The sequence below is a fragment of the Microcaecilia unicolor genome, chromosome 8 (genome assembly GCF_901765095.1).
Source record: "Microcaecilia unicolor chromosome 8, aMicUni1.1, whole genome shotgun sequence".
In the NCBI taxonomy this organism is placed as follows: domain Eukaryota; kingdom Metazoa; phylum Chordata; class Amphibia; order Gymnophiona; family Siphonopidae; genus Microcaecilia; species Microcaecilia unicolor.
Window position 1 is genome coordinate 206,411,633 of NC_044038.1, and position 144,179 is coordinate 206,555,811.

Genomic DNA, 144,179 nt, shown 5'->3' on the forward strand with positions numbered 1-144,179 from the left:
AAGTGTTGAATCTAGCTGTATTCCAAGATTCCTGACTTGTGATTTGAGGGGGAGTTCGTACTTCCCAAAAGAGATTTTAATGTCAGATATGTATCTACTTCTTAGAGAGCCAGAGAAGCTCGGTTTTACTTGGGTTCAGGCAAAGTTTGTTGTGTTTAGTCCATTCTTCAATTGATGTTAGGTATTCAGTTTATTCAGATTGTAGGTAAGTCAGGTTCAATGGGTATAAGTAACTGCACATCACCCGCGCAGATGTAGAACTGAGTGTCCATTGACCTAATCAGCTCGGCTAGTGGCTTGAGGTAGATATTGAACAGAACGGTGACAGTATCGATCCTTGTAGTACCCCACAGGTCAGTGTCCATGGTGGTGATGAGTTGCTTCCAAACATTGGGGCCCTTTTACTAAGCCGTGTAAGTGTCTACACGCACCCAACGCGCACTAAAATGGAGTTACCGCCCGACTACCGCATGGCTCATGCATTAATTTCATTTTTGGCGCACGTCTGAAAATTTTTTATTTATTTATTTATTTATTATTTATTCATTTAAACAATATTTACAAGAAACATCTTGCTTAGGAAAGTGTCATATAACTAGGAACTGTTATAAAAGGAAAATACTCTCAAAAACAAGCATATAAATCTATACACTTTCAAATTTATAAGACACTCAAGTCCATAATGGGAGATCCAAGATTTCAGGTAATCTAAGGGGAGAATTATAATATAGGAAAAAAAATTACTGGGTAAATCCTTCTCTGCTAAGAAATTATACATTATTCTTTAAAGCTTCTCCATTTTAACTGAGGCTACTAATGCTGACAGATGTTCAGGTTCAGTAAATACATATTTCTTCCCCCCTAGCCTTACCATGCACTTGCAGGGGTACCTTAAAAAGAAGACACCCCCCAAGTGCAGAATTTCTGGCTTAAGGAGTAAGAATTGTTTCCTCCGTCGACGTGTCTCCTTGGAGACATCAGGAAATAACAATATTTTGAGACCCAAAAAAGGGTTCTCTTTATTACGGAAAAAAAGGCGGAAGATCCAATTCTTATCAGGTAGTAGGGCGACAGTCGCTACCAAAGTAGCGGCTGTAACCAATTCAGAGTCAGAAGTCTCAAGCAAAAGAGAAACGTCAATAGGTTTTTCAGTCTCTTGATTCAAGTTCCTTTCTGGGACATAATAAACTTGGGGAAAGGGTGGAAAGTCCTTTTCCTGAACATTCAAATTTTCACGGAAATAACGTTTCAACATATCAAGAGGAAGAACATTTGGAATCCTAGGAAAGTTAACGAATCTCAGGTTATGATTTTTAGTATAATTGTCAAAAACCTCTGTTTTCCGCCTGAGATTAGTTACATCTTTTACCATCAAAGTTTGTAACGTTTCCATCTTCATAACCCTTTGGTCAATTTTTTCCATTTTTTCATTTAAAACTTTAAACTCTTCCTCTTTTTTTTTCAGGTCACTTTCAATAGTCTTTACTCTTGGTAAAAACTCTTCAGTTTGCTTAAGAAAACATTGTCCCAGGTTGGACATTAAATCCCACAGAGTATCTAAAGTCACATTCTTTGGCTTGGCCACTAACTCTTTAGGAAGTTCAAACCTTACTGAAGACTGTAAATCTGCTGCACTTCGACCCTCAGTTTCTCTCTCCTCAATAAGTGGTGATGATATGGGCAAACTTCCCTCCATTCCTTCCCCCGATGGTGAAGACGCTTCTCCCTGAGGTTCTTCCGGGTCCCCTACTCCCTCCGAGGGAGACCCCGTCGGGTCAAAGAGGAAGGAACTGGCGCCAAGCGGTTGAGGAGGAGGAGTGCGTGCAGCGGGGCTTAAAGTTGTTTCCAGTCCGGGGGAAGCCAATATCTCCCGTTCGCCGGCGTTCCCGATCGGAGGCGTTCCGCCTTCTTGTATAAGTTCCCGTGGCCTCTTTAATCGATCCAAAGGACCAGGTAACGGGGATGAATGCGGGGAAGCTCTGCCCGCGATTTTCCCTCGACGTTTAGGCTTCGTAGGAGCGAGGTCTAGGGCGTCCTAGCAGGGCGCAGCCATCTTGGATCTCAAAATATTTTTTATTTTCGGGTGCGCATAACATATGCGCACCTAGTGGCATTTGACGCACTTAGGTAATTACTGCCCGGTTACCACGTGAGTCTTTACCGCTAGGTCAATGGCTGGTGGTAAGGTCTCAGACCCAAAATGGACGTGCAGCAATTTTCATTTTGCCACGCGTCCATTTTCGTCAAAAAAAGGCCTTTTTTGCAGGCGTGCTAAAAAATGGATTGGTGCATGCCCAAAACCTGCACCTACACTACCGCAAGCCATTTTTCAGCGCGCCTTAGTAAAGGACCCCAGAATGGATTGTTGCTGCCTGTCTGATAGATAGGATCTGAACCAAGCAAGTACTGTTTCATTGATACCTGTTTCTGTCAGTCGTGCTAGTGTGATATCATGATCCACAGTGTCAAAAACTGCTGAGAAATCTAGCAGTACTAACACCGAGGCAAATCCCCTGTCTTGGTTCCTGTGAAGATCATCTAGTAGGGATACAAGGACTGTTTCTGTTCCATAACCTGGTCTGAATCTAGATTGACATGGATTTAGCCAGTTTCTCTCTTCTAACCACTGAGTTGAACTCAGACTGTTTGTTCTATAAGTTTCCCTAAAAATGGGATGTTATATACTGGCCATTAACTTTAAAGTTTGTCATCGTCAAGGTTGTTTTTTCTTAAGCAAATGGTGAGCCACTGCCCTTTTTAATGCTGTTGGTAGTTGCCCATTAGAAAGAGAGGAGTTCACAATTTTTGTGGCACCTTCTATGAGGCCCATACTTGCCTGCTGCACAATCTTTGATGGGCAGGGTTCAAGGGAGCAGGTAGTCGATTGAAGGTCTCTTAGGATTTTGCCAAGGCTCTCTTCTGTCATTGGGTTAAGTGTGTCCCATTTATCTCTGGAGGAGACGAGCTTGTGTACTCCTGAATAACTGATTGGAAACTGGGTGACTTTTAATTTTGTTGGCAAAGTATGCAGGAAAATCATTGCAGTTCCGTTTAGACTGGCAGGCTGGTTCTGCTGTGGGAGTTGCAGTAGGCTGTTTACTATACTGAACAACTGCTTGGTTGAATTGGCAGCCTGTGCAATGCATTGAGAGAAATATTATCTTTTGGTTGCCGTTAAGGCTTGGCGGTACTTAGATGTGTGCTTCTTACAGTTTAAACTGTCTTCATCCAGGCGAGATTTACACCATCTCCTTTCCAGTTTCTGTCTTTCACGTTTAAGGATCCAAAGTTCTGGAGAAAACCGTGAGCGTTTGTTAGTGAAGCATAAGACCTTTTTTAGTGGTGCTGTTTCCCTAAGGTCTTGGCTAAGTGTGTGTTCCAAATGTCAACCTGTTCTGACACTGTAGTTGTCTTTTTATCCACATATGGATAGTCCAAGGCCTCTAGGAAATGCTCAACGGTCAGCTTTTTTTTGTCTCTGACCTCCCACCAAACTCTGAGAGGTGTCATTTGTTTCAGGTGGTCACTTAGGGGAAAATTCAATTAGAAAATGGTCTGACCATGTTAGGGGTGTTATTTCAGTACTGTTATCCCAGAATTCCGGGATGTCAACCCCTTTGTAGAATACCAGGTCTAGTATGTGACCCTTTTCGTAGGTTGGAGAATTGAGCACTTGTGTGAATCCTAGTGCTGTCATCATGCCCAGAAAGGCAGCTGTGGTGATATCTGGGGTTTCGATTTGTAGATTGAAATCTCCCAAGATCACCAGCCTAGGGTAATTCAGGGTAATTTGAGTAATCAGGTCTAGGAGTTCTTGCACAGATAATGTGTTGTTACAAGGTGCTCGGTATACCATGAGCAGCCAGATTGGTTTCTCCTCTTTAAACTGGATTAAAAGAGATTCTGATCCATTTAGCTGGGGGATGGAGATTCTGCACAGTTTGATTGTATCCCAAATCAAGACTGCTACCCCTCCACCCCATCTTCCTGGTCTTGGTTGAAGTTGGATATTGAAACCTGTTGGGCATGTTAAGCCAGTGGTAAACCCCTACTTTCATCTAGCCAGGTTTCACTTATTCCTAGGATGTCAAGATGCTGTTCTTCTATGACATCATGGATCACTGAGGATTTCTTTGCAGCTGATCTGGCATTCATCAGCTTATAGTTCCCAAAGGTAGTCTGGGGGATACTGGGGTTAGCTTTGGTGTGGCAATGAGGGGATCTTTAAGTACTGTTATGTAGGTGTTTGACCTCTTGCACTTTTGCCTTCTCTTTGGTTGGTGGGGATTATAGTTTCCTCTCCCACACACAAACTGGGATCCCCAAGGTCTGTGTCAGAAGATAGGAAACATTTCACTGGGTGGCACTGCAGTCCACCCTGTGGTTCAACAATCTTACTAGTTGGCAATGCAGGGTTAAGGCTTTAAATAATGTAAGAGAGCAGACCTTTTTTGAAGTTGTAAATTCAGATCAGGCCTGGAAGATCAAAGGCTTCCAGCAATAGAGAAACAAATGGCTGTACTGCACTTCTATGTGATTTTTCTTTGGAGGCTTAATGCAGAGGAGGTTGATGGTTGACTTTAGTTTTAAGGAATCTATCAGTCAGAATTTTAGAAATAGTGATGTAGTTAAAATAAAACTGTAACTCGCAGATTGTAGGTATGCACTTTATAGTTTCTGGTTCTGATATCCTTGGATGGTCCAATTGATGCAGTTGCTGTGGGCTTTTTCTTTGTTGTCCAGGAGGAGGGTTAAATGTAACTATAGATCCAGCTCCAATCACAGGGCATGAGGAGAGTTATTTGTAATATGAAGGGAAGATAAAAGTTTCCTTTCTCCAGACAAAATAAATGAAAGAAGTTCAAAGTAAAATTGAGAACTGGTGCCTCAACACAGACTGAGCAGAAGTCAGTAAAAGTTTGGGTTGTAAATAAGCAAAAAGTGTATTAGTTTTCTAAGTTGCAGAGCCTGATGTGAACTCAGCCACCCAGCCAAAATTAATTTTATTCCTTTCCTATTGTTCTGAATTGATTGTGTTCCTTTCCTATTGAAAATTGTAATTCCTTTATTTTTCATTCTATTTTATTTTTTATCTGCACTGCAGTTAATGGTAGTAGTATATCAAGAATGAATAACCTAACCTATTATTATTAAGTAGCCCAGGCCTTTTCATTAGTAGTTCATAATAATGTGGAGGGGCATTTGTGAAAGGAAATCCAAGCCAGAACAGAGACGTCCAGATTAAAATGGACGTCCATCTCACATGTAATTTCCAATAGAAAATAAGTCAGGATTTCCTGTTCAAAACTGCACGAGATGGACATCCATGTGCTGAGGATGTCCAGCATGAACAACCATTTTACAAACCGGAACGTCTAACATATGAAAAGTAAAAAAGCAGGTAAAAGGATTTCCATCTAGCAGTATTCTTAGAAGAATGGCCACATAGACATCCCTGTAGAGTGGAGTGACAGCCTAGTTAACACAGTGGACTTTAAACCAAGGGACTGAGGTTCAAATCCCACCTTAACTCTTTCATTTTGTAATTGTGAGCCCTCCAGGAACAGAAAAATACCTACTGCAGGCCACACACCTCTATAATTGCTAGCCTAGATAAATCTGCTTATAAAAAGCTTACAAACCAATGTGATAGGAAGTTCTGTCTTCAGCAGGGTTGTAGTGTAAAATAAGCACAGTACTGTTTCATTTATACAGTAATCTATGTCTCCTAATTGTGAAGGATCTTCTTGTTTTCTATATGCTCGGGCATGGATTTTTCATTTGTTCTTTGAATATGCATCACTTAATTACTGCAGCAGACTCCTGTATCACTTTCGGTATTGTCTTTTCTACAAGCAGATCTTGGTTTTTCATGGTCTCTAGAGCAGCAGTTTGCTTCAGTTTCCATGATAATTTTACCTGGCCCTGTTGTTTCACTTTTGAGAGTATCTAATTCCAGCAGCAGGTAAAGACATTAAGTATGGGAAAAGCAAGCTGTAACACAGCTTGGTATCCCCAGATCACCAGTGACCTCACCACTGAACCTTTTCAGGAGAGGATTATTTTTCCATTAATCTGTCACTATTCTTCCAACATTATAACAAATTCCACCCTAAAAGTGGCATCAAAGTTTACAACATTTTTGCAATAGCTACAGGTCATGAACTTTTGCCCTTGTGTTCTTTTGAGGAAGGGAGTTGTCTCAGATTGAGCGCTGCCAAGTTACTCAATTCCAAGAGGGCAATTTTTTGACCAATTCTGTTTTTGAACTTACACCCCAAAGTCATTTAGAAATTATAGCCCCTGCTTTTACCCATTGAAATCCATAGTGCAGATCCCATAATATTGCCTACATGCATGGCAGAATTTAAACATAGGCAAACTAAGTATGTGCCTAGGGCCCAAATGTTTAGGAGGAGCCCTGTTAGATATGCTTATTCAGTGACTCCCAAGGCAGATTGTGGTACAAAGAAGAGCGGGAGGGGAAAGAGAGCCATCATTGCCTACAGGGGCTTGTCTGTTCTCCCCACCCCACCCTAGTGGGCAGGAGGAACAAGCAAGTGGTGCTTTCTGCTCTGCCAGGGTTCCTCTGGTGCCAGAACCACACTGGGCTCCATTTGCGGGAGTTTTAAGATATATTTCTATTACAATGGGGGAGGGGGCCTAATGTGCTTGTTTGCCTTGGACCCACTTAAGAGTTAATCCTGCCTTGCCTATATATAGATCATCTAAAAGTAGATGCTTTCTGGGTACCTACTGTTTCTGCAGGGATATTGTCAAGACAATTCGCCCTTTCCTTTCTGAACACGCTATCAGAACCCTCATCCACACTCTCAACACCTCTCGCTTAGATTACTGCAACTTGCTTCTCACAGGTCTTCCACTCAGCCACCTCTCTCCTCTTCAATCTGTTCAAAATTCTGCTGCACGACTAATATTTCGCCAAAGTTGTTATGCCCATATCAGCCCTCTCCTGAAGTCACTTTACTGGCTCCCTATCCGTTTCCATATAAAATTCAAGCTCCTCTTATTGACTTATAAGTGCATTCACTCTGCAGCTCCTCACTACCTCTCCACCCTCATCTCTCCCTACACTCCTTCCCCGGAACTCCGTTCACTAGGCAAATCTCTCCTAATTGCACCCTTCTCCTCCATCGCTAACTCCAGATTCCGTTCCTTTTGTTTCGCCGCACCTTATGCCTAGAATGGGCTTCCTGAGCCGTTACATCTAGCTCCATCCCTGGCCGCCTTCAAATCCGAGCTAAAGGCCTACCTGTTTGATGCTGCTTTTGACTCCTAACTTGTCACTTGCTCTTAACCTTTATCTTGTCTTCCTCTCAATAGTCCCTTTCCCTATGTGTCCTTCTGTCTGTCCTACCCTTATCCTTATTGGTCCTGTCTGTCTGTCCTGATTTAGATTGTAAGCTCTTTTGAGCAGGGACTGTCTTTTCTTCATGTTCAAGTGCTGTAATGGATCCTCCATGCTAGACCGTTTCTGCCAGAAGTGAGAACATAGCATCTCAATCAATCAGTCACCCATCAACATAAGTACATAAGAATTGCCATACTGGGACAGACCAAAGGTCCATCAAGCCCAGTATCCTGTTTCCAATAATAGCTAATCCAGGTCATGTATTGTAAGCCACACTGAGCCCGCAAATAGGTGGGAAAATGTGGGATACAAATGCAATAAATAAATAAATAAACAAGTACCTGGCAAGATCCCAAAAAAGTACAGTACATTTTATGCTGCGTATCCTAGAAATAAGCAGTGGATTTTCCCCAAGTCCATTTTAATAATGGTCTATGGACTTTTCCTTTAGGAAGCCATCCAAACCTTTATTAAACCCCACTAAGCTAACTGCTTTTACTACATTCTCTGGCAACGAATTCCAGAGTTTAATTACATGTTGAGTGAAGAAACCTTTTCTCCAATTCATTTTAAATTTACTACTTTGTAGCTTCATTGCGTGCCCCCTAAACCTAGTATTTTTGGAAACAGTAAACCAGCGATTCACGTCTACCCGTTCCACTCCACTCATTATTTTATAGACCTCTATCGTACCTCCCCTCAGCTGTCTTTTCTCCAAGCTGAAGAGCCTTAGCCACTAGCCTTTCCTCATAGGGAAATTTTCCCATCCCCTTTATCATTTTTGTCGCCCTATTCTGTACCTTTTTTAATTCCACTATATCTTTTTTGAGATGCGGCGACCAGAATTGAACACAATATTTGAGGTGCGGTCGCACCATGGAGCAATACAAAAGGCATTATAATGTCTTCATTTTTGTTTTCCATTCCTTTTCTAATAATACCTAACATTCTATTTGCTTTCTTAGCTGCCACCGCACACTGAGCAGAGGGTTTCAACGTATCATCAACGACGATGCCTAGATCCCTTTCCTGGTCAGTGACTCCTAAAGTGGAACCTTTCATTACGTAGCTATAATTCGGATCCCTCTTTCCCACATGCCTCACTTTGCACTTGCTCACATTAAACATCATCATCTGCCATTTGGATTCCCAGTCTCGTAAGGTCCTCTTGTAATTTTTCACAATTCTCTTGTGATTTAACAACTTTGAATAACTTTGTGTCATTAGCAAATTTAATTACCTCACTAGTTACTCCCATCTCTAGATCATTTATAAATATGTTAAAAAGCAGCGGTCCCAGCATAGACCCCTGGGGAACCCCACTATCTACCCTTCTCCATTGAGAATACTGACCATTTAACCCTACTCTCTGTTTTCTATCTTTTAACCAGTTTTTAATCCACAATAGGACAGTACCTCCTATCCCATGACTTTCCAATTACGTCTGGAGTCTTTCATGAAGTACTTTGTCAAACGCCTTTTGAAAATCCAGATACACAGTATTGACCAGCTCACCTTTATCCACATGTTTGTTCACCCCTTCAAAGAAATGCAATAGATTGGTGAGGTGATGTGTCATAGCACTGTAAATATTGCTGCTGCCTTATAACACAATTTTTTATTTTTTTTTAATTTATTAGGTATACCATTACTTTTTCCTGATGATACAAAATTTTCACCAAAAGTCATTTCTGGAAGTGTTGTAACAATAAATAATCTACTTTTCTAAATGTACAAAGATTACTCTAGCCAAGAGGGAAACAGATAGTTTCTGTGATAGTATAAAGGTATTCAATTTTATTAATATAATAATTTACTTATGAAATATATCTCTATAGAATATACATTTTTGGCAGAGGCAGATTTTCTCTTGTGAAGTACGTTGAAGGCAGAATTTTCACAGACTTTAAGTACACATCATCATGCAAAAATGTATCAGTTGAAATTTAATGGGAAAATAGTACACCAGAATCTAGTGAATCTGATCAAGCCTTACTGAAGCAACACCAACCAGGCAGCTCCAAAATGAAGGTAGATGGAGAGTGCCCTTCAACTTGTTGCACTCTACTGCCATAGAATTGGAAATAACTTTAAGGAAAGCTTGAGATTTGGCATAAAACAGTCTGTAATTATTACTGTGGTGTTCCATAGCCATCTCCCCTTTCCTATGCTCATAGATCCTGCATTCTCATCCACATAGTACCCGAAAGTTAGAAAGAGGGCAATTTAGGACAGACATTATCAATGTGGGCTACTGTTAAGGCAGGTTATTTTACCACAAATTATGCTATTTTAGCACAGGGTCCCCATTTTATGCAGTGAGACCCTGTGCTAAAATAGCACAATCTGTGGTAAAACAACCTGTCTTAACAGTAGCCTACACTGATAACTTCCCCCCTTAGTGTTTTACACTCAAGTTCAATGGTTTTTCAATTCTGGTTTTCCTTGTTTCATTTGTACCCCGTGCTTTCCCACTCATGGCAGGCTCAATGCGGCAGGCAACGGAGGGTTAAGTGACTTGCCCAAAGTCACAAGGAGCTGCCTGTGCCGGGAATTGAACTCAGTTCCTCAGGACCAAAGTCCACCACCCTAACCACTAGGCCACTCCTATGAATATACATGAGATAGAATGGAATGCATTTGATCTAAGACCCAGGTTAATATCCATGTTTTGGTTAATCTGAAAATCAGTTCTGTGTGCAATCCACAAGGACAGGCTTTGAAACCTATGCACGTGGTTAATTTTTCAATTAAAGTTGAAGAGCTGCTCTGTAGGCCTGGCTATTAGTCATGTCAAACTGATAGTTCTTTGGTTTGCATCATTACTGTTGTAGTATTAAAGCCTTCTTCTTTGTCCTCCAGCCATAGCATTCTGAACTGAGTGTTATCCTCTCCTACTAGCAGATAGAGCTAGAGAAAACTGATCTTTTTCAGTGAACTCACCACATAACCTGCTGGTGCTCAGTGGGAAAACTCCAGTATTTTCTCTTCCTCGAGCAGATAGTAAGTTGTTCAGGCTGGCCTAGCTTTCTGCTCTGCTGGCTGCGGCTGCACAGCGAGGTTGAGTCTAACAGCCGTTCCCAGGTTCCCGGTTAATGACTGTACTTGATTGAGTGCAGTGCATGGCTCCATTGCCCAAGTCCACTTCTTAGCATCTACTAGGTGAGGCTTTGGCTCAAGTTCTAAGGGCCCCCTCTGTCATACGCCCTATTTGGGTGTTTTTACCCTAGGCTCCCCTGCAGCTCCCAGGCAATTGGCTGTGCCTGGTTTAGCTTTGTTCCCTAGGGTCCCAATGACAATGTGGGAGGGAGGTTCTATAAGCCAAATTTAGGCTCTTAGGTAGAAAACTGAAATCCAGGGTGGCATTTTTTGAAATGCTCCCCGTTCCACGCACAGAACCCAAGAGGCAGGCAGAGCTCCAAAGTTTCAATGTGTGGTTGAGATGATAGTGCGGGGATTAGGGATTTAGATTTGTTAGGAACTGGGCAAGGGGAAGTCTATTCCGAAAGGATGGACTCCACAACCTGGATGGAACCAGGCTGCTGGCATTAACATTTAAAAAGGAGATACTGCTGCTGTTATACTGAGGCAGAAAGCTTAGAGTCGCCCAGGGGTGCATGGTTCAGTGTGGAGTATCCTTGAAGAATATTATTGAAACAGGCCATTTAGAGGTTTCAACAATGGTGAAAGAAAGCCTGGAGTATTTAAGGGGAGAGCAGAGTAAATGATGCAAATTATCCCCTTCAACTTCTAAGCAGCTTGTAGAAGCAAGTTAAGAGCACAATTTGAAGTGTCTGTATACAAATGCTAGAAGCCTAAAAAATAAAATAGGAAAGTTGGAGTATATAGCACTAAATGAAGAGGTAGATATAATAGAGACCTGATGGAAGAAGGACAATCAATGGGACACTGTGAGGGGCATAATCAAAAGGGGCGCCCATGTTTTCCTGAGGCGAAGGGGCGGGGAAACCCACCAGCGTACATGTCTGATTTAATAGACCTACCACCCAGAAACGCTAAAAGATCATCCCGAACTCACCTCAACCTTCACTACCCAACTTGCAAGGGCCTGAAATACAAGACGCTACACGCTTCAACCTTTTCCTACAAGAGCACGCAGTCTTGGAATACGTTACCGCGCAACCTAAGAATGATTAACGAACAAGCCTCCTTCCGTAAACTACTGAAGACTCACCTGTTTGAACAAACTTACGGAAAGAGCCAAAACACATAGAGACCACACTCACTGTTCACCAATGCAATACACATCCACTTCTGATCCCTCATCCCGTTATCCAGTCAATCATACATTTATTCACGGAACTATGTACACCATATGTCTTGGTGTCTAACAATGCCCTTTTTTCCCATTGTCTCCTTCCAATGTTTCTTTGTTGATGTCCCATTGTTATATTCCCAATGATATTCGAATGTCTCGCACAACTCTGTTCAATGTAATCCATAACCTAGTTGTAACAAATGTATTTCTATTATTCATATCTTATTGTAAGCCACACTGAGCCCGCAAATACGTGGGAAAATGTGGGATACAAATGCAATAAATAAATAAATAAATAAATTATCAAAACAAGATGGGCGTCCATCTTTCGTTTCAATAATACGGTCGGGGATGCCCAAATCGCGAAATTTAGGTTGAACTTAGAGATGGTCGTCCCCGGTTTTCAGCGATAATGGAAACCGAGGACGCCCATCTCAGAAACGACCAAATCCAAGCCATTTGGTCATGGGAGGAGCCAGCATTCATAGTGCACTGGTCCCCCTGACATGCCAAGACACCAACTGGGCACCCTAGGGGGCACTGCAGTGGACTTCACAAATTGCTCCCAGGTGCATAGCTCCCTTACCTTGTGTACTGAGCCCTCTACCCCCCCCCCCCCCAAAACCCACTACCCACAACTGTACAACACTACCATAGCCCTAAGGGGTAAAGGGGGGCACCTAGATGTGTGGGTACAGTGGGTTTCTGGTGGGTTTTGAAGGGCTCGCATTTACCACCAGAAGTGTAACAGGTGGGGGGGGGGGATGGGCCTGGGTCCGCCTGCCTGAAATGCACTGCACCCACTAAAACTGCTCCAGGGACCTGCATACTGTTGTCAGGGAGCTGGGTATGACATTTGAGGCTGGCAAAAAATATATATATTTTTTTTAGGGTGGGAGGGTGTTAGTGACCACTGGGGGAGTAAGGGGAGGTTATCTCCGATTCCCTCTGGTGGTCATCTGGTCAGTTTGGGCACCTTTTTGAGGCTTGGTCGTAACAAAAAATGGACCAAGTAAAGTTGCCCAAGTGCTCGTCAGGGACGCCCTTCTTTTTTCCATTATCGGTCGAGGACGCCCATGTGTTAGGCACGCCCCAGTCCTGTCTTCGCTATACTTCCAACACGCCCCCGTGAACTTTGGTCATCCCCGTGACAGAAAGCAATTGAGGACGCCCAAAATCGGCTTTCAATTATGCCGATTTGGGCGACCCTGGGAGAAGGACGCCCATCTCCCGATTTGTGTCGAAAGATGGGCGCCCTTCTCTTTCGAAAATAAGTCTATGTGTTAACAGGGTACAAATTATATTGCAATGATAGAGTGGATCAAATTAGAGAGGGGTTGCACTATATGATATGAGAATTGAGTTAAACAAAATAAACATTCTACATGAAACAAATAGCAGCATGGAATCCTTATGGATAGAAATTCCATGTGTGAAGGGAAGGAATATTTTGATGCCTTCTATTTGAAGATTGAGCAGAAGAATCCCCTGAAGCATTCGTGGTTCTGCAAATCAGGGAATCCCTGTTGGGAGTTATGCACTCGTGATTCCTTGAATGAAGGCTATGGTGGATGCAGAATTTTTGCAAGAGTACATTCAGCTAAGTGATTTTGGACTTTAAAAGTTTTGAACTGCAACTAATTCTCCTCTGTTCTGTTGCTTGACTTAGTGCTCTCACTGACTAAGTATTAGTTAATCATTATGAAATTGTATGGAGTTTTTTATGACCTGCTTTATGGTTGAAAATATTTAGCCACGGTTACTGAGGTCCTTTTTTCTCCACATATATTGATTTGTGCCAGTGAGTTTACTTAAGTAATAAGTATTTTGAAGCAGAAGTTTTGATCAATTTTCTCATTTTGGACTGCTCTTCCTTTGGTTAGTGAGTTGATTTCAATTACCCAATATTGACTGGATAAATGCTACATCAGGGAGTGCTATGGACTTAGGGAGGTTAAATTCTTAGACGTAATAAATGGCTGCTTCTTGGAGCAACTGATTGAGGAACTGACAAGTGGGGGAGCTATTTTAGACCTAGTCCTTGGTGGAATGCAGGGCATAGGACTGGGAAACAGTGATCAGAACATGATCATAATTTGAGATATCTGGAGTGAAGTCACAAAGGAAATCTACTGTAGCAGTATTTAATTATCGAAAGGGCAAATATTATAAAATGGATAAAAAGAAGCTAAAAGGATCAACTGCAAAGGTTGGGACCTTATATCAGGTGTGGATAATACCATCTTGGAAGCCTAGCTCAGATGTATGCCACATCTTTACAAATGTGGAAAGATGAGCAAACAACAGCCAGCATGGTTAAAATATGAAGTGAAAGACGTTATTAGAGCCAAAAGAACATCCTTCAAAGAATGGAAAAAGAACCCGAATGAAGAAAATAAGAAGCAACATAAGCATAGGCAAGTTAGATGCAAAGCACTGATAAAGAAGGCTAAAAAAGAATATGAAGAGAAACTTGTAGGAATATGTGAAAGACAAGTGCTGCATGCATTAACTGTCAACAATTCTATGAGCTATGATGTCATTGGATATAGTGTAATGTCTTGTGGGTGTGTCTGAGTCACTCTAGTTGCTCTGTGAGTGAGTCAGTCTGTGTCAGCATAAGATGGTGTTAGCAATCTCTCTTCAAGCTGTATGATAACCAACTGACAGAATTTTGTATTCAGTAGTTTTACCATGTCTACTGCAAGTATGATGTAAATAGTTATCTGAAGAAACTGTAAGTAAACATCATTTTTGTTTGGAAGTTAAAGAAGAGAGAGTAATTGAATCTTTTTTTTATTCAAGAGTCTGTGAGAGAGAGAGAGAGAGAGAACAAAAAAATGAGAGTTAACACTTCTAAAGCTCTGCTGCGTATGGGCTAAATCTGCTGAAGTAAAAGTCTATTTTTTTCATTTCTCCCCATCATATTGGGTTATGGGCCCAGACCACTAAAATAAAAAAAAATAAAAAACATTAAGAAATTTTTTTTTATCTCTCCACACAAAAGACAAGATGGCAGCTGCACCATTACTATGTTCTCTCAAAGTGCCCCAACTGAATGAATATAACTATATTCAGTGGGAGATGAGATTTAAATGTATTATTGAAGCAAAGAAGCTAAATATATGTTTGGATCAAGTAAGAAATGCTGACAATTTTGAAGAATGGAATACTGCAGACTGTTATGTCAGAAGTATGCTATATGAAGCTCTGACAGAGAAACAGGCAATACTGATTGATGGAACAGACACCTCAAAAGAAATATTGCAAAAATTGAAAACCATGTATGGTACTTCATATACAAAACAACAGCCTATATGGTTATCAGAAATAATTCAATTGAAGTTGAATGACAAGAAAAAATGTAATGATCATATAACACATTTAATGTCATTATTTAAGAAGCTAGAATTATCGGGTATACCTATCTGCGATGCTTTAAAGAGAGCTTTTATGTTTACATCTCTGTCTAAAAGTTTTGAAGTATTCAGGACAGTGAATGAAGCAATTGAGGGACAATCTTTTGAACAAGCTGTCTCTAAGCTTAGACAAGAATGTATTATAACAGAGGAGATCTGTTCACCAAGAGAGATTAACCAGAATGAAACATTTTTCTCAGTGATGCATAGTAGGAGGCGGAGCTATAATGAAAAAAGCCTGCCCAGAAACAAGCTGATTTGCTATTCATGTGGTAAAGCGGGACATGTATCAAAATACTGTAACAAGAAAAACCACACCCCTTCTAGCTCATTTAAGCCACTTGAGAATAAGCATGGTCAAAGAAAAAATAATGACCATGACAACAGTAAGAATAAGAGCTGTATAATGACAGAAAAATCTTTTAATATAATGAAGAACACTTCAGATAAAAATAGTTGGATATTAGATTCTGGCAGCACAAAACATATAACCAATAATAAAGAATTTTTCACAGATATGAGACCAGAAGATGGTAGTCTTCACACAGCAAATGCTGGCTCAACAATGATCAAAGCAAAAGGAGATGGACATTTAAAATGCATCGTATCAGATGGAGTCAAAAAAACTCTTGTAAAAGATGTCTTATATGTTCCACGAGCAGTTTGTAATATGCTCAGTGTATCAGCATTAGACAAGAAAGGTTTTTCAATTCATTTTGAAAATAGTAAATGTACAATTTCTGATGGTAATGAAATTTATGCTGAAGGTTATATGAATAACAATGTCTATAAGTTAAACATTACAGGTGAATCTTCACATCTTATAAAAACAAAGAAGAATACAGAATGAAATCTTGAGACCTGGCATCGTCGAATGGGACACAGAGATCCAAAGGTGATCTTGGAGCTGCAAAGTAAGCAACTTGCAACAGGCAGAAAAATAAGTGCCAGTAATGGTAAGATGGAAAAATGCATAGATTGTATTACTCAAAAGGGGGTAAGACCCTCATTTCCATCATATAAAGGAAAAAGAAGTAGTAAAATACTAGACTTGATACATAGTGACTTATGTGGACCATTTAATATTCCATCACTAGGGAATAACAAATATGCATTAATATTTGTGGATGATTTCTCTAGATACTGTATGGCCTATCTATTAAAAGAAAAGAATCAAGTTGCTGATATGTTAAAGAAGTTTGTAGCCTTGGTAAGCAATAAATTTGATAAAAAACCAAAGATTCTACAGACTGACAACGGTGGTGAGTTTACTTCACATACCATACAAACATTTCTAGAACAAGAAGGTATTCAGCACATAAAGACAGTTGCATATACACCAGAACAAAATTCTGTAGCTGAAAGAAAGTTCAGATCGCTTGTAGAAATTACAAGATGTATGCTATCTGATAGTAATCTTCCAAAGAGATTATGGGGAGAAGCAATTCTCACAGCAGTATACCTACAGAACAGACTACCTACAAAAGGGACTGATCGCACCCCACATGAAATGTGGCATAGTAAAAAGCCAAATCTGTCACATATAAGAATATTTGGAAGTACAGCATATGCTCATGTGCCGAAACAGAAGAGACATAAGCTGGATTCCACAACAGAAAAAGGAATTCTAGTGGGCTATGATTCAGGACACAAAGGTTATAGAATTCTGAATCTAAACACTGGATTTGTTGGTGTAAAACACATCACATATTTTGATGAAAATAAAAAAATTGATAAAGACTGGAAAATTCCAAATGAACCTTATCATCCAGAATATGAAAAGAAACCAATAATCAATATCCCGGTGATTATAAACACTAACATACCAGAATTGTCTGATAATAATTTTTCTGATTCTAATGAGGAACAGGAAAATGAAATAGATACAGAAAGTGTTTATACTGAAGACAGTACCACTGATGAAGGGGAAATGAGTGGAGATAAAATTTCGATCTCAGATGACACGGAGAGGTCAGACCAACAAAATGTCAGACGCTCATCCAGAGAAAATCGAGGTAATCCACCCCAAAGACTATCTTATTTAACAACTTCTGATGATGCACAAGAACCTTTAACTTGGGATGAAATTGATCAAATGTCTGAAAAAGAAGCAGAAGAATGGAAAAAAGCTGCACAAGATGAAATCGACGCGTTGCATAAAAACAAAACATGGAACTTAACTGAATTACCCCATGGCAAAAAGGCCATAGGATGCAAGTGGGTATTTAAGTTGAAAAGAAATGCACAAGGACAAGTAGAAAGATATAAAAAGCCAGACTGGTAGCAAAAGGTTATCTTCAAAAATATGGTGAAGATTATGATGAAGTATTTGCACCAGTAGTGAAACACACAACAATCAGAACTCTCCTAAGCATAGCTGCATCAAAGAAAATGCAAGTGAAACACATAGATGTTAAAACAGCATTTCTTCATGGAGATATATCTGAAGACTTGTATATGAAACAACCAGAAGGTTTCATAGATACAAATAACAGTCATTTAGTGTGTAAACTGAACAAAGGTTTATATGGTTTAAAGCAAAGTGCAAAATGCTGGAATGAGAAAATGCATGAAATGTTAACTGATTTAGATTTTAAGCAAGGAGAAGCAGATAAATGCTTGTATACTAGACAAAAGGAAGGTCATTGTGTGTACATTTTAGCATTTGTAGATGTTTTGCTTATAGCAAGTGAAAGTGAAAAAGAGTATAAAGACATTGTAAAGTGTTTAAATCAGAATGTTGAAATAACTGAACTTGGAAATGTGTCATACTATTTAGGTATGAATATTGAAAAACAGAAAGATGGTTCTTATTTAATAAGTCAGAAACAGTAGGTTCACCTATGACCACAGATTTTCAGAGGGATGAAACTGAAAGGGAACCATTACCAGATAACATTCTATACAGATCTGCAATAGGAAAACTTTTGTATCTAACTACCACTTACAGAGTTGATATAGCTAATGCTGTAGGAATTTTAAGTAGAAGAGTGAACAAGCCTACTAAGACTGACTGGACTGCTGTAAAAAGAGTGGTAAGATATTTGAAAGGTACAATTGACTGTAAATTGGTGATTCCGGTAAATAGTAATCAGAAATTGATTTGTTACTGTGATTCTGATTGGGCTGGAGATCATTCAGATTACAAATCCACAAGTGGGTATGTGTTTATGTATGGAAAAACATCTATTTCATGGGCAAGTCATAAACAAACCATTGTAAGTTTATCATCCACAGAAGCAGAATATGTTGCTGTGTCTGAAGCATGTCGTGAACTAATGTGGATAGAAAAACTGTGTATAGATTTTGGTATAGAACAGCAGAGACCGATACAGATTTTTGAAGACAATCAAAGCTGTATAAGGTTGTCAATAAATGACAGGGTACAGTCTAGAACAAAACATATTGCAACAAAATTCCATAATGTCAGAGAATTGTCAAGGCAAGGAGTAATAAGTTTGCAATATAAACAAACTGACCAAATGATTGCTGATATCTTGACGAAACCGCTAGCTGTAAGAAATTTTGAAAATCTACGAGAAAAGCTAGGACTGTATGTATATAAATAAATATATAAGAATTGAATTGTTGGACAATAATGCATGTGAAGGGGTATGTAGGAATATGTGAAAGACAAGTGCTGCATGCATTAACTGTTAACAATTCTATGAGCTATGATGTCATTGGATATAGTGTAATGTCTTGTGGGTGTGTCTGAGTCACTCTAGTTGCTCTGTGAGTGAGTCAGTCTGTGTCAGCATAAGATGGTGTTAGCAATCTCTCTTCAAGCTGTATGATAACCAACTGACAGAATTTTGTATTCAGTAGTTTTACCATGTCTACTGCAAGTATGATGTAAATAGTTATCTGAAGAAACTGTAAGTAAACATCATTTTTGTTTGGAAGTTAAAGAAGAGAGAGTAATTGAATCTTTTTTTTATTCAAGAGTCTGTGAGAGAGAGAGAGAGAGAACAAAAAAATGGGAGTTACCACTTCTAAAGCTGTGCTGCGTATGGGCTAAATCTGCTGAAGTAAAAGTCTATTTTTTTCATTTCTCCCCATCAAAACTTGCCACAGAGGCAAAAACTAACAGTAACAACTTTTTCACATACATCAGAAGCAGAAAGACTGTGAGGGAATCAATGGGACCGTTTTCATGAAGGAGCAAAAGTGGTACTCAGGGAGGACAGGGCCAAAATAGAGACTGAATGAATTCTTTGCTTCGGTCTTTACAGAAGATGATGTAAGAGATCTACCTGTCCCAGAAATGACTTTCAAGGGTGATGATGCAGAAGAACTGAAAGAAATCACAATAAACCTTGAAGATGTACTGAGCCAAATCAACTAATTAAAGAGTAGTATAGCACCAGGAAGAAGTGACCTCACAGCCCTGAACGGGAGACTAAAGTTGGAGCTCCCGAGATACGAGCTATAATCACTTGTATATCAGGCCATAATTTCATCATCTGACCTTGTCTGCTTCATACTGTGCAGTTTTGGAGATAGACTGATGTTGCAGAAGGTTAGAGCAACTGAGTCTAAAGACATAAGTGAGCCATAGATCGATTAAGGCCATGTTCCACCATGTGTCTCCTGTGCGTGCCTCCACCTCTGATTCTGATTCTTCTTTATCAGCAGGGGAGCAGTCCAAAGCTGACATCTTGCTTCTAAAAGGGCGTGAATTCTGACATTACATGGGAGAACTTTGCAAAGATCTAAAAAGATGAGAAGTGATATATTGGATGGCTTTTCATGACAATCATGAGAAAATTACAAGTCATATGGAAGAGTTACAGCTAAAGTTAGATGACATGGCCGAGCATGCCTGCCAGAAGATACTGTTCTGCCTGCTCTTCTTGCAATGGGTGGTTTCTGACTGGAAACAGTTTGGGGGGGGGGTTATCAGGGGGGTCTGCTGGAGCTGCCTTGGTACTCTTTCCCCCACCACCACCACCAAGGCATAGGGGTCTGTGATCCCGATGTCTTCAGTAGGAATGGCTTCACTGTTTGAATATGCCCCTTTCTCTCCTGCTGCAGGTTCTGTGGAACAGGAGCATTCTCAGCCCCCATCAGAGGTTGAGCCATCCTCTCTCTCACCCACACCATCTTCCATCTAGGGGGTCCTGATGGGGCCCCTATCTCCTTTTTGGTTCCTAAGCTTAACCCAGATTGTTAATCAGGCTCTGCAGGCAGAGGCTGGCCCCTCAACCAGCAGTGGCGCATCATGCCAGGGACCAAGTGCCTTGGGAGGACTACTAGGTGGCTTCTGAGGCTCTGGATGGTCTTTTGGACCCCACAGTCCCCCTTGGTTTCAGATTCTGAGAGAGGAGGAAGAAGAGTGGTCCCATGTGATTCGCCTCTCCCAACTAGAGGAGCTCTCTCATTCCTTTGATGGAGTTATGGAGTCCCTTGATTTCCCCAGAACTCCTGTTGCTGACCCTTCTGAAGGGGACCCTCTCTTGGAGCGATTGGTGAGGCCACTGAAGCATTTCCCACTCCTCATGGTCCTCTCATGCATGATGTTATCGAAGTGGGAGTCTCCAGATGGGGCTCTCGGGGGCCAGGGCCCTAGACCACCTGTATACTATTGCCTCTGAGGAGGTGGAAAAGTATTGGTCATACCCTAAGGTGGATGCACTGGTCACGGCTATCACAAAGAAGACCACCGTTCCCGTCCAAGGGGATTCGGTCCTCTGAGAGCTCCACGAGAAGCATGTGGAATAGTGGTTTAGGCTGGGGTTCACCTCTGAAGCCTCTGGTGTCCAAGCCACCATCAATGGAGAATACGGAGCTTGGGCTACCCTGCATTGGTTGCAGCAGATGCCAGAGTCCCTGGAGGTCTCTCAGCTGGAGTCATGCGCAGCCTTCCTTGTGAATGTCGTTTACTATTTGGTGAATCTTTCCTCCCAGTCCGTGGCAGCCTCTGTTATTGGTCACCACTTGGTGGTGAGCCTGGCTTTTGTGGAGTTCCTCCCCCTGATTTGGGGAATGGCATCCTAAGTAATGGTGGACAGTGCTACTGCATTAGCCTACATCAGCAAGCAAGGCAGCACCATGAGCCAGGCTGTGGCATTAGAAGCAGCAAGCCTCTGCTATTGGGTGGAGGGACATCTGCAAGCCCTCTTGGCGGTCCATACTGTGGGCAAGGACAATGTCCAGATAGACTTTTTCAGCCAATTCCTTGTTGGATTCAGGGGAATGGGAGCTGAGGTGACTGCATTCCAGCTTATTCTGGACTGTTGGGGGCCTCCAGTGTTCGACCTGTTGGCTACATGCTCCAATACCAAAGCAGAGCATTTCATCAGCTGCAGGAGTGAGGCAGCCACTCAGGGGATAGATGCCTTCATCCAGCCATGGCCTGCAGAGGAGCCCTCCCTGTATGTCTTCCCTCAGTGGCCTCTAATAGACCAGCTCTTGCACAGGATTGTGCAGCATACTCATTTAATTCTTCTGGTGGCTTCAGATTGGCTCCATTGTCCATGGTATGCGGACCTGGTACAGCTGTTGGTGGACAAACTGCTCCCACTACCCAAGGGTCGTGGTCTTCCACATCAATGTCTGGTACAAATGGAAGGTCCAGATCCCTTTTGTCTTAACAGTTTGGCCTTTTAAAGAGGCATTTAGCGCGATACATGCCATTGTCTTTAGCTTGTTTAGGTCACGTAAGTCTTCCACACCTTTGGCTTATGTGAAGGTCTGGAAAGCACAGATCCCTGATAGTCTAGGTTTCATGCAGCAGGGCCTGGATCAGGATCTGGCACTGAGCTCCTTAAATGTCCAGATGGCTGGTCTTTCTAGTTTTCAGAGCAGGGTGAGGGGCCTCTCTCTGGCAGCACATGGGAAGGTAGCATATTTGCGCACTCTGCTGTGACCCTTCTTTCCCTTGTGGGACCTGAATATGGTTTTCTATGCCCTTTCTAGGGATCCTTTTGAGCCTTTGCAGTCAGCCTCCATTAAAGACCTCACATTCCAGACTGTTTTCTTTGTTGCAACTGCCTCCACTCAGAGGGTCTTGAAGCTGCAGGCCCTGTTTTGTCAGACCCCGTACCTCTCCTTTTCAGAGGACCTGGTGCCAAGTCGCACCATGCCTTCCTTTCTTAAGACAAGGGTTCTCAACTCATTCCTCGGGACACACCTAGCCAGTCAGGTTTCAGTATATCCATAATATGCACAAGATAAATTTATATACACTACCTCCATTATATGCATATCTATCTTATGAATGTTCATTGTGGGTATCCTGAAAACTTGACTGGCTGAAACCCCCTGCCCTAAGGTGATTTCTTAACTCCATATGAACTAGGTGGTCTATTTTGCCTCCTTTGTAGAAGAGGGCTGTGATCCTTCGGCTCAGAGACTGCACAAACTGAATGTCTGGTGGACATTACTGCATTACTTGGAGAAGATGAATGACTTGTCTTTCTAATCATCTCTTTGTCCTTTTCCACGGCCCTCAGAAGGATCAGGGTACATCCAAGGCCTTGATTGCAAGGTGAATCAAGGAATCTATTGAGACTGCCTACATTTGTAAGAATCGTCAGGTGCCTCCAGGGTTCAGAGCTTACTTGATGCAAGCCCAATCATGGAGACTTTTTAAGGCGGCAAAATGGCCTTCACTCCATTCTTTTGTGGTGCATTATGGGTTGGACTTGCTGGCCAGGGCCCATTCAGACTTTGGAAGAGCAGTCATTAGGAGACTGCTTTGTCTTCCCCGGCCAGTAGTTGTGCTTGACTACATCCCAGTTGTTCAGAACAATATGGCCAGATAATTTCACCTTCCTTGTTATGTTTTACCTGATAAATTTACTTTCCTTTAGCCAGATATACCATTCTGAAATCTGCCCATGGAATACTAAGGCCCAGGGCATTCTGGTCTTTCCCTTACAGTTTGAAGGAGAGAAAAAAATCTGACAATTGGTTGCATATGCAGGATAGAGAGTACTACTGCTGTGGTGTCTATATTCACTTGATGATCATTGCAGCTGCAGTGGTTGATGGGGCACAGGGGACCTTCTACTGCTTTGGCAGATATATTGGAGTTTTCCACTGAGCACTAGCACGTTATACCATTGAGTTCACAGGAAAAGATCAGTTTTCTCTACCTCTATCTGCTCGTAGGAAGGGATAACACCCACTTGTTCAGAATGGCACAGCCAACTAAAGGAAAGGAAATTATCAGGTAAGACATAATTTCACCATAGTGTGCAGTCAGGATAGCAGTTGGCACTAGAAACCAATATTTGTGCTAATCAAACATATAAACGGTGAGTGACCGAACTCACTCGCAAATGCGCAGTAAAGACCCTCTCTGTCCCGCCCCCGCATCAATACGTGATGATGGGGGCAGGACAGAGAGGGTCTCTACTGCGCAAGGGGAGGGACGAAACCGCCGTCGCTACCGCTTCCCCCCCCCCAAGGTCGCCGCCACCACTCCCCCCACCCGGAGTCGCCACCGCCACCCACCCTCCACCCGGGCCGGGCTCTCGCTCCGCTATAGAAACAGCGTCAACGCAGCACACAGCTCAGCTGAGCTGCCGTCGGCCTTCCTTCCCTGCCTGTGTCCCGCCCTCACCCACGAGGGCGGGACACAGGCAGAGAAGAAGGACGGCAGCTCATCTGAGCTGTGTGCTGCGTTCCCGCGCTGTTTCAATAGCGAAGCGAGGGCCCGGCCCGGGTGGATGGGTGGCGGCAACTCCGGGGGGGGGGGGCCATAGTGGTGACCTCGGAGGGGGCCGTAGCGGTGTCCTCGGAGGGGCAGCGGCGAGCTTGGTGGCGGAGGGGCCTTGCAACGGTGAGAAGGGGCCTTTCAAACCACCCCCCCATCCTATACTAGCCCGTTTTTACGGGTTCAACGGCTAGTATTAAGGATAAGAGATAGCAATCATTATCCTCAAAAAAAAACTTTCAATACTTTCTATAGAGCTAAAATATATTTTAAGTCATATATTCAGAATAATGTATTTATTACATTATATTCTACCAAGCAGCAATGCACATCAGGGTGTACTTTAAAGCCTGACCTTATAATATATTCTAGGATACACAATTAAACAGTGATTATTTTCTTTTTAAGATTAAAAACACTTTACTCTGCAGCAAAGGCCATTGTCGGGCAATGAAAAGCCCCTGGTCCCAAATATTATTTACATTGTGATAACAGGCTATGAAAGACACCTGACATACAGTCTCAAGATGCTTTCTAACAAATCAAAATACTTGATTTTTCTCAAACAGTTTCTACATTTGTGTTAAGTCATAGGTACCTGCTTATATTTTTTTTTGTTTATGGGTATAAGATCAAGTTAAAAGTTCTACATTTCTGTCCTCTGGTCTCCTTTTCCAAAGTGATTGTCTTCCCTGCTGAAATTATTCTGGCTTTAGGAGAGGAATTCTCTACTGGGTGCCTTTTCTGAGATCAGAATTAGTTATTGTCATCCATTAAAATCCACATCTGTCTTCTGAAAATTAGGCCCCAGACGTTCAATTTTGTGCGCTCAGCAGTTTCGCCTCTTCAAAAAGCGCACCAGATAAAATATAATTTACACATATAAAGAACTCACAGTTTTGGCTGGTTGCAGTGTAAAAACAAAGATACATTTAAAGAGAAAGCTTTCTACAAGATCTCAAAACAGGAATAAAAAAATTGGGTAATGCCACAAGTCATTCTTTTTCTGTTTTATATCAATATCATTCATGAATAAATGTACACAATTTACAAGTGTTCGTGATCTCAATTGCTAATGAGCCTTCAAGGAATAAGTTGCACAAGCTGAGATGTGAGCCTTCGCTGCTAATGCTGAAAGATTTATTACACAGATGGTTGTTATCCTGAAGTTTGTTCCACCCTCTGAAACATGAAGACCGCCACCAAAGTTCTTTGTATGATTTCATTCAAGTTTTCAGAAGTGTCATTTAGAAATATTTCTAGATTGAATACTGTTCCTATGATACCCCAAGACACAATCAGTTCTTTGGATTATAGAACCTGGAGTTTTCTTCTGCAATTAACTCTTTGCATTCTGCTCTGGCTAAAAGTTTGAGGGGTTACATGAGTAGGAAAAAAAACAGCACAGAGTAGGCGGCTTCTGAGGACAAAACTAGCAAATTTGTTGATGCGTAAGCATGTGAAAGCAAGAGTCTACTTTATCCGCTGCATTCAACGAAGCGGACTCTTGGCCTCGAAAGCTTATGCCTCTTAAATCTGTTTGTATGGTGCCAGCAGCCTGTGTCATTCTACAGTGGAGCCAAGCTCCTTATCTCCAATGCAAGGCCTAAAAAATTACCCTTTCGTAATGTTCTGATATCTGTGCTTCATTTTGGATCAGATTCGCTAAAAAAGTGAAACTCTTAGTTCATCTGGCCATTTATGACATCAGTAATAGTTGCTGACCATAATTTAATTTTGCACAAATTATGCTGAAACCTACCCATATGGCTATTCTGAGAGTGAGCAGTGTTGGTGTTCAGTAGACTGTATATAGCGTAACCATGATAAGCCTTATAGGCCTGGCTAAGATGGCACCATAGAGTCCCTTGGTGAGCATGCTACTATTCATCTATCATTTATTGTCAGTTCTAGTAATTCAGCCTTCTGACACTAATTCTTTGAAAATAAAGGCCTGCTTAGAATAAGTTGATAAAATGTCACACAAGTATTATGCATTAAGTAGATCAGGAGGCATGACCTAGTATCCAAAATATATTCTTATGAATTAGTGAAATCTCAGTTCACCTTTCAGTTGAGAGTAATAGGGTCCATCTTTTGTAGGATTTCTGTTTGCTAAAAGCCTGGTCTCTCACTTGTGTCTTTTGACAAGATTGTCTCTTTTTTTTCCCATCAAAACATGGAAATTAGCATCTGTCCGCTATGCTGTCCAAGATTAAAAGGTAAGAGCCTTTTGGTATGATGCAAAGTTCTTCATACAGGTTCTTATGCCCTCACATTAGAATTAATGCAGAACAAAGTGCAACAATGGCTGAATGATCCATCAGTCCACCCACTAGAAGCCATTTTCTCCTTCACAATAGTCTCCACTTGCTCAGGTGCTTGCATCTTAGACAGATCAATTAATGAACTTTCAACCTACAAAAGAAAAAACAGTGTTTAACCTTCTCTGCCAGCATTACAGCATATTTGTAATAAACTGTTCTCCCTAAGACCATCTTTCTAAATGGCAGATAGGGGAGGGGGGAATTAGAAGATGACCTCTAGAATTTTGTATTTTTTTCATTCATTTCAATAAAATGGTCGTAATACATAATGAAATGCAAGCTCAATTCCCCCATCCTCCTTCCTGACACATGGTCCAACATGGACTAACATTGACTTAAAACATATAATAAAATAAATAGCATAATTTGGTGTTTTTACTCCCCTTTGCAATGTGCATCATTCTCTCTCTCTCTCTCTCTCTCTCTCTCTCTGCTTTAATCTTTATTATTATTAACAGGCACTGATTTGTACAGCTGAATGCAATTAATTTTATATTTATGTATCCTACCTCACAGACCTTTTAGAAAAGGCATAATCACTGGCATCCTGGGCATGACTTGCAACTGAAAACAGATCGTAGAAAGTTTTTTTTTCCACATAGCACATAATTAAGCTGTGGAATCTATTGTCGGAGGATGTGGTCATAGCAGGGTTCAAAAAGGTTTGGACAAGTTCTTAGAAAAAGAGGCCATTAAAAAATAAATTAACCAGGTGAACTTGAGAGCCATTGTTCATCACTACAAATTAACTAGGGAAAATAAATTTATTTTATGGGATCTGCTGGGAACTCATGACCTGGACTAGCAGGACATTTGGTTTGATGGACCTTGTTCTGACTCAGCATGGACTGTAAGTCAAAGTGCCAGGTCTTCCCCCTATCAGTAATCAAAATGTATTATCAAATGTAATCTTTTTACTGTCTCATACCTCGCGGCAGTAGGGTTAGTGAAATCCAGTGGCTCTGCCTGATACTGTGTTTATTTGACTTGTATTGTTTCTCTGTGACCCTTCCACTGAATCTCATTTACAACAGGTAAAAGATAAATTTAGCAAGGAATTACTTCATTTCATCAAGATATTCTATCCTTCTTTTATATATTACGTCAATACAAAGAGAACACATTCAAAAAATATACAAACCAACAGCAAGTATCACTGTAACATCCTAAGGGATTGACACAAACAATGCAAGTAGTACTCCCACATTGACTTTTGTGTTTTATATAGAACATCTAAATTTCCCTTTCACCCACTTACAACCCAAACAACCATATCTGAATGAAAAGACAACTAGCATATCAATCACGCACTCATCATGCTCACATCCCCATCCTATTCCTCCCCCAACTCCGTCAGTCTTCTGGTATCTGGAAATCAGGAGAATTCAGAATGTCGCTGCCAAAGAAGGGCATATTGTCATTCTACCTCTTTCTATCTGGCATATTATTTTAGTTTAATAATTTGATGTACTATCTTTCATTACATGTATACATATATAAAATTGTATGTAGTCACAAGGAACAGAGGAAAAAAGGAATATAGGACAAAGAGCATACAAATTACAGTCTAGCTCTGACTTAAATAATATTTTATTAGATAATAGCACACAGGAAAGGAGGTAAGATGATAGTCAAAATTTGAATGTCCACCCTCCAAAGGGGTCATGGATTTGATATATTGCCTTTCTGTGGAACACCCAAAATGGTTTATACTTTTCTATTATTAGTGAGCTCACAGTCTAAAGTTTTGTACCTGGAGCAATGGAGGATTAAGTGACTTCCCCAGAGTCAGGAGGAGCTACAGTAGAATTGAACCCAGTTCCCCTGGTTCTCAGCCCACTGCACTAACCATTAGGCTACTCCTCCACGCCGGCCCATGGTAAGAGCCTAATCTTGACCCTTGTTTAAACCATAGGTAAGAACTTTGTACTCGATTCCACATGCACCGAGTTCCATAATGACAGTGGTGCAGAAGTCTGCTCAAGCTTGATTCTGATATTGATATAGAGGGAAGATAATTAAAGGGTTATGTGGGTTTTTGATAGCTTGTATAGTGAAAGCTACTGAATAATGCAGATTCACAATTCAACAAGAAATCTCAGGAATCTTCATTCTTGACAGTGCCCCTGCACATAGGAGCCAACTTTTCAAAATGATTGGGGGGTGCTAAACTCAATGGAAATTACCCCTCCCTGGACACAGTCATAGTTTGCTCAGTATTGCTGCTCAAGCACCCACAGAGGTAGCTTCTGTTCCTCTGCACATCTCTCATTCTCCGAGAACAAACAGGCCTTCACATTCTCACATGTGGATGACGTCATCCAGTGGAGCCCAGTGTGGGTACTGACTAGCAAGTTAGAAAGTTCTAGCAGCATCCCGTCGTGCTTGCCCATTCTCAATTTGAACACTGCCCTTTTTGTTCAATCAGCTCAAGACTGAGGAATTTAGCCGAGATTTTTTTCGATGTCCCAGAAAATGTCCAGTGGCTTCAAGAGGTGCGCCAAGTGTAGGCACATGATTTCTACCACAGACCCACACAATTGGTACGTCGGGTGCCTTGGGCCAGATCATGACCCCTCTGTGATATCTGTTTGCAAATGCAGGTGAGAACTTGGTGGGTGCGACTGGCTCAAATGGAGCATCTTTGTGGTTCTTCGAAGGCCGGACCAACGACTTCAGACTGGCGGCATCGACTTCCATGGCTGCTCCAACTTTGGTGTCCACTGGGAGTGCACTGGCATTGAGTGGTCTCCACCTGCCTCGACACTGGACGCTGCTAGCAGGCCCCAGGATCGGTCAGCATTGGACCTGACACCGACACCAAGGACCAGTATAGAGTCAGCAGCATCTTCATTAGCACCGGGAGGGATTGAGGCTCTGTGCATCGAGGGAAGCCCAAGAGGAATAAGCATCGCTCTTCCTCAACACACAGTGACGAGAGCACCTGGACATCGGTCTAGTCAGGCGACTCATGGCCCCTGTTCCAGGCCTCGCCAGCCCCAACCCCAGAAATCCCAGCTGGCTCCCCAGACAAAGCAGGGCAGGGGCTTTTAACTGGCTCCAGCAAAGCATAGCTGCGCAAAGAGTATTCGTTCCAGATGACTTACCGGTCGGAAGGAGGCTCACTGTTTACCAACACAGATGGCCCTTTATAACCTCTGACCAGTGGCTTCTTCAAATAATCCGTCGTGGGTAGGCTGTAAATTGGCATCAGCAACATTCAAAATTACCCACCAAGAGTGTCTTACATCAGTTCTCAGCAATAGCAAGTACTTGCACAGGAAATCTCCGCCCTTCTGCAGACCCGAACCGTTGAACCTACACTACTTTTATTTATTTTTTATTTGACATTTATACCCATTATACAATATGCAATTGTTTCAGTGTGGCTTACAACATAGGAATGAGAAGGTGAAACATAGGCATTTTAAGAATTGGTAGAGATATAAGGGAGCAAGCAGAAGCATGTTTAAGAAGTGTTAATTGTGTCTAGTAATGTTTACATTTTAGTTACAGGGGGGGAGGAGGAGCATGGATTCTATTTCTGTTCCAGGCACTCTGTGATTAAGAAAACAGGGGGATTCCGGCCCATCCTAGACCTAAGGGCCCTGAACAAATTTTTGGTGAAGGAAAAGGTCAGGATGATTTCTTTGGGCATCCTACTTCCTCTCATTCAGGAAAAACGATTGGCTATGCTCTCTGGACTTAAAGGATATCTATACCCACATTGCGATACTTCCCAGTCACAGGAGGTATCTCAGATTTTGAGTGGGGAAACACCACTTCCAGTATCACTTTCTGCCATTTTACCTAGCATCTGCCCCCAGTGTTTCACCAAGGGTCTGGTGGTAGTCGCAGCATATCTACACAGATTGAGAGTGTATATGTTTCCTTACCTGAATGATTGGCTGGTCAAGAACACAGGAAAGGGCAATTAATTCAATGCAATTGACTATTCAGGTGCTAGAGCTACTGATGTTTTTCATAAATTATCCCAAGTCCCATCTCCATCTAGTATGACAATTGAAGTACATAGGAGCCCTGCTAGGCACACTGCAGGCTCAGGCCTTCCTTTCTCTAGCAGGAGCTACCAAGATATCTGCCTTGGTAGCACTTCTCTTGCAGGTTCACAGCAGCCAGCAGGTTTCAGCTTGACAAATGTTGAGACTGATGGGTCACATGGTCTCCACCTTGCATTTCACTCCCATGGCACGGCGCCATTTCAGAGCGGCCCCATGGACCTTAGCCTCCCAGTGGTCTCAAGCTACGGGGGAACTTAACGAATGTCATTCATGTCCCGTCTGAGTTGGCTCACGCCCTTCTCTGGTGGATGATCCAGTCCAATTTGACACTGGGACTTCCATTCCAAATTCCACCACTTCAAAAGGTGTTGACAATGGATGCATCCAACCTGGGTTGGGGAGCTCATGTGGATGGGCTTCACATTCAAGGTCAGTGGTCCGCTCAGGAGGCTCATCTTAAATCAATCAATCTCCTCGAGCTAAAGAACATTTGGCTTTTCAAGCATAAAGGCTTTTCAGGGATCAACTCCAAAACCACATTATCCAAATTCAGACAGACAATCAGGTTGAGATGTTTTTTGTGAACAAGAAGGAGGATATGGGATACTACCCCTGGTGTCAAGAAGCAGTAGAAATGTGACAATGGGATGAGCCTCCGTGCCGTATACCTTCCTGGCAATAACAACAGCCTGGTGGACAGACTCGGCAGGATATTGCAACTGCTTGAGAAGTCTCTCAATATGGGTGTAGCCGAAAAGATCTGAGAGTGGGAAACCCCCTCAGTGGATCTTTTTTCTACTCATTTCAACAACAAGGTCCCTCAGTTCTGCTCCAGACTCATATCAAATGGCAGACTAGCTTCAGATGCCTTTCTCCTACTTTGGGGAAGAGGACTTCTGTATGCATATCCTCCTATACCTCTGATAGAGAAGACCTTGCTGAAACTGACTGAGACAAGACTGAGGCACCATGATACTCATTGCTCCTTGTTGGTTGTGACAGATATGTCCCTCTTCTTCTGGAGTTGTCTTCAGAAGATCTGTGGAGATTGGACTGTTTTCCTACCCTAATCATGCAGAATGAGGGGTCCCTTCTGCATTAAGCTCCAGTCTCTGGCCCTCACAGCTTGGATGTTGAGAGTGTAGAACTCAAATCCCACGGACTACCTGAGGATGTCTTCTGTATCTTGTGGGCTTCCAGGAAAGACTCCATTAAGAGGTGCTACTCTTTTAAATGGAGAAAGTTTGCCACATGGTGCGAGGGCAAGGCCTTAGATCCCTTCTCTTGCCATACACAAAAACTGTTTGAGTACCTCTCTGAGTCTGGTTTGAAAACCAACTCTGCAAGGGTTCGTCTTAGTGCAATTGGTGCTTATCAGCATGTAGGAGGTGAGTCCATCTCTGTACAACCTTTAGTTGTTCGCTTCATGAGAGGTTTGTTGTTGACAAAACCCCCTACCAAACCTCCCATTGTATCATGGGATCTCAACATAATCCTCACCCAGCTGATGAAAGTTCCTTTTGAGCCTCTGGATACCTGTCATCTGAAGTTTTTGACCTGGAAAGTTGTTTTTCTGGTAGTGGTCACTTTAGCTTGCAAAGTCAGTGAGCTCCAAGCCCTAGTAACTCACCCACCATATATTAAATTTCATCACAACAGAGTAGTCCTCCACACGCACCCCAAATTCCTTCCTAAGGTAGTGTCAAAGTTCCATCTTAAACCAGTCAATTGTTCTTCCAACATTTTTCCCCAGACCTCATGCCCACCCTGGTGAAAGTGTACTACATACTTTAGACTGCATGCGAGCCTTAGCCTTCTATCTGGAGCATACTAAAGCCCATAGACAGTCCACCCAACTTTTCGTTTCTTTTGACCCTAACAAGTTGGGGGGGGGGGGGTGGGGAGACACATCGCAAAGGCACGGTTTCAAGTTGGATAGCAGATTGCATCTCCTTTGCTTATGCCCAGGCTGGGCAGACTCTTGAGGGACATGTAACGGCTCACAGTGTCAAAGCCACGGCTGCATCAGTAATCCACTTGAGATCAGCCTCCATAGAGGAGATTTGCAAGGCTGCAATGTGGTCTGTCCACACATTCACATCCCACTACTGTTTGATCAGGATACCCGACGTGACAGTCAGTTTGGACAGGCAGTTCTGCAGAATTTGTTCCGTGACTAGAATCCAACTCCACCCTCCTAGACCCTGTTTTATTCTGTTCCAGGCTGAATCTACACAGCTAGTATGTATATAGTTTCAGGTTGATTGAAGTTTTAGTCTCATTTCCAGACTCCATTATCCTAGCTTTCTTGTTTTCAGCGAGCTTGGTAGCTAGGGACTTAATGTGACCTGCTTGTCTTCGGAGAAAGCAAAGATACTTAACCTGTAGCTGGTGTTCTCTGAGGACAGCAGGCTGCTTATTCTCACGTACACTCCAACCTCCCCTAGGAGTTGTTTTTTGTTGTTCTCTTTATACTTTTCACCTGACTGAGGGACTCGCACTCAAGCGGGCACCAGCACATGCACGGTGGGACACCGCTAGAACTTTCTTTAGTGCTAGAGATTCAGCATCCGCACCGGGGCTCTGTCAGATGACGTCACCTGCATGCAAGAATAAGCAGCCTGCCATCCTCGAAGAACACCGGCTACAGATAAGTATCTTTGCTTTCCCTCCTCTAGCATCTCTCCAAATCCCAGGTCCAAATTGCTACTCAATTACCTGTATTCCAATTTGCATTAGTAAATCAATTCTTTTTGCATATGTAAGTTGCACCTAATCCTTCTAAAATCTCCTCAATGTTTGACTTTGTTCAATGATGTGATATGATTGGACAGAATTATTTATTTATTGTATTTGTAACCCACATTTTCCCACCTCTTTGCAGGCTCAATGTGGCTTACAATGTATCGTTCTTGGTGGTAATAGATTAGAACGTAATTACTTATTGTTACATATTAGAAGTTTAAAGCAAGCAGATATTATAAAAAGTATTTGCTTATTGTTAAAATAGAGATTTTGAGTTATATAGTAAAAGTTTAAAGCAAGTAGATATTATAATCACATCTGTGGTTAAATGAAAAATGGCCACCATACCATCAACACCGAGGAGGCATATGAAAGAGAGCCATAACAAGGTCACCAACACAGCAAAGAGGGATCTGATTTTGTCACAGTGTTCATAAAATTGGTTACTTTTTAGAGTTTTTCTTTACCTGCAAGATGTAGAAAGTCCTTGCCTTAATGTTTATGTACCTATAAAATCTGCTAAAGTCTTCAAGACTGAGTCAGTATTCAAAGCTAGTTTATGCAGGAAGCAGTCCTGCTGGCCGGATAATGAGTACTCACCAGGCCTAGGCATGGATACTCAAAGGCATTATCTGGATAGTGCTGCTGAATATCATGTCAGACCGCTTGGGGCTTTCCAGTTATTGCTCTAACTTGTCTGGATAGTTACTCGGGTAAATGGTATCTGCAGTACCCAGCTAACTTCAGTACTGCAATCCAGGTACAGCTTGACGCTTAATATCCAAGTATAGCTATAACCTGTGGTGGCCAGTCAACCTACGATGGTGTAAGCACTATTATCCCATGTATTTATCAAATTATGATCATGATGGCTTCCAAACAGGTCTGTATTTTAGGAAAGAGTAGATGACATGGATGGGCAGACTGAATAGTCTTTATTTACCTATATTTTTTTCTAGGATAGTCTATGATAGGATATGACATGTTTGCATGCATTTGGAGGCTATTTCAAACGCATCTATGCAGGTTCAGCAAAGCATGCAGAAATTAGCATTTATTAAACTTTCTATCCAATATATATATATATATATATATATATATATATATATATATATATATATATATATATATACACACACATACATATTGGATAGAAAGTTTAATAAATGCAAATTTCTGCGTGCTTTGCTGAACCTGCATAGCCCACTTCAGGCACAGGCAGCTCCTCTGGGCAAGTCACTTAACCCTCCATTGCCCCATGTAAGCCGCATTGAGCCTGCCATGAGTGGGAAAGCGCGGGGTACAAATGTAACAAAAATAAAATAGATACTATTAGAGATTCTACATGGAATGTTGCTACTATTGGAGATTCTACATGGAATGTTGCTATTCCACTAGCAACATTCCATGTAGAAGGCTGCGCAGGCTTCTGTTTCTGTGAGTCTGACGTCCTGCACGTATGTGCAGGACGTCAGACTCACAGAAGCAGAAGCCTGTGCGGCCACATTGGTGATCTGCAAGGGCCGACTTCTACATGGAATGTTGCTAGTGGAATAGCAACATTCCATGTAGAATCTCAAATAGTAGCAACAGTGGAGGAGTGGCCTAGTGGTTAGCGTGGTGGACTTTGGTCCTGGGGAACTGAGTTCAATTCCCACTTCAGGCACAGGCAGCTCCTTGTGACTTTGGGCAAGTCACTTAACCCTCTATTGCCCCATGTAAGCCACATTGAGCCTGCCATGAGTGGGAAAGCGCAGGGTACAAATGTAACAAAAATAAATAAAAATAACTGTGGGCAGACAGGTGGAGGCATTCTGGGGGATTGGGAAGATATTTGCATTTAAATGCAGACGTGTGCAAATCTAGGAAGAAATCTTGTGCGTAATGAAGCCGGCCGATCTTCAGTGCTGTTTAACCGGCCAGGATACGCTCCCGTCCGCTTAAATAGCACTTAACCAGCTAAGCGCTAATATTCAGCTTGAGATAGCCCATTATCACCAGTGAATATTAGCGCATAGGAGGAGATTCTATATATGGCGCCTAAAGAAATCGGCGCTGAAGTCAGTTCTAACTAAGCGTATTCTATAATCAGTGCCTAGATTTAGGTGCCGATTATAAAATAAGCTTAGTTGATATTTCAGCTCCTAAATCTGCGCACATCCATTTACACCAACTAAAACGTGGCGTAAATCCTGGCACGTAGATTTAGGCACACTGGGCCATATTCTATAACTAGGTACCTAAATTTTAGAACCCCCACGAAACACCCATTTCCCTGCCCATAACTATGCCCCTTTCCCCTGGATTCTATATAGTGTACTTAGATTTATGTGCCGAAATCGGCGCAGATTCTATAACACCGTGCATAACTTAATTGGCTTAACAAACTAATGAGCGCTGGTAACTGCACTTAACAAGCAATAATGAGCACTAATTGGCACTGATTAAAATTTAGCCAAACTCACTAAGTATATTCTGTTATGATGTGCGCCGAACTTCTAACAGGCGGAGGCAAAAAGCGAAATGGTCATGGGTGGGAAAATGAGTGTTTAATGGGTGTTCCAAAATTTAGGTGCCTAGTTATAGAATATGGCCCAGTGCGCCTAAATCTATGCGCTGAGATTTACTGCAGGTTTTCGTTGGCGTAAATGGATGTGCGCAGATATTGGCGTTGAAATATCATCTAAGCATATTGTATAATCAGCACCTAAATCTAGGCATTGATTATAGAATACGCTTAGTTAGAACTGACTTTAGCGCTGATTTTTTAGGTGCCATATATAGAATCTCCTCCATTGTTATAAAATCTGCGCCAATTTTAGCACGGATCTCTAGGCGCACTATATAGAATCTGGGGGGACAGCAGTTAAACAAGATAACGTTCCTTACCTTCTGTTGTCCTGATTCCATGTGCAGAAACCCAAGCACTGTTCATCATTCCTGTCTAAACACAGGCAGCGTAATGAAGGCCCCCTCTGGAGATTTCTAGAAAGGCTGGCTACAGCTCGCTTGCCTCTGAAGCTACTTCGGAAGTTGGATAGCCCATATGGCACGGTCCGCCTGCAGAAGTAAGCAAGGCATGTTCAGAACCAAAAGAAGCAAAAAACACCATACACAAACAAAAACAGCAGCCAGAACACTGTTTTTTTAACAGCTACTCTCAGATATCAGGATATGCTAAGACACTCAGTCAAGACTCCACAGAAATGTACAGTGAAAACACAAAAGTCTAGTGGCACCATTAAGGCCCACAGTCTGCTCCGTTTCCTGGGCTCTGGTTTTCTTCCTTACATCTCTGGATCCTCTGTGCTTACTCCAGCCCCCTCAATTCCTGTGAAAAAAATCTTCTCTTACATTACTCCTGAGTCTATGCCCAGAACCTCTGCTTTCTATTATAGAATTTCATTGCAAGATCTGAAGAATGGGTCGTGGGAGGGCAGCTGGAAGGCTCATATACAAGAGAATCTTTATCTTAGTCCAGTTAAAAGGAGCCATTTCCTCCAGGACCAATATGTATTCTCAAACTTTGCATGACAACATTTGAATGCTAAAAGTGAACATCACTGAGTTCCTTTAACTCAAATAGGTCTGTGATTATATTTTATTTGTAATAGAATGTTGTTACTTGTTTATGCCCCAAGTGCTCCTGTCCAAGCTGTTGTGTATAAAACATCAAATAAATAAAAAAAAATTCCCATTAATACCATGCAAATAAGAAAACATTCAGTACAGCTACCTGTATAGAAGGCCATTTTGAACTAGCTGTACTTGCACGCACAACAATCCCTGTGAATTAAATTTCTAAGGGTGTTTCCTTTTTGAAACTGGGTACTTCAAAATGAAATTTCCACACATCTTCCACTTCTGCTCTTCCCTAGACCTGCTCTTTGTGGCAGGAGGGTTCCTGTGATTCTGTGTAGAGGAGAGTGGATACATTTTCATCTGAGGATTTCACCTGCATAAGTGCTCAGATTTCAAAGGAAAATCATTTGAAAAGTTCCCTCTTTGGAGACAGTTTAACTGCTTACACCTGTTTAAAAACTGTAGTTATTTTGCAGTCTCAGAACTCTTGCAAAATTGTACTAGTTTTCACTTTGAAAATGTATCCCAGAAAAAGTACCCCCACACATTTACACTTGCTAATCTGGTTGGATACCTGAGTACAAATATGATCGTGCACAGTTTCCAAACCTGCCCCTGGTTTTACCCACACTTATGGCAGGCATTTTGATAGAAGTACTGTTTGCTTATTTATTTATTACATTTATAACCTGCCTATACTAGACGAAAATACAATAAAAATATGCATAATCATAAAAAAATCAGCAAAAAAAAACCAACACAACTATATATCTACATGAGGCATCTGACCTGACTGCAAATCAATGGCAAAGCTAAAAAAACACACTATCACCCAACAGAGAACTCAAAATGTTAACCAAACTATACTGTCCAATAGTTCTCAATCTAAAGTAAAGAAGTATTTAAAAAAAAATAATAGGAGGAAAATGCCTCAAAGAGCTCCAGGCTTATACACCCTCAAGAGCTGATATTCTTCATCATTGGCATTAAAAAAAACACCTATTTGTAACATGCTGCAATATTTTTAATGTGAATTTATAAATCTATTTTGTAAACATTTTCCACAGAAACAATTTTTATCCAGTAAGGTAAATTCAACAGTCACTTAGCTGCAATACGTTGCTTTACTGTGGTAGCCGTCCTTCATTTTCAAAGGTAAGACCCATGGCCTAGCGTTTTTAAGAATTTTTGATTCTTAGACCCTGAAGCAGCAAGGTGAAACGCTGGCCATCGTTGGATCGTTGATTGTGGGTTTTACCTTTGAGAGTGAAGGATGGCTACCACAGTAAATCAGCATATTGCAGCTAAGTGACTGTTTGTTTCTGTGGAAAATATTTACAAAATAGATTTATAAATTCACATTAAAAATATTGCAGCATGTTACAAAGAGGTATTTTTTTATGCCAATGAAGAAGAGTATCGGCTCTGAGGGCTTTTTCCCTCCTATTTTTTGACACCACTTTATTATAGATTGAGAACTACTGAAAACTGAAAAACAACCAATATTTAATCAAATAAAACACCTACTCCATATGCCTGCATGTACAGAAAAGTAAGACCTTTGAAAATTATCTTCCCTGGTGTTCAACAATCTGAAAACCACTCAGAAGGATGCTACACACATCTGTGATAAATGTCGTATGATGTATCCCCAGGTAGATGCCCAGAGTTCATTTAACAATTGTCCATTCAGGCTCACATGGTCAGTGCGACACATCAGGGGCAATTCTATTAAATTGGACACCATATATATACTGTACATCCACCATCTGAATAACATGGAAGTACTTTAATACTGCTTCCCAAACTCATAGCAATGTGCCAAATCAGGTCAAACTGAATGGACAAATTGTTGAGGGATAAATTATGCAAATGGCACCTAAAAAATCAGTGTCAAAACCCCCCACTTAAGCGGTATTCTATAAGTTGCGCCTAAAGTTTGGCACGGTTTATAGAATACACGTCTAAGTGGAGAGTCATGCGTAGATTTAGGCATGGTCATTTTCACCAATGAAAATGTGGTGCAAATGCCCATGCCTAAATTTATACACGGAGCACCATTATTCTGTACTTATATGTGTAACTCAAAGCCATACCCCCATTCTGCCCCCAAAATGCCCATGACTCTCCCATTTCCATGCCCCCTTTTATGGAAGACATGTAATTTTTAGGCATGGATCCCGCGCAAACTATGCATGTTGATCCCAATTAAATCTAATTAGTGCCAATAATTGCTTGTTAAAGCCAATTATTGGCATTATTGGCTTGTTCAGTTAAATTGCATGCACAAATTAGGAACACACCTAAATTTGCATGCACAATTTATGGCAATCTTTACAGAATCAAGGGGTTAATGAAGTCTGGGCGTAACATAGTTGTAAACCACCTATTTTTATTAAAAGTTTGATGAACCAACTGGTTTTGCTTTGTATTCAGAGGTGTAGTTGGACATGATTTCTCTTCTTTTTCATTTATGATATAACCACTACAACTCCCTCTTCAGATGGAAAATGCATTTCCTTAGTTATGTATGGCCACAATCTTTTCCAGTCCATTAATACTGCATAGTTCCTTCATATGCAAGTAAAACTACAGAAAGTTTGGGTTCTTTTGTTTTTTTTTTACTAATATTCATTTTTCACTGCTGGTAATAATATATAAGTAAAATGTAGATACTGCTTTTTGTGCCTTAGGTGCAAAGTTGAAGAGGTAAGTATATTTTTTCAAAAACAGAGTTGATGCTGGAAACAGACTGCCTGTTCAGATAGCTACAGGATGTGTAAAATCTGCACTAAAAGGCATTCATTTGTAAAAAGAGTATGATATTCCATGACAAAAATTCTTATGTTGTCTACAGTTCTTGAAGATAAAAGCTTGCATTTATCCAAAAATAACGTTCCCTACTCGATAGGTTTTGGAATTCACCTCTTCAATTAGATTGTAAACTCTCCAGCGACAGAGCAATACTTAGCAAACCTGAATGTAACTCAACTTGACCTACTACTAAAAAGGTGAGAGCAAAATCTAAAAAAAAAATGTGATGCGCTAAAGTTTTTTTTCCACATGTAAAATTTGTTTGCCATGCACACTTTCAACATGCAATTTTATAAAAGCCCTCTTCTGTATCCATTTTTATGGTATCTGTGTGGGCATTCTCGGCGCTTGGACCGAGTTGCAGTGTGCATGCATATCTTATTTTAAAAATATGCTTAGAATACACACGTTCACACCTTCAGAGTAGGTGTGAGTTTGTGTGTAGGCATTTGTGCACTATTTCTACCCAAAGACAGCCTGGAAGAAATATGAAATACGATATCGATTTGTGAAACTCCAGAGCCAACAAAGTATAGGTCAGTCCAACTGGAGAAACCTGATAGTGCATAAAAGGCATCTAAACGTAAAGGGCCCATCTTACTCTATCCATGAGGTTCATGAAGTCCAAATGAAATAAGAATGATCCCCTGTTGCTTCTGCCCCCCATCAGGTCAATATTTGAAAATAGCGCTGACCAGCACAGAGACCATGGCCGTTTTGTTCTTTACAGAGACGAGACGCTGCTTTGATGCTTTTTGCTCAACCTTGTTTCAAGGATTAGTTAATGCTACAGTTTAAAAAGACACACATATTCCATTTACAATTGGATAGAATTAAAAATCAACATACGGTGAGAAGACTGTATGGCCGAAACACAGCTGTGTCGAGTCCCTTTCTCCCTGCTATCCTTTGGCTAATAAAGTGTTTTAATTTTTTTACAAATAAGTGTTGACTTTTTCATATTTTTTATCACTTATTATTTTTTATATAATTGTAATTTAAAATACAAAATTGATCTTTTCTTGTTTTTAATTTTTGATTATTTTTATTTGATAGTCATCTTCGCTGTTTTGCCCCCCTTTTGTTGGTGTTTTTTGCAAAGACTGGTTTCTTCTGTTTTTTGTACTACGTTTTGTTCTATAGACATACCTATATTCAAAAAACTGTGCCAGCCTCGGGGTCTGCTGGTGCCATTAAAATACTGACTTGGCTAGGCAGGAGAGGTTGGGTATTGCAGTGGCATCTTTTGAACTCATGATCCTCTGTGCATGGGTTCAGAGAAGTTGGGAAAAACTTGGAGAGGCTTACGATTTTAAAATGCGGAGCATCGATGTTAATTTTATTTTGCAGAGAAAAGGGAACCCTGGCCTCTGCTTTTCACTGTGTTACTTCTTTTGGGAGCAGGGCAAGGAGATGTGTTATTGTACTTTGTTTCAAATAAACGAAACAAAAACTACATGAAAAAAATGCTATTATTAAGAGGCCTTTTTACCAAAGCTTAGTATGCGCTAAATGCTCATGTCCTATTTTATATCTATGGGGCCACATGGCACTTAGTGTACACTAATGTCCATTAGCACATGCTAAGCTTTAGTAAAATGGACCCAAAATGTCCACTGTACTGTGTAAAAACAAAATAGTGGTTCTCAATAATGGTTCTCAACCTAGTCCAATGGTCCATCTAGCCCAGTATCCTGCTTCTAACATTGGCCAATTCAGGTTTGTGTTTATGTTTATTCAGACTTGATATACCACCATTAATTCAAGATCAAAGCAGTTTACAATAACAAAATTTAAAACATTTAAAAAAATAAAAGGAATAACATAAAAGTAGGAAAGAAAAATACACTCATTCTGCAAAAGAATATGAAAACAATTATATAACACAAAGTAAATTAAATTTAAGTTAAAAATAAATTAAAAATAAGCTAAAAGTACAGATACAAGCCCTCTAGGCTTGTCACAGGAGACACTCTACAACACTTAGGACCCAATAGCAATTGAAAATGAGATTTCAGTTTGATTTTAAAATTGGTCAAAGACAGTTCATTTTGATTCTCCGGAGGGAGATCATGCCATAATCTTAGAGACAGGGACAATCTAGTAGATTCCAAATAAGCGAGTCTAGGTGACGGCAGAGTATGACGACTGGAGTCCAGCGATCTAAGATTACAAGAAGGACTATATGGAATGACATTAGATAGGTAAGGTGGTTCATTATCATAAAGAGCTTTGAGTTAGAAGAAGGATTTTAGACTGCACGCAGTAAGATAACGGCAACCAATGAAGTCTAATAAGAAGAGAAGTAACAGGATCAAAACTTCTATACCTGAGAAGCATTCTAGCAGCTGTGTTTTTAAAGTGTTTTTACGCGGCACAACTGAAATTTGGGAAGTCCAGCATAGATAGAATTACAATAATCAATTCATGATAGAACAAAAACATGAAGAACAGTGTTAACAGAAGCAAAATCCAAATAAAATCTTACAGACCAAATCCGGCGTAACCAAAAATAACTCCTTTTTCACAATGTGAGAAATGTGGTTATCAACAGAAAGCTTTGAATCAATAATGACACCTAGATAACGGAAAGAAGAAACTGGAGAAACCAAAAGTAGGAGGAGGAGTCAGTGAACCAGATACCCAACAAGCTATTATTTTTGAAGGATTAAGAACTAATTTATGATCAATTAACCACTGTGAAAGAATGGATAGTGCATCTTGGAGAGGAGTCAGATTGGAAGACAATGAAGAAGAATATACAATTAGAATATTATCTGCATAGATAAAAAAATGAATATTGTGATCTTGTAATAAAGGGCTAAGAAATATATTAAATAAGAAAGGGGAAAGGACTGAACCCTGAGAGACCAGATACCATGATTAGAGACAGAATAGACATGATTAGACAGAAATGAAGTGAACCATGTAAGACCAGTTAACCCAATAGATTGAAGATGAGAAAGAAGAAGTTTATGATCTATAAGATCCAATGCAGTTGACAAATCTAGTCAAATAGGAAGAGCAATCCCACCTTTTTCAAGTATTGAATGAATTTCACTTAAGTATTGCAGTAATAGTTGTTTCTGTACTATAATGAGTACGAAATCCAGTCTGTCTAGGATGTAAAGTATAAACTTGTTCAGCAAAAGAGTAAAGTTGATCAAAAACTATTTTTTTCTGCGATCTTAGAGGCTACACAGAGATTAGAAACAGGTCGATAATTAAAATCCAAAGGATCTACAGCATTATTCTTAAGAATTGGCTTAACAATAACTTTCTTCTATTGTAAAGGAACAACGCTCATAGAAAAACTGGTAGATATAATCTGAAGGAGAAGTGGACCAAGCCTATGACAAGCAAATTTAAGCCAACATGAAGGAAAGGGGTGTAAAATGGAAGTAGTCAAATGAGTTTAACAAAAGCAATAAGAGATAGTACAGAAAAAGTATCCCAACATACAGAACATGTCAGGGAGCAAGGAGTAGCCGAGTCTGAAGGTAATAGCAAAGCGGAAACACCAGAATTATTAGTAACTTTGCTCTTTAAATACCTGGCAGAAAACATTCCATACTACCAATCCCAGGGCAAGCTGTGGCTTCCCCACATGTCTATCTGAAAACCTGACTAGCTGGGTGTGTCCTGAGGACTGGATTGAGAACCCTATATTGAACCATATTGCCCTCTTCACAAAGCCCTTCAGTGGCAGCAATTTTCAGAGAATGCAGAGCAAAACTTTATATCTTAGTCCACAAAAATGAACCACGCAACTTGTTTGTGCTTTCTTGGCATACGAAGACACACAAATCATTAGTTTGTCAAATTATGTTGAGACGCGTAATGATTGGATATATTTTTCCCTCCCTTGCCATAGGCCAGCTGACTAAGGAAAAAATAATTACCGGTTATTTTAATTATTCATACTTATCCACTGCCTCTCTGAAATCTGCTTGAGGTGATTTACAATAAGAAAAAGACTCTTCCTAAAATACATCTATTTTGATAGGACACTGACACACAACAAAAAAATACTGTGTAAATTTTAAAGGTGAGAGGGGATCTGAGCCATTAGAACTGCACAGTGGTTCATAGAGCCTGCTGCTTTCAATATGAGGCTAAAACTGTGGCTCATGTATCTATCATCAATCCTCCCCTATTGTGCAAGACTCAATCAAAAATAAATGTAGTGCAACATCAGTGTATATTCAATAAAAGTCAAAGTCGATGTCCAAATAATCAGTAATGGCTTACTTAATACTGGCTAACTATCGTAATGAAGCTTGTAGAGTATCTATTTTGTTATAGTAACCAATCAGACACGCAATATCTACATATGCAAAACTTGGTATTTAACGGAGAAATAAAACCTCAAAAGAACCGCTAGGGCACTCCTTACGTTAACAAATCAACTTTAGGGAGGCCTGCGGACTCATCACTGGCAAAAAACCTCCTGGCTACTTTTTTTATATATACAGCTCAGAGATGCGAGAGCACAGATCCAGCAAAAACTGAGCACAGATCCAGCAAAAACTGCCCAGCTTCCATGGTAACCCTGAAGCAGAAATCAAAACCTTGGCCAAAGTCGGGCCGTGGGTAGTTGAAAGAACTGCAACGAATGACTGGACAGCTGGAAAGCTAAGTTTATTGTGTTTATTGCGATTATATTAAAGTGTTTAAAGTGATCTGAAGAGCTGAAAAAAAGTAGCCAGGAGGGTTTTTTGCCAGTGATGAGTCCGCAGGCCTCCCTAAAGTTGATTTGTTAACATAAGGAGTGCCCTAGCGGTTCTTTTGAGGCTTTTTTCTCCATTAAATACCAAGCTTTGCATATGTAGATATCGTGTGTCTGATTGGTCACTTAATACTGGCCAATGAGAGAGAGATGAAATTAAGTGCAAAATTGTAATTCTATGTTAAACATTGGACAACTATTAAATTATAAGGAGCAACGTTGGATTTTCCAGCTTCAAACACTTCACCCTTCGGGGTTGAATTCTGAGATCAATTGGTGGTCCTTGATCTGATTGGCTGCTGTTTTTAAGACATGGTCCAATCAGGACTACGGTTTGATGATCAGCTGGGTGCTATTTAAAGTCTAACCCCGTGCATAGACACCGTGGCCATTTTTTCCCTATGCAGGAGTTTCTGTTCGATATGTATTTGTGAGCTCTGCAGGCTTTTGTTTATTAGGGGATACCATGTTTAACATAGAATTACAATTTTGCACTTCATTTCATCTCTCTCTCTCTCCAGTGAACCTCTTCCCTGAAGAAGGAAATCGAAACCTGGCCCTGTTGGCGGAGGTTCTCCCCTGGTGAAAATTGCAGCCAGTTAAGTGCTACTTATTCTCAATTCCATTATTGGCTTTAGAAGTAAGATGCAAAACAAACTTTAAAAAATATATATACAAAAAAAAAACAAAATTATATTAAGCGGATCTATGACGATTTGTGCCACATCATTATCATAAAAGGATTCAATTCCCATATGGTATGTGCGGTAGGATACTCTGATGATCCCCTTTAGAAAAAAAACTATATGTATGTGAATTAACACCGTAATGCAGTTTGTGGATAAGTTAGGATTCAAATAAAAGTATTCTACTGATGAGTGTTTGGGACACTAGATTTGAATTTACATTGTATTGAGTCCCCACACAAGAAACTGACGGTCCTGTAAATTAGACTTAGTCATAGGAATATATGGGCATCTCTAGCGTTGAACACTCGCTTATTTTTAATGCACACTATAAAACACTAGCACATCTTTGTAAAAGGGGCCCTCAATAAGCTGTTTAGGATCAAAAAGAAAAAAAGACATCCCTTACAACCAAACATAGGCAAGGAAATTTCAACAAAAAACTTGTCCCAAGAGCCAGAACCCTATAGCGAAACACCAAAAAGGCTTGGTATCTCTTTTGTGAAAATTTAGACAAATCAGGAAATATACAGCCTTTGATCCAAAAAAGACTCATTTATATTTCTGAAGTAAAGATGCATAACATTACTGCAGTCCATCTTGAGCATAAAAGAAACAATTAAAGTAGTTCTTTGCATAATAACATCCAGGGAGGACTCCAAAAAGTCAGTCAGATTGAACCTTGGCCTTTCTACCCCCTGTTGGCTTTCAACAGGTCCCGGCCTACACAGTCAAATACTGCGCATGAGGTATTGGTGGCAAAGACTTAGATGGAATTTTGAGTGTCACTATAATACTTCTTGATCATATCCACAGGTGCTACCAAAGGAGACCTAGGAAGTTTAAAAAAGTGCAGATTATTTCATTGCAGTGTATTTTCTAGATATTCAATTTTCCTGTGTAGGAAAGAACTCTCTCTGGTCAAGGTCTGGGTAGTTTGTTGAAGGTCAGAAACTTCCCCTTCCATCTCACTCATCTTGTTGTTAGACTGAGTGAGCTCCTGTGCTTATTCCACAACAGTTTGAGAAATCAACTACTACTACTACTATTTAGCATTTCTATAGCGCTACAAGGCGTACGCAGCGCTGCACAAACATAGAAGAAAGACAGTCCCTGCTCAATCTAATAGACAAAAATAAAGTAAGCAAATCAAATCAATTAATGTGAACGGGAAGGAAGAGAGGAGGGTAGGTGGAGGCGAGTGGTTACAAGTGGTTACGAGTCAAAAGCAATGTTAAAGAGGTGGGCTTTCAGTCTAGATTTAAAGGTGGCCAAGGATGGGGCAAGACGTAGGGGCTCAGGAAGTTTATTCCAGGCATAGGGTGCAGCGAGACAGAAGGCGCGAAGTCTGGAGTTGGCAGTAGTGGAGAAGGGAACAGATAAGAAGGATTTATCCATGGAGCGGAGTGCACGGGAAGGGGTGTAGGGAAGGACGAGTGTGGAGAGATACTGGGGAGCAGCAGAGTGAGTACATTTATAGGTTAGTAGAAGAAGTTTGAACAGGATGCGAAAACGGATAGGGAGCCAGTGAAGGGTCTTGAGGAGAGGGGTAGTATGAGTAAAGCGACCCTGGCGGAAGACGAGACGGGCAGCAGAGTTTTGAACCGACTGGAGAAGGGAGAGGTGACTAAGTGGGAGGCCAGCAAGAAGCAGATTGCAGTAGTCTAAACGAGAGGTGACAAGGGTGTGGATGAGGGTTGCAATGTGAACCTTAACTGAAGAAGCAGCCACTCCTGAATTGGATAAAAAGAGGAAATATTCCAAAAATGGAGAAATTGGGCAAGAAATTGGGTTAACCACTATCTTGCTGAAATTTAGATGATACATTTTTAACAGATGTATTAAGATCCTGCAGTGCCTCCCAAAATACCTCTAGGATGATGGCCATTGATCTTTCCAAATCCCTCAGCTCACGAAAGGTCCCTTTATTCCCATAGTGCTCGGTTCCCCCACCAGGCCAGAAACTGTGGGAGCTTGTTCATTGAACATTTTGGTATTGCCCCAGCATGGGGAGTAGAAGCCACCAGAGGAAGGCTCCCCAGCAGAGACCCTACATGATGACTCACTGCCGCGTCTTCAGGTCAGTTCTCTGCCTCAGCAGCGGCACTTCCTAGCTGAAAGGTTGTGTTCTGAAGTTCAGGGCTCAACAACGCCCTTTCCCCACTGCTGCGTGAATCAGGAATGCCAAGTGGGATAGAAAGCTGAGCTGAAGCAGTTCTGACAGATGCCCGGAACCCTTCAAGTGTTGTCTGACACAAAGGTGGTGATAGGCCTGGTTTACCCAAAGCTACCTGGGCTGCACCTTTCCTCTTGTCCATCAGGGAATCTGCAAAAACCTCCGCATACAGAAACCTCAGAGAGAGCAGTGCAGCTTATGGTGTGCATACCTTAACGATGACGTGCCAGTTGATATTCAGACTATCACCCAGATAAAACTGCCTAGATAAATTGGAACAGCCTTTTTGCTATCCTAACTTTGTCCAGGTGAACACTGGCTTTGCCTAGACTCCGCCCCTGTACAGTGCCACAGCCCCCTATTATGTGCTGTTGAAAACTGAGGGATTATCTAGTGAGCATCTCCTGCCCACTTAAATCATTTTAAATATCAAGACCTAAGTTTGTACCTGAAGCAATGGAGGGAAGGATAAGGGACTTTCCCAAGATCACAAGTTGCTGCAGCAGGATTTGGAGCACTGTTGCAAGTAAAGGAGGAGATGAAGCTGTTGGGTTGGATGCACGTATTGTGAAGATTGTTCAGTTAGCCTTTCAGCAGTTACATTTGCTGTATAGCTTAAAGCCAGTTTTGGATAGATGTGATTTTTGTAGTGTAATGCAGTGCTTATTTTTGTCAAAAATGGTCTACTGTAATATGTGTTTTAGGGGCTGCCTACAGTACAAATAAAAGCACTGCAAGTCATTCAGAATTCTACAGCCCGTTTGATCGTGGGACCAAAGTGGTTTGAGTACATTACACCTATCTTGAAACACCTTCACTGGTTACCAGTAAACTATTGGATACAGCATAAGGTGTTGACAATTATTCATCAGGCACTGTATGGAAAAGTACCGGAATATATTTCTGGAGGCTTGTCTGTTTATCTACCTGGATGACCGTTACGCTGTGCGACTGGAATGAGTCTTTCTGAGGATACGTTGTCTACAGTACACTATGCATATACAAAGGTTACAGCGTTCTCTGTGGCTGGTCCACAGTTGTGGAATAAGTTGCCAGGTCAACTGCGTTTATGTGCAGAGCAGATGCGATTTAAACGACGTTTGAAGACCCATTTTTTTCTGCAGGCTTTTTTCTGATCAGTGGGCTCTTCAATATGTTGTTATGAAGAATGATTGTACCAGGTGCTGCAGAATGACTTATTAGAGGGGGGTGGTCTGTGTCCTGCTCCCTCATATATGGTGGGAAGTGGAAGTTGGCTTAGCAGCTTATAATGTTTGTATGTTATTGTTTTGTTGATTTATGAATTTGTATATATTTTTTTGTAAACCACTTAGGTGTATGCAGGGTACAAAAATGTTAAATAAAAAAAAAATCTTGGCTTCCCTGGTTCTTAGCCCACTGCTCTAACCATTAGACTATTTCCCTACTCCTGTGCCTTAAATCCAGGATTATAATTACAGGTCAGGGGGAGTAAACAGTGCTATGCCCATAATACACTACTATAGTGACAAACTGCGGGGAGCGGGGATTTCCCTAGTACAGTATCCCAGGAATGGGTTGTGAAGAATGAGATTCCCCATACAAAATATTATAGCAGGGCTCGACAAATCCCGGGTGCCGGGTTACCATATGCCTCCAAGGCACCTAGAAATTTGAGTTGATATACCACGTTTACACCAATAGGCACCAAAGCAGATTACAATACAACAGCAACAATTACAACATATCAATTATATAATCTTTTTTTTTTTTTAAAGTTCATCTTGGCACCTAGGATTTTGTACCTCCAATGTTTTTTTTTCCCTTCCTCAGTGTTGCCTCAAACTGCTTCTCTGCCCCTTAAGAAGATAGTGCTCTGCATATACTTGAGCTGCGTGATGCAGGAGATTTGGGAGGTCTCGCGGGACATGAAACCGCGAGACTTTCCCATGTTCCTGCAGCACACAGCTCAAGTATATGCAGGGCCCGATCGTCATGCAGGAGGAGAGAAGCAATTTGAGAAAGTGAGAGGTACAAGAGAGACTAGGGGAAGGATAGAGAGATGCACTATACAGATGGATATGGGGATTATGAAAGAGAGTTACAAAGGCGAGTGAAAGCTGTGGAAAGGGGAGGTATGTGAGAGAGAGAGAGAGACACAGACACTGGGTAAAGGCTGTGGGAAGGGGGTATGAGAGAGAAACTGATGGGGAGAGGGTGACAATAGACAGCATGCTTTGGGAAGGGTGACATAACTTTGCAGTTGATTAGCAGAGGCATCTTTATAAACCGATTTACTAACGTTTCTTTGCCCACAGACACAAAATGGGGGAGGGGGGACATCTTAGTAAATCAGGGGCCCTTTTACAGAGCAGCTGTAAGCCAAACACAGGCTTACTGCTTGCTCTTTCAGGACTACCGCCGGCCCAATGCAGCCGCCGGCGGTAGTCCCTCCCCGAGCGTGCACCATTTCCGGGGGGAAAAGGAATCCCCCAGAAATGGCTTGTGCGGCGGTAATCAGGCATCGCCATGCACTGCCCAGTTACCACCGGGTTAGCATGTGAGCCCTTAAGCCACCTCAGTGGGTGGCAGTAAGGGCTCCCCATCACATGACCATGCGGTAAGAGTTCTCTTACCACATGGCCATGTATGCTGTGGGACTTTTTTTTTACCCGCTGCAGTAAAAAGGGCCCTGGCACATGAGAAAAATGGCCTCCGCTGCCAGTGCAGGGCCCTTTTTCCCACAGCTTGGTAAAAGGGCCCCTCAATTTCTAAAGTAGCTACTGCTAATCTGGGAGGGGAATCCAACCCCCTCCCCCAAATTTCACTGGGGACAATTTTGGATGAGTGTGAAAGGTCTTAGACGCTGGCTCTTAAATTTTTCAGCTGGCTCCTAGATTTAATGAAAAATTTTCAAGGCCTGCATTATAGTAATCCTTTTCCCCACATCCCATAATTGGTGCACTATTTGATTCTGAAGTGGTGAAAATTTGACTAGTGTAACCAGGGTACCTCTAGGTGCAGCCAAGGATAGAGCAATCTCCTCCAGCCACAGGCTCCCAGTACAGTCAAGGAATAAATGTCCACCAGCAACTTCAATCTTAAGGACTTTATTCCATGCAGATTTCTAGTAGACCTGATACACAGTTCCAACAGCAGCATTCACCTTCAATCTTAAGCACATATAAGCCACCTGAAAGTGTGTGGCAAAAAGTCCCCTTTAAGCAGTAGGCTATCAGCACATACCAGGATTCAATACAGGCTCCAGTTTGGGCTCTTCATTCAATTCATCATCACAGTTAAATCACAAAGCAGCAGTTTCTACCTTCTACTCTCTTTACCTTCAGGACAGTTCAATACTTTAGGGACTCCTCATACCCAAGGGATTTCACCCTGCATCAGCTTCACTGGTAAATTCAATACTTTAGGGACCTCCCTTACCCAAGGATTTTCAGCCTGCCAATACTTTTGGGACTTCCTCACACCCAAGGGATTTCACCCTGCTTCAGTACTTTAGGGACCTCTCTTACCCAAGGGTTTTCAGCCTGCAACTGCTTCTCTCCTCTGGGACTCCTTCCCACCTGCCTAATCAATCCCTGGCTTCTGCTCTCACAACCAATCATTCTCCTTCCATTAGCTTCCCCCACACTCATACCAGCTGAGTTAAGCATTAGACTAATGATGAGCTCCTGCACACAGGGTTTCCTATCTCTCTTTCCCCCTAGTGGCAGCCAATCTACACGTCCTGCCATCTTACACCCATGTCTTCCCCTATTGCAGCTAGGAGTCCAGTCCGGGTTCTTCATCTCACCCCCTGGCTCCTTGCCTGCAATGCCTTCTGGGACTTGTATTTCAAACTGACACTGCCTTAACCCAACTATCCTGGATGTGACTTTATCACACTAGATATGAAAACAAAACATTTGATAGAAATAATAAATCATCTTTAATCTTTGGCAAGAACAAATATAGACACTGATTTTATCGGATAAAAACTAAAAACCGGAGTGTAGTCTTAACAACTTACTGCTTGTTTGTGCCCAATCTGGAGAGAATAAAATCACTGGTGAAAAATAAATATAATATCCCCTTCTTGGATAACTAAAATCAGTAACTAATTTCTTTTTTTTTTTAGGCGGGGGGGGGGGGGGGTTCAGTGACAAGCTTCTGCTACCATGCTCTGCAGCTCTTTCTTACATGCTACATATAACAGCTTGGCAGTGGGAGATACACAAAGGGTATGTGGTCAGTGACAGAAACAGGAAATATTAGAGGAGACCGCAAGGAAAGCACTACATTTAGCGTTGTTCTGCACCAGTAATGGAATGTGTCATTCTAATAAGCTAAGGTGTTCTTGTTTCATGTCAGTGCATGCCTCTTCCTAAAAGCCGCAGGAGAAAGTGCTTTCTGAGATAAGGAGCAAGGCACCTCAAGACATTTTGTATTATGTACTAGTTTGTAAATACAAATGGTTTATAAAACAGAAATAAACTCTGGTTCATTTTGCATGGAAAAAAATAAAATTCTAAATTTAAATGTTAAAACTTTGACGGACGTAAAGTAATTGATTTTTCCAACAGTTGTTTAAATACTAGCAGACATGCACTGTGTTTAACCCTAACAAGATTAAATTCTAATTAATCTGCTTTCAAACTCATTTGTCTCGGGAGCCTACAGGCTCTAAACTTTCAGCACCGACTCTAATGCACAATAAAAGTTGGAAATGCTGACTTCAGGCAGCGCATTATTAATGCATCACTCAGTACAATCCGTTACACCCTCTCATAAAATTCTATAACCTTCCCCATATACATTTAGAGCCCCTTCAGTAATTTATGGTGGCAGACGTTCAAATTAAGGGCCCCTCAAAGCAGGGGGAGATCTACCTCAGAAAAAGAGGAGCAGCTACAAAGACAGCCTCTAGGTCCTGTCCCCGCCTGCTCCCCCCCCCCCCCCCCCCAACTGCTTGTGTGGAATTTACACCACTGCCTGGTTGCTTTGGAACATTCTCACTGCTGAATGAGGATAGATTTATCCACTGGCACAAGAAAATGGATGACAAAGTCACATTCCCATATACCAGCTGTGCTGATTAATTCTGAGCTATCAAACAGATTTTGAACTTTCAGACTCTCAGCTCTACATATTCTGGAGTCTGTATTCCTGTTTTTTTCTATCAGTGGAAAATGCAAAAATTACTAACCATAATTGGAGCAGTGATTGAGGACTTGGAGTTATTAAATTGCCAATATATTCTATTACATAAGAATATAACAAAAACAGAGGGAATGCAGGGGAGTAGCTTAGTCCTGCTACACAAACGTGGGAAAAAAATATATATCTGTCAATTTAACTTCATTCATTGGTAAAACTAAGGAAGCAATACTGACACTTTGAAACAAGTAGATTACAATACACCACACAGTGCAGATTCACAAAGAGAAGCTACTGTCACACACACGAGTTCTTTAAGGAAATGATAAAAGTGGTGAATCAGGCAAGTGGATAAAGGTGAGCCGGTTAATATTGTGTATCTGGATTTTCAAAAGGCATTTGACAAAGTACCTCATGAAAGACTCCAGAGGAAACTGGAGAGTCATGGGATAGGAGGTAGTGTTCTATTGTGGATTAAAAACTGGTTGAAAGATAGAAAACAGAGAGTAGGGTTAAATGGTCAGTATTGTCAGTGCAGAAGGGTACATAGTGGGGTTCCGTAGGGATCTGTACTGGGTCCACTGCTTTTAACATAATGATCTACAGATGGGAGTAGCTAGTAAGGTAATTAAATTTGCTGACGACACAAAATTATTAAAATCGTAAGAGGATTGTGAAAAATTACAAGAGGACCTTACGAGACTGGGCATCGAAATGGCAGATGATGTTTAATGTGAGCAAGTGCAAGGTGATGCATGTGGGAAAGAGGAACCTGATCTATAGCTATGTGATGCAAGGTTCCACGTTAGGAGTCACCAACCAGGAAAGGGATCTACGGGTCATCGTTGATGATACATTGAAACCCTCTGCTCAGTGGGCGGCGGCGGCTAAGAAAGAAAATAGAATGATAGGTATTATTAGGAAACGAATGTAAAACAAAAATGAGGACCTTATAATGCCTTTGTATCACTCCATGCTGCGACCGCACCTCAAATACTGTGTGCAATTCTGGTCACCGCATCTCAAAAAAGATATAGTGGAATTAGAAAAGGGCAACAAAAAATGATAAAGGGGAATGGGATGACTTCCCTATGATGAATGGCTAAAGCAGCTAGGGCTCTTCAGCTTGGAGAAAAGACGACTGAGGGGAGATATGATAGAGGTCTGTAAAATAATGAGTGGAGTGGAACGGGTAGACATGAATTGCTTGTTTACTCTTTCCAACAAAATTACTTCTTCTTATATGACAAAAGTTAGAGCTCTTCAGCTTGGACAAGAGACAGCTGAGGGGAGATATGAAAAAAGTCTACAAAATCCTGGAGAGAGTAGAACAGGTATACGCAAACTCCCGGGTTCTATATATCGCGCAGAGATTTCCACATGGAAATCGAAGCATATTTCATAACAATACACATAACCTAATTGGTTAATGAGCCAATCAGTGCTGATCGACACTAATTGGCATTATTTAGAATTTACATGCAGAGCTGTCTAAATATATTCTATAATGTGCTCACTTAAATTCTAAGAGCCAGATGCACTAAAAACCCCCACAAAAGCTCTTACCTTAGCGATCCTCGTTGCTGCAAACCAATTTTGAAAAAGCCGGGCACACATGAAGGAAATCGCATGCAAATGAGCTGCTCGTTGTTAGCTCATTTGAATGCGATTTCCTTCTTTGGGGGGGGGGGGGGGGGGGAAGCCAGTCGAGGTCAGATGAGTATGCGCAGATCAGCCAATCGCTAAGCACAGCTGATCTGCACATGCTCAGAGTGTCTTTCATATAGGCACAGAAGCTGCGTATATGAAAGCCGTATAAAACTTCTTTTTTCCTTCTTTGTTCTTGAAAACTGTGCCGAGCAGCATACAGCAAACAGACGAGGCAGCAAATCACTCCTCCAGTTACTATGAGAAGATCCTGCCACCAGCCAATCACAGTGAGTTTAGCTGACACCAGAGAAACTAAACACGCTGTGATTGGCTGATGGAACACGAGGAGGTGGAACAAGCAGGAGAGCTCCGGAGTGGGGGATTTGTAGCTGAGACGTGCAAAACTTTTTTTTTTAAACTGATCTGTTTGAGGAGCAGCAAACAGAAATGCTTGCTACACACACGTGGAAGGCAGTCTTTAGCAGGCATTATTATCCCTCCGGGCTCCAAACACGTCACTGCCTTCCCTGCTCCGTCGTGTCTTCTCTCTCCAGTGTCCTTCTCCTCCTGCAGAGTGGCAAAGGTGGCTGAGGAACTGTCAGGACCGATTAGCTCCAGACCTCACGTTAAGATTTCAGCGCTGAAGGTAGGGTTTGCTTCTGTGCATCCGGTCGGAAAATGGCTGTGCATTGCCTTGCTAGCACATTTGTATAGTAATTAGCTCATTATAATAGCTTTGCATTCCGTTTTCGTTAGCTACTACCGTGATAGGACAGAGCCCTTTTCTGCATGCTGCGTTTAACTCCTTGCTCGCTAAACCGGATAGAACTAGTTTAAAAACCACGTTGCTGGCTCCAGGGCCGGTCTTAGCAAGTGCGGGGCCCTATGCAGACCAATTTGGTGGGGCCCCATGCTAGCCCCACCCCACCATAGCCCCGCCCCACCGTAGCCCCGCCCCCACCCTAGCTCCACCCCATTGATAAAATTATTCCATTTTTAGAACATTTTTTTATTTATGAAATTTCAAATAAAGACAAATGAAGCTAAACTTGTACAAAAAACTGATTGAAATAATAAGCACAATGCTATCATGAAACCTCCCCAGAAATTATTCAGTTCAAGTCCACTACAATTAGTAGTTCCAATTCTCATAACAAAGGAGAATAAAGGAAAAATATTAAGAAAAGATTCAGTACTTTCAAATTCCCCTATTACTCTGTAACCCATATATGCAATAAAATAAAAATGAAATGAAAAGATATACAATAAAATTAAGTGATATGTAAAATATAATGTACAATATAAAAACATATAGACCACCAAGGTATTAAAATTGTTTTAAAATATATACCACAACTCTCTGACTCAAGAACACTCCGACTCTGTCATCCATAATTGTCTGACAACACACAGAAAAAAATAAGTAAAAAAAAAAAAGTCAGAATTAATACCTTATACACCAATATACCAGCCATACGGAAAATGCAGATTATCAACAATATGAAGCTAGCAAGGGATCATAATATCACAATTCTCATGTAGAGCCACAAAACACCCTTTTAGAGAGAGTGTGTCATGATTTAGGCTCTACACCCTTTCCGATGTTTGGTGCCACCTTAGTAAGGCCAACACACAATCTCTCCACTGCAAGACACTATACACAAACGTGTGCAAAAACACACTCATAACCTTAACAAACCATAAACAGCACTAATTCCAAGGACAGGACGAGCTACAACCTTATGCGTGGCGTGGAAAGGCAACTGTAATTACACCTGGCTCTAAAACACCAGGTCACAACCTAGTGAAAAAAAAACAAACAAAAAGGGATTCAAACTATACGCTAGCAGAATACTGCACCTTCCTTGATCACACCTGAAAAACACATGAATGCAAAATACTGAACTGGAAAGTTACCTCAAAAGTCAGACTCAGTATGTAGCAATACTACAAAAATTAAAACTTACATGAAAAATATCACAGATGCACATTTCCAAAAACTAACATATTCCAATTAATAAATCCTAAATAAAATAGTTTTTTCTACCTTTGTTGCCTGGTGACTTTGTTTTTCTGATCATGCTGGCTCAGTATCCGATTGTGCTGCTATCTGTCCTCTTAACTCTGTTTCCAGGGCTTCCTTTCCATTTATGTCTTTACTTTCCGCCTTTCTTCTTCATTTCTTGCCCTACATCTGTAAGTAAAAGCTGGGTCTGCCGCAGACTTGACTGTCCAGTGGATCCAGCTTCTGCCTATTTTCTATATCCATGTGCACTTTTTCTCCTCTCTTCCTTTTCCCTCACCTCATCTCCTTCCTCACTCTTCCCTCGCCTCCATCCATGTCCAGCATTTCTTCTCTCTCCTCCATCCACCCATGTCCAGCGACCCTCCTGTCCCCCCCTGCCATCCATCTATGTCCAGCAACTCCCCCTGTCCCCTCTGTCCTCCCCTGCCATCCACCTATGTCCAGAGACCCCCTCCCCTCCATCCACCTATGTCCAGCGACCCTCCTGTGCCCCCTGCCCTCCACCTATGTCCAGAAACCCCATCCCCTGCCATCCACCCATGTCCAGCGACCCTCCTGTCCCCCCTGCCATCCATGTCCAGCAACCCCCCGTCCCCTATGCCCTCCCCTGCCATCCACCCATGTCCAGCGACCCTCCTGTGCCCCCTGCCCTCCCCTGCCATCCACCTATGTCCAGAAACCCCCCTCCCCTGCCACCCACCCATGTCCAGTGCCCCTCCTGTCCTCCCTGCCATCCACCTATGTCCAGAAACCCCCTCCCCTGCCATCCACCCATGTCCAGCGACCCTCCTGTCCCCCCTGCCATCCATGTCCAGCAACCCCCCATCCCCTATGCCCTCCCCTGCCATCCACCCATGTCCAGCGACCCTCCTGTGCCCCCTGCCCTTCCCTGCCATCCACCTATGTCCAGAAACCCCCCTCCCCTGCCATCCACCCATGCCCAGCGACCCTCCTGTGCCCCCTGCCCTCCACCTATGTCCAGAACCCCCTCCCCTGCCATCCACCCATGTCCAGCGACCCTCCTGTCCCCCCTGCCATCCATGTCCAGCAACCCCCCGTCCCCTATGCCCTCACCTGCCATCCACCCATGTCCAGTGACCCTCCTGTGCCCCCTGCCATCCCCCTATGTCCAGAAGCCCTCCTCCCCTCCATCCACCCCATGTACAGCGACCCTCCTGCCCCCCTTGCCAACTGCCATCCACCTATGTCCAGTAACCCCGTCCCCCCTGCCCTCCACCCATGTCCCGCGATGCGAGTCTCCTCGTTCCCCTGCTGCTCCCCCTCCCTCCAGCCACCTGAGACATCTCCCGTCTGACCCCCCCTCCCCGACCCGCCAAACGACCCTCTTCTGTCGCCCGCACCTCACCTGACCCGACCCAGCATTTTAAAAAACCCTCCAAGCGGCGGTGCCGGTGCCTCACGTCTGAGGGAAGAAAACTCGCTTCGTCGTTGGCCGGCCTTCCCTCAAGTCCCGCCCTTGCGGAAGTTACATCAGAGGGCGGGACTTGAGGGAAGGCCGGCCAACGATGAAGTGAGTTTTCTTCCCTCAGACGCCACGCGAGGCGCACCGGTACCGCCGCTTGGAGGGTTTTTTTTAAATGCTGAGTCGGGTCAGGTGAGGTGCGGGCGACAGAAGAGGGTCGTTTGGCGTGGCGGGGAGGGGAGGGTCAGACGGGAGATGTCTCAGGTGGCTGGAGGGAGGGGGAGCAGCAGGGGAACGAGGAGACTCGCGTCGCGGGACATGGGTGGAGGGCAGACGAGCGTGGTCGGCGAGGCAGAGGCGAGGCATGCCGCGCGGGGCCCCCTTAGGCGCGGGGCCCTATGCGGCCGCCTCGGTCGCCTCTGCCTAAGACCGGCCCTGGCTGGCTCGTTAGGTTTAGTGCATCTGGCCCTCAGTCACATAGTTGAAAAGGGGCATGGCTATGGGTGTGGAATGGGTGGATCATAGACATAAGTACATAAGTACATAAGTACATAAGTAGTGCCATACTGGGAAAGACCAAAGGTCCATCTAGCCCAGCATCCTGTCACCGACAGTGGCCAATCCAGGTCAAGGGCACCTGGCACGCTCCCCAAACGTAAAAACATTCCAGACAAGTTATACCTAAAAATGCGGAATTTTTCCAAGTCCATTTAATAGCGGTCTATGGACTTGTCCTTTAGGAATCTATCTAACCCCTTTTTAAACTCCGTCAAGCTAACCGCCCGTACCATGTTCTCCGGCAACGAATTCCAGAGTCTAATTACACGTTGGGTGAAGAAAAATTTTCTCCGATTCGTTTTAAATTTACCACACTGTAGCTTCAACTCATGCCCTCTAGTCCTAGTATTTTTGGATAGCGTGAACAGTCGCTTCACATCCACCCGATCCATTCCACTCATTATTTTATACACTTCTATCATATCTCCCCTCAGCCGTCTCTTCTCCAAGCTGAAAAGCCCTAGCCTTCTCAGCCTCTCTTCATAGGAAAGTCGTCCCATCCCCACTATCATTTTCGTCGCCCTTCGCTGTACCTTTTCCAATTCTACTATATCTTTTTTGAGATACGGAGACCAGTACTGAACACAATACTCCAGGTGCGGTCGCACCATGGAGCGATACAACGGCATTATAACATCCGCACACCTGGACTCCATACCCTTCCTAATAACACCCAACATTCTATTCGCTTTCCTAGCCGCAGCAGCACACTGAGCAGAAGGTTTCAGCGTATCATCGACGACGACACCCAGATCCCTTTCTTGATCCGTAACTCCTAACGTGGAACCTTGCAAGACGTAGCTATAATTCGGGTTCCTCTTACCCACATGCATCACTTTGCACTTGTCAACATTGAACTTCATCTGCCACTTGCACGCCCATTCTCCCAGTCTCGCAAGGTCCTCCTGTAATCGTTCACATTCCTCCTGCGACTTGACGACCCTGAATAATTTTGTGTCATCGGCGAATTTAATTACCTCGCTAGTTACTCCCATCTCTAGGTCATTTATAAATACATTAAAAAGCAACGGACCCAGCACAGACCCCTGCGGGACCCCACTAACTACCCTCCTCCACTGAGAATACTGGCCACGCAATCCTACTCTCTGCTTCCTATCTTTCAACCAGTTCTTAATCCAGAATATATGTGCATTTTTATAGAATGCACCAGGTTTTACTTGGCTTAATTGCCCGCAACTAAATGCAGTTGAGTAGACTGGCGCTCGGCATATTCTATAAACCGCATAGCAATTTAGGCATATTCTATAAAGTACACCTAAATTAAGGCATAGACTGGGTGTACTCTATAACAATGCAATAGATTCTAGAAACGTCTACAACCAACCCATTCCACACCCATGGCCATGCCCCTTTTCAACTATGCGACTTAGAATTTACGTGAGCACATTGTCCTTTAGATTGTAAGCTCATCTGAGCAGGGACCGTCCTTCTTTGTTAAATTGTACAGCGCTATGTAACCCTAGTAGCGCTCTAGAAATGTTAAGTAGTAGTAGTAGTACTTAGACAGTTCTACATGTAAATTTAGTGAATTTCATTTTGGCGCCAAATTTTTAGGCGTGAAATATAGAATCCAGCACAAATTGTGTAATCTTTCAGAAAGTATAAAGACACTGCATGAAGTTACATAGTAGCATATTTAAAACAAATAGGAAACAAAATTTCAGTCAACACATAGTTAAGCTCTACAACTCATTGCTGGAGTAAGTGGTAAAAGCAGTTTAAAAAAGGTTTGGTCAAATTCCTTGAGGAAAAGTCCATAAACCATTATTTTTTAAGTTTGCGTTTATATTAAAGAGGGACAGACACTACTTATCCCTGGTATCAGTAGCATGTATCTTAGTTGGGATTCTGCCAGATACTTGAGACCACTGATGGAAACAGGATACTGGGCTTGATGGATCTTTGGTCTGACCCACGATGGCACTTCTTATGTAGATTGGATAGCTGTTATATTATCACCACATTTTGCAATAATCTATGGTTGGGGAGGATGGGTGTTACACTAAATATAGGAACATCTTATCTATCCCAGACTGCAAAAAGCCAAAGAAAACAACTTGACTTGAATAAGGAAACTCTACTGCTGTCAACTGGGATGCAGTATGGACAGAAAACAACTGGGTAAAATGGATGGGCTGTTTGCTCTTTTCTGCTACCATATACTGTGTTAACAGAAATTTGTAATATAGTTTAAGTCTTGTCTGGGAGGAAGAGAAATTGTGTACTATTGATGGTGCCATTTCACCATATTTAAATTTTCAAAAACTGAATATAAAACTCAAGTTAGTTCTCTGTAGGAAGCCATCAACGTTCACCTTCAGATTGCTATATATAAGCACATTTTCTATCCTTGGATCAGAGATCTCCTGTTTTACACTGAATGAACTTCCCCAGCCAACTTATAAATAGGCTGCAAGTTAATCGCAGTTAACTCTGCAATTGATGCATTAATTATTAATCGCAATTTTAAAAATTATCACCCTCTCCTCCAAACATTTCTTCTGCTCTCTTTCACTTCCAACCCCTGTCCTCGGCACGATCTGGCTTCTTCCCCCCCCCCCCCCCCCCCCATCAGTTTAGAATAAAAGTGGTCTTCTATTCGTCCAGGCAGCAGCAACATTGCACATATGCTGCCTGTGGCCTGGACCGAAGCTTTCCTTCTAACCTGTCCCGCCCATGCAGAAACAGGAAGTGATGTCAGAGAAGGAGGGATGAGCCAGAAGGAAAGCTTTGGAGCAGGCTGCAGGCAGTGTATGTGCAATGTTGCCATTGGCAGGGACCAACAGAAGACCACCTTTCAGGTAGACCCCTGGAGGGGGATCTGGGGAGGCAGTTGCAGACCTGCAAGCAGAACTGGAGGGGACACTGGTGGAAGCTATAGCTGGTGGGTTCCAGCAGCCACAAGAAGAACTTAGTGCTGCTCACCACCAAGTTTGTGTCTCTGCTCATGCGGGGTGAGGAGGACATGCTGGACAATGGAGTGGGGGGGAGGGGAGAGAGAGAGATAATGGACCTGGGAGAAGAAAGAAAAAAGGAGAGATGTTGGATCTGGGGTTGAGAAGGAGACAGATTATCAGTCCTTTAGGGAAGGGAAGGGGGATGGAATTTGATATACCATCTTTCTGTGGTTACAATGAAAGCGGTTTACATATTATGTACAGATAATTATTTTGTACATAGGGCAATGGAAGGTTACGTGATTTGCCCAGAGTCACAAGGAGCTGCAGTGGGAAATAAAATACCTTTAATTGTACGATTAATGATCATTTAAAAAAAAATTATCAAAATGCAGCCCTACTTATAAATGTATATAATAATCACTTTACTATAAAAGACAACCAAACATGCCAGGAATTTGTAAACCAAAATCAAAATGCAGTTTCAGAATGTGTCTGAGGACAGCTGCTGTGAAACCTAGAGGAGAAGCATCCTCTGAAGTAGCTGAAAATGTCCTAGAGCAGGGGCAGGAATGCATACTTTTCCTAAAGATACTAACTCTTGGGGGGGGGGGGGGGGGGGTTCTTGCTTCAGTAATGACATCACCTTACAGTCTCTCTGTGTGCTTAAGTTGTATAATGTTAAATAAGCAGAGCAAGCTTCATTCCTTGAGCATCCTGAGAATGCACTCTTATCCATAACATGTTATGCATTTCAAATTTTTTTTGTTATTTTTGTTGAGTGGTAGAATTGCTTTATCAACTTATCTAGCCTGCAAAGAAATCGTGACCTTTTATTTGGATTCAGAAAAATAAGGGCAAAACATTTAGGGCTCTTTTTACTAAGCCACGGTATTGATTCACGGTGCAGCAAATGCAACGAAGCCCATTCAGTTCCTATGGGCTTTGTCACACTTGCCGCACGGGAATCAGTACCGCAACTTAGTAAAAGGAGCCCTTAATAACCCTTTAGTGTCCAATGTTCCCATCAATCTGTTCCCATATGGCTTATTACGGGAACATTAGATACTAAAGAGGTAATAGTCTACAGACATCTTCACTTGCCAAAGATTTCCCCCACCATAACATTTCTGTTAGCAAAAGAATAAGCAGACATTGATACGAGAGAAATCCCCTTCGGTAGGTGTCCTTCATCCATATTCAGGACAGCTCCAGCAGAAAAATATTCATCAACCAGTGGCGTAGCCACAGGTGGGCCTGGGTGGGCCGGGGCCCACCCACTTAGGGCTCAGGCCCATCCAACAGTAGCACATGGTAATGAAAATGCTGCTCTCCACAATACTGGCACCTTCGCATGCTCAGTTTTCAGCACATGCCTGCTGCAGACTACCAAGGTGGAGATTGGAGAGAAGCATTTTCCCACCAGCTGAGATTTTTTTTGATGTGGGGGTGGGGGACAGAACATTTGGTGCCCACCCACTTCTTGCTTAGGCCCACCCAAAATCTGCTGTCTGGCTACGCCCCTGTCATCAACTAGTGGCTTGCATCTCCTGTCTGTCCCCTTGCCTGTTTACCTTTGAGAGGAGCATTCATTCCAAAAAATTAAAGCTGATATTAAAACCAGTGTATGTTTTATTGTGATCTGCCTTGGATAAAGGCAGAATACAAACTGCAAAATAAATATAAATCTGACCAAACTGTTTCTCTGTGGCTTCTAAATGCCATCTCTTTGCTTGTTGTCTGTAATATCATAGCTATGGTTTTAAATTGTTGTGCAATTACCTCCCTCTCCTATATCCTGTGTGTGATTTACTATTGTGTTTTTTTGCCATTTGTTTTGTACTGCTTACTCAGCTTTGAGCTGAACTGTTTACTGCTCTGATGTGCCTTTTGTGAAGGCACTTATTGAATAAGAAATTTACAAAATATACATATAAGATAATATTTTTATTTATAAAGTGGTCCAGAGGTGTTCAAAGCCTCAGGAAAAGCAAATAACCCTTCTTTACATACATACACACACACACACACTTGAGACAGCCTCTGCTCCGCATTATCAGCTTCTTTAAAATGACTAATTATCCCTCTGAGATATGACCTCACTCTAATGATACCACCCACACTGGAGAAAACCCTCTGAGCATGCTCTCAAACACGATATCAGCTTGAACTATAGCCAAGAAGCTCAAAGTGCTTGCCCACACTTCAGTCATCACACCTGCTTCATCAGCTGAACTCCATAGGAATTAATACAGGGAGAAGGAAATGAAAGAAAATAATAATAATTAATTGATTCACAGTTGAAAAATATATTGTTAAAAAGTACAAAAGTTATTTTAAAAAATGCTATAACAGGAAAGGATAAAGGTCTTCTTTTACTAAACTGTGCTAGCGTTTCCCACGTGACAAATGAGAGAACCCAATTCATTTCCTATGGACTTCCTCTCATTTGCTGCACCAGGAATCACTAGTGTGGTTTAGTAAAAGAGGCCCCTAAATGCATTGCATGTACTTAAAAAGCATGAGAGAATCTTAAATTCCCTTTGCACACTTATTTTGCTATCATCCTCTCCTCCCAGTTCAATAGGTCTATACCAGGCACAGTTGCTGCGCTGGACTTCTCCATCCATATCGCAGCTAGTTTGAAGCTACTTGGGGTCATTCTGGATTCCCACTTGACTCTTGACCTTCAAGTTTTGTCTATTATGAAGCGAATGTTCCTCTCCATGAGGGCCCTTAAACGTATCAAGCAGTTCCTACCGTTTGACCTATTCAGGACTCTAATCCACTCTCTCGTATTGAGCCATTTTCGACTACTGCAATGGGATTTACACCGGCTGCAAAGAACTCACCCTTAAGAAACTCCAGACGGCGCAGAACACGGCGATGAGATTACTATTTGGTAAATCTAGGTTTGAGGCAGCGAAACTCCTTAGAGAGAAGCTCCACTGGCTGCCGATTACAGAACATATCGAATTCAAAATCTGTGCTCTTACCCACAAAATCGTATACGGGGACGCTCCAGCTTATATGTTCAGCCTGATTGACCTCCCACCCAAAAATTCCAAGAAGCCGTCCCGCACCTATCTCAATCTCCACTATCCTAACTGCAGGAACCTAAGATACAAACTACTCTTCGCCTCCTCTTTTTGCTTTGTGTGTCCCCGTTACTGGAATGCTGTGCCATCAACATTAAAAGAGACTGCCGATCACAATCTCTTCAAGAAATCCCTAAAGACTTATCTATGTGATAGATCTTACTCCTCTGCTGCTTGACTTCTTGCCGTCCCTCGTTCATTTCTCCTGTTGTTTCCCGCCCTCCCCTTCATGTACCTTATTCTCTGTTTTGAACTAGAATTACTATGATGTTCTTTTCATAAAATGTTGTAAGCCACATAAAGCCTGCCATAGTAGGAATTTGTGGGATATAAATGTTCACAATAAATAACTAAATCACTGCCTTGTGAGCAGCACTGGCTATCAAGGAGGACTATTCCCTTCAGAAATAGTACATCTCTGCATTTCACAACAATGAAGTAACATTCACACCATTACATCTTTCCTAGTACAGCATTTATTGCCAGTGCAATATTGAACAACCTAGCACGTGTAGAGTGGGGGATAGGGAAGCACATAGCCACATCAAATCACATGCATGTTTGAATGAAACAGGGGGAAATGGGAGAATATAGGTTTCCAACCCTCTGCAGGCATCTCTTCTTCTCTTTCACTCACTCTTGTGCGTGAGTACAGTAGGTAAGAATAGGACACTTCCTTTCTCTGCCTTCCCTGTCAGTCATTTTCTTCCCTGCTTGCAGACCGTTTCTTCCATCTTATTCTGTAATCAGCCTCTTAGTGCCCCATTTACATTCTTCATTCTCACCCTCTTTCTTACTCCAAGGACCCATCCCCTTCCTCTGTCTCTCACTTCTTTCCACAGCTCTCTGTCCCTTTGTGCTGCCTCTCTAGCCCCTCTGGTTCCTGCATACCACCTCTCCATCCCTCCCCAGAGCCCTTCTAACATATCCTTAACTCATACCCCCCTCCTAATTACTTAAGGGGTCTTTTACATAGGCACACTGGCATTTTTAGCGCACGTTAAAAATAAGCATGCATTAAACGCTAAAGATGCCGATGTATTCCTATGGGCATCTTTAGCATTTAGCGCGCCCCTATTTTTAACGCGCACTAAAAACGCCAGCACGCGTTAGTTCTCACTGTTCACCTATGAGTCCCCACTCTCCACCTCCTACCCAATCATGAGTCCCCATTCTCCACCTCCTACCCAATCAGCACCAAAGTCCTGCATTCCCATACTCTTCCCAATCCCCAGCCAATCTCAGTTTCTATTGCGTGCAGAAACAAAAGAGTTTCTGCTATCTTTGAGTCCCTTCTGTCTCACCATGCCAATGTTCTCAATATTCACTCTGTCTCTTTGCCCTGTTCTCCAGTATCCTTAACCCTGCCTGCCTCTCTCTCTCTCTTTCTATCCCTGCATCCTCCTCCTCCACCATGTGTCCTACCAAGCTCTTTTGTCCATCTCTTTCACCCCTTCCTCTGCCCCCTCTATCCCCCACTCTTCCTCCAGTATATGCCCTACCTTTGACTCCCCTTTCCCCCAACATATGCCCCCCCCCAACTCAGTTACTCAACTGAGTGACAAGAGAGCAGTAGCAGGCGTCGGTCCATTTGCTCCTTATCATTCCTCCATAGTTGCGTGCTTATGTAGGAAAAGCTAGATGCATATGTTGATTTATATTTAAGTCCTTTGCAACTGGGGTAGTGGAGATTTAAGAATGTGCGTGCTGTCCTTTTTGTGTTCCTGGCTGGCAAGCAGTGGCGTAGTCACAGGTGGGCCTGGGTGGGCCGGGGCCCACCAACTTAGGGCTCAGGCCCACCCAACAGTAGCACACTTTTAGTGGTAGCTGTGGGATCCCAAGCTCGGCCAGCTGAAGACTTCCTCCAGATGGTAACAAAAACGCTACTCTCCATGATACCGGCACCTGCGTATGTTCAGTTTTCAGCGCATGCCTGCTGCAGACTGCCAAGGTGGAAAGAAGCGTTTTCCCACCAGCTGAGATATTTTTTGGGTGGTGGTTGGGGGGGGGGGGGGGGGAGAACAATTGATGCCCACCCACTTCTTCCCTAGGCCCACCCAAAATCTGTTGTCTGGCTACGCCTCTGCTGGTAAGTCCATAAGGTCTGACATATAGGCCTTTATTTGTGGTGGTTATCTGATAATGTAATAGCCAAGTCCAGATTTCTAACATATTTACTGACGAGCAACATATGTAGGTTGTGTCAGGGATCTAAAGTGGAGTTTATGTGCCACATAACTGACAGCACATTCAAGAGGTGTAAGCTACCCAGGGCCGTGCCGATGTGGTAAGCGGGGTAAGCGCCGCAGGGGAGCGCTAACCTCTGGGGGGCGCCGCCGCTGCGTGCTTACCCTGCCCTCCCGCTCCCATGTAGGAACTGCCCGCCCTCTTCTCCCCCCCAAGATCCCTTCCTTTTTTTTTCTTTTAAATTTACCTTCCTCCGGCAGCGCAGCGTCAGTGAAGGAGGCGGCGCTCCCAGTCCCGACGTCTCTAGCCTTCCCTTGTTCGCTGCTCACTGCCCCGCCTTCTTCTGACGTCATCCTTGACGTCAGAAGAAGGCGGGGCAGTGAGCAGTGAACAAGGGAAGGCTAGAGACGTCAGGACTGGGAGTGCCGCCTCCTTCACTGACGCTGCGCTGCCGGAGGAAGGTAAATTTAAAAGAAAAAAAAAAAGGAAAGGGATCTTAGGGGGGAGAAGAGGGCGGGCAGTTCCTACATGGAAGCGGGAGGGCAGGGGAGAGAGGGGAATCGCTGCCTTGGAGCCGGGGGGGGGCGCCAACTGGTAGTCTGCAGGGGGGCGCCAGAGATCCTTGGCACGGCCCTGAAGCTACCTGTACTTTACACTACAGCTGCTCTTCAGCACTGTGGCACTATCTTCACTCTGAACCACAAGTGGGAACCAAAACTGTTCTGAAAAGGGAACTGGTAACTCAAAATCAAAACTCAGCTTTAATCTATTTGATACCCTATACATAGTAAAGAACATAAGAGTTGCCCTAATAGGTCAGACCAAGGGTGCATCTAGCCCGGCCAGTATCCTGCTTTCAACAGTGACCAGTCCAAGTCACAAGTACCTGGCCCGAGTCTCAAAAAGTAGAAAGATTCCATGCTACTTAACCTCAGCAGTTTTCTCCATGCCTGCTTTAACAACAAATTGTGGACTTTTCCTCCAGGAATTTGTCTAAACATTTTTTTTAACCCAGCTACATTAACTGCTTTTACCACTTACTCAGGCAACGAGTTCCAGAGCTTAACTATGCATTGAGAAAAAAATTATTTTCTCCTATTTGTTTTAAATGTGCTTCTATGTAACTTCATAGAGTGTCCCCTAGTCTTTGTACTTTTTTGAAAAAGAGTAAACAGTCAGTTCACATTTACTCATTCCACTCCACGCAGGATCTCATAGACTTCTACCATATCTCCCCTCAGCTGTCTTCTTCGAAATAAAGAGCCCTGACCTCTTTAGCCTTTCCTTGTACGAGAGTTGTTCCATCCCCTTAATTATTTTGTTCTCCCATTTTTGTATTTCTTCCAGTTATACTACATCTTTTCTGAGACGTGGCAACCACAGGGGTGGACTGACCATTCGGGCAACTGAGCAGTGCTCGAGGGCCCAGAGGCTCTGCCCGGATCCTTGCCACCATACACTACAGCCCCCCCATGGGGCCCTGGTGTTCTAGTGGCCACTGCCACTATTTTCCCTGGTTGCACCGCTGTGTTTACAAAATGGCTGCTGAGACTCCCGCAGTAGTCTAGCGAGAGGCAAGACTACCGTGGGAAGTCTCGGTAGCCATTTTGTAAACACAGCGCCACGCCAGGCAGAGTAGAGACAGCGGGTGGGCAGGAAAAAGGGGATTTATTTCCTACCCCTGAAGAAGCCACTAGACCACTAGGGCCCTTCAAGGTAGGGGGGGGGGGGAGACTGCGGCAACATGATGGGAGGAAGGCAGCATAGTGGGGGTGGGGGCACTGGTGGCAGAGGGCAGGGCAGCACCAGCATGGCGGGGGGGGGGGGTCTAGAGTACTCTCAGTCTGCCCCTGGGCAACCAGAATTGCACACAATACTCAAAGTGTGGTCTCATCATGGGGCAATACAGAAGCGTTGTGATACTCTTTGTTTTATTTATTTATTTATTTGCTGCATTTGTATCCCACATTTTCCCACCTATTTGCAGGCTCAACGTGGCTTACATTATGCCGCAATGGCGATCGCCATTAACGGAATGAAAAGTACAGAGTAGTGTTACAGTTAAGATACATAAAAATATCAAGTAAGTTAGAAGTAAATAAATAAATAATTCATATCAGGTGTATGAGATCAAGGACAAGATATGACGTTCGATAATAACAATGTAATTAAAGTAACCAAATTAAAAGAGTTCAATGTTGGCTTGTTCTGGTGCAGTTTTGAAGTTAAGTCTTTTATGATGGATTCTTTTTATAAGTCTCTTTGAACAGCTTAGTTTTCAGTAACTTCCGGAAGGTTGTCAGATTGTGCGTTGTTTTTATGGCATTCGGTAGTGCGTTCCATAGCGCAATATTCTCTATTAGAACACATTTGTTTGTTAGCGTGCGCAAAATTGATTTGAAGCATGTTAAAAAAATGTTTGCAAATTCAGACACTCATTTTAATAATGTGTAAACAACCCCTCCTCCCCTCCAAAAAAAAAAAGAGTCAGGAGGAAAAATAAACAATATATATCTGAAAATGATCCAAAAGCATTTTGCCTGTGCAAATCCCTCTTACGCAGGAAATCTGTTTGGAACAGTTGGAAATGAAAGATAGAACATATTGTAAGCAAACAGCAGCTGAGGCCCCTCACCCAGCCTCCCTCTTTACCAGCACTGACCTGAAAGAGCTGAACTGTGAGGTCTTGGAAACTAAGCACCATCCGATCTGGATCACTGTATGCTGTGGGCTGCAAAAGGCAACAGCACACCTCTGCTCTGTACTACCAAGAAAAAGTCACTGCAGTAAGTGGCTCTGATCACCTAATCCTCAACACGCAGAAATGGCGTAAAAAAAAAAAGGAATAACAAACCAGCAATCAGAGACAAGTCTTTAGGATACACAAGAAGGACAGCTTCTATAAATCAGAGATGGTATGATAAGACCTCACTGGATTTCAGTTTCAAAAAGTAGTATGATAGCCATGTTAGTCCACTTTTAAAGGTAATAAATAGAAATAAAACAGAGAAGAAAATAAGGTGATACCCTTTTTATTGGACTAACTTAATATATATTTTTGATTACCTTTCAAAAGCAACACCTTCTTGATTTCTGATTGGAAGAAGGTGGTGTTGCCTTCAAAAGCTAATCAAAAAATGTATTAAGTTAGTCTAATAAAAAAAAGGTATCATGTTCCTTTCTATGTTTTGTTTCTATTTATTACCTTTCAAAAAGATATTTGTGAGACTAGTCCAATAGGTTACCTTGTGCAGGAGGCTGGGTTTGTTTTCCTGGCAAAGGGGGCTGGACCATGCTATAGATATACTCCCTAATTCTATATAGAGCACCACAAGTTAGGTGCTCACATGGAAATTAGATGCCCAAACAGAGGTAAATGGCAGTTAGACGCTTAACTTTACTTAGGTACTGACTTACACATTAGCACTTAAGTGCTTTACTGCATAATTGCAAAAGAAGCATCCATGTGGGTGGGGCATTGGCGGGTCACATACACTTAAGTGTCAAACTTACAGAATAATGTAAATTGAGTGCCTAGATGCCCAATAATTAGACACCTAAATGTTGGTATCCAATTTCCAACATAGGTTCTATTCTACAATGGAATCTGGGAGCTCAGATGCTGTTACAGAAGAATTTGGGCCCCTAATAAGTTGCCTCCCATTGCCCTAGACATTCCTAAAAATGCCATCGACTCCAAAAAGTAACTATGGAGTGTCTCATTCATTAGACTGCTGCTGTAATGAGGGGACTGGAAAGTACCCAGTTAACTGTCAATAAACACACTTGCAAGCTTATTTTCCAAAGAGAAGGATGCCCATTTTCCGACACAAATCGCAAGATAGGCGTCCTTCTCCCAGGGTCGCCCAAATTTGTATAATGGAAAGCCGATTTTGGGCGTCCCCAAGTGCTTTCCGTCATGGGGACAACCAAAGTTCCCGAGGGCGTGTTGGAGGCGTAGCGAAGGCGGGACTTGGGCATGCCTAACACATGGACGTCCTCAACCCATAATGGAAAAAAGGGCGTCCCTGACGAACACTTGGATGACTTTACCTGGTCCTTTTTTTCTTACGATCAAGCCACAAAAAGGTGCCCGAACTGACCAGATGACCACCAGAGGGCATCGGGTATGACCTCCCCTTACTCCCCTAGTGGTCACTAACCCCCTCCCACCCTAAAAAAAAATGTTTTAAATATTTTTTGCCAGCCTCTATGCCGGCCTCAAATATCATACCCAGCTCCATGACAGCAGTATGCAGGTCTCTGGAGCAGTTTTAGTGGGTGCAGTGCACTTCAGGCAGGCGGACCCAGGCCCCCCCCCCCCCCCCCACCTGTTACACTAGTGGTGGTAAATGTGAGCCCTTCAAAACCCACCAGAAACCCACTGTACCCACATCTAGGTGCCCCCCTTCACCCATAAGGGCTATGGTAGTGGTGTACAGTTGTGGGTAGTGGGTTTTGGGGGGCTCAGCACACAAGGTAAGGGAGCTATGTACCTGGGAGCTTTTTCTGAAGACCACTGCAATGCCCCCTAGGGTGCCCGGTTGGTATCCTGGCATGTCAGGGGGACCAGTGCACTACGAATGCTGGCTCCTCCCACAACAAAAGGGCTTGCATTTGGTCGTTTCTGAGATGGGCATCCTTAGTTTCCACTGTCGCCGAAAATCAGAAACGACCAAGTCTAAGGACGACCATCTATAGAGACGACCTAAATTTCAAGATTTGGGCATCCCCAACCGTATTATCGAAACGAAAGATGGATGCCCATCTTGTTTTGATAATACGGGTTTCCCCGCCCCTTCGCCAGGATGTCCTGCGAAGACGTCCTCAGGAAAACGTGGGCGCCCCTTTCGATTATGCCCCTCTTGGCAACATAACTGTTGTTGAGATTGCTCCTTTAGATTCTGATTGAGTTTATAGTTCAAACAGAAGCTGCCAGAACAAAACAAGGATATAATTAGCATAAATGCATTTTATGAACCTTTTTTAGAATGGGGACATTTATCAGGAATATATTATTGGGAAGAATTTTCACAACATCACTATGGTAGCCGCACTGGCTATCCAACATTAGACCCTGAGCAGAAAGCATGAGAAGCAGTCTGGCTTCTGGCTTGCTATCAGTAGTTGAGAGGTTGTCAGAGGGGTCCAGGATCCAAGTGATTTTTTTTTAAAGAGAAGTAAAATGAAGATGGGATTGGGAGGCAGTGCCTTGGACCAGACCAAACTAATCTTGTCTTTCAATGCAAAATGACACAAGGGACATGAGAAATACTACTGTAATCCTTCATTAAATGGGGATTACTGAGTGGTGTGGGTTTTCCCTGGAGTCACTGGGGGGAGCATATGGGAAGTCCCCAGATGGGAGGGAAGCTCAGCCCAAGTGAAGTGTTGTGGAGATAACTTACAGAGGAAAATGGGTTTGTTGTATGATTGACAGTGGAGGTGAAGCTTGAAGGTATTAAAAGTTCCCAGGGGCATACCTAGACCTCGAGGTGGGAGGGGACCAGAGCCCAAGGTAGGGGGGCACATTTTGGTCACTGCCCTGCCACCGCCACCCACTGCCGCCGCTGTACATCTTGGCTGGCAAGGGTTCCCAAACCCCACCAGCTGAAGCACTGCCACCGCAAATACCTTGGCTGACAGGGGTCCCCAACCCCCACCAGCTGAAGACTTCATCCAGAGCTGGTCTCCAGCACTGCCACATTGCCTGCCCTGCTCTCTCTTCCCCACACGTCCATCATGCTCCTTTTAGTGAAAACGAGCATGCTCAATTTCACTAAAAGGAGTGTGCCCAACGTGAGGAGGAAGAGAGAGTAGTTTGGCAATGCAGAGGCACCACCGCAGACCAGCGCTGGATGAAGTCTTCAGCTGGCGGAGGCTGGGGACCCCCACCAGCCAACCAAGGGCCCAGAGCAAATTGGGGGGGTCCAGGCCCCCGTGGCCCCACCTAGCTACACCACTGAAAGTTCCTGTTTATTTGGTTGCCTTCACCCTCACCAGACCCCTAGGAGGAGAGGGGGTATCCTGGAAAGGCCAGATAACCTAAGGCTGGATTTAGTGGGAGTTATTGTCAGCCAAAGGCAGTAACTGTTGCAGAGGAGTGCTCTGGGTGGGCAAGGGGAGCCCAGCTCATGAGCAGGAACAGGGAAGACCAGAGGGTGCAGCTCAGTGCGATGTAACTCTGGGAAAGAGGACAAACAGGAGGTCTGATCTGGGAGGAGTTTATTGGTAGCTGCTAAAGCTATCAGCACAGCCTTGAATTATGTAGCCCAAAAGGATGGATGATGAACTGGAGGAGCTGTATCAGTAGCGTAGCTACGGAAGCCTGGGCTCCCCAAATTGACTCTGGGGCCCCTGGTTTGGCTGGTGGGGGTCCCCAACCCCCGCTGGCTAAAGTATTTGTCCCGCTCTGGTCTCACATTGCCTGGTGCCCTCTCCTGTTTTCAGTCGCACAGCAACTGAAAACAGGACAGGGCACCAGGCAATGTGAGACCAGCGTGGGACAAACGCTTTAGCTGGCGGGGGTTGGGAACCCCCACCAGCCAAGGTACCTTCATGGCAGGGAAGGGCCAAAGCAGGAGGGCAGTGGCGGCTGCAGGGGGGGCAGAAGTGGCAGTGGGAGGGCGGTGGCGGGGAGGCGGGCCAAAATGTGCCCCCCCCCCCCCACCTTGGGCTCTAGCCTCCCTCCCATCATGGTCTGGCTACGCCCCTGAGCTGTATATATGTACATTTTTTTTCATTTTCCAAACTTTATTTATTAATTTTAGAATAGTACATGCTTATAGGAACATGCATACAATGTTAAAGTGAAACACAAAAAACGTTAAACTGAAAACAACAAACCAAAAATAAATATATCAGTGGGTTGGTAAGAAGTAAAGCAAAACAGTGTATGCAGTATACTTCGAAGGAGTTAATTCCATCTTACAAAGCTACATAGCTGTCTAACAGTGACCATGCTTTATGACAGGACGAAGTATGACCAAATTTTACAGCAGCTATTTCCTCATAACACCTATATGAGCACAGCAAGTTCCACCACTCATGAAACGAAACAAGCTGATTATTTTTCCAATGCAAAACAATCAGATGTAGAGCAAGTGAAATCATTAAATTGAGCAGTTTAACATATTTTAGCAGAATTGACAGGCCAGGGGTGGAAGCCTTAAAGATTAGTATTTTGAAGGACAGAAGCATCTTGAATTTCAAATAGCTTCTGAATAGTGTCCCAAACCGAACGCCAGTATGACTGCAGGTTACAACAGGAAAAAAGCAAATGATCTAGTGAGCCCACTTCAGACTGACAAGACCAGCACAGACTTGATGTACTGTGGTTTACTTTAGCAAGCTTTACAGGCGTCCAGTAGGATCTATGAACAATATAATTGGTAGACTGTAGAAGAGCAGCTGAAAAGGAGGAGCGCATAGTTTTTGTCCAAAAAAGATCCCACTCCTTGCAGGACAACAAGACATTTAATTCATTTTCCCATGCAGAAGTAAGGGCAGAACTTACGTTAGGCTTTGACATAGTAACATAGTAGATGACGGCATAAAAAGACCTGTACGGTCCATCCAGTCTGCCCAACAAGATAAACTCACATGTGCTACTTTTTGTGTATACCTTACCTTGATTTGTACCTGTCCTTTTCAGGGAACAGACCGTATAAGTCTGCCCAGCACTACCCCCGCCTCCCAACCACCGGCTCTGGCACAGACCGTATAAGTCTGCCCAGCACCATCTCCGTCTCCCGCCACCGGCTTTGCCACCCAATCTTGTCTAAGCTCTTTAGGATCCATTCCTTCTGAGCAGGATTCCTTTATGTTTATCCCACGCATGTTTGAATTCCGTTACCGTTTTCGTTTCCACCACCTCCCGCGGGAGGGCATTCCAAGCATCCACTACTCTCTCCGTGAAAAAATACTTCCTGACATTTTTCTTGAGTCTGCCCCCCTTCAATCTCATTTCATTTCAATTGCATGAGTTTATATAATGTAGAAGCATATATAATGTACATATTTCTGACTTGCTATTTGGAGCCTGTTGAATAGTGCATAACACTGTAACCAATAGTCTTGGACGGACCTAAACCTCTTGAACCAAATGCTGGCTCTACATAAAGAAGTTGAAGTTTGGATTTACTGTCATTGCAGAGTTCAGTAAAGTATTGCATAACATTTACAGTCTCTTGGTGTGCTGAGCATTCTTTGGAGAGAAAGAGTAAAGAAATGGCTCTTGGACTGGTAGAGAATACTCGGAAATAACCCCAGCTTGACGTTCCGTGACCTTTCAGATCTTTATCTGACCCTGGCCTACACCCAAGCTCAAATCAAGTGTGAGGACTGAGTTGATAAGAAAAGCAGAAAATCTGTGTTTGTGGCCTGGGTCAGAGGGAGAACTGGTCAGTGAGACCTGGGTATTTCTGGTCTATTTCAAATGAAAACACATCCCTAATTCCCAAATCTGCCTAATTAATAATCGTTAAAGGACCTGTCTTCCAGAAACATGTGCACACTTGTTTAAACTCAGTCTATTATTAACCTTGACCACATCTTCCAGCAACAAATGCTGCTACAGCATAAAAATTCATTTACTGAAAAAAATACTGTCTTAAATTTTATAAGACAATGTGCAAGGTCTGCAAATTATCATTAGGACTTACGTATCCTCCAATTAGGAGGACTGGGCTAGTGGATATAGCAACCGGGAGGCAAAAGCTCAAATCCTGCTTCTCTTCAAATCTTCCTTATGACCTCAGGCATGTCACTTCATCCTTCACTGCCTCACTGCCTCAAAGCAGAATCTAAGCCCTCTGGGGCAGGGACCAACACATTGTAACTCAACTTGAGCTCAGGATTAGAAAGACAATCAACTGGTCTGCCTGCTAGCTGTTGCAATGGATTTGTTTCTTACTCCCTCAGTTCGTGTCTGTTCAGGAAAGTTCTGAGCCATCAGTCACTAGCAGGAACTAGGATGATACATAGATCCTTTCTGGCAGTGTAGCCTGCAGCAGCATAGCCTGTGGTCTTAAGAGTTCTAGTTTGACCTGCTCTAGGCTTCACATTCTCCTGTGACCGGATCTGCTTAAGTCATTGATCAGTGTCAGCCTGACACAAGGAGTTGCTTCCAGTCAGGGGTGTGTTCTACAGATGCCCAAGGAATAAGTTGACATATTTATTAGAGAGCTACATCACCAGCTCCTGTGTTCCAAAAACAAAAAAAAGATGCAGTGAACTGGAAAAGGGCAAATGGGAAGACACTCTTCTTATATGAGGAATGGCTAAAGACGTTAGAACTCTTCAGAGAGACAACTGAGTGGCGATATGAAAGAGGTCTTGAAGAGAATAGAACAGGTATACACAAATTGTGTACTCTTTCAAAAAGTACAAAGACTAGGGGACACTCCACGAAGTTACATAGTAGCAGAATAGCACTGAAAGATCTTTGAGGGCAACTGTTCTTCTCTGAAGTTTTGCTAGAAGCATTGGAGTAGTAAAACCGGAAAGAACGCCAAAGTAATCTAAACGTGTAAGACTAATTCCTACCAAAAAAAAAAACAACAACAAAGAACCCACCATGAACGTCTAAGACTGAACTTCTAGAGGTCACTATTCTACTGTGCACTTGAGTGTATAATTTGTAAATATCTAACAGACATTTTCAAATTGTAGCACTGATTATACTCTTCTAGGTTGACCTATCTAAGGGCTTCTTTTCCAAAGCCGCACTAGCGATTCCCATGTGGCAAATGAGAGGAAGCGCAAAGGAATTCAATGGGCTTCCTCTCATTTGCCGCACCGAGAATCGGTAGCACGGATTGTGAAAGAGGCCCTAAGTTAGGGGCTTTAATTTCTACCTGCTATTTCAGCGGTCCTCTTGGTCATTTACCTTATACACTTAACGGCTGAATATCGCCACTTAGGGAAGGCAGATTTTAGACAGAACGTGTATCAGAATTGAGACATCCAGGTTGGGACATTTCAAGTTCCAGTAGCATTTTAGGTGAGGATCTGCTAGCCTAGAGCCTTTTCTAAATCTCATGGAAGAATGGACGTGTACGTGCTGGCTACATGCAATGGCAGCATCCCATTTTGCAAATGTCGATGTCTAATTATTAAATACAGCAAGTATGGAAAGTTCCACTTAACATACTTATCAAATTAAATGCAGGAAAAGACTTCAGATACTGTTGTATATTTTCAACTATAACTGCCATGCGAACTTCCTCTCCAGTCTTAAAAACTCTGTTGAGTTAATTTTATTAACTATTTATTAATTATTTTTTCTTATTTTTTTTTCTTTCTTTTTTTAAAGTAATGTTTCAAATATCATCCATATTAGGAACACTAAGACACATCTTAATTTTGGTATGGCTCTCACCTCTCTCATGTAACAGAAATAACTCTAATTACATGAGCTGCATAGCTGTTAACTCTCAGCTGGTAATAATGTAAAGAAAGAAATTTGAGCTTTGTTCTCTGAGAAAACCTTTTACCAGCTGTCCTCTTTCAGGACTTTGTCCCCAAAATGAGTTTGAATCACTTGTTTTATAAAATTTATTTACTGGCTTTTTGAAGAAATTTACTGTGGTTCCCAAACCTGTCCTAGGGGAACCCCCAGCCAGATTAACCTGGATTTCTTGAATCTGTATTCAGACACCGACAAAATTTAACAACCCCCCTTTTTTGTTGCTGGTAGGTGGGCTCCGCTCAGTGCATCTATTATATTCAGACACATATATAAAATTTGAATCCCACATAGATGGGCTCAGCTCAGTACAACTGTAAAAAAAAAAGCTAAGCAGAATATAAATTTCATGTATGTGTTTGAATATAATAGATGTACTGAGCTGAGCCCTTCACACAGCACACTTCACATCTGAAGCGCTCAGATTCCAGCTTCTACAGCTAACCCACTCCTCGTTGCCAGGGTAAATCACTCTGTCTCCATCTGCCTCACTCTAACCAACATTAATTGGGCATTAACAATAACACAACACCGACACTGTTTCTTTTCCCCTTATCCCTTTTAGAAGCTTTCCCGCTGAAGTGTGCTGTCAGGCCAATATAGCTGCCAATATAGCTGCCAACTTACCCAGTTCCACCAGTACACTTTAGGCCAGTCCTGGCTTCTAATTTACATTCCCGGTGCAGTGTTATATTTGTAGGTCCCTGATTCTAGCCCTTGAAAACAATACATGTATATATTTCAAAATGCAATCTGGATGTGTTATTTTCCTGCTCCGACCTATACAAACCTCTGTGCACCCCATCTGTAAATGAGCTAAAGGTACATGTATTACAAAACACCCCCATGGTCTAAGGTTTGGCAATTAAAATTCAATGCGAAGAAATGCAAAGTGATGCACTTAGTGAGTAGAAATCCAAGGGAGACGTATGTGTTAGGCGGGGAGAGTCTGATATGTACGGACGGCGAGAGGGATCTTGGGGTGATAGTATCTGAGGATCTGAAGGTGACAAAAAGTGTGACAAGGCAGTGGCGGTAGCTATAAGGTTGCTAGGCTGTATAGAGAGAGGTATGACCAGCAGAAGAAAAGAGGTTTTAATGCCCCTGTATAAGTCGTTGGTGAGGCCCCACCTGGAGTATTGTGTTCAGTTTTGGAGGTAGTATCTTGCTAAGGATGTAAAAAGAATTGAAGCAGTGCAAAGAAAAGCTACGAGAATGGTATGGGATTTGCGTTACAAGACGTATGAGGAGAGACTTGCTGACTTGCTGACCTGAACATGTATACCCTGGAGGAAAGGACAAACAGGGGTGATATGATACAGACATTCAAATATTTGAAAAGTATTAATCCGCAAACGAACTTTTTCCAGAGATGGGAAGGCGGTAGAACGAGAGGACATGAAATGAAATTGAAGGGGGGCAGACTCAAGAAAAATGTCAGGAAGTATTTTTTCACGGAGAGAGTGGTGGATACTTGGAATGCCCTCCCGCGGGAGGTGGTGGAGATGAAAACGGAATTCAAAAATGTGTGTGAGATAAACATAAAGGAATCCTGTTCGGAAGGAATGGATCCTCAGAAGCTTAGCTGAGATTGGGTGGTAGAGCCGGTGGGGGGAGGCGGGGCAAGACTTCTATGGTCTGTGCCCTGAAAATGGCAGATACAAACCAAGGTAAGGTATACACAAAAAGTAGCACATATGAGTTTCTCTTGTTGGGCAGACTAGATGGACCATGCAGGTCTTTTTCTGCCGTCATCTACTATGTTACTATCCAGCTTATAATCGAAAGAGAAAAACGCCTATATTGCGACCCAAATCGGGAGATGGGCGTCTTTCTCCCGTGGGCGCCCAAATCAGTATAATCGAAAGCCGATTTTGGTCGTTTCCAACTGCAATCCGTCGCGGAAACGGGTAAAGTTGATGTGGGCGTGTTGGAGGTGTGGTGAAGGTGGAACAGGGGCGTGGTTATTGGCCTAGGAGAGATGGGCGTCTTTAGCTGATAATCAAAAAAAAGGCGTTTTTACCGCGATTTTGGGTCACTTTTTTTGGACCCTTTTTTTTCACGAACAGGTCCCAAAAAAGTGCCCCAACTGACCAGATGACCACTGGAGGGAATCGGGGATGACCTCCCCGGATTCCCCCAGTGGTCACTAACCCCCTCCCACCAAAAAAAACCCACTTTACAAACTTTTTTCCAGCCTCTATGCCAGCCTCAAATGCCGTACCCACCTCCATGACAGCAGAATGTGTTCTATCCTGTGACAGCCTTTCCCTGGTTCTGATGTGGCTCTTGGGTGAGTGTGACACCTTTTCTGTTATGCGCACTGCAAAGTCACATCAGCAATGCATTGTGGTGGGTGTAGGGTATTGGGCTCCGTGATTCCAGTAGCTTGTGGCAAATGCTCACGATGTTGGTAGTTGATAGGCTCTACTCCCATGGTGCTTTTCCCCCTGCTTACTAGGTCAGAGTGTGCCCTGTTTTATTTCCAGTAGTCCATGAAGTAGTGGCCATTTTTGTAAGCCAGTTTTAGATCCCTTTCACGTGTTAGCCACGTTACAGAACTTAGTTCTTCCCTTGAATGTGGCTGAAAGAGGGCATTGTACAGCATTCTGCCAGCTCTGACCTACTGCTCATCTCAGTACCAGGGAGACTCGTTGCCAGTGGGGCACAACCTCTGATCTGCAGTTAACTGTGAGTAAGCGTGCTTATTCCAATAAAGGACGTTTTCGGAGAGATTAGTCTTCAGGTGTCAACTGCTGTGCCAATGTTATATAGCAGCAACCAGTCCTTGAGGCCTGTGTGTTTGCAGGTCCCTGGAGCACTTTTAGTGGGTACCGCAGTGCACTTCAGCCAGGCGGACCCAGGCCCATCCTCCCCTACCTGTAACACTTGTGCTGGTAAATGGGAGGCCTGCAAAACCCACTGTACCCACATGTAGGTGCCCCTTCACCCCTAAGAGCTATAGTAGTGTTGTACATTTGTGGGTAGTGGGTTTTGGGGGAGGGGGGTTGGGGGCTCAGCACCCGTGGTAAGGGAGCTATGCATGTGGAGTGTTGTCTGAAGTCCACCGCACTGACCTCTAGGGTGCCCAGTTGGTGTCCTGGCATGTCAGGGGGGCGAGTGTACTACGAATCGTGGCCCCTCCCACGACCAAATGGCTCGGATTAGGACGTTTTTGAGCTGGGCGTTTTTAGTTTCCATTATCTCTAAAAAAACAAATGCCCAGCTGAAAAACGTCCATTTTTTTGAAAATACTGTCTGTCCCACCTCTTCACGTACCCGTTTTCGGACATAGACGCCCATGGAGATAGGCGTTCACGTTCGATTATGCCCCTCTATGTGTTTAGGTACAATTGGTGGTTCCCAAACATGTCCTGAGTACTGTAGAATGAGTAAAAGTGAATCAAATTTTCACTCTTTCAAAATGTACAAATACCAGGGGACACTCAATGAAATTGCATAGAGCTACTTTTAAAACAAATAGGAGGAAATATTTTTTCACTCAAGGAACAGTTAAGCTCTGGAACTCATTGCCGGAGGGTGTGGTAACAGTGGTTAGCGTATCTTTGGACAAGTTCCTGGAGGAAGAGTCCATAGTCTTTTATTGAGATAGACATAGAGGAAGCTGCTTGCCCTGGGATTGGTAGCACAGAATGTTGTCCCGATTTGGGTTTCTGTCAGGTACTTGTGACCTGGATTGGACACTGTTGGAAGCAGGATAGGGACCCAGTATGGCTATTCTTAATGTTCTTATAATGAATATTCATGAGAGAAATTTGCATGCACCTGCTTCACTGTATGTAGGTCTCTCTACATCAAGGTAGAGCAGTTTTAGAGAGTCAATTTATATAAATAAATGGCTTTAAAAACTCTATGGGCCCTGTTTACTAAGCCAAGCTATAGGCACACTAACCTTTTAGGCACGTTAAAAATTAGCGTGCTCTAATGCTAGAAACACCCATATATTCCTATGGGTGTCTCTAGTGTTAGCACACGCTAAACTTTTTAGCGTGCCTACACTGCGGCTTAGTAAACAGGGCCCTCTATGTTGATATGGTCCTAGAACAACCACTGCAAGGTCCTGCATATCTCATGTATACATTAGTATATTTCATAAAGTACTTGAAATGTTATGGATTTAGATGAAGTGTTAGATATTGTAATTACTTATACACAAACCACAGAAGCAGTCGCCCACAACAATTTTTTTTTTTTTAAATCTCAACTCAATAAATCAGGAGCCAGTGGAGGAACTTAATTCAGTTGTTCCAATGATTGTCCAGCACTGCTTTTTCTTCTGGGTAGAACTGTGTTCCAATACTCAGAAATGTCAAGTGAGTCATTCTGTTACCCAGATTAAGGGGGGGAGGGTTAAATTTTGCTTTCTAAAAGTTTAAGATTACAAAGCGGTAAAGTTTGTGAAAGATGTAGAGGGGTATAGCATCTGTCCCGGAGGTGAATGCATGCATCCTTCTGAAGTGCAGTGAATAGAAAGTGCTTTGAAATGCTGCTTGAAAGTACAGCATTATGTCAAATTAAATTACTGGGATGCTTATCAAATAGAAAAGCATAAAAGAACAGCACAAATTAAAAACATGGTTAAAAGCCACTAAAAGTACAAAACATGCCATTCATCAGTGAGCAAGCTCGGAATCAGAACAAAGCTTTCCCATTTTCAATGTGGCCCAGAGGCTGCACGACTCTTTTTGATATTTTAATAAAAGCATTAGCTATGCAAACTCTGTCCTCCTGAACATCAAACGCCACATCCTAAGCAGAATCAAGTGAATATCGAAAAGTTACCAAGAGCGACACTCTTCTTTTGAGAAAGTGAAATTTTGTCCCAAATAAAGAAGGTATACATTAAAAAAAAAAAAACCTAGGTAGCTGGGTGGTCACAGGTTCAACATTTGAAAGGCCACATTCTGTGCAAGAACTGGTTAACAATGCCTTGCAATGACAGAGGGTGAACTCTCCCAGATCCCGCAGGCAGAAGTGCCCCTTCAAAGATAGCACTCATTATGTTTTAAAGAACACTTTTCCCTTGTACCTTCAACATTTCCTGCACAAAAGATCAGACACCATTTCTCTATACAACCTTTTTAAAAATTATCTATTTGCGATCACGTTTATATTTCGGCTACAAAACTTCACCAAAGCAAACATAACAATGAATGTTTTAGCTCTTAGGTGGTCTGTGTGTACACTCAGCTTAGGATTCATTTGGGTTACGCTGAACTCTTAAATGGTTTTGCATGTCGTTATTGAGGGAATATTGCATCAAATCGGATTTTGTTCGCTTTTTGCAGTTGATTCAGTATGCACCAGCTGCTATAAGGAAAAACCTTGAAACAATCCAAATTGGGCAGTTCAGAGAAGACAAGGAGGGGGTGCATAAGAAAAACCAGAGCCCCTGAATGACAGGCAGACCACCTCAGTTTAACATGCCTAATTTTCTCCATATGGAGTCAATACACAATGTGAAAAGCAATTTCATATTTTATTAGATGATAAAACCCATTACCTTAACTTTTAAAGGGAGATTTTCTTCTTTTTAAAAAATATAATTTTCAATGACTCCTGTAATCACTTGTCATAGTGTCTGTTTTAAGAACATCATTTGAATGTAATCCTTAACACTGGTTCCACCAGTAATGCAATAGTAGTAAAACACAAACCAGTCAGTTTTACTGGTCAGTTAAGGGGTTCTTTTGTCTATGCTTGTGCTCTACATGCGAGCACATCTTAGGCATGAAAGAAGAATGCATTTGCTGAATCGCTTCCCTACGCTCTTTGCAATAATGTGGTTTATCTTGCATAACTGAATTCTATGATATATATTCATATGAAATCACAATCAGAACAAACACACAGTACTCATTGTAGGTGCTTAATTGTCCCCAAAATCTTTTGCTATTGTAAAATTATAAAAAGGTTACATGCCAGATAAGTAAAGGACACACATACCTCCAGATTCTGTATAGGTTGCCCAAAGTTAGGTATGGATCGCAAAGCCCACGCAAACTAATTACCTAATTAGGTGATAATTATTGGCATTAAGAAGTACTTAATAGGCAGTAATTAGGGGTTATCCCCCAGATTCTATATATGGCACCTAAAATTCTGAGTGGAAACTGAAGCTTATTCTGTAACAATGAGCATAATTTATTTGGTTAACTAGCTAATCAGCGCTGTTAATTGGATGGTAAGCAATTAGCAGCACTTAATGGCATTAATTGAGATTTACACGCATAGTTGCATAGTTGAAAAGGGGGCATGGGCATTTCTAAAATCTATGAGCATTATTATAGAATACACATAAAATGCGGTCTAAATGGATGAGACCAAATTTAGTTACGTGGCGAGCCGTTCGACGTATTCTATATGCTGCACTGAAATTTAAGTCCATTCTATAGAATTTAGGTGTACTTTAGAAATACGCCTAGACATAAAGTTTTTCCACATGGATTTTTCAAGCACCATATACAGAATTTAGCCCTATGCAAGGATCTGCCCTATGCCCTATTCTATCACATAGGCACCTTAAATATAATATCACATGGCTCCAAAGGGGGTGTGGCTATAGGATGGGTATGAGCGGGTCAAGGGCATTCCCAGAAATTAGGTGTGATGTTATAGAATACCTGCATTTCCATGCCTACTTGCCATCAGTTGGGCATGTTGTATGTAATTACACACAATTGCTCTATGGCATGGAAGAGGTATAACAATTCATATATTCATTTAACACCTAACTCCAAGGATATTAGTGTCCCATTTAAATACACATTATTAAGTCTCCTGATTTTTAAGAAAAGGTTTTGCTATATAATGAAAAAAGAAGAAATAAATAAAAGATAAGTACTTGTTCCTTGGAAAATAATCGATAAGGATCTTGTGTTTAAGGATCAATGACGAATACATCTTCACCCTAGTCTGATATGGCTAAGCATATTGCCTAAAGGTTGAATGATGCACTTCTGATGAATCCAATAATATTTAAATGTACGTGCATTTAAATGGGACACTAATATCCTTGGAGCTAGGTGTTAAGTGAAAATATCAGTTGGGCAGAGGCATTTATAGCAGCCTTTGGCAGGCGTAAATGATTGCACCCAAAGTTAGACGTGAAATGTGCGCTAAGCTAGTATTCTGTAAAGGTCGTTCCATACAAAGTGCCCTTTACAGATTACTAGTTTAGAGCATGCATCATTTTGATGCCTATCTTTGAGCACCATTTACAGAATCTAGCCTATAATGCGAGACAACAGGAGGAGTAAAATGATATTTTCTCAGGCTAGAAACAGACCCCATACTGCAAATACAAGAAAGACTTCTAAGAAACGGGTCTTCACAGAGCTGTATACGTTTTTGCCTGTTTTTAACATAAAGATGTTTTGGGAAATTCTCACACAACAATCTTTTCCATGACATTAATAGCACATGCTAGAATTATCTTAAAGCAAAAGTGCTAGATTTTTTTGAAGTAACCTAACCATAATTAAGACCATTAATCTCTCTCTTTCTATGCTTTGCTTCATTTCCAGGGCACAGTAAGCATTGGAAGGGCCACCAGCATAGCAACAGATTTCTGTAAATTAGGGAGGCAGCTGTCCTTTCCTTCAAGAGAAACCTTACCACTAAAACTATCACCATGGAGCCACAACTGCTCTGTATCAATAGATAAAACAGACCTCTTCAAAAATGAACACTAACAACCAGACTGTCATTCTTAGGGCACAATGACACTAAGGGCCCCTTTGACTAAAGGGTAGTAGGGCTACCACGCAGGTAGTTTGCGGCAAAACAGCACTACCGCCGGGAGTGCCCAGGTACCCTGTGGTAGTTCTGATTTTGACATGCACTTTTCTAGCGCTAGAAAATAAAAACATTTTTTAGCATGAGGGCGGGGATTAGGACTGCCCGGTGGTAATCAGGCAGCACAGGCACATTTCCACACACTGCCCGATTAGCCCTTACTGCCTTCTAAATAGGTTGTGGTAAGGTCTCATAAGAATATAAGAATTGCCATACTGAGTCAGACCAATGGTCCATCTAGCCCAGTATCCTGCTTCCAGCAGTGGCCGATCCAGGTTACAAGTACCTGACAGAAGCTTAATTAGTAGCAACATTCCATGCTACCAGTCCCGGGGCAAGCAGTGGCTTCCCCCATGTTCATCTCAATAACAGACTATGGACTTTTCCTCCAGGTAATTGTCCAAACCTTTTTTAAACCCAGATACACTAACTGCCTTTACCACATCCTCCGACAACGAGTTCCAGACCTTAACTATCCTTTGACTAAAAAAGTATTCCCATGTAATTTCATTGAGTGTCCCCTGGTTTTTGTACTTTTTGAAAGAGTAAAAAAAAAAAAAATTGATTCACTTTTACCCGTTCTACAGCACTCAGGATTTTATAGACCTCTATCATATCCTCCCTTCAGCTGTCTCTTTTCCAAGCTGAAGAGCCCTAACCTGTTTAACCTTTCCTGATATGAGAGGAGTTCCATCCCCTTTATCATTTTGGTCGCTCTTTTTTGAACCTTTTCTAATTTTGCTATATCTTTGAGATACAGCAACCAGACTGAGTGCAATACTCAATGTGAGGTCGCACCATAGAGCGATACAGAGGTATTATAATATTCTTGGTCTTATTTTGCATCCCATTCCAATAATTCCTTGTATCCTGTTTGCTTTTTGGCCGCCACCACCACACACTGGGCAGAAGATTTCCGCATATTGACTACAATGACACTTAGAACTTTTCCTTGAGTGCTGACTCCTAAGGTGGACCCTAGCTCAAGCAGTAATGGCCAAGCGCTAATTTGGAAATTAGCGCATGGTCATTAATGGCACAAATAGAAATTCAGCCATTTTAGAGCAGCCCTAAAAAGTGACCATTTCCCACGCGCTAAAACTGCCACCGGCCACCTTTTAGCTCAGCTTAGTAAAAGGACCCTTAAGAGCAAAGGCAATAATATTCATTCACTAGTAAAAAAGAAAAGGCCCGTTTCTGAGACCAATGAAACGGGCGCTAGCAAGGTTTTCATCATAGTGTGTATGTTTGAGAGAGTGTGTGTGTTAGTGACTGTGTGAGAGAGAGAGAGTGTGAATGTGCGAGTGTGTGTGTGTGTATGTGTGTGTGTGTGTGTGTGTGTGTGTGACATAGAGTGAGGCTGTCTGTGTGAGAGTGTGTTGGCTGGCAGGCTGGCTGGTTGGTTGGGTGGGTGGCTGGCTGGCTGTCTCCCTCCGACGTTCAGGCTGGCCTGCAGGATGCGAGGGCAGGGCAAACACTCATGGGCAAACTTTGATCTACACCACCACAGATTTAGAACGTTGGGACTTATGGAGGTTTCATTAGAATGTTGGAGGTGCGTTTTATATATAGAGATATGCAGAAAGAAGCAGTGGATTTTCCATAAGCCATTATTAAGATGGACTTGGGAAAATCTACTGCTTATTGCTAGGATAAGCATAAAATCTGTTTCTACTCTTCTGGGATCTTGCCAGGTACTTGTGACCTGGATTGGCTACTGTTGGAAACAGGATACTGGGATTGATGGACCTTCAGTCTGTCCCAGTATGGCTATGCTTATGTTCTTATTATTTAGGAAAACTGTTAAAAGCAACTCACCATTATTCAAAGGCCACCCAACGTTCGCTAAAGCATTTAGGTGCCCTTTAATTAAAATACCGTAACATCAGGGCTTTCCCGTGCACTAAGCCATTTTTTAGGGCTTTTTCTTTGTATTATTCCCAGGTTGTACACTAATATTCCCGTTAGAATACAGCAGCTGCAAAAAATTAATGTCGATTTACATGCTCTCACGTTAACTCTTATTGACTTAGTGTGCACTAATGATAATGCACCAGCTAGCTAATACGAGAATGCCCCCACTCTCTCGCCCATGACGTTCCACCTCTCAAAAATATTTTTTAAAAATTAACAAAGGGATTAGCACACTCACACAGACTAAATAGTGCCCAATGTTTTAATGCATCTCTGCGGTAGCCTGTCACCGTGCACTAACTGTGCATTAAGGGTTTAACCTCCTTTAGTAAATGGGTCCCTTTAATTAACATGGAGGGGCATTTTTAGTATGATGTCCAAGTCCAATCGTAGGCATTTTGCTGAAAACATCTAAAATTCGCATCCTCAACATAGCAATTTTCAAACCGGAGAAACATCTATTTTATGTTTCAAAAATAGCTGTTTTCCAGATATTTTTGTGCTCAGTACATATTCCTATAGGTGCCATTAAAAAAAAAGGTCCTAGAGAAAAAAGCACACAAAAACAAATCATAGGGATGGTTGTGTGGCACCATTCCTAGTAAACTCACCACACAGACATACCAGCAGAGCAAAGGGGCAGCTAGCGGTCAGTGCAGTGGACATCATATAAAGAGACCCAGGTGCAAATCCCAGCTTAATACCCTTGTTTTGTATTGTGAGCCCTCCAGGAACACCTAAAAACCTACTGTACACAAATACAAAGCCCTCAGTACTGCAGGCAGGGGCATAGCTATGTGGGACCACAGGGGCATGGCCCCCATAGATTAAGCCCTGGCCCCCTCTACATTTGACCCCCCCCCCCCCCGCCAGCCACCGTCCGCCCCGCCGCCGCATCAGGTACCTTGTTTGCTGGCGGGGGTCCCCAACCCCCGCCAGCCGAAGAGTCTTCTTCAGCGCCGGTCGACTCTGGCGCATTCATTGTGCGATAATCTGTTTCTGACGCCTTACGTCCTGCACGGGGCTACATACAGGACGTGCATGGTGCAGGACGTCAGGAATTCAAAACAGATCTTCAACGCCAGTCAACTCTGGCACATTCGTTGTGTGATAATCTGTTTCTGACACCTTACGTCCTACACAGGGCTACATACAGGACGTGTACAGTGTAGATGTCAGGAGTTCGAAACAGATCATCACACAGCGAATGCGCCAGAGTCGACTGGCGCTGAAGAAGACTCTTCGGCTGGCAGGGGTTGGGGACCCCCGCCAGCAAACAAGGTACCTGGCGGCAGCAGCGGGGGAGGGTTTTTGCGGTGGTGACGGTGGCGGGGGGGTCGGCAGCGGGGGGAGGCAGCTAAACAGTGTCCCCCACCTCGGGCTCTGCCCCTCCCTCCCACCGAGGTCTGGCTACGCCCCTGACTGCAGGTGTTTCCTATCTATATATACAATTGGTATTTTGTGGGTTTTGGAAGGCTCACAATTTCCACCACAAGTGTTAGAGTGGGATACGGACCTGTTTCCCTTTCTCTACAGTCCACTGCACTGACTACTAGCCTACTCCTGGGACCAGCTTGCTGCTCTAATAGGAATGGCCATAATATCTGTTCAATTGGACATCTTTGTGCAACTTAGTAGTGATTGAAACAGGTCGAGATAAAAATGTCCCAATTTTTTCCCTAGACATTTTTATCCCTGAAAAACACGCCTCCAACACTCCCCCTTGCAATTTATATATACTGTGGAGATAACGTCTCAAATCCGAGTTCCGGAAATCACAGTTGGGGGTATTTTCTTGTGAAAAACGTTCATCTGCCACTTTGTGCCACTTCTGAGATGTTTTTCTCTTTTGAAAATGAGCGCCATAGTAATACTCATATATGTCTTCATTATAAAGAAAAAATATAAAACCTAGGGATCCTTTTACAAAGCCACACTAGCAATTCTACTATGGAACTGAATGGGCTTCCTCTCATTTGCTGCCCAGGAATCGCTAGCATGGCTTTGTAAAAGAAGCCCAAATATTTTTCTATTTTAAAACTTCTAAAAGTCTAGGTGGGTAACATTTAAATACATAGGTGCTTGTTTCAGAAGCATTGTTCAGGTTTTAAGCATACATAAACCATCATTTATTTATTTGTTACATTTGTATCCCACATTTTCCCACCTATATGTAGGCTCAATGTGGCTTACATAGTACCGGAGAGGCCTTTGCAGGCTCCGGTGTGAATAAATACAGGGTGATGTTGTTGTGGTAAGATCAAGTTCATGTGGCACAGCCACATTAGGGAATCGGAGAACGGAAGAGTTGTGTTATGTCCATTACGTTCTTTAGTTTGGTTGTGTTGCAGAGATTAGGCATTTAAGTTGTATCTGTAGGGTATGCCTTTTTTAACAGGTTGGTTTTTAGTGATTTCCGGAAGTTTAGGTGGTCGTACGTCGTTTTCAAGGCTTTTGGTAATGCGTTCCAAAGTTGTGTGCTTATGTAGGAAAAACTAGATGCGTAAGTTGTTTTGTATTTAAGTCCTTTGCAGCTTGGGTAGTGCAGATTTAGCTATTTATGTTGCATAAACATCTAAATCTTGATTTTACTAAGTCGGGATATACAAGTCTAAAATTCTAAAATGTGCATTTGGCAAAAGGGCAGGGGCAGCCCGACCATTAGGCCACCTGAGGCGGGGGCCTCAGGCAGTACTCTTTAGGAGCAGCATCTCGAGGGCAGCTTCGCAGCGTTTTACTGGTCATTGTGACTTTCCAAACCCGGCAGCAATTCTCATATGCTGCCCTGCCACCACCGGCACCCGCCTCTTCCCTTTACTGCAGCCGCCTGAAGTAACTTCCTATTTCACTCAGGCAGCCGCAGTACAGGGAAGAGGTGGGTGCTGGCAGCGGCAAGGCAGCATATGGAAATTGCTGCCGCTGCCGAGTCTGAAAAGTCACCGTGACCAGGTAAAACACCCGGGGGGGGGGGGGGAGCGGCATGCAAGCACCGCCTCAGGCGGCATCTTGCCTTGGGCTGTCCTTGCAAAGGGGCATGGTCTGAGCATGTTCCAGGTTGGACTAGGGTGGGCCTAAAAAAATGTGTACTCCCAATTTCAGAAGGAGAACATAGGAGCCAGCTCTGTGGGTGCTGTGGGTACTTGAGCACCCCCAATACTGAGAAACCTCTTTGACGGTGTCTAGGCAGGAGTAATTCCCATTGGGGCCAATATTCAGACCACGGGAGGCAGCCTAGCTAACTCCCACAGTCTACAGTGAACCCAGATATTCCACGTCAGGCCATTTCCGCTGACCAGCATAATATCTGGTTTATTTTTGGCAGGTTTAAACTTAACTGGTCAAGTCAATATTTAGCACTGGCTGGTTGTTTATAGTGCTCCAAAGATGGCCTATTTGAAGGGGCATAATCGAACAGGAATGACCATCTCTAAGGACGTCCTGGCAAAGGGGTGGGAAAACCCGTATTATCGAAACAAGATGGGCGGCCATCTTTCTTTTTGATAAAACGGTCAGGGATGCCCAAATCTCAACATTTAGGTCCACCTTAGAGATGGTCGACCTAAATGTTGAGATGGTCGACCTTAGAGATGGTCGTCCCCGGTTTTTGACGATAATGGAAACCGAGGACACCCATCTCAAAAATGACCAAATCCAAGCCCTTTGGTCATGGGACGAGCCAGACTTCGTAGTGCACTGGTCCCCCTGACATGCCAGGACACCAACCGGGCACCCTAGGGGGCACTGCAGTGGACTTCACAAATTGCTCCCAGGTGCATAGCTCCCTTACCTTGGGGGCTGAGCACCCCAACCCCCCCCCAAAAACCCACTCCCCACAACTGTACACCACTACCATAGCCCTAAGGCGTGAAGGGGGGCACCTACATGTGGGTACAGTGAGTTTCAGGTGGGTTTTGAAGGGCTCATATTTACCAATACAAGTGTAACAGGTAGGGAGGGATGGGCCTGGGTCCGCCTGCCTGAAGTGCACTGCAGTACCCACTAAAAACTGCCATGCTGGGACACAGCAATGTTCCATCAAACCCTGTCTCCCCCAGTAATCAATCTTCCAGCAGATCCTAACAGGGCGATCCATCCCCTGTTGCTCACTCCTAGATAAAAATGGTGCCCCCCCCCCCTCAAATCTGCCAAGCCAACAACTATTAATGGGCCTGCCCTCTGCAAACTTGTCCAAATTCTTTTGCAGTCTCACTACACTACTGGTCTTCACTGCGCCCTTCAGCAACAAATTCCCCAGTTTAATTACGTGTTGAAGGTAAGATACTTTGTAAAATCTTTTGTAAATCTACTAGGAGTTGATTTCAAAGAGTGCCACCTAGTCCTAGTACTATTGGAGAAGGTAAATAAGCATCTGCAATTTTCTTTTCTACAACACTCATGATTTCATAAACCTCCGAGTCACTTCTCCAAGCTCAAGCTCCCTAAACTGTTAAACAGTTGCTACCCATCTGTTGTTGTTTTTTTTAACTAGTTCTGCCATGTTTTTGAAATATGATGACTAAAGCAGCACACATTACTTTTATGTAATCACACCATGAATCCATAGTGTCATAAGAGCTGCAGTGTGGTTTTCTGAATAATTCTTAACATACTGTAGACTGGGCTGAGGGTTTCAATGTATTGTCCACACCGATTCCAAGGCCCTTTTTTCTGGGTGCTAACCCCAGCATTGTTTACATACCATTAGGATTCTTGTTCCCTATGTGTCTCAATTTGCACTCATCCATATTACATTCTAGCTGACACTTAGATGCCCAGTCTCGAATCTCAAAGGTACTCTGCAATGCCTCAGTCTGTTTGTATTTTACCCAGTGCTGATTTCAACTTTTTCCCCAGTACAGTTGCCACAGGAGGTGAAAGCAGAAAGCTTTTTAGAAAATGACACCACATTATTCAAAGTAGTTAAAATGTGTGGTGATCTGCAGCTCCAATGCTCTAATTCATTGCTCCATTTTCCCAATCTATATATATAAAGCAGACACGTGTGTTTGTTTCTTTGTCTGTGTCCAAACTCCTCCGGCCCCCGAAGAGCTACGGCCACCAAACTCTGTACGCAGACTCTACCCACCGTTGCCAAGGTTATTGTGTAGTTTGAAGTGATTCAGTTCACGGGAGCACTCAGGGGAGGGGGAGCAATACCTCCATCCATTAAATGAATAGGCTGCAGGTCGGAAAGGTCTTTCTTGCTGTTGCTAAGCAACAAACTGCTTGGGACAGGGTGAGGGCTCAATGGTGGGAAGAAACACGGACTGCAGCTGTACAGTTGGAAAGTATTGGGGTGAGACTGGGAAAAGTGTGTGTAAGTAAGTGTGAGTGTATTCACTACCCCAACAGAGAACACTCCTCGAAAAGGGCGGGAAACTGAATTTCAATATACCCTTGAAAAGAAGGCTGTGTTTTGACAGGAAAACGGAGAAAGCCAAATGGCAGGTACTTGCTACATTGAAAGAAACAACTAATCAAGAAAATCAACCTAAACAAATTGATCGGGAAAAAAAAGTTAGTGCTAGATAGGGATCCAGTCTCCACGTTTTCTGATTTAAGGAAGTATTAAACTCAATGTCAATGTCACCCTTTCTCACACACCCCTCAGCAAAATGCCCCACTCACACTCTGCCATTCTCACACACCCCCACTCACACTCACCATTCTAATACAGCACTCAGCAAAACACCCCACTCACACTCACCTGTTCTCACACACCCCTCAGCAAAACAACCCCAATCACACACCCCAGAGTAGCACACCCCCACTCACACTCGCCCCTCAGTACCACACCCCCATTGACACTCGTCTGTTCTCACACACTCCAAAGTAGCATACCTCCGCGGACACTCACCCCTCAGCAGTACACCCACACTCACACACCACAGAAAGCACACCCCACTCACACTCATCTGTTCTCACATACCCCTCAGCAAACCACCCCCACTCACACTCACCCGTTCTCTCACATCCCTCAGCAAAACACACTCACTCACTCAAACTCACCCATTCTCACACTCCTCTCAGCAGAAAACCTCCACTCAAACCCTCTTCACCAGTACACCCCCATTCATTCTCACCCCTCAGCAGTATATCCCCACTCACACTCATTCTCACACATCCCCTCAGTAGTACACCCCCACTCACACATTCTCACCCCCTCTGTTCCACACACCTACCCTCAACAGTACAACTCCTCAGTAGCACACCCTCACTCACACTCACCCATTCTAACAAACCTATTCACACTCACTCCCAGCAGTATACCCCCACTCAGCCATTTTCACACACCCAGCACTGTCAATGTTTAAAGCTTACTCAAAGTAGTATATATTTAAAGCGGACCATAGTTTTTGGGCCAGTCATGGATCCAGATACTAAATAGTTTGTTTTCTATCTAAGCGGTTGAAACTACAATGGAAAATGAAATACGGCTTGCAGATCAGTGAAAAAGACAGGCTAAACTAAGAGTTGTTTCTTCTGCTATAGCTGCCACATTACTTCAAGGAGGCCGAACTGCTCACTCAACTTTTAAATTGCCTTTTAACTTAGCTCATACCCAGAATTCAGTTTGTCAAATAAACAAAGGAAAAGACGTAGCCAAATTATTACAACAATGTAGCCTCATTGTTAGGGATGAATGCACTATGGCTCATCAGGATGTTCTAGAAGCAGTCAACAGACGCCTACAAGATTTGAGAAGTCATGAAAATTCGATGGGAGGAATTGTTACAGTCCTTTCTGGTGACTTTCGACAACCACTGCCTGTCATTCAAAAAAGTACGATGTACGATGAACTCAAAGCTTGCTTCAAGTCCTCCATTCTTTGGAATTCTGTGTAGCATTTAAAACTGACCAAAAGTATATGATCAAAAACATTAGGCAACAAATCTGTTGAAATATTTTCAAAAAAGCTTCTGGAGTTATGAGAAGAAAAAATAAATGCCGATGAACAAATAACTAACTCCAGATTTATGCAACATTGTAGAAGAAATTAATAGTTTAAAGGAAAAAATATTTTAAAACATTGCAAATCGTTTTCAAAACCACGAATGGTTACATGAACGAGCAATTCTAGCTCCGAAAAACTTTAACGTCAATTAAATGAACAACGAAATCCAAAAAAAGCTACTAAAGACTATTTGTCCATAGCAATACAAGATACTAATGACACTGTAAATTATCCAGTTGAATTTCTAAATTCACTGCATCCACCAGGAATGCCACCATATCACCTACACTTAAAAACTGGTTTGCCAATCATACTGCTATGAAATCTAAATGCTCCAAAGCTATGTAATGGCACATGTTTAGCTCTTAAAACTGTAATGCCACACGTCATCAAAGCTACAATCTTGACAAGTTATGCCTAAAGACAGCACGTTGTTATACCTAAAATTCCTCTTATTCCATCTGACTATCAGATACAGTTCAAAAGACTGCAATTTCCAGTTCAAATAGTCTTTGCAATGTCAATAAATAAGGCTCAAGATCAAACGTTAAAAGTCACAGGTGTCAACTTACAAAACCCATGTTTTTCACATGGCCAATTATATGTTGCCTATTCACGAGTTGACTCAAATAAGTCTTTATACATATATGTACCAAATCGAAAAACAAAAGATGTTGTCTATCAAAATGCGCTTGAATTAGAACTTAATACAAATTATATTACACATATTTAATATTTATCTAGTCCTGTGTGTTCTATTTCTGTTTGTACAAATAAACATATATCTATACCTATTCTTTATGTTTCATTTCTCACATTAAAGACCAGTGGCGTTCCTAGGGGGGCTGATACCCGAGGCGGATCGCCGATGCGCCCCGCCCCCCCGGGTGCAGCGCCCCCCCCCCCCCCGGAACAGTGCAACGCCCCCCACCAGTGAAAGAACCCCGATCCCCCGGCAAAAGAACCCCCCCCCCCGGGTGCACGCTGCTGGGGGGGGGGGGTGCTGCGCGCCTGCCGGCTCTTCGTTTCCCGGGCAAAGGGAGCATGAAAACGAAGAGCCGACAGGCACGCGGCACCCCCCCCCCTCCAGCGGCGTGCACCCAAGGTGGACCACCCCCACCGCCCCCCCCCCCTTGGTACGCCACTGTTAAAGACATCAAACAAAATATAACAACCATCATAAATGAGTTAAAAATACATACTTATACAGTGTTATTACACACAAATAAACCTTGCTTTTCTCAATTACAAAGTACTAACCTATCACTGAGCAATGTCAGCAGGGACAGCTAGTCATTAATAAACACACTGGTCCCAGTATAGATCCCTGGAGTCCTGGGGCACTCCACTATTACCCTCTCTCCACTAGGAAAATTTTGACCATTTAGTCCTATCCTTCATTTTCTATCTATATAGGGACGTTTTATCCTCTCTCATGGCTTTTTAATTTCATCAAGAGTCTTTGAAAGATGTGCCTATTTACTCAGGTTTTGCATTTGTCCAAAACTATTCGTATAAGAGGCCTTACCCTTTTATGTATTACAGTTGGACATAGGTCTCCTTGTTTGACTTGTATTACGCATTCCCTTCCCTTTGTGGCTCATTTTAGCATTGTGGTGTGTCAACAACTGCAGTCTACTGGTTTTCTATTATTCAACTCTGCTTACTGCAAACTGCTTTGATATTAACTTGAAGTGTGGCATAATCACATTTAGGACCCTGTTTACTAAGGTGTACTAGCATTTTTAGTGCTCGCTAATGCTAGAGACACCCATATATTCCTATGGGTGCCTCTAGCGTTGACGTGCGCCAATTTTTAGCATGTACTAAAAACATTAGCATGCCTATAGCGTGGCTTAGTAAACAAAGCTTATGTGAATAAACACATTTCAGCAGGCCGTAATATAGAAGTGGCCATAATGTAGAAGTTTCTGCAAAACCTTGCTTTTTTTTTATTACCTGAATGTAATAACACATTATTAGGGCTACATTTCTGAAGTAGGTTGTGAAAACTGTAAGGCTGTTTATAGCTATTTTTGCATGCTATTTAATTTCTTTTAATTTAATTTGTAATTTCTCAATCTGTATTTTGTATTTTTATCTTTTCATTACTTTTTATTCTTAAATTTCTTTTAGGGTTGCATTTCGATGAAAAATCGTAACGGCAATTAATCGCATGACTAAAGGTATGTTATAGCCCCCCACCCCCCCACTGCAGCTCCTTATGACTCTGGGCAATGGAGGGTTAAGTGAGTTCCCCAGAGTCACAAGGAGCTGCAGTGGGAAAAATAAATAAATAGCATACTTTTAATCGAAATGCAGCCTATATTTTTTACGTAAAGTTACAAAATATCAGAATAACCCAAAGATGTGATACATGAGTTTCCAAAATCACACCAATTTCTCCTTCAGATGTGATATCTAACTTTACAGTGAGTATGCCAGTTTCACATACCTATCTGTTTACACTTCCAACTTTGATGTACTGGAAGCAGTTTGAGGCAGTGGAAAGCAAAATGAAGGATCACATTTCATAGGATTGTAACCTGGAAAATGTGACATCCTGGCTGGGAGGTTTGCATTCCCTCCATACTAAAGGCTTTGCTGAACACAGGTTGCAGGGAAGCGGGGATTATTTGAGAGGAAAATGATTCTGCCCTGTGATTCACAGGCACTTGTGCTTTGCGCTATACAACCCAGTACGCTTTTTCCTAAACAAGCTTGAGAGACTTGTTGATTAAATGGAATAGACAACTTCCTATTGCTGATTCAAATGAACGCTGGGGATGTGTATTTGTTTGAAATGATATGGGAAATACAAATGACATTTCTCACTCATTTCACATCGTCTTCTGGAGTGGAGGAGTGGCCTAGTGGTTAGGGTGGTGGACTTTGGTCCTGGGGAACTGAGGAACTGAGTTCAATTCCCACTTCAGGCACAGGCAGCTTCTTGTGACTCTGGGCAAGTCACTTAACCCTCCATTGCCCCATGTAAGCCCTGCCATGAGTGGGAAAGTGTGGGGTACAAATGTAACAAAAAAAAAAAAAACCCTGAAAATCCAGTGTCATTAGAGGTGTACTCTGTGGGGCTGTGGGGCTGTCAACCCATCCCAAGCCCCTCCTGATCACAATTTGGAATGCCTTTCCTAACCCCTGTGATCTCCCTATATGTCAGCCTCATCTACCCACTCCACTCCTATCCCCATATCCCAACCCTGGCTGTTACCACAGTATCTGGTACTCTATTGAGAGTAGGAATGATCCCCAGTCACTCCTTCTCATTGCTGTGCTGAGTTCAAAATGGCACCCATGACCCCTAGTAGTAATTTCATGGTCCTATCTCTAGAACTCCATAAAAGGGCAAGATTCTTGGTAGGGGGTCAATGGCACCATTTTGAATCCAGCATGGTAATGAGCAGGAGAAACTAGGGATCACTCCTGCCCCAGTACAGCACCAGGGCTGGGGGGAGGGATTATAGATGGGTCAGGTAATGACCAAGTGGTTTGCCATGAGATGGGGGGGTTCTTCCTTTTTTGGGGTGGGGGCAGCAGCCTTTAATTAATGAAAGTAAAAAAAAATGCAAAACAGTAAACTAAACAAAAAATATTTTGCCTGCAAAATCCTAATATATACACAACTGAAGCTTCATCTATTCATTCAATGGAATATACAACTTCCGAATATCGATTCAACTGAATGTATAACTGAAAAACAACCAAAAAAAAAGTCTCGCCCATCAGTCCCCATTACTGCTAGCCATCTGAAACTCTGGCAGAATCCTGTCCTGCAGACCATCACAATCAAGGACCTACTGAAGGACTTATGTTCTCACACTGCTTCCCTGCAGTTCTAAAACAGGATGTAAACGTAAGACAAAGAGGAAGCAAAAAGACTGAGAAATCCCCTATTTTTCTAAGGAATCAGAAAGAAAGAACCATCCCCAGAGCAGAAAGAAAGAACAATTCCAAGTAACCAAGACAGACCCTTCTCCAGAACAACAGAAAAAAAAAAAGTCTGCTGACCAGAGGACAAGCCAATCAGGATTAAATAAATGACTCTGGATGCATACACAGATAGATACAAGGTTTAATGTGTAGACAAAAAAGGAAGAAGAACTGTAGCATTTGGGGAGGAGGGGCTTGTTGAGAAGAGTGGCATCTATGCTCTACTCCAGGCAGACCCTCTCCTCTTCCCTGCTCCAGCCTCGCCCCTCCCCTCCTCTTCCCTGCAGGCTAACTGGAAGGAAGGAGCTGGAGCAGAACATCGCTGCTCTGGAGAGTGAAAAGAAGTGGTGGTCCTAAATTCTAGGCCATTCCCCCAGAAATTACATTCTGACTCCAATCAGTTCTATTTAAAAATAATTCTAGGCTAGGCAATAATTTGTAACTTTACGGAAGGACTAGGCTTTCCTTATTACTTTCAGTGTATTTGATTGAGGAATATTTTGCAGTGCATGGTTCAATGAAGTTTAACACTATAACACTATGCGGTTAGTGTGATTCTATAAATTACACCTAAAGTTAGGCATAGTTTATAGAATATGCTCACGCACCATTCTTGCAACTAAAATTTAGGCACACCTATTTAGGCCACCTAAAACCAGGCCTAAATACCTGTGCCTAAGTTAGGCACAGATCAGGTGTATTCTATAACAGTGCACATAGTTTTTTGAAATGCCCATTATCCACCCATTCCATGCCCATTATCATGCCCCCTTTTCGACTGTTCTCATTAGAATTCATGCGCACTATGTTATAGAATATGCCAAGAAAGCTGTGCAAGTAAATTCTAATTTAAGCCAATTAGTGCCACTAATTAAGTACCACTTATTGGTGCTGATTGGGTGTTAATTAGGATGTGCACGATTTGGCCATGTGGCCAAATTAACGTGCACAACTTAAGGGGCCATATATAGAAATTGGGGGATAGCATCCAAAATTGAATGCCTATCATCCCGCGGGTGGTGGTGGAGAGGAAAACGGTAACGGAATTCAAACATGCGTGGGATAAACATAAAGGAATCCTGTTCAGAAGGAAGGGATCCTCAGGAGCTTAGCCTTGAATGGATGGCAGAGACGGTTGGGAGGCGGGGCTAGTGCTGGGCAGACTTATACGGTCTATGCCAGGGCTGGTGGTTGGGAGGGGGGGATAGTGCTGGGTAGACTTATACGGTCTGTGCCAGAGCCAGTGGTGGGAGGCGGGGCTGGTGGTTGGGAGGCGGGGATAGTACTGGGCGGACTTATACGGTCTGTGCCCTGAAAAAGACAGGTACAAATCAAGGTAAGGTATACACAAAAAACTAGCACATATGAGTTTATCTTGTTGGGCAGACTGGATGGACCGTGCAGGTCTTTTTCTGCCGTCATCTACTATGTTATAAGATGTGTGTCCAACTAAATTGGCTAACAAACCAATTAGTGTCAATAATTGGGTCCTAATTGACATGCATATCTTGTTACATGCTATTCTATAACAGTGCCCAAATCCTATAGTGTGTAACCCAAAAGGGAGCATGGCCTGGGAGCTGCATGGGTGGGTTATGGCATTCCTAAAATTTGCACACAGTGTTATAGAATACCCGGGTTATGCACTCAAATTGGATGCCAGGACTTAGATCTGGTTTCAGCAAATTCCTGGCACCAAAATCAGTACTCAATGCCATTCTATAATGGGTGTTCATCTTTGAGTGCCCATTAGTACCCATTATAGAATAGCATTGAGCACTGATTTTTTTCAGCATTGACATCTGAGCGCCATTTACTGAATCTAGTCCATACTGTATATTCAATCATTCTCATGTATTTCATCATAATACCCCAGCAACTGTCCAATTGAAAGTTACTTCATCAAAAGCCCCACAGAACTCCTCCTGACTATTCCATATTCAAGCACACTTTCATTAATTCTTCACTGCCAACATTTTTATTTTGCTTGTTTCTTCCGCCTCAACTCTCCATAATGTCATGATCAGAACTACTCCTTGATACGCTATCCTCACTTGGATTTCAGGGCTCTGTTCTTTCCTGGTTTTCTTCTTATCTCTCCCAGTGTACTTTTAGTGTATTCTCTGGTGGATCCTCCTCTACTTCTATCCCACTGTCAGTTGGTGTACCTCAGGGATCTGTCCTGGGACCTCTTCTTCTTCCCTTGGTACTCTGATCTCATCCCATGGTTTTCAGTATCATCTTTACGCTGATGACTCCCAGATCTACCTCTCCACACCAGAAATCTCAGCAGGAATAAAGGCCAAAGTATCAGCCTGCCTGTCTGACATTGCTGCCTGGATGCCTCACCGCCATCTGAAACTAAACATGACCAAGACTGAGCTTCTTATATTTCCCCCTAAACCAACCTCTCCTCTTCCCCCATTCTCTATTTCTGTGGATAACACTCTCGTCCTTCCTGTCTCATCAGTTCATAACCTTGGGGTCATCTTCGAGTCCTCCCTCTCCTCTGCACATATTCAGCAGACAGCTAAAACCTGTTGTTTCTTTCTCTATAATATCACCAAAATTCACCCTTTCCTTTCTGAGCACACTACCAGAACCCTCATCCACGTTCTTATCATCTCTCGCTTAGACTATTGCAACTTGCTTCTCACAGGTCTCCCACTTAGCCATCTCTCTCCTCTTCAATCTGTTCAAAATTCTGCTGCACGACTAATTTTCCGCCAGTGTCGCTATGCTCATATTAGCCATCTCCTCAAGTCACTTCACTGGCTCCCTATCCATTTCCGCATACAGTTCAAACTCTTCTTATTGACTTATAAGTGCATTCACTCTGCAGCTCCTCAGTACCTCTCCACTCTCATCTCTTCCTGCATTCCTCCCCGGGAACTCCGTTCACTGGATAAATCTCTCTTATCTGCACCCTTCTCCTCCACCACTAACTCCAGACTCCGTTCCTTTTATCTTGCTGCACCATATGCCTGGAATAGACTTCCTGAGCCGGTACGTCAAGCTCCATCTCTGGCTGTCTTCAAATCAAAGCTAAAAGCCTACCTTTTTGATGCTGCTTTTAACTCCTAACCCTTAGTCACTTGTTCAGAACCCTTATTTTATCATTCTCACTTTTAATATTCCCTTATCTCTTATTTTGTCCTGTTTGTCTGTCCTAATTAAATTGTAAGCTCTGTCGAGCAGGGACTGTCTTTTCATGTTCAAGTGTAAAGCGCTGAGTACGTCTAGTAGCGCTATAGAAATGATAAGTAGTAGTAGAACCAGCCTCACAGAATAACAACAGCAGCTTCTTGAGAGTGACTTTTTGCCCCCTCTTTTCCCCCTTTGTGTGTCTTGGCCCTTCATTTTCCCTCCTGAACTGTAGCACTGACTGATCTATTGAAATGATATACTTAAATTTTATATCGACTTTCCACCACCTTATTAAATTCCCCCAGTACATCCTGTGCAAACTGACCATAGCCATGAGAAATTTAATGCACCTTCCTACACTAAAATATATTTAATGATAATGGGCAATACCCATATGGGACTAGATCCTATATATCATACCTAAAAAATCCGCAGGAAAAGAATTCGCCTAAATTTCAGCACGGTGCATAAAATACGCCGAGCAGCTATTCACACAACTAAATTTAGATGTGTATTCTATAACAATGTGCATAGATTTTAGAAATGCCCACAATCCGCCCATTCTACGCCCATGGCCACACCCCCTTTTCAAGTATGTGACTTAGAATTTATGCACATCACATACGCTTAGACAGTTGTGTATAAATTCTAATTAATGCCAATTAATATCAATAATTGCTTGTTAATTGGCAATTATCAGCGCTGACTGACTTGTTAACTAATTAAGTTGCACATATACAAATCCAGAATGCAGACTTGCATGTGCGACTTAAGTCGTGCTATACAGAATCTGGGGGATAGTCCCCATTCTATTAATGCCAAGGGCAGAAAAGCATCTCTCATACATGCAGCAGTAATTCTGCTATGTCTACAAGCACAGTGGGCCTCTTACAAGGTACCTCATCCCACTGGACTGTCAACTGCACAGTCGCAGTGGTGGGCCCTAGCTATTCAGTGTGACAGTTCAAGTGGGCCTACTACTGGCCATTTACCAGTGGTGTGAACTGTGCTGTGTCTAAAACTCCAAACAGCTCAAAACACTGCAGCCAGGGTCATATATAAAATCTTTCATTTTGAAAGTGTCTCCCCTTTATTAATCAAATTACACCAGCTTCCCTTCAAAGTGAGAATCACCTTCAAATTATGTACTTTTATTTTTCAAATCCTAAATGGCACATCTCCATTAATAAACTTACCTCAAAGAAACGCTAAATATACGGCAAGAAACTATCTCAGACTACACCTCCCAAATTGCAAAAAAGTGATCTACAAAACTGTCCACTCTTCAGACTTCACTTACCTAGAAACCAAATGGTGGTAATCCTTACTACCCAAAATAAGAAATATACAGGAATATATTAGATTCTGCAAAATCCTCAAATCGTTCCTATTCAAACAAACCCTCACAAAGAACAACCATATCTCAAACAACTAATTATTACCTGAATTTGTTATTACTCTATTTACCATTAACTTTCTCTTTACTTCATATACAATTTCTCATTCATAATAGATTTTCTAAATGTTAAACATCCATAGTTATCCCAGTATGTTTATGACACTCACTGTATTGCAAAACTGGATTCTTACAACAAATTACTTTCTTATGCATTATTCTTTGTTATGTATCCTATACTGTTTATTGTAAGCCACATTGAACTCAAACTTGTTTGGGATAATATGGGATATGTCACAAATAAAATAAATAAATAAATAATTTGTGCCTAGAGTCTCCATCCAGCCCACCTCATCACGCAATATCAAAAGCTGAGGATAGCAATCCAGCACAATTCAATAGCGTCACTCTTTTCAGTGCAATGTTAATTCCTCTGCAACGGAAGGCAGTAGAACTAGAGAGCATGAACTGAGGTTGCAGAGGGCCAATTCAGGAATAGCGTCAGGAAGTACTTTTTCACTGAGTGGAGATACCTGGAATGCTTTCCCGTGGGAGACAGTGGAGATGAAAATGGTAACAGAATTCAAAAACGCATGGGATAAACACAAAGCAACCCTGTTTGGAAAGAAAATGGAAGCAAACACACGTAAAGGTGCTTAGACGGCAACTCCTGTAATTGGGAAATAAAGCCAGTGCCAGACAGACTGATCACGGCTGGACAGATTTGGATGGGCTGGAGTGGGGCTTCAATGGTAACTCCAGTACTTGGGGAACAAGGCTTAGATTTCTAAGGTCTATGTCCGGAAAATGGCAAGGACAAATCAAGATCAAGTATACATCTATATATATATATATAAAAAACTCACCCTCAACGTTCTATTTGCACAACGTCACTGAAGCCAGGTTCGTAAGTTCGAAGCTCTGAAGCCACACAAAATCACAGTCTGTGAGCCCCGCCCTCGCGTCAAACATTATGACGTTGAGGGCGGAGCACATTCTCAGCTCCAACGTTGTACTGCACTGTAGCTGTGCTCCGCCCTCACGTCAAAACGCGATGACGTCGAGGGCGGGGCACACGTTACTCTATCCCTTCCTTTCGCCAGGTCAGTGGGGTGGGGGGGCCTTCGGAGAGGGGGGAGCACCAGCAGCGACGACATCGCTGGGGGTGGAAGGGGGTGCACTGCCAACACACACATCGGGGGGAAGGGAACAGTCACGGACGCTGGGGGGGCGTGCCAAAAGGGCCAGGGTCACAGCACATTCGCACGGAGGCTGCAGGGGGGCCGGCGACACACGGAGACACAAAGGGACGGATGGGGAGCCTTGCTAGCACCCGTTTCATTGCGATTTGAAATGGGCCTTCGTTACTAGTATATAATAACATATCATACCATATGCTAAGAATTTATCTCATTGGGCAGAATGGATGGACCATATCTGCAATCTACTATGTTACCATAATCCTAACCAGATAAAGCTTGACGTAGTACAGATGGCCGACACGCCATCCACAAAATGTATAAAAGATAAGGGTGCGCAGCAAGACTTACTCTGGTGTATTAATCCATATAATGTCCAAGTGGCAGTAGTAGACGCATTCCTTGTCTTTATAGGTATTACACGTGCAGCGTTTCACCTTTCTGTGCCGCTCTGAATCTCTGGGGCTTTGGGTTTGAGCTGTAGACACCTGGAACCCAGTCTGTCCTTGAATCTTGCCAGGGACAAGAGAGCCCCCAGTGGGGTCCAGGGATGTGGGAGCCAGTAACTGCTCCTCCTCCAACTCCTGAAGGGTAGCTCCTGTCTCCTGCTCCTCCCTGTCCCCCTTCCTAGCCCCTTCTCTGGACTGAGGGATCAGCCTGCTCCCACTTGATGCCTGGGCAAGAGACACTGCCAGCCAGAAGCCTGTAGTTTAGGGGACAAAAAAAAGAAAAAGCTGAAGTTGTTTTAACTAAATTAGTTTATATTATGTATAATTCAACAAAAGTCTCATTCCTAAGATAGGGTGAGAGATTTCAAATATTTCTTGAATTTTTATTTTTTTTTTAAACAATCTCAAAAACTGCAAAAATATAACTAAATACATTTTTAAAAGGAGAGCGAAATATTTTAAGCGAATTGATCGGAACTGGAATTCCAAAACAAGCAGAGTAAAAGTGAAAAATAAAAGTTTCCGCTGGAACTTGGCAAAGCAACAGCCCTGCCACTGTGCCACCCTGCTCTGCACCTTTTCATCCTACCGGCAAATCCACTTTCTCTGGCCGTAAATGCACAAATAAGGAGAAAATGAACCGTATCTCCACTTGTTCAGCACGATTCATAGCACATCTCCTGAGCCAGAATCATACCTTCTGCAACATAAGCGGTCTGGGCAGGCTTGAATAAAGGCAGCCCGACAGCTCGAACCTCCTGTGAAAGGGTTCATCAACACAGAGGACCTGGCAAAAACCAAAGCTGACCCTAGTTAGGATTCGTTTACCTGCGTTCGAGGTAATTGTAAGTCCCAAAAGCAGGAGTAAATGCAGCTCCATGAACACAGGACTAGAGCGAAAGAGCTCAGTTTCCCTCCTCGGTCACTCTCGGGCCACACTTAACATGCAAGATCGGTGTTGTGGAGTTTCCAGCCGGCCTGTTTCTTTCCCTTCTCCCAGCAGATGTCTTGGAAAGGGGGCTTGAAACTTTACTCAGCAAAGATTTCTCCAGCTCTAACTGTGAGCAGAAGCGGCAGCGCTGGACTTATTTAGGCTGGAGCTGCAGTGCAGACACCTCCCACAGGGCACTTGCATCACTACCTCTGCTGTAGCACAGTTGGGTGGTCGGCTACTAAATTACCAAAGAGGGATTGGGGCTACTGGGGTGACAGGCTGGAAGGTCGATTTAAAGAGAAACAGTACCTGCTGCAAGACATAGATGTCCGGCTTCTGTTCTTCCCGGGATTATATAAAGGCAGTAAGAGTTTTTTGTAGTGAGAGGTTGAAATGCATTCCAGATCTGAAACCGTTTACGTCCTAAGCAGCCTATTTACCAAACTGCGTTAACCGCATCTTTTTTAACGCTCATTTTGCAGCGTGTTCAAAGCATTGTTCTCCAAAGCCCTGTTGGGCACGAGTAGCATTAAAGCACGTGTTTTTCCTAATGTTTCATCTTAGTGGGCTATTTAAATGTTTGTTATCTCTGCGTGCTGTCCTTAACACAAGCGCATTTTAGTAAAGAAGCCCTTAAAAGTGCTAAAGAATTTGCATTTATTTCTGAATATTTTTGGTTACATTTTGGGACTGATTTTGAGGAGCCCAAGTGTTTTGCAAAGTATGTAAGTACTGTTACAAGGATGTGCACAGACAGTACTTATTTTTCGTTGACTTACGTTTTTGGTTTGCTGTTTCATTTTATTTCAAAACAATATTTTAACAAATGAAACAAAAACAGGTCAGGCCCCGCTGCTACAAAACTCCTTTTCCCAGTCCATCTCCTCCTCCTATCGTAGTGATTTCTGTTCAAGGCACGACAGAAGCAACGGAAATCACTCCAGCTCCATGAAAAAAATATATATTGGAAGAGGGATTAAGGGGATGCCGGAGGAGCTAGGAAAGTCTGGGGGCTAACTTCTTAAAAAGGAACAAAAGTTTATTCCCCGACCCTTTTTCTTTAATTTCATTTTCAGAATTAACCGAAAGGTGAGGCTGCTTAAAATATCCTGTTTCATTTGAAAAGAAGCTTTAAGAGCGCGTGCTCTTCAGCTAATTTTGAAAGATAATTTTCATTTCAAAATTAACTAGAATTGTACAGGCAGGCTAAAGGTAATCACATTCTCTGCACCTGTTGTTTATAATGGGCGTGACTTTAAAGGCTCAAAGAAATTGCTTATAGCAACTTAAGTTAAATGTGCAGGTTCTAGACTGGGGCTTCCAAAACCTGTCCTAAGTATTCCACAACTAATCTGGCTTTCAGGACATCCACAATAAATATTCATGAGATCTGTTTACATACAGTGGAGACGGTATATGCAAACTAATCTGATGCTTATTCTTTGTGGATATCCTGAAACCCAACATAGGTTATGAGAGTCCCCAGACCCTTTAAGTGTTCTTTTTAGTATCCTGAAGGGAAGAATTTTCAAACAGGATTTGAAAGTTGATATTTTTATGCACTCAATTAGTAAATACATACATACATACCCAAAAGGTGTACAAGGATTCAGGTTTTTAGAATAAATGAAAAACACACCCAGCCAGTATTGTTTTCAAGATATTCACAAGGAATATGCATGAACAAATTTGCATATATTACCTCTATCTGAATTATGAGTTTCCATAAAACTAGACCCAGAGAATTGGGTTTAAAACCACTGTTCTAAGACAGGAGTTCTCAACACAGTCCTCGGAACACGCCCAGCTGGTCAGGTTTTCGGGATATCCATAATGAATGTGCATGAGATAAATTTTCATGCACTACCTCATTGTATATCTCTGATACTAGATGTACTTTATCCATTGTAGCTCCATTATATGCAAATCTATCTCATGCATTCTCATTGTGGACATCCTGAAAACTTGACTGGCTGGGTGTATTCTGAGGACTCCTTCAAAATGTTTCACTGGCATATAAATTCAGAGAGGCAGAGATACAGTTACCCAGTTCTAGGCTGGAGACTTTTTGACCAATCCTGGTTTTGAATTTACATCCTAATGCAGGGTGGGATTTGTAGTGCCTGATCCTGCCCCTTGAAATCAGTGCTTCGAGTTCCATAAGTCACCATGGTGGGGGTGATCAGAAATCCAGGACTGTCCCAACATCTCCAGCCTGGAATAGGTAACTTGGCATATCTGAAGTGGTCTTTTTGAGTTTCTATAGAATCAGTACTAGAATAAGATTATTCTTGGATATTATTTACATCTCCGTATCCCAGTGATTCTCGAATCTGCTCTTGGGGACCACCAGCCATATCCCTAATGAATATGCATGAGAGAGATTTGCATATAATGGAGATAGTAGACACCAAAACCTATCTCATGCAAGACCAGACTGGCTAGTGGTCCCCAAGGATAGGTTTAAGAATCTTATTGCTACAGAAACCCTCTTGCCTTAGAGGTCCCCGGAGGTTTTTTTTTAAAGGGGGGGGGGGGTTGTACTGGCCTGCCCTGCTCTTCATTCCCAGAACAGCATTCAGCCTATAAAGGAAGGGGTTTCTTTTCTTTTTTTTTTCTTTAAGCATAGGATAAGCTATACCAAGAGCATCTTAAAAGGAACTTCTGGTGAAACAATGTGACAAGGCAGTGGCTGTAGCCAGAAAGACGCTAGGCTGCACAGAGAGATGTATAGGGATAGGAGATCCACCAAGGTGGAAGAACAACAAAATCCCATGGGAGTAAACACACAAAGAAAAAATGGGAAGTAGACCAATGATTCCAGAGACTGGGACAACTAAGCTGAACGAAACAAACTTTATTACAGACTCAACACAGATCTGTGTTTCGGCCACAGGCCTGCCTCAGGAGTCTTAGTAGTCTGAGCTCGGGTGTAGAGTCCTCATGTAAAAGGGATCTTAAAAAAAGACCTTTATGCATGAAGAAAAAACAGTTTGTCACGCCGCTCCAATAAACGAGTCTGTAATAAAGTTTGTTTCGTTCAACTTAGTTGTCCCAGTCTCTGGAGTCATTGGTCCACTTCCCAGAGAGATGTATAACCATTGTCCAAGGAAGAATGAATCTTAGCTGGAAGGAAGTGACTGAGCAGTCACAGATGGATAATATCATGGTCTCATTTTCATACACTGATTTCAATCAGTAAAGAATATGAACAGGACATACTATAACTGTCTGAAAAAGTAACTTCACTGCAGTTCAAACAACGATTCTCAGGATTTCAAGAGAACAATAAATGTGTAATAAAGCCAGCTCCTGAAAAACTCATTCAAAGTCCACAGGGATTGTTACTATGCAGCATCCGAGCATCAACTAAACAGATTTATAACAGCAGACTAAGGAGATGCAACTCATCAGCCAAACCACCTCGCAAAAAACAGCACAAAGATTTTATTTCAGCAGTATGATGTTTGATTCCAAAGGTCTGTTTTCAAAACTACAAATGGATGCTATAATGTGCATATTACTGCAATAGAAAGAAACTCATCTTACTAAAAAAAAAAAAGGGTTATTGGAACTGCTGCTGTTGTTCTTGACAGTTATGAACTGATATGGCCAAATTATGTTTGGTCCCAAAAAGCAGACATGTGATCTGCAAAATCCAGAACAGCAAAATAATGGGCCAGCCAATAGGGTCTGAAAGAATTTATTCACCACAGACAAAGAGACATATAAGAACACTTTCTAAATGCCCAAATTACATTTGGATCACAAGGACTCTCTTATAACAAACTTAACCTCAGCTCAGTGGTGTTCCGACCCTAGCTGACACCCGAGGCGGATCGCTGATGCGCCCCCCCCCCAGGTGCAGCGCAACCCCCCCCCCCCCCCCCCCCCCGGCGAAATGACACCCCCCCCGGGTGCACGCCGCTGGAGGGGAGGGGTGCCGTTCCAGGGCAGACTCAGAGGGAGCAGTGAACACATGCGAATTGCGAACTCAGACTGAGACAGGGCAACAGGCACACGCCGCGGCACCCTCCCAGCGGCGTGCACCCGGGGCGGACCACCCCCACCGCCCCCCCTTGGTACGCCACTGCCTCAGCTCATTGCTCTTCTGCATGTTTCCACAAAATAAAAACAAAAGGAAATGGAATTGTAAGAAAGCCTGAAATGCTCAGATTCCATTTTTTGTCTGCTTTTTTCAAATGATTTTTTTATCTCTTTTATTATCACTTCTTTTGATAGCAGTTCGCTTTTCTTTGTATTGACATTAAGGGCCCCTTTTACCAAGTGATGGTAAAAGGAGCCCTGCGGTGACGTTGGCACATGAGTTTGCTCGCGCCAAGTCCCCCTTTTTACTGCCGCCCAGAAAAAGGAAATTCCGGGTGGGGACAGAAACGGCCATGTGGTAAGTGGAACACTTGCCATGCGATCATCTCCCTGGGGAACCCTTACTGCAACCTATTTAGGTGGCACTGCTCGATTATTGCCAGGTAAGCCCCCAGTGCAAAAACGTTTTTAAAAATACAATGCACCGTAAATGGTGCGCATTGGTGGCAGACACTACCACCGGGCTGTGGCACACGGCAAAGAGGCGGTACAAGTGCTGTCACTTTGTAAAAGGGGTCCTAAATTCACATTGAAGCAGTTCCTCATCATTTGTACTGCCACTGAACTTAAGCAGAAGACCCAGAGTCTTCCTCTTAACAATAGCATCTTTCAGCAAATCTGCATCTGCCAAAATGGGGCCACATCAGGTTTTGATTCAATAAAGTTTTATGTGCCATACTGTTTTCATTCTCATCGTTCTTCCGTGTCTTTTTTTCCTTCCAAGTTTATGAGCCAAGGTCATCAGAAGCACTGCTACGATACCACAAGGCTAGTATTGATGCATGAAAGGTGATGGATGCCAAATATGGATTCTTCAAAATCTATTTCTCCCTCTGTATCTCAGAATTGAACCCTCCCTTTGCAAATTCAAATACTGCCTCAAAACCTACCTTTTTTTTTTTTGCAAAGCCTTCAGCCTCCCCCTCCCTTGATGCCCCTCCCCCTGCCTTCCAGTTCCCTTCCTTGCTTTTGGATCTCCCTTTTCTCTTCCTCCGTACCTCCTCCCTAGCTTTTCTCAGTTCACTGATTTTGTTTTAGGGATCCTTTTACAAAGGTGCACTAGCGTTTTTAACATGCACTAAAATAAGCATGCGCTAAACATTAGAGATGCCCATATATTTCTATGTCCCAGACACTCATCGATAAAGTACTCTTTGTTGAACACAATCAACATTTATCAAATCCAAAGAATAGTTGAGCGGATCTATGACGATTTGCACTGCACCATTATCATAAAGGGACTTAGTTCCCACATGGTGTGTGCTGCGGGATACTCTGATGATCCCCTTTAGAAACATTTACTTAAATGTCATTGTTATTGTAGCTTTGTATTTGATAAATGTTGGTTGTGGAGAAGTCACTGTTCAACAAAGAGTACTTTATTGATGAGTGTCTGGGACATTGAAATTTGAATTGTGTTAAGTCCCCACACAATAAATTTACGGTCTCATAAATTAGACTCATATATTTCTATGTGCATCTCTAACGTTTAGTGCATGCTTATTTTTAGTGCATGTGCTAAAAATGCTAGCTCGGCTTTGTAAAAGAACCCCTTAGGTTGTTGTAATACATAGATGTCACTGATGGATATTTTGCAGTGTATCAAGAGCTGTAAATAAAATAAATAATTACATTCTATGAGCTTACAGTATGTGAAATAGCCTGTAATAGCCAAAAAAGCAGCAAGTGTGCATGGAACAGATATGGAGGGTGGTGGCAGAAAGAGGATTGAGAGGCTGGATAAAAGACACTGAGGGCAAGACAACTGGTGTTCGATTGCATATGGCAATTTATGCGCACATCAACCAAAAGAGGGCAAATTTCAGCCAAGGAGACTGGATGGGCCAATTTGGTCTTTATCTGCTCTTGCTGAATGTAAACCTCCTATACAAGTATGTCTCAGTTCTGTTGGTGCTTGAACATCGCCAGAATTGATCAAACTCCTTCACTTTAAGCAATGAGGGGCAATTTGTTTTGAGTTTAACAACCCCCCACACACACACAGAAATGAGGAGCAATTTGTTTTGAGTTTAACAACCCCCCCCCCCCCCCCCCCCACACACACACACACACACACAAACACACATTCATTTTGAAAAGTTGGCCCCTTTAACTCAAGGCCTCGGTCCATGCCATTGTTAGGTAGCTTCCATGACAGAGGGATATGTTTTCATTGTTATTTTATAAGACAAAACAATAGAATCTTCCATTAAACAGCAAACCTAGAATTCAGTTACAGAACATTCTATAGCCCAAAGAGACATGTCCCTAGGTCAACATGGTAGTAAAGAGGTGTTTGCCTCCTTAGCTTATTGCGCATTTATACTCCCAGAACACATGTATGCCATATGTGAAATCTGTACACAAACAAAAAACGCAACACTGGGCCTTCAAGACTGGGACAATTGTCCCAGTCTTGAAGGCCCAGTGTTGCTTTTTTTTGTTTGTATACTTTCTGTGTATGCTGTATTACCCTCTCTATTTGTGTTATATGTGAAATCTGGGCTACAGAACTGAAAAAGTAGAGTCGGAGCTATGTGGTTTTCCCTAACAGTGATTATTGGAGATATTAGTGTTATAAAAAATGCTTATTTTGGGCAAAACATTTATTTATTTATTTTGGCAACCCTAATATATTGCCTTAACTAACGGACAGATCTAGGTGGTGTACAATTTAAAAACAGCAGTAGGAAGCGAGGAATGGAACTACAATATGTTGATAGGAAAGTATCACATTCATTCCACCAAACTAGGCTAGTACAGCAATGAGGGTTTCAGGGGAAGGGCAAAGGAAACAAGAAACTAAATAGCAAGGATGGGGGACAAGGATCAATTGAGTGACATACAGGAAGAAAACTGAACCTACAGAGGCAAACATCCTATGAGGTATTAAAGGCCTGGCGAAACAGCCAAAGTTTTGTGGCTGGCTTAAATTTTTTAAAATGAGGATTCTGTTCTAATATCGTGAGGAAGGGAATTCCAGTGGAAAGGAGCAGCAAAATAAAATGTGCAATGCCTGTTAGTTTCAAGAATGGCTTGTTTCGGATTGGGAAGGACCAAACGAAAATCATTTAGGGACCTAAGCAAATGCATGGGAGAGTAAGGGATAGTAAGATTAGATAAGAATTGCAGCACACCTATTCGGAACACTTTGAAGGTAAGGGTAAGTAGCTTGTGAATAATTCTTTGGCTAATGGGAAGCCAGTGGCATTTCTGGAATAAAGGGGAAACATGATCCGATCTCTTAGCATGGCAAAGCAGCCTGATAACGGAGTTTTAAAGTGTCTGGAGTCACTTGAGTACGTAACATGGAGATCCAAGATAAATAATGTTGCAATAATCTAGTCTTGAAATTAGTAGAGACAAGATGATTTGAGTGAAATGCATTGTGATCAAACACCTAAATAGCAGAAGGAAGGGGCTGGGATAATAGACGTCCCAAAGAAATTTAGAGCTGCAGCTGGACTGGGGCTTCCTCCAGTAAACCAACAGTGTCATTCTGTGATCAACTGCAACCTACAAATGCACTCAATCTGCAGCCCCTCACTACCTCTCTACCCTCATCTCCCCGTAACCTCCGCTCACAGGACAAATCCCTCCTCTCAGTACCCTTCTCCACCACCGCCAACTCCAGACTCCACCCTTTCTACCTCACCTCACCCTATGCTTGGAATAAACTCCCTGAGCCCATATGCCAAGCCCCCTCCCTACCCATCTTCAAATCCTTGCTCAAAGCCCACCTCTTCAATGTCGCTTTCGGCACCTAACCATTGTACCTCTATCCAGGAAATCTAGGCTGCCTCAATCTTGATTGACTGCACTATTTTTCCTTTAGATTGTAAGCTCCTTTGAGCACGGACTGTCCTTCTTTGTTAACTGTACAGCACTGCGCAACCCTGGTAGCGTTTTAGAAATGTTAAATAGTAGTAGTAGTAAAGGCAGTCTTGCAATGGTTGGATGGAAAGAGAGTACAGACTAGTAGAAAAAAGCAGTAGAATGTGATCCGCATAAAAGTGAAAAGATATACTGTAAGATTGAATAAGAGCAGCAAGAGGGCTAAGGAAAATGTTAAAGAGAAGGAGTGAAAGAACAGAACCTTGGGGGACCCTGCAGGTTAAGGGTTGGGGGGGTGGCTGTAGAGGAGGGGGTGACTGCTTGATAGGTACGATCTGAGAGAAACGAAGTGAACCACGAATAAACTGATCCGGATAACCCTAGTGTTGCAAGCTGTGACAATAAAAGTGAGTGATTAACCAAATCAAATGCAGAAGATAAATCTAGTGATACAACCAGAACTATGTTGTGTTTGTCTCGTGTGAGTGTATTTCACTTAAAAGAGCAGCAAGAACTGATTCAGTACTGGTATAAGGCCTAAAGCCAGATTGTCTAGGATGCAGAATCAAGGTTTTATCAGTGAATATTGAGAACTGAACATAAACCACTTTTTCTAAAATGTTTGAAATAAAGTAAAGATTTGACATGGGGCGGTAGTGGGCTGGGATCTGAGGGTCAAGAGAGGGCTTTTTAAGAATAGGACGGACAGTGGCAGATTTCCAAGAATCGGGTATTTTGCCAGAGGAAAGACTGCTGTTAATTAGTGCTAGGAGTTTAGGAAGCAGGTGTAAATCGCCAATCTTTAGCCATGCTGATGGGAGAGGGTCAAGCAAGGATGTAGTAATGTGCATAGAAGAGAATATCTTTGAAAGAAATGCAAGGTCTGGAGTTCAAAAGCAAACCATACAAATGTCCCAGAGACCAGGAGAGCTGATGAACCTAAGAGAGAAGATGTTGAAACAGTTGGATCCCCAAGATTAGTACTGGGAGAGGGGGCCCAACAGAGAAGGAATGAATAAGATCCTGGACCGTGGTGGTGAAGTATTGAAAGAGAAGTTCAGTCGATGGTCCAGTGGAAGAAGTACTTACAGTTGGAATAGATGTCAAATTTTGAAAGATGGAAAACAACTCCTTAGTTGGATTTGTAGCTTTTTTGACACGATCAGTGTAGAATTTGTATAATTATATTACAGCTAGGAGCCCCCCCCCCCCCCCCCCCCCCCCACCGGAAGGGTGGGAGGCTAAACCTAGAGCTCAGGCTGTTAAAATACCAGCCAGTTTTAAAACGTATGGCTAAGTGAGTAAGGACTTGCTGGAAAAGCAAGGCCTAATGTAGAAACCTGAGATAAACCAAAGAATTGGGCCTAAATGCTGTAATTTGGAAAAGTTAGGTCAAGGAAATTTGAAAACAAAATGGAACCCAGTTACAAAATGGATTCCCTTGTGTCTGTATTTAAGTTAGAAAAACTTGTTTATCACAACCGAGAATGCCAGGTGTTAAAAAGAGGAACTTAGAAATAGGGAAAAAAAAAAGTGAAAAAGAAGAAGTTGTGGTTGGAAAACTTTCCATGACCAGGCTCTCGTAGAAGATACTGAACCTAATGCTTTTCCAATTAGGGAGGATTTATATAAATAGAGGTTCAGATTTGAGCAATTGAGAGAAGACTGAATTTCTGCCAGAGATACTGATGGTCTGTTTTGCAGCCTGATTGCTCTACCTGATTGCTTTGTGTTCTATCTAGTGGTAAGCATTAAACTTCAACATGCTTTCATATCCTTGTCTCCTCTCTTCCTTTTATAATAGTTAAGAGTTCAAATGAACTGGGTAACAAAAATGAAGACTGTTAAGTGTATAGGTGTCCTTACACTGAGAGAGAGTCAGATAAATGAGGTCTGGGTTTTCAGTGACGCAGCTGACAGCCTTCTGAGAAATCCAGTGGGTAGTTGTCCATCTACCCTCGCTACAGAGAGGAGTCCATGGCCAGCTTACCATCCATAAAACAAATTGCAACTTAGCCTTCTTCAACAAGTGATTATAGGTCTTAATTTCTGTCTAAAAGAGCAACTGAGCAGAAGCTGATCTGTTTTTTCTCCATTTACGTACTGCCTGACGTAACCAATGTTTCTGTTGCCACAAACCAACACAATATCAAGGTTTTCTATTAGGACAGCTAAAGATCTTTGACAGTGATTTTATCAAGAGATGTGGAGAGAACCAATTGGAAAATGTTCGCCTGGGTGTCTAAAGTCAGTGACTCAAAATCTTATGGGAAAGGGAACATAGATGCTGACAGCATAGACAGGTCGACCTTAGACATATGTCTAGACCATTTCTGAGCAGTTGAGGGTTTAGAAGGAGACAAAGCTAGGGGGATTGAACACCAGATAAGCCTGTGATCTGACCAGGGAAGTACTGTGGGGAAAATAGATAAAGGTTTAAACATAGAATCAATGGGAGATAGAATTAGATCAAGTGTGTGTCCACTTTGATGCATGGAAAAAGAAATCCATTGGGTAAGATTCAGATCTGAAAAAAGGTTTATAAAGTGGTTAGAACGAGGAAGAGACGATATGTCTACCTGCACATTAAAGTCAACTAGGATATAAATATCGGGATAGTTAACTGTAGCGTCTGGCATCATTGACTCTTGTTCAGTTTGGACAATGCTGACAATGCACTAGTCAACTGGAATCTTCTTGGCACAGTTTCTCACAGAGAAATAGAGGAGGGAGAGGAAGAGGGGATACTGTGATTTAGCGTGACCAAAAGTTATTGCTTTCAGTGTCACAAATCTCAGCATAGCGTGGGTGTGGTAGAGCAAATTCTATTACAGTATATAAACTGGAAGCTGCAGCACTAGGAAGTGCTGAAGAGATTTGCTGTCTTGTGGTTGCTTCATGAGAGAGAATGGAGTAGAAGTTGGTTGCCCAGAAGTCATGGACCTGGACTCTCAGCAACAAATTACTCTGAATTCAGCAGTCTACACCATAAAATTTGGGGAATAATAGAAACTGAGGCAAAGGATCGTCCCTCTTCCCCTTTAGTGCAACTGGCAAGGGGTGTGGATGTGGGAGGGCCATGGATGAGTCAGAGGCATATACAGCACTTATGCCAGGGGCATAGCCAGACTTCAGCAGGAGGGGGGTCCAGAACCGAGGTGAGGGGCACATTTTAGCCCCCCCCCCCCACCCAGTGCCGCCAACACCCCCTCGCCCCGCCCCACCATTGCAGACACCAATAACTTTGACCCCCCCCCTGCTGACAACCCTCTCAACCCCCCCTCCCGCCGCCAACTCGCCGTCAACCTGCCATCGCCATCTGCTACCTTTGCTGGCGGGGGTTGGGGGAAGGGGGCTTGGAACAACCTTCCTGAGCCCTTACGCCAAGCCCCCTCCCTGCCCATCTTCGCTTAAAACCCACCTCTTCAATGCTGCATTCGGCACCTAACTCTTACCTTTCAGTAAATCCAGACTGCCCCAATTTGACCGCCCCTATCGAACTGACCGTCCACTTGTCTTTTAGATTGTAAGCTCTTTGAGCAGGGACCGTCCCTCTTTGTTAAATTGTACAGCACTGCGTAACCCTAGTAGCGCTTTAGAAATCTTAAGTAGTAGTAGTAGTAGTAGTAGTGGGTTGGGAGGGTTGTCGGCAGGGGGGTCCAGGACCAAATCTACGGGGGCCCAGGCCCCCGTGGCCCCATAGTAGCTACGCCCATGACTTATGCACTAACATTATGGAATACTGTCAGTTATGCACGAGCATTTACACCAGCCTTCTACATAGCATAAGTGCTGGTGACTAAAGTTAGGTGCTAAAAAGTGGACTTATGCTAGTAGTCCATAATGTCAATTCTATGTGTAATTGACAATGTTGAATTTGTGCTTAGCAGCCAGCATTTTAGTGTGTAAGTTTAGACACCTTTATTTATTTAGATTTTTGCTCACACCTTTTTCAGTAGTAGCTCAAGGTGAGTTACATTCAGGTACATTGGATATTTCTCTGACTCACAATCTAAGTTTGTACCTGAGGCAATGGAGAGTTAAGTGACTTGCCCAAGATCACAAGAAGCAGCAGTGGGATTTGAACCAGCCACCTCTGGATTTCAAGACTGTTGCTCTAACCACTAGGCCACTCCTCCACTGAATTAACCCCCACTGAACTAGATTCTAAATATCACACCTAAAAAATCAGCATGGAAACAAAATATGCCCAGGCGTATTCTATAAGGTACACCTAAATTTAGGTATACTGTATAGAATAAACCTAAATTTCTGCACAATTTATAGAATACGCTGAGCGCCCCTCTGTGCGACTAAATTTAGTCACAGGCAGTTACACCAAGTAAAACGATGTAAATGCCGACGCCTAAATTACACATGGACCGGGTGTATTCTATAACAAATCACATAGATTCTAGAAACGCCCATGACCCGCCCATTCCACACCCATGGCCATGCCCCCTCTTCAACTACGCAACTTAGAATTTACATGTATCATGTTCTAGAATGCGCTTAGTTCTGTGCATGAGTTCTAATTAATGCCAATTAGTTTCAATAATTGTTAAGTGGCATTTAGCGGCACTGATTGGCTGCGTAACCCTAGTAGCACTTTAGAAATGTTAAGTAGTAGTAGTAAGTAGTATTAAGTTGTGCACACAACTTAATCGTGCTATATAGAATCTGGAAAATTATGAGTAAGGGCCTTTAAAACTGGAAGTTTCCCAGACCTCTCTGTACTCTGAGAGGGTTTGGCTGTGTGCAATCCCAACAGCAACTTAAGAGTTCGTAAACCACTTTGTACAGAAGGTGTTGAACTGAAGTCGTACTTAAAGTTGTAAATGATAGTCTTCTTAAAGGGTGTGCTGCGTCTGTCCAAGGAGAAGATTTACTGGGCTGGGTGTATGGGCTGAATTAGCTTTTCCTCATCCGTTAATGCTTGTAACCATGATTAGTGACATTTCCCCTGTCATTTCCAACAAATGCACATCCTTGCTCATACCTTTCCTTTGGATAAAGGTAATATACTACTTATACCAATTCCCAAGGGCCAGGTGGCCAGGCGACCGCACCTGGAGTATTGTGTTCAGTACTGGTCTCCGTATCTCAAAAAAGATATAGTAGAATTGGAAAAGGTACAGCGAAGGGCGACGAAAATGATAGTGGGGATGGGACGACTTTCCTATGAAGAGAGGCTGAGAAGGCTAGGGCTTTTCAGCTTGGAGAAGAGACGGCTGAGGGGAGATATGATAGAAGTGTATAAAATAATGAGTGGAATGGATCGGGTGGATGTGAAGCGACTGTTCACGCTATCCAAAAATACTAGGACTAGAGGGCATGAGTTGAAGCTACAGTGTGGTAAATTTAAAACGAATCGGAGAAAATTTTTCTTCACCCAACGTGTAATTAGACTCTGGAATTCGTTGCCAGAGAACGTGGTACGGGCGGTTAGCTTGACGGAGTTTAAAAAGGGGTTAGATAGATTCCTAAAGGACAAGTCCATAGACCGCTATTAAATGGACTTGGAAAAATTCCGCATTTTTAGGTATAACTTGTCTGGAATGTTTTTACGTTTGGGGAGCTTGCCAGGTGCCCTTGACCTGGATTGGCCACTGTCGGTGACAGGATGCTGGGCTAGATGGACCTTTGGTCTTTCCCAGTATGGCACTACTTATGTACTTATGTACTTATGAGATAACCAATTATCACCCAGTTGCATCCATCCCTCTTGTAGTCAAATTAATGGAAAGCTTGGTAACTAAACAACTTACCAATTACTTGAGTAAATTTTCAGTATTACATACATCCCAATATGGATTCTGTGCTAATCATAGTACTGAAACAGTTCTTAAAACACTTCTGACTAAATTCAAACAAATTATTGCAACCGGCAATAATGTTCTCCTCCTTCAATTCGATATGTCCAGCGCGTTTGACATGGTTAACCATGATATTCTATTAAACATCCTAGAGTACCTTGGAATCAGCGGAAATGTACTGGACTGGTTTCACAACTTCCTAACTGCAAGAACATATCAAGTGATATCTAAATCGATCATATCACCACCATGGAGACCTGGATGTGGAGTTTCACCGATTCTCTTTAACTTAATGATGTTACCACTGGCCAGATCACTATCCAACCAAGGCCTAAACCTGTATATTTACGCTGCCGACGTTATGATATATATTTTGTTTAAAAACAAATTATCAGAAATTGCAGATAAAATTAATAACAGTTTCCAAATTTTGAATTCATGGGCTGATGCATTCCAGCTTAAACTTAATGCAGAAAAGACGCAATGTCTCATCCTTTCAGCTAAGCTTCTGAGGATCCAATCTTGTGCAGCAGGAATGGATCCTCAGAAGCTTAGCTGAAATTGGGTGGCGGAGCAGGTGGGAGGAAGAGGGGTTGGTGGTGGTTGGGAGGCTAGGATAGGGGAGGGCAGACTTATACGGTCTGTACCAGAGCCGGTGATGGGAGACGGGACTGGTGGTTGGGAGGTGGGAAATACTGCTGGGCAGACTTATACGGTCTGTGCCCTGAAAAAGACAGGTACAAATTCAAGATATGAGTTTATCTTGGGCAGACTAGATGGACCATGCAGGTCTTTTTCTGCCGTCATCTACTATGTTACTATGTTACTATGTTACTTTCATCGCAGTATAATAAGATTAATTATACCGAGATAAACACACCAAGCCACACTCTTCTTGTTGCGGATACCCTTAAGCTCCTGGGTGTTACCATTGACCGAAATCTTACCCTAGATTGCCATGTGAAAAATGTTACAAAGAAAATGTTTCATGCAATGTGGAAGCTTAAAAGAGTGAAACCTTTTTTCCCAAGGGGGGTATTCCGCAAACTGGTGCAATCACTGGTTCTGAGCCACCTGGACTATTGCAATTCCATTTACGTGGAATGCAAAGTGCAAACCATAAAGAAACTCCAGACTACCCAGAACACTGCGGCCAGACTTATATTCGGCAAGGCAAAATATGAAAGTGCCACACCCTTTAGAGAAAAATTACATTGGCTTCCATTAAAAGATCGACTTGCATTTAAAACCTGCACCTTGACTCACAAAATTATTCATGGTGAAGCCCCATCATACATGTCAGACCTAATTGACTTGCCATCATGAAATACCAAAAGTTCATCAGGTATTTTCCTAAACCTCCATTACCCCAATTGCAGAGGACTTAAATACAAGTCAATTCATGCATCTAGCTTCGCCTACCTCTGTACACAATTCTGGAATAAACTACCGAATACTATAAAAACAATGCACGACTTGACAGCCTTCCGGAAGTTACTGAAGACGCACCTGTTCAAAGAGACTTACAAAAATTAGCCTTCTTAATGATTTGATTCCTAATCTATACCAGAACCAACTCCTTAAATTTGATTATTTTATCATAGTATCATTATCGAATATTGCACCTTAACCTGCTCCTACTTACATGTTATGTATAATCATTTTATTTACCTTATTTACCTAATATTCTTGAACATTAATTGTAACAGTATGCTGAACCACTTACTTTGTTAATGATGATGCCATTGCAACATAATGTAAGCCACATTGAGCCTGCAAATAGGTGGGAAAATGTGGGATACAAATGCAGTAAATAAGGAAATAAAATATAGTTTAAGGTAATAAATATAAATAAAACAAAACATAGAAAAGAAAATGATATCTTTTTTATTAGACTAACTTAATACATTTTTTGATTTATTTATTTTTATTTATTTATTGCATTTGTATCCCACATTTTCCCACCTCTTTGCGGGCTCAGTGTGGCTTACAATAAGATATGAATAATGGAAATACATTTGTTACAACTTGGTTATGGGTTACATTGTACAAGTTATGCGAGACCATCGAAGTATCGTTAGGAATATAACAATGGGACATCAACATTGAAACATTGGAAGGAGACAATGGGAAGCTTTCGAAGGTAGCCCTTCTTCAGATCAAAATTGAGCAAATGTTGGCAGTATCAAACATATAAATGGCGAGTGTCGTACTCACTCGCAAATGCGCAGTAGAGACCCTCTCTGCCCCGCCCCCGCGCCAATACGTTATGATGGGGCGGAACAGAGAGGGTCTCTACTGCCCATTTGTGAGGGACGAAACCGCCGTTGCTAACGCTCCCCCTACCCTCCACCCAGCCGGGCCCTCGCTCCGCTATTGAAACAGCGAGGGAACGCAGCACACAGCTCTGCTGAGCTGCCATCCTTCCTTCTTCTCTGCCTGTGTCCCGCCCTCGACGACGTTACATCACACGCGGGCGGGACACAGGCAGAGAAGAAGAAGGAAGGCCGACAGCAGCTCAGCAGAGCAGGGCTGTGTGCTGCGTTCCCTCGCTGTTTCAATAGTGGAGCGAGGGCCCGGGCTGGATGGAGGGGTGGCGGCGACTCGGGGGGAGGCCTTGCAGCGGCGACAGGAAGGGGCTTTCAACCCCCCCCTTTCCTATACTAGCCCATTTTTACGGGCTCAACGGCTAGTCAGAATATATAAGAGAAGCACAAAAGCATTCCAATGACAGTCTCAGAGGAAGAAGATGGGGTGAGTTAGGTGAGAAACAGGGAGAGATGGATGGGTGATAAGAGTGACATTATTGTTTAAAAGTCAAATCGGCAATATAGTAACACAAATGCTTTTTGATATTTTCCAACTCTCCTCTGCGAAGCCAGAGTGGATTTTGTTTATCAGAATGTGCTCGGAAGCAGATAAAAAGGATCTCATAAACAGACTATATAACAATAAATGTAAAATAAATATTAGTTTGGGAGCCTCTGTTAATAAACTGCAATTGTTAAAATCTTAATACAGGTTCGTTACATGTGAAGGCCCATTTTACATAGAAGTTGAGATTGGAATGGTACTCAGTTCTGGTGGTATTTTTCAAATGGACCTGCTGAACTCGGGGAGTGCTTTGTAAAAGATTTATAATGACATGCAGGAGTGCACTTGTATTTCTCAGCACATACAGTGGCAGCCGTCATTGTACAAATATGCAACTGAAAAAAATGAGCAGTATGAACCTGGCAGTGGAAGTGTTAGTTCTCCCATGTGGAGATGGTGATTTCACAACTTCCACGTGTAGCTGTCCTATTTTTCAAACCTAGGGGCCCTTTCACCAAACAGCGGTAAAAGTGGCCCACGGTGGTGATGGCGCATGGGATTGCAGCGTGCCAAGGCCACCTTTTACTGCGGTGGGTAAAAGTGCTTTTTTTTAAGGGGGAAGTAAATGGCTGTGGGGTAATTAAAAAATTGTGATGTGGCCATTTACTGCTGCAGCTCTTACTGCCTCCTATTTAGGATGTGGTGACGGCTTCGGCAGTAACCTGGTGGTAATCAGGCAGTGCCATTACTGCCAGGCACACCCATTCCCTGCCCACCGGCGCTAGAAAATACAATTTTCTAGCACCAGAAATGGCGAGTGGCAGACCCTGAACTACCTAGGTGAGCCCGGCGGTAGGTCAAATTTGCCATGTGCAAAACCAGCGGTAGCCCTACTGCTAAGTGATAAAAGGGCCCCCTAAACAAGTAAGTACCACCAATTATGATGTGGGGATGCAATTTCTTTTATTTTATTTTGTTTTGGATGTAGGAACAGTGGTTAGCATATCTGAGTTTTAAAAAGGTTTGGACAAGTTCCTGGAGGAAAAGTCCATAGTCTGCTATTGAACAGACATGGGGAAGCAACTGCTTGCCCTGAGATTGGTGGCATGGAGTGTTGCCTCGATTTGGGTTTCTGCAGGAAACAGGATACTGGGCTAGATGGACCATTGGTCTGACCCAGTATGGCTACTCTTACGTAATTAGGGTTTAAGGAGAATGACTCCCTAAATCCTTTGTGGAAAGCCTTGGCCCAAACAAAACCTTTGTAAAAATCTGTGTGCGTTTTGAGCTGTTGTAAAACCTGACAGAGATGCTTTTTCCCCTTATATGTGTGTTTTCCATTGTTAAATGGGGACCACATGTAGATTGTTGTTCCAATACAAAATCCAAAGTATAAGATAAACTCACAGGCCACCTTTCAGCACAGCTTAGTAAGAGGACTCCTAAGTGTGGAATGAACAGGAAAGCCCTGGAGATTGAGGTAAGGGTGTATGAAAGTTCTTGTTCATGATGATATGGAAAAAAAAAACAGTACAACAGATGGGATATTTATAAAATAAAATGATAATGTGTTAATAAGTACACCGAGCAGTACAAATTAAATAGCTTTGCCAGAAACTAAGGTTCATATGTCCTGAGACCTGGAGGTGTCAGTCCATATGTTTAAGGTAAATGGATTCAGAGTGCATGATAAAGAAGAACAAAAATTAAACCCACAAGACACATTTCCAATCTGACCTGTATATTTTGGCCCTAGATATCTTTTTGATGTTGCCTCTTGCTTTGCATTGAGTTGGGCTGCAGACTTCTCCAGCCTCACCTTTCCTAGGGATCAACAGCTGAGTCACATCCATCTATGTGCAGAGCTGACTCTCAGGGCTGATTTCCCGACCTTTCTTTAGCCCTTCTTGTTATTCCATCTATCTCCTTACAGTGGAAAGGCTTTCAGACTGAAGTAAACAAGTGCCTGATGCTTGAAGATGAAAGATACTAAGGGAATGGACCTTATTTATTACTTAAACAGATCAATTTGACAAATTAGTTTTGCCCTCCACATGAATCTTCATAAGCAATCATTTGTTTGCTTACCAGCCCCTCCTCTGCCACAGATTCTTAACTGGCATACTTATGTGACATTTTAATATAATCTGGATGTCCCAGAAGACTATTTTGAATAAATTAGAATGAAGCCTCTTGAATAACCTTAGCTTCAGGTAAATGAGTTTTGTTGCAATCAATCTAACCCCACAGGTGTATGGACGCTGGTCCAACACCTAGAGTTCAGTACTTTACACATCACTTGTTCATAATCAATTTTGCAAGTTTGACAATAGAGAATTCCTGCTCAAGTACCTCTTTAAAATATTCCATATCCCAGAATAGCCCTAAGAGGAAAACCATATCTCTTTAGACATCAATAAACAAAACCTTTGTTCAACAAAACTGAGGCAGAGGAAAGCATGCACATGCCCAGGTTAGATGTCTTATATTCATTAAAAAATGTATTCAACTCGAATAGATGGAAAAATTGCAAAGTAAAGGAAGCTATTTTCAGATGGCATTTGATAAAGTTCCTCATAAGAGACTCCTAAGGAATTTAAAGCACCATGGGATAGAAGGCAATGCCCTACTTGGTACTGGAAACCGATTAAAAAATCAGAAACAGACTAGGGCTAAATGATCAGGTTTCCTAGAGGAGAGAGGTAAATAATGGCGTGTCCCATGATTCTGTGTCGGAACAGATCATTTGTAACATTTATAAATGGATAATAAAATGGAAAATATTATAATGTATCCATATCATCCATGCTGCAAGCACATCTTGAATATTGTACGAAGGTCTGGTCATCCCATTGCAGAAAAGGTATAGCAGAACTAGAAAAAATACAGAGAAGGGTAGCCAAAATGATAAAGGGGAAGAAACGACTCCCGTGTGAATAAAGGCTAATGAGGTAGGACTCTTGGCTAAAGAGAGGTGTGATAGAGGTTTATAAAATATTGAGTGAGTGGAATGGATCCATAGGGAAGAGTTGTTTACTGATTACTGGAGTGGAGGAGTAGTGTAACTCGGTGGTTCCCAAACCTGGTCCTGGAGGCACCCTAGCCAGTCAGGTTTTCAGGATATCCACATTGAATTTTCATGAGAGATATTTGCATACAATGGAGGCAGTGCATGCAAATCTCTCTCATGAATATTAATTGTGGTTATCCTGAAAACCTGACTGGCTGGGGTTCCTCAAGTTTGGGAGCCACTGGTGTAATGGTTAGTGCAATGGCCTGAGAACCAGAGGGGGGGGGGGGCTGGGACCTGGGCTCAATTCTCACCACAGCTCCTTATGACTCTGGGCAAGTCACTTAACTCTCCATTGCCCCAGGTATAAAATACCTGTACATGTACCACACCTAAAAAATCAGCACCAAAACAAAATATATAGATGTATTCTATAAAGTACACCTAAATTTAGGCATACTTTATAGAATAAGCTCAAAATTCTGCTTGGTTTATAAAACACACCAAGCGCCCATCCATGTGACTAAATTTAGTGCGGTCAGTTACGCCAAGTAAAACTTGGTATAAGTGCCAACGCCTAAATTACGCATGGACCAGGAATAGTCTATAACAATGCACATAGATTTTAGAAATGCCTATGACCCACCCATTCAATGCCCATGGCCACGCTCCCTTTTAACTATGCGACTTGGATTTGCATGCATCATGTCATAGAATACACTTATATAACAAATACAATAATGAAGGAGATATCTGAGCACAACTGGCATTACTTCTGACCGAAGATCGAATCTTTTAATCATAGAGGTATTGCCTCAAAAAAACCCCGGCTATATAACAAAGAAAGCTCACGGGGGCTGGGCTGTTTCATCACTGGCAAACACCTCATATAAAATTTTTTAATATTTTTACATATATCTAATCGTTTTCATTCTCTGGTCCGTTGGAGCTGTTTGATTTCTGAGTTGAGATTGACGCAGACCATATGACCCTGAGGCAGGTAACAAAACGCTGGCCATCGTGGTCGTGGTCGTGCTCAGCGTCAAATAAAAAAGAAAAAAGAAAAAATCGGACCTCTATAAAGCTAAGTAGCTTTTAAATTTAGAATTTAATATATATATATATATCTTCATATATATATCTTCATATCGTAAGAGAAGTAATAAGAGAATGAAAACGATTAGATATATGTAAAAAATATTAAAAATTTATATGAGGTGTTTGCCAGTGATGACACAGCCCAGCCCCCATGAGCTTTCTTGTATATAGCCGGGGGGTTTTTGAGGCAATACCTCTATGATTAAAAGATTTGATCTTCGGTCAGAAGTAATGCCAGTTGTGCTCAGATATCTCCCTCATTATTGTATTTGTTATATAAACAGCAGAGGCAGGAGGAGATTGCCTTCAGAATTTATTATAATTGTTTATAGAATACACTTAGACAGTTCTGGCTGTAAAATTTAATTAATGGCAATTAGTGTCAATAATTGCTTGTTAAGTGACTGGATTTCCACACAAAACTTAGGTTACGCTATATAGAATCTGGGACAATATGTAAAAACCACTTTGATTGTAACCATAGAAAGGCAGTATATCAAATCCCATCCACTTTCCCCTTTACTCTTTCAAATAGCTAACAAGGGATGGGCTGTCATTTACACCAATATGGAACTGCATGTCATATCAAACACGATGTGCAGGGGGAAAAAAGTGAAATTAGTGTTTTATCATTTGCCAGTAATGGCATGGACTCTTTTGAGGGACACAAGATGAACTAGAATGTGGTAGGTTTAAAACAAATCGGGAGAAAGTTTTTCTTACTCAGCGCGTAGTTAGAATCTGGAACTCATTGCCAGAGAAGGTAGTGACGGCGGCTGGCCTTGCTGAGATTAAGGGGGTCTGGACAGCTTCCTGAAGGAAAAATCCATTGATCATATTAAATTTTGGATTTTTGCCAGGTTCTTGGGGCTGGATTGGCCGCTGTCGGAGACAGAGTGCGGGCTTGAGTGGAACCCTTTGGTCTTTTCCCAGCTTGGCGGTGCTCTATGTACTTATGCACTATTTGCAAAGAGAGCAAACCCTTATCGAATAGCGCTTCCATACCTAACTTTTGGCAACAGAATTACACCTGCTGAAGCCTGGTATAAATGCTGGTGCCCAAGTTAGGTATTCTATAACTACACATGTAACTTTTTGAAATGCCCCTGACACACCCATGGCTACACCCCCTTTTGAGTTACGCACTTGTAGAGTTAGGTGCCACACCTTATAGAATAGCATGCAGCCAAATGTGCCCTACAAATTTAATGAGTGCCAATTAGCTTTAATAATTGGTTGTTAGCACCCAATTATTGATAGTTAAGGGCTCATACTCAATTATTGTGCTTGCATATTGGACGCACACAGAAATTTGGGCGTGCAAATATGGGTACCCTATCCAGGGGATACTGTGCCCTCTTTTCAACAACTTTTGCTCTCATGTCGAAAAAATGGCCAAAATGAAAAGGAAATAAAATGAACAATCCAGAAATGACACAGGAAATTCTTAGTTTATAGTTTATTACACTTCTATATACCGCCTTATATATCCAAAGAGGTTTACAATAAACTATATAAAAGAAAAGGAAAGGAACAAACAATAAAAATAGGACAGCATCAACATGCAGGGCAGCCATATCTATATAATAATTGGTCACTCTGCTTCCTGGATGGCTGGCTGGCTGGGTTCGTAACAGCATGCAAATGAGCTGACGTCAGCTCACCTCCAGCGTTCCCTTCCCTCTCAGTGTCCCGCCACGCGGAAAGATGAAATGTCATAGAGGAGGGCGGGACACTGAGAGGGAAGGCAAGGAAGGCGGAGGCGGTGTGAGCTGAGCCTGCCGCCGCTGCGACATGAGGTAACTATGAACGGCTTAACGGCAGGGCGGCAGGAAGGAGGAAAAAGGGCAAGGGAGAGAAGGGGAGAATCGCTGGACATGGAGGGGAGGGGAGAATCGATGGCTAACAGAGCAGGACAGAGGAGAATCGCTGGACATGGATGGGATGGGAGGGCAGGGCAGAGGAGAATCGCTGGACATGGAGGGGAGGGCAGGGGAGAAAGGAAGGAAATCGCTTAGACGAGAGCCTTCCTAGGGCCCGTTTCTTTTTTCACAAAATGGGCTTTGTTGTTGTCAATATTCTATAAATAAATCCCCCTCAGACATTCTGAATCCCCCTCAGACGTTCTGAAGCTCACCTCTCTCCAACTGTGGCTCCTGACCTAGGCTATTCGGACTCCCGCACTCAGCCACGCCCATCTACGCCCTAGGCCACGCCCCATCTGGACATAAAAAGCACTCTCAACGTTTCCATTGACCACTGACGTCAATGAAGCCAGTTCGTTTGTTCGAGCTCTGCGTCAACGTAATGATGTTCAGGGCGGAGCACATTCAAGGAGCCAATCAGTAGCCGAAGCAGGAGAGAGGCCAGGTTCACACTCTCGCACAGGACGAAGAGGGAGGGCCGGCAACCCGGCGAGCAACTGGCTGCGGCGAGTGTCCAATGTGGAGGAGGCGGGTGAGGGCTCGGGTCGAGGACCACTGGCGACTCGGAAGCGGAGCGGGGGCGGGGGGGGGAGGGGAGGGAAACACCACTGGCTACGACTCCAGCGCAGCCGTCATCCCATTCACTGAAACAAAAGAAGCAAACCTATGACATGCTTCAGGACGTTTAATACACAGGAGTGGAAGTGACCCAAGCAAGTGTACGGTAAGCAAGGAAGCCCATTGGTTAATCTCTGTTTCAACTCCCCCACGCAGCCGTCATTGCTATACACTCACAACAAGCAACCTAGGAGCTGCTGCTTCACATTGTCGTTTTTAAATTAAGGACAAAAGGAGAGGGACACAGACAGACCCTGCAACTGGGAGGGGGGACCCTGCAACTGGGAGAAAGGGACGGGGGGAACCCCCCTGGAACTGGGAGGGAGGGGGGAATCCCCCCTGCAACTGCAACTGGGAGACAGACCGGGGGGGGGGGAGAGACCCTGGCACATACTCTCATTCTCACACACACACTCGCACCCAGTCTCACTCTCCCTCTGTCACACACACACACACGCGCGCGCACATCACTCTCTCTCACTCTCTCAAACATACACACTCCCAGGGAAAACTTTGCTAGCGCCCGTTTCATTTCTGTACGAAACGGGCCTTTTTTACTAGTATACAATAAAGAAAAAAAAACAATAACCCCCTTAATTAACTGTAGAGAAACCCAATGAAAACAAATGAACTTTTAAAGAGTGCTTATAGCTCTTCAGACAATATTCTGCCCTCAACCATAGAGGAAGTTTATTCCAAAGGATAGGAGCACTAGAGAAAAAGGCTATTGATGTGGACTATTCAGGCCAGGTTACCTTAATCTCTGGAATAACTAAACATGAGGATTCCGAAGAACGTAAATCCCTGGCAGTGTTACAAATGTCATTACTTCTCTCAGGAACAATGGTACATGCTCATAATATGCCTTATGTGTAAGGAGCAAAATTTTCATTGTAGTCTGCAGGTTACCAGTAGCCAGTGATAATGGATATAAAGCGGGGTAGCATGCTCCGGGTTACCCAACCTACCCAAAATACGAATTGCCACATTCTGTGGCAAATCCACGCATCTAAATTAGCTGCAGATCCTCATTATTCTATAACAATATGCATAAATTAAAGGAATTCCCCTGATCCACCCATTACCCTCCCATGACCATGCCTCCTTTTTGGACCTGTGCGTAAAATTTACATGCAGATCCCGCACCTAAATTTACATGTGTACATTTTAATTCATTCCATTAGCACCAATAATTGCTTGTTAAGATCTCGATTACCTGTGCTAATTGGCTCATTATTCAATTAAATTGCACATGCAAACTAGATGCATGCCCGCATTTGCACACACAACTTGCAGTGACTTTTATAGAATTTGAGGGGTAGTTCCATCTCTCCACTAATTTAGTCTGCCCTGTCACTTTGATACAGTTTGTATCTTTGAATTACGTCTCATTGGTAATTCTCTTTCCATCAGGTATCTGAGTTACCCTATGTCTATAGCTTCAGAAAGTGTCAAACACTTTCTTTCATGTTAACTTTTTAGACTTCTGTTATTAGTATACTAGCTGTTAAGCCCGTTAAAACAGGCGAGATTTCCCAGCTACCCTCCTCGCGCTGCTCCCTCCCCCCTCTGTGCGGGCCCCCTGCACTGACCTGATAGCGCCTCTCACCTCGTGTGAAAACGCTGCAGGCAGCAGCAGATCGCTCTACTGCTGCCTGCAGCACTTCCACATGGAGGTGAGAGCGCTGTCAGGTCAGTGCAGGGGGCCCGATACGGAGGGGGGCGGGAGCGGCGGCGGGGATGGGGGGGGAGGTTGGTGCGCGTGCTGTTCGTTTCCAGGCTCCAGCGGCAGCGTCCGACAGTCTGACTCTGTTTCCCTCTCTGTCGTCCTCTGACGTCATCACATCTTGATGGGAGGACGGGACAAAGAGGGAAGTCTCCTGCGCATTTGCAGGTGAGTCTGGTCACTTGCCATTTATATGTTTGATAGACATTAACTATAGTCTTTGTATTCCTTTTCACAATCTGCCCATTTTTAAAGCTATTCATGTTGTTTGGAATAATATATGCTTTCTGGGCTTTAATGTAACTCACTAAGCTACCAGTGCATCTGATGTTCCCATAGTCTCTCTTTCATGATATTCTAATATCCCTGTTAACTGTATCCCTCTGAGGCACCAACATGAAGTCATTTGCTCCTGAGCAACTGTTGGCTTTCCCCCAAGAACAGGCTTAGAAGGGCAGTGTCAACGTAAACCCTTTTGACCTCTACTGATTTTGATCTCTGAGGAGTAAGGAGAAGTGCTGTTGTAATTTTTTGTATTGCTTTGAAGGCATTTTTGCTTTTATCCTTGTATTTGTTGCTAATGAACTGCTGAATTGGAATGTCCTCCTCACATCATCTGCTTGTTAGTTTCTTTCTGAAAGACCGAGGGCACTCAGCCAATTATACAATTTGATTGGCTGCATACTATGAGCTCTGTGTCCTCTCCTGCATCGAGAAGTGTTGCATACAGATGTTGTGGTATCCTCCCTGGGGTCTTGTGCAGTTTGCTCCATGTGGAATGACCCTAAGGGAGGTTGTGAAGGGCACAGAAACAGGTCTCAGCCTGGAGATCAGGACTGAAAAGGGGCAGTACATCTAAGAGAGGGAGAAGAAAGAGCTTCAAAAGCAGTAGCACTGTAGAATAGAGACTGCTGTTGCACAGTCAAGGAGATCTGAAGTATGAAGTGAGCAACAGAGTCAGTAAACTCCTCACAGGTATGTGCAGAAGAAACAATGAAGAGAGTCAAGAATTGCAGAGCGGTAGACTTTCTACCCAAGGGCATCACTATCATATTTTCAACCAATAAGCATTCTCACATCTGCTTCTTTGTATTCCCAAAGACTTAATATATGGAAGACACTATTCAGCATGCTTAATGTAATTACCTGCCCCTGGGCAATAGACAGAAAAGGCCAAAATAAACATGAGAGACTTTGACTAACTTCTTGTCCTGTCTATCTCTTTCCTGTATTCATGACTTTTCACTAACACCCCCCTCTCCACAAAGGACATTACACAATGTGATACCCACAAAGGAGCCTTCTCACCCACACTCTGGAATGCATTGCCTGAAGGCTCCGCTTAACACAAGACTATCTCTACTTCAGGAAGCAGGTGAAAGCTTGGCTCTTCAACCAAGCCTTTAATGTAAGAAGTAACTAACTTGTTAGTCTCACTCACACACACACACACAAGGAGTGACTCGGGCTGCACATACTGCAGCGGGACATGTTTATCCACTCCTCCATGTGCAACTTTCTTCAAATCAGTCACCTTACTTTCTAACTCTTCCTACTTTCTTACCCCATTTATATGTTACAACTTTGCCTTACTCTTCATTACCAATTATAACATTCTATTACACATTGTGTGACATTGCTAGTGGAGGAGTGGCCTAGTGGTTCGCAGTGGTGGACTTTGGTCCTGGGAACTGGGTTCAATTCCACTGCAGGCACAGGCAGCTCCTTGTGACTCTGGGCAAAGTCACTTAACCTTCCATTGCCCCAGGTACAAATAAGTACCTGTATATAATATGTAGGCTGCATTGAACCTGCTATGAGTGGGAAAGCACGGGTTACAAATGTAAGAAATAATACCATGCCATTACTTTGTATTGTTTTTGAATATTTTACTGCTGTAATTGCCTATTGCTCATGTTTGATCTATTCTTACTGTACACCACCTTGAGTGAACTCCTTCAAAAAGATGGTAAATAAATCCTAATAAATAAATAAGCCCCCCCCCCCAAACCCCGGGCCCTGCCCTTGATTAGACTGGAAGAATGTGGTGCAGATTTCCCTCTATAGGTTTCCTTGGAAAGCAAGGCATGTACAACTGAGGTAGATCATTACTTGACATTCCCAAGGATAGGGAGGTCAATGTTTAAATTGGAGTTAGCCTCTGAAAAGGAATGGAAAATGTGTTGAATTTTCTGAACTATGACAAGATCACAAGAATTAACTTGGTAATACAGAGATTAGTATGTGAAGAATTTGGGTAACTTTGAGAGTTCTCTACATTTAAAAATCCTACCTTTCGGCTGCCAAAGAAGTAAAGGCTGAGACACCCTGTTGTGTGGACAATGCTAAAGTTAATTGGCCATCTTCGAGGTTATCCTGATATTTGGTTAACTTTGCCATTCACCGCACACAGTGAGTAGTGGCCTTATTAGCAGCTGATGACACATAGAGACCAACTAATCCATCTAATTTTCAGGCTATTCCTCTCCACACTGCTAAGGATATATCCCAGCTATCACCTATACAGCATAACCACTTCTAGGATAACGGTCAGCAGTTATCATCTTGCTCCTTTGGGTAAAGATCATACAAGATACTCAGTTATTCTCATCCACCACCCTTCCATACCCAGTGTAAGCACAAGCTTTGTAATAATCTAAATAGTCACCAATAATAGCACTGGGGAAAATAGTCAGCCAGTGCTGAACAATTCTTTAGCTGGCAGTGGCTTTACACCCAGATATTCAAAGCAGGGTTATGTCCAGGTATCATTATTGAATATCTAGGTTAGTGCAGATGACCAGCACTTGTCCAGTTAAGGGCCAATATCCAACCCTTATCCAGATAAGTGAAACCAGATAAAAATGGACTGTCTTTCATGTGGTCCAGTTTGTCCAGTTACCTTATCTGAATATCAGCACTTAACTACATAAATGCTGACTCTACCCCGGAACACCCACAGTATAGCTAGTTTTGGCTTTGGCAGATAGTACCACTGAATATCCCCTCTATCTGGTTAAGTGCAGCTGAATATCTCCAGATAACCCCGCAGAAGCAATTTAACCTTTAACCAGGCATGAGCCTCTCCTGTCCAGTTAAATCACTTTGAATATTGACCCCATAGCTGTTGCCTTTCTGAATGGTATCTTGCCATCACCAATCCACCACAATGATCCAACTGCTTTGAGGAGCATGTAGCCTGTGCGGCAGACCCAGGAACATGAGTGTCTATTTTTCCACTGTTACATTTAAGTTATGACTGTACCTGCTGCCTGCCAGAGAGACCCAACAGCTACTTAAATTTATCATGGTGAGCTAGGGCTTCTTGTCATTATTGACTTGTATTTTCTTGGCACTTTTGGCTGCAAATTAAAAGGAGAAGAGGAAATGGAATTGTATAACCCATAGAATAAAGTGCCAGTTGAGATTAACCAATTGGATCAACACCAAGTGAAAATAATAATCTGGCCATCCTCCCATTAAGAGAGGACCCCTGGTTATTTGTATGCTGGGACCTGCTAGTTATTCCAAGGGCAATTTTTAAAGCCATTCACCAAGATAACTACTGATTTACCCAGTAAATTGGGCTAGCTGTGTCTCATTTAGAGCAGCTAAAGTATACATACTTTGAATTAAAAGAGGCATTCCTAAGAGTGAGTTTAAGTCATGGAACTAAAACATCACAATGCATGGCATTTCAAAAGTGTGCTGCTATTTTCCTCTTTTTCTGTCCTCCGCCTGGGCCAGTTACTCACTGCACTGCACTAGCTAATTTTAAAGGGAAGCCACCCAGATACAAAGTGCATGTAGAAATATATCTACAGACCTTGCATCTACACAAGTTGCACTCCGAAGCTTTAAAAACATGAGAATTACCATACTGGGTCAACTAAACGGTCTGGAGTAGGGGACTAGCCTAATGGTTAGTACAGTGGCTTGAGAACCAAGGGAACTGAGGTCAATTCCCACTATAGCTCCTTGTGACTTTAGGCAAGTCTCTTAACCCTCCGTTACCCCAGGTACATAACAAGTATGTATGCATAATATGTAAATTGCTTTGATTGTAACCCCAGAAAGGTGGTATATCTAATCCCATCCCCCTTCTATAAACCAGGATCCAGTCTGAGAGAGTATCAGTCCAAATCACAAACACCTGCAGGAGCCAAAGAACAGACCCAGGCCTTCTAGCTCAAACCCAGGAATAAGCAGTGGCTTTTCAAATCTATCCTTCAGTAAGGATAGCAATCCATTCAGCCTCAAAACTCCAATTCTCTAAAGCAAATTTTCATGGTTTGGTTTTTTTTAGGTATATGCCCGTTTCTATCACTTTAGATTCTTTTTGATTGGCTTTACATGCAATGGTTAATTTTTTCTTAACATTAGGAGTTAATTTATGGATAATGACAGTTGCTTGCTGCAAAAGGTAAAATATAAAATAAATTGTCACAGCCGCAGCGCTCCCAGACTCACCCCTTGTGGTTGCTGTTCTCATGTCGGTTCCCTGCGGCGGGGGGGGGGGGGGGGGTCACATCTCGGTTCTGCAGCCACCATCAGCTGACCCTGTTCCTATACTGAAGCAGTGGCGCTTGCCCTTTGACACTACCGAAGCAATTAGTGCGAACTTGCCAACTTTTTTGATCATGCATTGCCTATACATACACGGTGTTTTAAAAGACCCACTCATTTCCAGTTTTGATTAGCATCATCTCATTTTCATTTTTGCACCACCAGACTCCTTAGGCAGGCATCTAACCCCACTTAAGACATGTAGGGCCCCTTTTACCAAGCTGCAGTACTGGACGAGAAGGAACAAGGGGGGAGGCAAATGAGTAGTGGCTAGGAGCCAAAAGCAACAGTGAAAAGGTGGGTTTCCAGCATAGATTTGAAAACAGGTAGAGATGGAGCTAGACGTACAGGCTCAGGAAGTTTATTCCAGGCATAAGGTTCCGCGAGAGAAAAGGAACGAAGCCTGGAGTTAGCAGTGGAGGAGAAGGGGGACGACAAGAGAGATTTGTCCAGTGAGCGGAGGTCACGGGGAGGAATGTAGGGAGAGATGAGAGTGGAGAGGTAATGGGGGGCTGCAGAATGGATGCATTTAAAGGTCAGTAAGAGAAGTTTGAACTGTATATGGAAGCAGACAGGGAGCCAGTGAAGTGACTTGAGGAGTGGGCTAGTATGGGTATAATGATTTTGACGGAAAATAAGCCGTGCTGCAGAATTTTGGACAGACTGGAGAGGAGAGAGATGACTGAGCGGAAGACCAGTGAGAAGTAAATTGCAATAATCCAAGCGAGAGGTGACAAGAGTGTGGACAAGGGTTTTGGCAGTGTATTCAGAAAGGAAGGGGCGAATTTTGCTAATGTTGTAGATAAAGAAACGATCTGCTGACCATGTGCAGAGAAGGAGAGAGAGGAATCAGAGATGACACCAAGATTACGAGCTGAGGAGACAGGCTTCCAGCTGTGAAAAATAGTGCATCACACTCACAGCATGTGGTAGAGAAGCGGCAAGTGCCAGCGTGAGACAATTACCACACATGATATTTGTTTGCTGAGAATTTTTCATGTTTTTATACACATTTTGATTTTATTGGCAAAGTACAATACAACAGCACTACAAGAGGGTGACTTTTGTGGGTTTTTTTCTAAAACTTTTATTCTTTATTAAATTTGTGTTTCCAAATGTACAAAACTCAATAAAACATGCCAACTGTAGGACAATGTGGATATTTTCAATCTATTGAAACCATATTTTTTGCAGGTATTTTTTTTCTATTTCTAGGAATTCATTAAGAAATGACTGTGGTGTGTTTGTCACATTTTAACATTTGATTTCACTTGATTAATGTTACAGTCTGGGATGTGAGCCCTTGGGCTGTCAAGAGAGGGTGACCCGAAGACCGGGATCTCATGCGCTGGTGGGATGAGTGACCAAAGGGCTGGGCTGGAGGTTGACAAGAACTGGAGCTTGGCAGGACCTGGCTTGGCTAGAGCTTGGTATGAATTGGAACTTGGCAGGACCTGGCTTGGCTGGAGCTTGGCAGGAACTGGAGCTTGGCAGGACCTGGCTTGGCTGAAATTCAGCAGGAACTGGAGCTTGGCTGTGACGATGTTTGGCAGGGAAGAGGAGAGAAGCAATGCGAAGGCAATGAGGTGCAGTACCAAGCATCTGAACTAGAACCCACATAGTGATGTCATCAGTAGCACCTGCCTCTATTCCCAAGAAACGAGTGAAAAATGCATGCGTGCCTCTTTGGCCCGCTGTCATGCAGGTTCTTGGATGGGGTCAGCTGCTGGTGGCTGCACGACTGAGACGTGATCCCCCCTGACATGGGGAACTGAAGTGGGAATGCGACCACAAGAGGTGAGTCTGGAAGCGTGGTAGCTATAACAGTATCTCTCCCTCAAGACTCCCATGGTTCCCCTGGGAGGTCTGGGTTTCCCAAGGTAACATTAATGAAAGCAGCAGACCAAGGCTGGCACATGAACCTGGCCTGCCGGCTCTCAAGATTTCTCTTCTGGTCCGTAGCCCTTCCAGGCAATGAGGTATTGCAAGAAGCTGTGAACCCTCCCAGAATCTAGGATGCTCTGGACTTCATATTCACCATCAGAATCCACGTCAATGAGTACAGGTGCAGGAGAAGTCTTAGTTGCCTTCCGCAGGACCAGAGGCTTCAGTAGGGATACATGAAAGGTGTTGTGGACTCATAGAGTAGCTGCAAGTGTGAGTTGATAGGTGACAGGCCCTACCTGCCAGATCACTGGGTAGGGGCCAATAAACCAGAGAGCAAACTGGGCAGAGGGTGTTCTGAGATGCAAATTTTGAGTAGACAGCCAAACCAGGTCTCCAATGCGGAAGCAGGGGGCCGGACATCTATGTCAGTCGGCCTACTTCTTGTCCTCAGGGTGGTCTGGGCTAGGAGTCCCTATGTGGTTTTCCAGACTTGTGCGAAAGATTGGACGGTCTCAGCAACTGCAGGGTCCTTGGGATCAGGTGGCAGGAGCATGGGTGTACAAGGATGTTGACTATATTCAATCCAGAAGGGAGATACTCTGGTGGACTCACTGACATGATTATTGTGGCAGAATTCTGCCCAGGAAAGTAGTTGAGCCCAGTCATTTTGCACCAAGAGACATGGGCACGTAAGAAGGCTTTCAGGATTTTGTTCATTCTCTCAGTTTGTCTGCTGTTCTGTGGGTGGTATCCAGACAAAAATGTAATTAGTCTGTAGGAAATGGTTGAAGCTTCACCAGAATTTGAAGGTGAATTAGGTCCCTCAGTCAGAGATGATAGAGTTGGGCAGTCTGTGAGGCCTGAATATCTCCTTCAGGAAATATTGGGCCAGAACTGGTGCTGATGGTACTGTTGGGAGAGTTATGAAGTAAGCCATCTTTGAGAAGTGGTCCACCACCACCCAGATGGTGGAGAATCCATCTTAAAGGGAAAGATCTGTGATGAAATTCCTTGAGATATGTTTCTAAGTTCTTTGTGGTATTAGGAGCGGTTGCAGGAGGCCCCACAGGCGGGCATGGGAAGGTTTCTGGTGGGCACAGACCGGACGGGCAGAGACATGTTCTTGAACATCTCTCTTCAGGTTGAGCCACCAATACAAGCGGGATACCAGTTCGGTAATTCCCCAAATTCCGGAATGTCCTGCAATCCTTGTGTCATGGCCCCATTTAAGGAATGCCTCCCAGAGATTTTTGGGTATGATAGTTTTCCCTACAGGAACTGGCAGGATCACTGTGGTCAAAACTTTGGCTGGGTCAATGACATACCGGAGATCCTCTGCTTCCTCGGATGATTCCATGGAGTGAGACAGAGCATCCATCCTGCCTTTCTTCTCTGTGGGCCAGAACCACATCTGAAAGTTGATGCGGGAGAAAAATAGGGACCACCTGGCTTATTTATTTAGATTTTCCTCACACCTTTTTCAGTAGTAGCTCAAGGTGAGTTACATTCAGGTACACTGGCTATTTCTCTGTCCCAGGAGAGCTCACAATCTAAGTTTGTACCTGAGGCAATGGAGGGTTAAGTGACTTGCCCACGATCACAAGGAGCAGCAGTGGGATTTGAACTGGCCACCTCTGGATTGCAAGACCAGTGCTCTAACCACTAGGCCACTCCAGCAACATTCCATGTAGAATCTCAAATAGTAGCAACATTCCATGTTCCACTGCTCTAACCACTAGGCCACTCCTCCACATGTTTTGGGAGTGCACAGATCCATTTTTCACTGCGCCCTCACCCTTAATTGTCTTGTCTGTCTGTATTGTTTTAGATTGTAAGCTCTATTGAGCAGGGACTGTCTCTCTGTGTCAGGTGTTCAATGCTGCGTGCATCTGGTAGCGCTATACAAATGTTAATAATAATAATAATAAAAACATTAAAATGTCCTCAAAACACACAAGAAAGCCAGCATTTCAAACTTCTGCATATTCTTTCACACATAGGGCCAGATTCTATAAATGGCGCTCAAAATGTGGCACCACAAAATATCATCGCTAAGTGTGATTCTATAAAGCACGCACGCCCTTTGTAGAATCACACTTAGGGCCAATTTTCACACCAGCTCTGGCCACCAGAATTACATGTGCTGAAATCCTGACACCCAAGTTGGGCATGCTGAGCTATTATTCTGATGAGTGCACATAATGTTTTGGAATGCCCCTGACATGCCCATGCTTCCATTTCATTCCCAGCTTTTATATCCCACAAATTTCCAACAGGAATCATAGCGGGCTGCAATAAGAATTCGATTATAGTTTAAAATTTCATAGATGGGAAGGGAAAATGGGACTTGATATACCACCTTTCTGGGGGTTTGAAAGTACATTCAAAGCGGTTTAAATATTATATACAGGTACTTATTTGTACCTGGGGCAATGGAGGGTTAAGTGACTTGCCCAGAGTCACAAGGAGCTGCAAGTGAGAACTGAACCCAGTTCCCCAGGATCAAAATCTGCTGTGCTACCCACTACTCACAGCTGTGATGCATTTGCCATCATAAGAGTTGTACTCCCTTAAAATGTATTACCATAAAATAAGATTAGAGGGGATATTTTGGATTCTTGAGGGCGAATAGAGCCAAAATTTTGAATAGTAACTATTGTGAAAGCAGATGTATAAGAGATATTTGGCTAGAAAAGCAAATGTTTGAAACCCGCTGAACAGAGAACATTAGGAGTCACCATATAAATCTTCATTTCTGCATTACTACTACTACTAATCACATGTATGCAGATACTTTCTTTCCCTAGAGGGCTCACAATCTAAGTTTGTTTGTTTTAATACCTAGGTTTTAGGAACTCCTTGAAGCAGGTTTTATGCCAAAAGATGTTGGGCATTTAATACCTGGTGTTTCCAATGACCTTAAATCAGTTGGACAGTGATGGTACCTCTCAGCATCATTTATGTTCTTTGGCAACCCACCATACCAGTTGAAATTTGGGATTTATGTGATATAACCTGATGCTAGGGTCCACCTTGGGGGTCAGCGCTCAAGATCTGGGTGTCGTTGTAGATAATATGCTGAAATCTTCTGCTCAGTGTATGGTGGCAGCCAAAAAAAGCAAACAGGATGCTAGGAATTATTAGGAAAGGTTGGTGAATAAGACCATAAATACTATAATGCTTTTGTATCGCTCCGTGGTGCGTTCGCACCTTAAGTATTTCATTCAGTTCTGGTTGCCGTATCTCAAATAAGACATAGCGGAATTAGAAAAGGTTCAAAAAGAGCAACCAAAATGATAAAGGGGATGGAACGTCTTTCGTATCAGGAAAGGCTAAAGGGGTTAGGGCTCTTTAGCTTGGAAAAGAGACAGATGAGGGAAGATATAATTGAGGTCTACAAAATCCTGAGTGGTGTAGAACGAGTAGAAGTAAATTGATTTTTTTTTTATTCATTCCAAAATACAAAGACTAGGGGACACTTGAGGAAATACTTTTAAAACAAATAGGAGGAAATATTTTTTCACTCAACGAATAATTAAGCTCTGGAACTCTTTGCCAGAGGAGGTGGTAACAGCGGTTAGCATATCTGGGTTTAAAAAAGGTTTGGACAAATTCCTGGAGGAAAAATCCATAGTCTGCTATTGAGACAGAATGGGAAGCAACTGCTTGCCTTGGGATTTGTAGTATGGAATATTGCCACGATTTGGGTTTCTGCCAGGTAATTGTGACCTGGCTTGCCCACAGTTAGGAAAACAGGATACTGGGCTAGAAGGACCATTCGTCTGACCCAGTATGGCTACTCTTATGTTCTTATGTTATGTGATTAAACATTTATATCTGTATATTTTGAATGCTCTTTGTGTTGTACACATATTCCTCTGCAATTAGGTATCCCCTTCTTTTATGTGTTGTGTTAAGTATGAACAGGTTACTGTAGATACTATAGTTATGTTTGAACTTATGAAAAAATATGGGAACCCTTGTATATGTGGGTTGAGATGCCCTGCATCTTTTTATTTAACTCTGTGTGACTACAGTACATTGAACTGTTGCTCTTTTTGCTAATGTTTGTTAAAATGCAATAAAGATACTGGAACTAAAGCAAAAAAAAAGAAAGAAAACTGACCAGTTGTATTCTATAAATGGACTAGTAACATAGTAGATGATGGCAGCTAAAGACCTACATGGTCTATCCAGTCTGCCCAATAAGATATATCGCACCATACCATATGCTTGACTTTAAAATACACATACCCAGTGGCGTTCCTAGGGGGGCGGTGGGTGCGGTCCGCCCCGGGTGCACGCTGTGGGGAACCGTGTCAAAAGCTTTGCTGAAATCTAAGTAGATTACGTCCATAGCTTGTCCTTGATTCAATTCTCAGGTTACTTCCCGTTCCGGGGCAGAGGGAGCATGGAACGAGCGAAGCCGACAGGCAAGCGGCACCCCCCCCCCCCCCCCCCCCAGCAGGTAAAAATGCACCCGGGGGGGTCGTTTCGCCGGGGGTGCACTGCACCCGGGGGGGCGCATCGGCGATCTGCCCCGGGTGTCAGCCACCCTTGGAACGCCACTACACATACCTGATCTTGTGCTGTCCTTGCCGTTTTCGTTACAGATCTTCACAAGAGTGGTGATAGGGAAGAAGCTGGAAACTACAGGCCGGTAAGCCTCACTTCGATTATTGGAAAAATAATGGAAGCGATGCTGAAGGAAAGGATAGTGAATTTCCTGGAAGCCAATAAGTTGCAAGATCCGAGACAACATGGTTTTACCAAAGGGAAATCGTGCCAAACGAATCTCATTGAGTTCTTTGATTGGGTGACAGGAGAATTGAATCAAGGACGAGCTATGGACGTAATCTACTTAGATTTCAGCAAAGCTTTTGACACGGTTCCCCACAGGAGGCTCTTAAATAAACTGGAAGGGCTGAAGATAGGACCCGAAGTGGTGAACTGGATTAGGAACCGGTTGACGGACAGAAGCCAGAGGGTGGTGGTGAATGGAATTCGCTCGGAGGAGGGAAAGGTGATTAGTGGTGTGCCTCAGGGATTGGTGCTGGGACCGATTCTGTTCAATATATTTGTGAGTGACATTGCCGAAGGGTTAGAAGGTAAAGTTTGCCTATTTGCGGATGATACTAAGATCTGCAACAGAGTGGACACCCGGGAGGGAGTGGAAAACATGAAAAAGGATCTGAGGAAGCTAGAAGAATGGTCTAAGGTTTGGCAATTAAAATTCAATGCGAAGAAATGCAAAGTGATGCACTTAGGGAATAGAAACCCTCAGGAGATGTATGTGTTAGGCGGGGAGAATCTGATAGGTACGGATGGGGAGAGGGATCTTGGGGTGATAGTATCTGAGGATCTGAAGGCGACGAAACAGTGTGACAAGGCGGTGGCCGTAGCTAGAAGGGTGTTAGGCTGTATAGAGAGAGGTGTGACCAGCAGAAGAAAGGAGGTGTTGATGCCCCTGTATAAGTCATTGGTGAGGCCCCACCTAGAGTATTGTGTTCAGTTTTGGAGGCCGTACCTTGCGAAGGATGTAAAAAGAATTGAAGTGGTGCAAAGAAAAGCTACGAGAATGGTAAGGGATTTGCGTTACAAGACGTATGAGGAGAGACTTGATGACCTGAACATGTATACTCTGGAAGAAAGGAGAAACAGGGGTGATATGATACAGACGTTCAAATATTTGAAAAGTATTAATCCGCAAACGAACCTTTTCCGGAGGTGCGAAGGCAGTAGAACGAGAGGACATGAAATGAGATTGAAGGGGGGCAGACTCAAGAAAAATGTCAGGAAGTATTTTTTCACGGAGAGAGTAGTGGATGCTTGGAATGCCCTCCCGCGGGAGGTGGTGGAAATGAAAACGGTAACAGAATTCAAACACGCGTGGGATAAACATAAAGGAATCCTATTCAGAAGGAATGGATCCTAAGGAGCTTAGCCGAGATTGGGTGGCAGAGCCAGCCGGTGGTGGGAGGCGAGGATAGTGCTGGGCAGACTTATACGGTCTGTGCCCTGAAGAGGACAGGTACAAATCAAAGTAGGGTATACACAAAAAGTAGCACATATGAGTTTGTCTTGTTGGGCAGACTGGATGGACCATGCAGGTCTTTTTCTGCCGTCATTTACTATGTTACTATGTAGATCGTAGATGTCTGCCTGGCACTGGTCTTATTTCCTCACTACTGGATTTGTCATCAAAGCCCAATCCAACACATCAAGATCTGTCTAGCCATACCTGGGGCACAGACCATAGAAATCTGATCAGTTCTGGCCTTATTTATCAATTGATGGAGTTGCTGTCTAAGCAACACCCTTTGTTTTGGTGCCATTCTTTTTTTTCCATATAGGAATCCTTTGTGTTTATCCCGCCCATTTTTAAATATCTCAGCCACTGCTGGTAAACTTTCAGTTGTTGTGTCAGATGTATATATTCGTAGTACTGGGAGCTTTCACTGTCCCAGACCTGTGATGAATTTTAGTTCAATGAAAGAAGCAGGCATTCAGGTTATGGAGGGAGAGGACTGTGTTTTCCCTGCAATAAATTTGATAGATAGAGATGTCCAAAACAGACTGTCAGCAGATGTTTTTGGGGAGCGTGCCTTCCATTGGGAAGTAAGCAAAACAGTGAGGCGACGAAACTTATAGAATGATATGCAGTGGCTATAAAACAGAACTGAATGATCACCAGCACCCAATCACCTGTGGAGATATGCGCCGACCTGAATACTGGATCACTGAAGAAATCACAGCCTCAGGATGGTGAACATTTTGGTGAATCACTTCCCAGCGAATGACTCATGTCTAACAGTTCGTGTTTGAGCGCAGGGAATCATTACCATAAACGTTTATTGTACCCAAAGGAGATGCTGTTCCTGGTGTATCACTTGTCACCAGGAGCAGCATCACCAGCTCTGTCAAGTTCTGATCAAAGTAGGTTTTTTTTTTTTTTTTTTTGCTCTGACGAAATGGTACATGAAAAATAAAATTTTTTTTAAAAGTTACTTGTACTACAAAATATGAATGAAATTGTGGGGGCAGAAACTTGTCGATGGATTCCAGGTTATGCACATGCGCATGACACGTAAATGGCAGTGCATAAAACTTTAAAAAATGTTAAAGATCCTTCAACACCCAAAGGGAGCAACTTGGAGAAGACAAGTGAAGTAAATGCTGACTATGGAATGATTCTGAGACACAAGCATTAGAGAATCTTCATGCTGTTTTGAACCTTTTCATCAATTCTGTCAGAAGCAGAACTCACTTTCTACCAGAAGTAGCTGATAACTTTGTTGAATTCTTGTAGAAAAACAAAAACCAGGTTAACCTAGTCACAATTCTCGTATGATGTGGTTACATAGACATTGTTAATCAGAAATTGCAGGCAAAGTGGTCTGTGGTAGAATAAGTGTTTCATGTCTGCTTTAACTGTACCAACTGGATTATAGTGTTCAAGTAGTGTTCAGGTGAAAGCTTGGCTATTCAACCAGGCCTTTAATGGAAGAAGTAACTAACTTGTTAGTCTCACTCACACACACAAGGAGTGACTTGGGCTGCATATACTTCAGTGGGACACATTTCCACTCCTACCCTAGCTGAGATAATATTTAACCATTTCTCTAACCTCATGTGCAACTTCCTTGAAATCAGTCACCATACTTTCTAACTCTCCCTAGTTTCTTACCCATACATGTTACAACTTTGCCTTACCCTTCACTATCAATTATAATGTTCTATTATGCATTGTATTGACATGACAAGCAGTGGCGTAGCAAGGGGGGCAGAGGGGGCGATCCGCCCCGGGTGTCAGCACAAGGGGGGGGGTGCTCCACCGCTCCCGCTGCTTCCAGGCATTTCCCCCCCCCCCCGCACCCAAAATCCCCCCGCACCCAAACTCCCCCCCATGGGCGCCTCGTGGAACCCTCCTCCTCCTCCTTCCTTCCCGCCCTCGGCAGCCCTCCTCCTCCTCTCCGCCCCCTCTCCGTGTCATAACCCTTTTACTTCCCATAGTGGCAGCGACGTCAGTTACTTACGAAGAAGGCTGCAGGCTACCCTCCGGCTTCAGCTTCTCCCTTCACTCTTCACACAGTGAGTGTCCCGCCTTCACGATGACGCATTTCCTGTTTCCGCGAAGGCGGGATACTCACTGTGTGACGAACGAAGGGAGAAGCTGAAGCAGGAGGGGAGCCTGAAGTGCCTTCTTCGTAATGGAACTGACGCTGCTGCCACCACGGGAAGTAAAAGGTTATTATATGGGGGGGCAGAGAGGAGGAGGGCTGCCTTGGGCGGGAAGGAAAGAACGGAAGGAAGGAATGGAGAGGGCAGGGGAGAGAGGAGAATGCTGGACATGGATGGGAGGGGAGAGCAGGGGGAGAGAACAGATTGCTGGACATGGGGGAGAGAAGGGGAGGGCAAGGGGGAGAGAAGGGGAGGGCATGGGGGAGAGAAGAGGTCGCTGGAGGGGAGGGCATGGGGGAGAGAAGAGATCGCTGGAGGGGAGGGCAGGGGAGGAGAATTGCTGGATGTGGGTGGATGGATGGAGGGGAGGGCAGGAAGGAACGGAGAGGAGGGCTGTGGGGGAGCTGAGGGAGGGCAGGGAGAATCGCTGGACATGGATGGGAAGGGGAGGGCATGGGGAGAGAAGAGATCACTGGAGAGGAGGGAAGGGCAGGGGAGAGAGGAGAATTGCTGGTGGATGGATGGAGGGGGCAGGGGAGAGAGGAAATTTGCTGGATATGGAT

General features: G+C 43.0%; 1 protein-coding gene and 1 long non-coding RNA gene across 2 annotated transcripts in view; both read right to left on the reverse strand.

Annotated features, from left to right (window-relative positions):
- Window positions 1–23,977: 23,977 nt before the first annotated feature.
- Window positions 23,978–104,160, reverse strand: EDN3 (endothelin 3). The gene is made up of 4 exons (XM_030213298.1): window positions 103,929–104,160; window positions 103,003–103,354; window positions 35,719–35,889; window positions 23,978–26,153 (listed from the first exon to the last, which is right to left on the reverse strand). Exons 1-4 carry the CDS (start codon window positions 103,978–103,980, stop codon window positions 26,138–26,140), a joined length of 591 nt encoding a protein of 196 aa, XP_030069158.1. The 5' UTR covers window positions 103,981–104,160; the 3' UTR covers window positions 23,978–26,137.
- A 38,863-nt stretch (window positions 104,161–143,023) lies between these two features.
- LOC115475359 overlaps window positions 143,024–144,179 on the reverse strand; it is a 15,204-nt gene continuing 14,048 nt past the window's right edge. The window contains exon 3 of the long non-coding RNA XR_003943014.1: window positions 143,024–143,110. This is a non-coding gene — a long non-coding RNA (uncharacterized LOC115475359). The remainder of the gene's footprint in view (window positions 143,111–144,179) is intronic.

What these genes read in the sequence shown, in the direction of transcription:
- EDN3 (XM_030213298.1), bottom strand. Translation starts at nt 103,980, where the DNA reads ATGGAGCTGCATTTACTCCTGCTTTTGGGACTTACAATTACCTCGAAC. An exon ending in TACAATTACCTCGAACGCAG is followed by an intron (nt 103,355 to 103,928) that starts GTAAACGAATCC and finishes CCTAAACTACAG; the next exon opens with GCTTCTGGCTGGCAGTGTCT. An exon ending in ATATGGATTAATACACCAGA is followed by an intron (nt 35,890 to 103,002) that starts GTAAGTCTTGCT and finishes TTACTTCTGCAG; the next exon opens with GCGGACCGTGCCATATGGGC.